Genomic DNA, 144,179 nt, shown 5'->3' on the forward strand with positions numbered 1-144,179 from the left:
AAAATTCTGGAAAATTGCATACAAAAATATATTTTAAAAAATAGTACAACATAATCAAATGGGGGTCATTCCAGGGATGCAAGCTTGGTTCAACATTCATAAATCAATAATTTTAATTCATCACATCAATAGAATTAAAGATAAGAATCAAATGGTTATATGAAATGATGTAGAGAAAATATTTGACAAAATATAGCAACCTTTCATGTTCAAAACATTAGAAAAACTATAACTAGTAGGAACATACTTCAACATTGTAAAAGATATCTATGCTAAACCCAAGGCCAACATCATTCTAAATTGAGGAAAAATTGGAAGCGTTCCCTCTAAAAAATGAAACAGGATAGGGATGCCCACTTTTACCACATTTTTAATAAATATGACACTTGTTAAAAAACTCCTCCCTGATGTTTTCTGATACTCATGCATTATTCAATACCATATTATTTAGTCTCCAGTTGTTGGAGTAGTTTCTATTTTTTATTTTAACATTGATTTCTAATTTCATTCAATTATGGTACAATAAAATGCAGAGTAGAATCTCTATTTTTTGTTTTAATTATATTTGTTTTAATTAGTTATACACAACAGTAGAATGCATTTATGCACTTTGATATATCGTACATGAATGGGATATAATTTCTCATTTTTCTGAGTGTATGTGTTGTAGAATCATATTGGTCATGCAGTCACATATATACATAGTAATAATGTCTGTTTCATTTTACTATCTTTCCTGTCTCCACATCTGCTCCTATCCCCTCCCTTCACTTCCTTCTATCTCATCTAAAGTAACACCATTCTTCTTTAGTGTTCCCTGCCTTATTGTGAATTAGCATCCACATATTAGAGAAAATATTCAACCTTTGGTTTTGCGGGGTTGGCTTATTTCACTTAGCATGATATTCTCCAACTCCATTCATTTACTGGCAAATGCCATAATTTTATTCTTCTTTAAAGCTGAAAAAATATTCCATTGAGTGTATATAGCACATTTTTTTCTATCCATTCATCTATTGAAGGACACCTAGGTTGGTTCCATAGTTTATCTATTGTAAATTGAGCTGCTATAAACAATGACACAGATGCATTAACATAATGTGCTGATTTTGAGTGTTTTGGATATAAACTGAAGAGTGGAATAGCTGGGTCAAAGAGTGGTTTCATTTCCAATTTTCTAAGGAATCTCCATACTGCTTTCCATAGTTGTACCAATTTGCAGTCATACCAGCAATGTATGAGTGCACCTTTTCCCCCACATCCTCGCCAGCATTTATTGTTGCCTATATTCTTCATGATTGTCATTCTGACAGGAGTGAGATGAAATCTTAGAGTAGTATTGATTTGCATTTTTCTAATTGCTAGACATGTTGAACACTTTTTCATGTGTTTCTTGATTGATTGTATTTCTTCTTCTGTGAAGTCTCTGCTCAGTTCCTTACACATTTATTGATTGGGTTATTTGTTTTCTTGGTGTTAATTTTTTTTGAGTTCTTTATATAGCCTAGAGATTAATGCTTTATTGGAGGTGCATGTAGTAAAAATTTTCTCCCACCAGTAAGCCCTCTGCTCACACTATTGATGTATTCTTTGCTGAGAAGCTTTTGGATTTGAATTCATTCCATTTATTGATTCTTGATTTTTCTTCTTGAGCTTTAGGAATCTTGCTAAGGAAGTCAGATCCTAGGTTGACATGGTGAAGATTTGGCCTATTTTTTGTTTATTAGGCATAGAATCTCTGTTCTAGCGGCTAAGCCTTTGATCCACTTTTTTTAAAAAAGAGAGAGAGAGAGAGAGAGAGAGAGAGAGAGAGAGAGAGGAGAGAGAGAATTTCAATATTTATCCTTTAGTTTTTGGCGGACACAACATCCTCGTTTGAATGTGGTGCGGAGGATCGAACCCAGGCCGCACTCATGCCAGGTGAGGGTGCTACTGCCTGAGCCACATCCCCAGCCCCTTGATCCACTTTTGAGTTGATTTTTCTGCAGGCTGAGAGACAGAGGTTTAATTTCAGTTTGCTATGTATGGATTTCCAGTTTTGCCAGCACCATTTGTTGAATAGGCTATCTTTTCTCCACTGAATGATTTTTAGCATCTTTGTCTAGTATGATATTACCATATTTACATAGACTTGTCTCTGTGTCCTCTAATCTGTACCATTGGTCTACAAGTCCATTTTGGTGCAAATACCATGCTCTTTTTGTTACTATGGCTCTGTAGATTAGTTTAAGGTCTGATAGAGTGATGCCTCCTGCTTCACTTTTCTTGATAAGGATTGCTTTAATTATTCTGGGTATCTTATTTTTCCAAATAAATTTTATGATTGCACTAATTCCAAGATGGAGCGTTAGAGGGAGGCAGATTTCTGTTTTGCTACATGACCCAGATCTCACCTAGTTGGAATACTGCATCTCAGAGAGTGTAAGAGGACCCCTATACAGCTGATTTCCTCAGAAATCACCAGTTCTGTGAACCCCCACAGGGCTTAGACCTCAATGTTTGAATAGGACTCTGGACTCTTAGCTCCCTAAACCCAAAGCCTACAGTTCTAGCCCACGTACAGCTCGCAAGCACCTTAGAAGAATCACCAATCAGCACCTCTGCAGAACTCCAGATTGTGCACTGTTCCCATGCAGGTCACTTGGCTACTACCTACCCACAGCACAAGGCCATTGCCCAGTTACCCCCACCTCACCAGACACCCTGGTGCTGGAAGCAGACCATCTCCATCTTGGATACCTTTCTTGCCAAATTTTATATTATATTTTAGATAATAATTAAATCCAACATCCAAATTAAAAGCTCAAATGGAAGCATCACCAACAGAGTAGACCACTTGGAAGATAGGACATCAGACAATGAAGATAAAATATATAATCTTGAAGATAAAATATATAATCTTGAAAAGCACATAGACCACACAGTGATAATGGTAAGAAAACATTAGCAGAACATTCAAGAAATATGGTATAGCATAAAAAGACCACATTTAAGAGTTATTGGGATAGAGGAAGTCATAGAGGTCCAAACCAAAGGAATGAACAATCTATTCGATTAACTAATATCAGAAAACTTTTCAAACATAAAGAATAAATTGGAAATTCAAACTCAAGAAGCCTATAGGATGCCAACTATACAGATCACAACAGATCTACACCAAGGCACATTATAATGAAAATGCTCAACATACAGAATAAAGTGAGAATTTTAAAAGCCATAAAAGAAAGGAATCAGATTACATATGCTGGGAAACCAATTAGGATAATGGCAGATTTTTCAACACAGACCCTGAAAGCTAGAAGATCCTAGAAAAACATATATTAAGTCTGAAAGAAAAAGAGTTCCAACCAAGAATGTTGTATTCAGCAAAATTAAGCTTTACAATTGAAGATGAAATAAAAACTTTCCACAATAAACAAAAGTTAAAAGAATTTATAGCTAGAAAACTGGCACTACAAAACATCCTTGGCAAAATATTCCATGAAGAGGAAATGAAAAACAACAATGAAAATCAGCAGAGGGAGGTAGTACCCTAAAGGGGAAAACTAATCAAAGAAGAAAATCAAGTCAAGTTAAATAACGAAAATAAGCAAATATGCCTGGGTATAAAACCATGACTCAATAATAACCGTGAATATTAATGACTTAAAACTCACCAATCAAAAGACATAGACTAGCAGATTGGATTTTTAAAAAAAGACCCAACTATATGTTGCCTACAGGAGACTCATCTGATAGGAAAAGACATACACAGACTTAAGGTGAAGTGTTGGAAAAAATCATACAACTAACATTGACCACAGAAGCAAGCAGGGGTTTCCATCCTCATATCAAATAAAAGTTAATCAAAAGGGATAAAGATGGACATTACATTCTGTTTAAGGGAACCATAACCACCAAGACATAACAATAATAAATATCTATGTCCTAAACAATGGTGCAGCTTTGTTCATCAAACAAATTCTTCTCAAGTTCAAGAGTCAAATTTACCACAACACAATAATCCTGGGTGACTTTAACACACCTCTCTCACCACTGGATAGATCTTCCAAACAAAAGTTGAACAAAGGAATTATAAAACTCAATAATACATTCAATAACTTAGAATTAACTGACATATATAGAATATTTCAACCTGCATTAAGCAGATACACTTTCTTCTCAAAAGCACATGAATCCTTCTCTAAAACAGACCATATAATATGCCACAAAGCAATTCTTAAAATACAAAACAGTAGAGATACTACTATGCATTTTATCAGATCATAATGGATTGAAATTGGAAATCAATGACAATATAAAAAGCAAAAATTTCTCCAACACCTAGAGACTAAATATTATGCTATTGAATGAACAATGGATTGCAGAAGACATCAAGGAGGGGATTAAAAATTTCTTGGAGGTAAATGGGAACAGACACAACTTGTCAAAATCTCTGGAACATTATGACAGCAGTACTAAGAGAAAAGTTCATTGCATGGAGTTAATTCTTTAAAAGAAGAAAAAGTCAACAAATAAATGACCTCACACTATGTCTCAAAGCCCTAGAAAAAGAAAAACAAATTAATAGCAAAAGCAGTAGAAGGCAATAATTAAAATTGGAGCTGAAATCAATGAAATCAAAACAAAAGAAACAAAAAATTGACAAAACAAAAAGTTGGTTCTTTGAAAAAATAAATAACATTGACAGACCTTAGCTATGCTAATGAGGAGAAAGAGAGAGAAAACTCAAATTACCAGCGTACATGATAAAAAAAGGTAATATCACAACAGACACTAAAGAAATATAGAGAATAATTAGAAATTATTTTGAAATCTTATACTCCAATAAAATAGAAGACATTGAAGGCATCAACAAATTTCTTAAGTCATATGATTTGCCCAGATTGATTCAGGAAGATACACACAAATTAAACAGACCAATATCAAGTGAGGACATAGAAGATGCCATCAGAAGCTTACCAATAAAGAAAACCCCAGGACTGGATGGATACACAGCTGAGTTCTCAGACCTTTAAAGAAGAACTAATATCAATACTCTTCAATTTATTTCAGGAAATAGAAAAAGAGGCACACTTCCAAACTTATTCTATGAGGTCAATAGCACCCCCATCCCCAAACCAGGCAAAGACACATCAAAGAAAAAAAATTGTAGACCAATATCTCTAATGAACATAGATGCAAAAATTCTCAATAAAATTCTGGCAAATTCAATAACATATCAAAAATATCGTGCACCATGATCAAGTGGGATTCATCCCAGGGATGCAAGGTTGATTCAACATACAGAGATCAATAAATGTAATTCATCACATCAATAGACTCAAAGATAAGAATCACATGATCATCTCAATAGTTGCAGAAAAAGCATTTGACAAAACACAGTATCCCTTCATGTTCAAAACACTAGGAAAACTAGGGATAATAGGAGCATATCTCAACATCATAAAGACTATCTACTCTAAGCCTCAGGCCAACATCATTATAAATGAAGAAAAATTAAAGGCATTCTCACTAACAACTGGAACAAGACAGGGATGCCCTCTTTTACCACTTCTATTCAACTTAGTTATTGAAACACTCACCAGAGCAGATGAAAGAAATTAAATGGATATGTATAGGAAAAGAAGAACTTAAAATAGCACTATTGGCTGACGGTATGATTCTATACCTAGAAGTCAAAAAAAGCTCCACAAGAACACTTCTAGAACTAGTAAATGAATTCAGCAAAGTAACAGGATATAAAATCAACACCCACAAATCAAAGACATTTCTATATATCAGTGACAAATCCTCTGAGAAGAAAATGAGAAAAACTACCCCATTTAAAATAACCTCAAAAAAGTATTTGAGAATCAACTTAATGAAAGAGGTGAAAGATTTATACAATGAAAACTACAGAACCCTAAAGAAAGAAATCAAAGAAGACCTTAGAAAATGGAAAGATCTACCTTTCTCTTGGATACACCAAGAATTAATATTATCAAAATGACCATACTACCAAAAGCACTATACAGATTTAAGAAATTGCAATTAGAATTCCAATGATATTCCTTATAGAAATAGAAAAAGCAATCATTGCTTGAAATGAAATTTATCTCGAAAAATAAGAGACCCAGAATAGCTAAAGCAATCCTTAGCAGGAAGAGTGAAGCAGGTGGCATCACTATACCAGAACTTTAACTATACTACAGAGCAATAGTAACAAAAACAGCATGATATTGATACCAAAACAGACTGGTAGACCCATGGTACAGAATACAGACACAAAGACTAACCTACAAAATTACAATTATCTTATATTAGATAAAGGTGCCAAAAACATGCACTGGAGAAAAGATAGCCTCTTCAACAAATGGTGCTGGGAAAACTGGAAATCCATCTGCAACAAAATAAAATTAAACCCCTATCTCTCACAATGCACAAAACTCAACTCAAAGTAGATCAAGGACCTAGGAATTAGACCAGAGACTCTGTGTCTAATAGAAGAAAATGTAGGTCCAAATCTTCATCATGTGGGATTAGGCCCCAACTTCCTTAATAAGACTCAAGAATTAAACCAAGAATTAATGAATGGGATAGATTCAAACTAAAAAGTTTCTTTTCAGCAAAAGAAACAAGCTGTGAGGTGAATAGAGAGCCTACTTCCTGGGAGCAAAATTTTACCCCTCACAGAACAGATAGAGCTGTAATCTCTAGGGTGTATAAAGAACTCAAAAGGTAAGAACAACAACAAAAAAAAACCCTAATCAATAAATGGTGTTTTTTTTTTAACTTTTGATAGCATCTTCAATTTCAGTACTTGATATATATCTGTTTAAATTTCCATACCTTCATGGTTCAATGTGGTTAGTTCTTTATCTCTAGTAATATGTCAATAGCTTCAAGATTTTTCTCTTATTGTAGTATAAGTTTTCAAAATAGTTTCTGATGATCCTGGGGATTTTAGTAGTATCTGTGGTGATGTGTCCTTTTTTATTTTGAATTTTGTTAATATCAGTTTTTTTTTCTCTTTTTCTTTTGATTAGTTTGGCTAAGGGTTTATCAATCTTCTTTATTCTTTCAAAAAAACAACCCTTTGTTTTATTGATCTTTTGCATTTTCTTATTCTCAATTTTATTGATTTCAGCTCTGACTTTAGTTACTTTCTATCTTCTACTGATTTTGGATTTTGTTGTCGTTGTTGTTTTCCTTTTCTATATAATGTTAGATTATACATGGTATCTTTCTATTCCCTTGCTGTATGAACTCAGGGTTAGAAATTTTCTCTTAGAACTGTCTTTATACTATCCCAGAGATTTTAATGTTAGATCACTCTCCGCATTCAAAAGCATATTATTTAATCTCCAGATGATAGAGCGATTTCTGTTTTTTATTGTCATTGATTTCCAATTTCACTACATTATGATATAATAGAATGCAAGAAATTATCTCTAATTTTTGTATTTGTTAAGATTTACTTTGTAACCTAAAATATCCTCTATTTTAGAAAATGTTCCATGGGATTCTGAGAAGAAAATAAATTCAATGTTTCATGGATGAAATATTCTATAGATGTCTGTTGGGTCCATATTGTTAATTGTTTAGTTTAGTTCTGGAGAATCTTTTCTTAGTTTATGTATGGGCGATCCATCTAGTGATAAGAAAGTTGTATTAATGTCATCCAGTATTATAATCTTGTGGTCTATTTGATCCTTAATATTGAGAAAAGTTTGACTTATAGTACATAGATGCACCATTGTTTGAGACATAAATACTTACAATCAATATATCTTATCATTGGACCATTCTCCTAATCAATATGAAGTCACCTTCTTTGTCTCTTCTGGTTAATCTTGGCTCAAAGTTTACTTTATCTGATATTAGAATAGCTAACTCTCTGCTTGTTTACAAGTTCCATTTGAATGGCATGTCTTTTCCCATCCTTTCATGTTAAGTCTTTGGAAGTCTTTGCCTGTGAGGTCTCTTTCAGACAGCATATTTTGGGGTCTTGTTGTTTTTTTTAATTAATTAATTTCACTTTTTAAAATTAATTAATTTTTAAAAATTAATTAATTTTAAATTAATTAATTTTATTAATTTTTTACACAAATGGAGCAAAACTTTATTTATCTGGTTGTACATGATACAGAGTCACACCATTCATGCAATTATACCTATACATAGGGGTAATAATGTCCATCTCATTCTACCATCTTCCCCTCTCCCCCCCCTCCCCTCTCCTCAATCCAAAATTTTTCCATCCTTTCCTTGCCCTCACATGATGAAACATCTGTGAAACATTAAATTTACTTTCTTCTCAGAAGCATGTGGAACATTTTCTAAAATGATCAGCATTCAGGTATCAGAGAAAATATTTGGCATTTTTTTTTTCAGATTGATTTACTTTGCTTAACATGATATTCTCCAACTTCATCCATTTACTCCAAAATTCCATGATGTTTTTCTCTTTTAATGCTGAATAATATTCCATTGTGTATAGATACTACATTTTTATCCATTCATCTATTGAAGGGTATATAGTTTGCTTCTACAATTGATCTATTGTTAATTGTGCTCCTATAAACATTGATGTATCTGTAGCATGCTGTTTAAAATACTTTGTGTATAAATCAGGGACTGGGATAAATGGGTCCAATCGTGGTTCCACTCCGAGTTTTCCAAGTAATCTTCATACCGCTTTCCAGATTGGCTGCACCAGTTTGCAGTCCCACCAGCAATTAGAGTGTGCCCTTTCCCCCACACTTATTATTTGTATTGTTAATAGCTACCATTCTGACTGGAGTGAGATGAAATCTTATAGTAGTTTTGATTTGCATTTCTCTAAGTGATGTTGAATATTTTTATGCATTTGTTGATTGATTGTATATCATCTTCAGAGAGTGTCTGTTCAGTTTCTTTACTGTTTTTTATTGGGTTATTTATTTTTTGTTGTTAAGATTTTTGAGTTCTTTATACATCTTTATATATTCTAGAGATTACTGCTCTGATATGCATGTGGTAAAAATTTGCTCCCATTCTGTAGGCTTTCTATTCAGTTCACTGGTTGTTTCTTTTGCTGAGAAGAAGCTTTTGAGTTTGAATCCATCCCAATTATTAATTCTTGATTTTATTTCTTGTGCTTCAGGAGTATTGATATGGAAGTCAGGTCCTAAGCTGACATGATGAAGATTTGAGCCTGCTTTTTTTCCTATTAGGTGCAGAATCTCTGGCCTAATTCCTAAGTCCTTGACCCATTTTAAGTTGAATTTGTGCAGGGTGAGAGAAAGAGGCTTAATTTCATTTTGCTGCATATGGATTTCCAGTTTTCCCAGCACCATTTGTTGAAGAGGCTATCTTTTTTCTGATGAATTTTTAGGCTTCTTTGTCTAGTATGAGATAACTGTATTTATGTGGTTTTGCATCTGTTTCCTCTATTCTGTACCATTGATTTGCATGTCTATTTTGGTGCCAATACCATGCCATTTTTGGTACTATAGCTCTGTAGTATAGTTTAAGGTCTGGCATTGTTATACCTCCTGCTTCACTCTTCTTGTTAAGAACTGCTTTGTCTATTCTGGGTCTCTTATTTTTCCAAATAAATTTTATGATTGCTTTTTCTATTTTTATAAGGAATATTTTGGGATTTTAATTGGAATTGCATTTAATCTGTACAGCACTTTGGGTATTATGACCATTTTGATAATATTAATTATACTTATGTAAGAGCATGGGAGATCTTTCCATCTTCTGAGGTCTTGTTCAATCTTCCTTTAGTGCTCTGTAGTTTTTATTGTAGGGGTTTTTCACCTCTTTAGTTAGATTTATTCCCAAGTATTTGATTTTATTTCATTTTACTTTTGGCTATTGTAAATGGGGTTGATTTTCTAATTTCTTTTTCAGAAAATTCATCACTGATGTACAGAAATGCATTTGATTTATGGGTGTTTATATTCTGCTACTTTGCTGAATTCATTTATTAGAACTATAAGTTTTCTCATGAAATTTTTTAGACCCTCTAAGTATAGAATCATGTCATCAGCAAATAGTAATAGTTTGAATTCTTCTGTTCCTACTTGTATCCCTATAATTTCTTTCATCTAATTGCTTTGGCTAGAGTTTCTGGGACTATGTTAAATAGAAGCAGTGAAAGAGGGTATCCCTCTCTTGCTCCAGTTTTTAGGGGGAATACTTTCAATTTTTCTCCCTTTAAAATGATATTGGCCTTGGGCTTAGCATAGATAGCTTTTACATGTTATACCTAGTTTTTCTAGTGTTCTGAACATGAAGAAGTGCTGTATTTTATCAATGCTTTCTCTGCATCTATTTATTCTTATCTTTAATCCTATTGGTGTGATAAATTACATTTATTGATTTCTTTATGTTGAACCAACCTTGCATCCCTGGGATGAACCACACTTGATAATGGTGCACTATCTTTTGAGTATGTTTTTGTATGCAATTTGCCAGAATTTTATTGAGAATTTTCATTAGAGATATCTCTCTAAATTTTTCTTTCCTTGCTGTGTTTTTGTCTGATTTTGGTATCAGGATGATACTAGCCTCATAGAATGAGTTTGAATGGGTTCCTTCCTTTTCTATTCCATGGAATGATTTGAGGAGTATTGGTATTAGTTCTTCTTTGAAGGTCTTGTGGAACTCAAGGGTGAATCCCTCTGGTCCTGGGCTTTTCTTTGCTGGTAGACTTTTGATAGCATCTTCTATTTCATTGCTTACAATTTTTCTGTTTAAATTGTGTATATCCTCCTGATTCAGTTTGGGGAGATAATATGACTCTAAAAACTTCTCAGTGTCTTTCAGATTATCTATTTTATTGAAGTATAAATTTTCAAAACAGTTTCTAATTATCTTCTGTATTTCAACAGTGTCCATTGTGATATTTACTTTTTCATCATGAATTTTAGTAATTTTAAGTTTTTCTTCTCCTTCTCTTCTTTAGTATGGCTAAGGGCTTGTCAATTTTATTCATTTTTTCAAAGAACAAACTCTTTGTTTTGGCATTTTTTCAGTTGTTTCTTTTGTTTCAATGTCATTGATTTTAGCTCTGATTTTCCTGTCTTTTATTACTTTGGATGTAGATTTGTTCTTTTTCTAGGGCTTTGAGATGTAGTGTGAGGTCATTTGATTGTTGACATTTTCTTCTTTTAAGGATTGAACTCAATGCCATATACTTTCTTCTTAGCACTGCCTTCATAGTGTCGCAGGGATTTTGATATGTTGTATCAATGCTCTTCTTTACCTATAAGAATTTTTTAATATCCATTCTGATGCCTTCTGCTATCATTGTTCATTCAATAGCATTTTATTTAGTCTTGAGGTTTTGGAGTAACTTGTATTATTTATTTTACTATTAATTTCAAATTTCAAATTCATCCATTATGATCTGACAGAATGCAGGATAATATTTCTATTTTTTTTTTTTGCATTTGCTAAAAGTAGCTTTGTGGCATAATATATGGTCTATATTAGAGAAGGATTCATGTGCTGCTGAGAAGAAAGGGTATTTACTTTTTGATCAATGAAATATTTTATATATGTCTGTTAAGTCTAAATTGTTTATTGTATTATTGAATTCTATAATTTCTTTGTTTAGATTTTGTTTGAACGATCTATCCAGTGGCAAAAGAGGTGTGTTAAAGTTACCCAGTTTTATTGTGTTGTGGTCTGATTCTTGAAATTGTTAAGTTTGTTTGATGTATGTGGATACCCCATTTGGGGCAGGTATAAATATTTACTTGTTATATCTTGCTGATGTATGGTTTCCTTAAGCAGTATGAAATGTCCTTATTTATCCCTTCTGACTCACTTTGGCTTAAAGTTTACTTAATCTAATCTGAGAATGGAAACACCAGCTTGTTTATGTAGTCCATGTGAGTGACTTTTTTTCCCAATCTTTTACCTTCAGAATGTGGATGTCTTTTCCTGAGATGAGTCTCTTGAAGGTAGCATATTGTTGGGTCTTTTTTTTTTAAAAAAAGTACAATCTGCCAGCCTATGTCTTTAATTGATGCATTTGGGCCATTAACATTCAGGGTTATTATTAAGACATGGTTTGTATTCCTGATCATTTTGGTTTATTTTCTGTTTTTAACTTGACTTGTTTTCTCCCTCGATTGGCTTTTCCTTTAGTGTAGTTCCTTCCTTTGCTGATTTTTTTTTGTTATTTTTTATTTCCTCCTCATGGAATATTTTGCTGATGATATTCTGTAGTGCAGGATTTCTCATTGTAAATTCTTTTCACTTGTTTTTCATGGAAAGTTTCTATTCTGTCATCAAATCTAAAGCTTAATTTTGCTGGATATAAGATTCTTGGTTGGCATCCATTTTATTTCAGAGCCTGGTATATGTTATTCCAGGACCTTCTAGCTTTGGGGGTCTGTGTTCAAACATCTGCTGAGATCCAGATTGATCTCCCCCTCTATGTAATTTGATTCATCTCTCTTGTGGTCTTTAAGATTCTATTCTTATTCTGTGTGCTAGGCATTTTTATTATAATGTGCCTTGGTGTAGATTTATTGTAATTTTGTACATTTTTTCAAGATTGTATGTTTTGTTTTGATTACCTGAGGTTCTATCTTCCAAGTGATCTAGTCTGTTGGTAATGCTTTCTATTGAGTTTTTATTTGGTTTATTGTTTCTTTCATTTCAAGGACTTCTGATTGTTATTATTTTTCTTTCAGAATCTTCTATCTCTTTCTTGAAGTAATCTTTTGCTTCCTGATCTTTTGTTTCCTATGTTTTCTTTCTTATATCATTAGTTTACAGAACATTTTAATCATGTACATCCTGAACTCCTTCTCTGACATTTTTTCTACTGTGCTGGCCATGGATTCTAATAATGTATTATCATGGCTTGTATGGGGTACTTTTCTCCCTTTTTTATGTTGTTTTTGTGTCTTCCCTTCTAGCAGTGCAGGCCCAAGGTATTAAAATTTCTACCCTATAGTCTTCTGGTGTCCCTGCAGGTTTCCAATACCTGTCCTTTAAATGGAAGATCAATATTAACAGGTCTCAATGCAAACATTATGCAGCCTTTAACCAAATAGCTCCTATTAAGATGTTTACAAGTTTTGGTCCAATAGACAAAAATGATGTGTTAGATTATTATCTACAATATAAATAATAGGTTTATAAAAGTGACTACAGTTTCTAATGGTGGACAAAGAGAACCAGAGGGTGTAGGATGAGATGTTAAGGAGGTAGGAGACAAGGATGTAGAGGTGTTAGATCTTAGGAAGTGTGTATGAAGTATCAGAAGTTGACTCATAGTAGAAGAAAAGAGAGAAAGAGATTCTCAGGCTACAGACAAGGGGGAAGAGAACAGACAGAGTACAAAAAACATAAAAACAAAAAATTAATAAGAAAAAAGTAACAATAAAAGATAAAACATATACAGCAAAACTATACTATACTATTCAGACATCCCAGTCCTCAGTAGCTGAATGCACAGAAAGCACTTGCTTTCACAAATGTTGGGGATATGAGGGCAGGAAAATAGAAAGAAAGGAAAAAGAAGAGAAAAGAAAAGAAAAATCAAGGGAAAATTTAATGATTGTTTCTGTTGGAGTTCAGTATCTTCCCTGCTTTCCTTCTCATCCAGTAGATTGGGTTGTCTGTTGTTTGCTGGTGCCTCCACCCAGGGCGGTTGGTCTTGTAGGCAGAGCTCATGAAAGTAAGTTATAGCACTTGCTGGCCCCTGTTGGAAGACTGTACCCCAGGGAGCTCCTTTGGGGACCACTCATGTAATGTGTGCACCTGGCATTAGCCCCTTAGATTGCCTATAGACCCCACAATTTCTGGTCTCTAATTTAGTCTCTAAACTGTATCTCTCATTCCCCCTTCCCTTTCTACTTCCCAGTCAGAAACCTCTCTCTCCAGAGCTCCTGTGGTTTGAACTCTGGGGCCTGTGCACCTATTGTGAAGAGCTGTTCTATATTGGGAAGACCAGGCTTTGAGAGCTATGGGCTGGCCACATAGCTTTGGGTGCTGTGTATGATTAGTGGTGGGGGGGGGGATGGGCAGTTAGAGGACTATAGGTACCTTCATATTGCTTCTAGGCCCCAGCCAGTGTCACAAGATGGGAGTTTACCCAACTAAAGATGACAATGACAGCAGCTCAGGTAACCCAAGATGGTAATGAAAGTCTCCAAGACAGAGGTGAGTGCTTTCAGAGATGGGGCCACAAGGGTGGGCCTTGTAGTGACATTGTGTAGTGCATTCAGAGATGCAGCACTGTGGTGTGTGGTAGGTAATATCTCCAGATCCTGATCCTGTATAGTGTCCCCAAGTGCAGGCTACCATGTAGAGGGGACTATGGCAGAAATAGCACTGTCCTGAAATGAAGGCAGCTGGAGGACCCCTGGGTTGGTTCATAAGGACTTGTGTGCGGGTGCAGGAGGGTCTCTAGTTCGGTGTCTGGGCACAGGCATGTGTCTTGTGTCTTGTTTCTTAATACAAACTGCTAGCCTATTTCTTTTGATTGAAGAGTTTAAACCATTTAATTCAATGGTTTTCATTGAGTTGATTTTTATTTCCTGCCATTTTGATTTATTTCTAATGTTTATAATAGACTGTATTATCCTTTAATTGACAACTCTTCTGGTGTAATTCTTTCCTATGCAGGTTTTCATTTTATTTTGCATTTCTTCTTTATGAAATATTTTATTGAGTATGTTTTGTAGTTTAAGCTTTCTGATTATTAACTAGTTCAACTTCTGTTTGTCATAGAAGGTTTTTATTTCATCTTCAATTCTGAAGCTTAATTTTGCTGGGTACAATGTTTTTGCTTGGCTTTCACTGTCTTTCACATGTTGATATATATTATTCCAAGCCCTCTTGGTTATTAGGGTTTGGGTTGAGAAATCAGTTTAAATCTAGATTGGTTTACCTCTAAATGTGACTAGTCATTTTTCTCTTGCAGCTTTAAATCTTCCATACTTATTCTTGGATTGAATCTATTATGATTTTATATATTTAGAGTAATAATACCTCTTGTATTTGAGTTTTTTAGAGAGAGAGAGAGAGAGAGAGAGAGAGAGAGAGAGAGAGAGAAATTTTTAATATTTATTTTTTAGTTTTCAGTGGACCCAACATCTTTATTTTATTTTTATGTGGTGCTGAGGATCAAACATAGTGCCCCACACATGCCAGGCGAGCATGCTATCGCTTGAGCCACATCCCCAGCTCTTGAGTTTTCATCTCATTATTAAGGTTTAGAATTTTTTTCTGATATTATCTCATTGAAAATGTTGTGCATCCCTTTAGCTTGTATTTTGATCCTTCCTCTACCCCAATGATTTTTATATTTGGCCTCATAATGTCATCCTAGATTTTTAAATATTCTGTTCATATTCTCTCATCATTTTTACTTATAATCAACTTTATATTCAAGATTATATACCTTTCCTTCAAGGGCTAAAATTCTATCTTCAAAAATGACCTAATTCATTGGTGATGCGTTTCATTGAATTTTTAATTTGGTTTATTGATTCTTTTAGTTCTAGGATTTCTATTTAGTTCTTTTCCAGAATATCTTTCACTTTACTAAAGTTATCTTTCACCTCCTGTATTTTCTCTCTAATTCCACATCTCACACCTTCTTTCAGCTCATAGAACATATAATTTTTTTTTCCTTCTGACATTTTCTCCACTGTTTTGTCAGTGGAATCTATTGTTGAAGCATTATGGGCTATTTGGGGTGGTTTTTCCCTTGCTTTTTCATATTGTTTGTATGTCTATCCATATAATGGGACATTTATCACTTCTTTTAAGCAAAAAAAAAATACTTTATAAGCTTCTTTCTCTTCAAAGCTTGGGGACAGATATCCATATATTGATATAATAAGTCAATATTTGACCTCTGCTGATCCAAATATCAGCATCAATTTAAGAGATGCCACTGAGTCCTATTTAATATAATCACTTCAGAGCCACACCTCATACTATTCAACTTATGAGAACCAAAACCTTGTTGATATTGTTCTCCACAGTTCCTCAAATCAGATATGAACTTGGAGTCAAATTCTCTCACATCTACGTTTCCTTTACTGCCTCCTTTCTGTGTTGTGAGGAGATAGGGCATCATAGCCTAAATTATTTCTGCCATCTTCTCTATCCCCTGTTGTTTTTATTTTTTTAAAAAAATTCTTTATTTTTGTAAAAATTTCTGTATTTCACTTAAATTTGGGCAGGGACTTACATCTATAAATATCCTACTGAGTATTGACTGAATTTCATCTCTTAAGATTTGATGTTCCGGGCTGGGGATGTGGCTCAAGCAGTAGCGCGCTCGCCTGGCATGCGTGCAGCCCGGGTTCGATCCTCAGCACCACATACAAATGAAGACATTGTGTCCGCCAAGTACTAAATAAATAAATAAATGTTAAAATTCTCTCTCTCTCTCTCTCTCTCTCTCTCTCTCTCTCTCTCTCTCCCTCCCTCCCTCCCTCCCTCTCTAAAAAAAAAAAAGATTTGATGTTCCATTTTTATTTTTCCACGTTTCTACTTATTTCCTGATTTTCCTTGTGATTGTTTAAGAGTATGTTTCTTCATTTTCACATATTTGTAAATTTTGCAGATTCTTTTCTATCATGGATCCATAGTTTCATTCCATTAAGGTTGGAACAAATACCTAATATAATGAAAATCTCTCTAAATTTACTGAGACTTGTTTTTAGGGCTAATGTATATTCAGTCCTAGAAAATGTCACATGTGCACTTGAGAATATTAGATTTGGGATGTATTTGTGTGGACTGTTCTAGTTTGTTTGCCTAGTTTGGTCATAGTGTTGGTAGGAGTCATCTGTTTCTTTACTAATCTTCTGTATAGGTGTTCTATCCATTATTGAAAGTGGTGTATTGAAGTCTCCAACTATTATTATAGAATTATCTATCTTTCCCATGGATTCTATCAATACTTGCTTCATGTATGTTTGGGTTGTATTGTTTGTTACACATTGTCTAATAAAAAAAATTCTGACAGAGCTGGGTGAAGCCAGCCCCATAGTCACTGCTGTCAATGTTATTGTGAAAAAAAGATACACCCATCTGGAATTCAAGAGAAGAAGATATAGAAGTCAGAGTTTGAAAGACCTAAGCAAGGTCCCTTGAAAATTTGAAACTGGTACCAATTTGCTATACTTTAGTGCAGATTAGGTTATTGTTACCTCTCATAGGTCTATTTTCCTCTCTGAGTTTCAGCCACCTCAAAGCAAAATGTAACTTATATTTAGTTACAGGATCCTTGGGCATTAACCAATTGAAATATTACAGCCACCTCTCCCCACATTAAGTACAAAACTAAAATCATATCTGGAAACTCCACTTAATTGCATGACCTTTGACTAATTCTTTAATTCATTAGAAACTCAGTTTTATCTATAATAAATTAGAGATAAACTTTATCACAAAATTGGTGTACTGAGAATATATGGGCTCATTGCCTCATACCCAGTTGCCCATTAATGATCAATGTTAGTCCCCTAATAAACTTAGTGACTTGTCTATCTTTGTTTTCTGTTCTGAAAAACACCTACCTTTATAGGATCAAGGTAATGGTTAAATGAAAATATTTGAAAACACTTTACATAACTTATACAAGTTATTATTTTATTATCCACTATTCCTTAAAGTCATACTAAGTATATCTCTGCTACTAGGATTTCTACACACAGGAAAATTTCTACCTTAGTTGATTCAATATAGTAGCTAATTTTAGATGAGAAAGTAATGAATAGCTGTTTTAAAAAGACACAACCATCTTGGGGGGCAGATAATATGTAAGGCTGTATGCAAAGCACTGTTGCTGTAAAACCTTTTAAAAATACAGTAGGGTATGTCTTATTATTCACCCTCTCCAGATGAGAAATTCAGTTAAAGGAACATAAATAAATACACTTCCCTGGGATATGCGGCTAATAGAAAAGGAGACAAGATTTCAACTTATTTTTTAGACTCAAAATTCAAGCTCTTAACCAGTACACAGGCTTTTAATGATGTTAATAAAAAATGGAAAGAATAGAGGGAAGATTTGATAATGGGGACAAGAGATAAGGCCCAATGAGTTGGGACATGCCAATGTTCTACCAGTCAAAAAGCCACAGTGGGATTTTTCATAAGCAACAGGCAGGTGGAGAATTTTATCTGAACAAGTGGATGTTCTTCTCTCAATTTTAAGTGTGTATAGATAGCCTCCAATCTACTTGGTATGGCTTTGAACCAAATAATAATTTTGATGGGAACCTATCTCTAAACAAGGCTTTTATTGAGAGAAAGAGAAACTGGTGGAGAGAAAGAAAGGGAAGGAGAGAGAGGAAAGGGGGAAAACTGATACAGTATCTGGAAACAAGGCCATTTCTTAATCTTTCAGGAAGAAGACCCTGAATCCAGGGGCCTCATCATGGTTCTGGGGCTTCAAGTGGTGGTCATGGTTACAGACAGTGATTCTTGATCTCATACCTGGCCCATTTCTATAAGTTCTGGGGTGGTATATAATTTCAGGCAGATGGAGCATGACGTCAAACCTGAGCATAGGGAGCATCAAATTAGATGAGGCCAGGCCTGTCTTTCAGGGCTAGACACTGAGATTCCAGCCTTAGAGGGGTTAGAAATGGGGTTTAAGACTAAAAGTCAAAAGGTGTGAACCTGTAAGTATAGCTTATGTGAGTTAATGTCAAGGATGTGATGCAGATAATATATTCTCTGAAATCATCACCTAATAACCTTCCCTATTTTGAAATTTTCTGTGAGAATGAAAACTCTCACTGCTTGCCCAAAGGTCTGAATAACATACACAAAAATACATTTAGAAAAATGGTAGAAAAATAGCCTCAATTTCCAACTCATTCTCAAAGCTTCAGATATAAGATTTTTCAAATATAACATTCCCATGTTGATCTCAAAATTGGGACTCATGAGTCTGATTCTTAAACCAGGCTGGCTATTGAACCCTTTGCATACAGTCTCTGCTCTACTTTGAGCCTAAAAAATACATGACATTATGTTAAATTTCTCTAAACTCTATGTTTATTAAAAATCACATAATAATTTTGTAGCTTCTTTTATTTGGTGAGAAACTCAAATTCTGTTTGAATTTCTCCCCTACAAGAGTAATTGAATCAACCTAGCTTTGTGTGACCACAGGTATGTCCCTGGTGGGGCCTAGTTGATGATGGATTTCAAGAGAATTAGAAAGGAGTGAAAAGTGAAGGGAGAGACTGGTGGTATGGGTTAACTGTGGTTCATAAGACAACAGGACCCTGAAAATGAGTACTGAGTAGCACATAGACACAATGAAAAGAAAGCACAACGGGGCCAGAAGAAAGGTTAAAAGACAGGTGGTCTTTTAAGGAAGTGATAGTGCAATTCTGGGTCACATGACTGTTTGATGGAATACTACAGAGCTATGAGAAGTGGAAGGGATTTTTTATCTAAGAATGCAAATGTTGGATAAAGGATGGTAAAGCCAGGGTATTCACAAGAGGAAAGAATGGTCTTAAAAATATAAAGTTTATTATACTCACAGGTTCTATAGAGGAAGTCATTACATGTCATACAGAGTCATAGGAATCACCAGTGTAGGTCAGGATGAAGAAAACAGTCTATTCCACAGTGTTTATTGGGGTTTCCATAGAAAACTAAGGCAGAGCAGACAACATGGATTGGGACTGACTAGCTTGAATAATACCAATGAGCTGTGGGCTATCACAGTGGTCTCTAGTTTCCTGTAACCTGGCCCTGGGATGATTTAGGGAATGGTAAATATTGTCTTGATGTATGAAAGTTAGATAAAGGGGCATCTGTGACTACAGGCATGGAATCAGTTTATTTGTATATGAAAGACATAATCCCAGCCAATCTCTTTAAATCTTCAAGAAAGAGCTAACTTGGGAGATGCAGTCTTTCTCCAAGCCTATAAGTACCCCCAAATACAAGACCATCAAGAATACATAAAATAATCTGGGGGTGTAGCTCAGTGTTAGAGCACATGCTTAGCATACATGAGATCCTGGGTTCCTTCACCAGCAATACACACACATACACACAAGTATGTGTGTATGTGTGTAAGAATCGGGAAATAAGAAATATTATGATTGGCTTTGTGATGAATGGGTACCAACTAGATAAATACACCATCTAAGAAAATACAGAAGAGGGTCTAACAGCTCCCTTATAGACTGTATCTACTTGCCAGAGCTGCCATAACAAAATACAAGTACTGGTAGGCTTAAAAAAATAATCATTATCTTTTCAATATTCTATAGGCAAAAAGTCTGAGATCAAGGTGTCCACAGGGTTCCCCTTAAGGCTTTCCTCTTCTCTTTTAGATGTCCATCTCTCCTTGTGTCTTCGCAAGGTTTTCCTCTGTCTGTGTCCTAAATCTCCTCTTCTTCTAAGGATACCAGTAATATTAGATTGGGACAACCCTAATGACCTCATTTTAACTTAATCACCTCTAAAAACCCTATCTCCCCATCCAATCACATTCTGAAGTACTGGGGTTAATGAATTTTGAGGCTGATGAATCACACATGCAGAGTTGTACCCTGTGCACCCACAAACCAGAGTTCCTGTGGAAAGATAATCCAAAGTTGGTGCTATGCAGCAGAAGGAGAGAGAATCACAAGCCTGTGGAATAAATGTCAGTGCTTTCTTTTCTCAAACTCACAGAAGCAAAAAGCAGAATGGTGGTTACCAGGAGGTAGAAGAGAAAGGGATTTGGGAGATGTTGGTAAAAGAATGGAAATTTTCAGGTGTTCTGGTAGAATCAGTTTCAGAAATCTATTGTACAATATGTTGATTATACCTAATAGCAACATATTATATACTTAAAATGATGAGAGTATATTATAAATGTTCTTATCACAAGTTAGTATGTGAGGTAATGAATATATTAAATGGCTGGCTTTAATTTCTCTTAATGTATACATATATCAATGCATCATGTTGTACATCATAAATATATTTTATTAGTCAATTAAAACTCATAAAGAACTTTTAAAAATAGTGTTAGACCCTGTACATCTAAAGAGAAAGGAAGAATTAAGCAGAGGATCCTTTAAATTTAGTGGGGTAGGATTTTACTATACTTTGGCATTATAATGTGCCTCAGACATACTTAAACCTTGGTTTTAGAAAAGATTTTTGATCCTAAGGTATCACTAAAAATATCACAGGAGGACCTGGGGGGAAGTTCCACTAGCTCAGTCTGCCTTGGTAATGAAATCATTTTGGAAATTAACCTAAAAAGTGGTTTTCAGAGTGTTTTCTTCAGATTATCAGCATCAAAATCATCTGGAAACTTGTGAGAAATGCACTTCAGGCTCTATTCCCAGAACTACTGAATCATAAATTCTGGGGTAGGTCCAGCAATCCATGTTTACGTAAGTCCTCCAGGGGATTCTAATGCAATCTATAGTTTGAGAACCATGACTGTAAGCCCTTTGTCTGATTCTGAAATTCACTTGTAAGTGCTACAAGCACTCATATGTAGAGAAGTCCCCTTTAACAGATGAGCATTTGCTACCAGTTTTCTAAGCATGTGATAAATTGTATTAAATAACTTGATTTTTTATTTATTCTCTTTAGATATACATGACTGTAGAGTGTGTTTTGGGATATTATACATTCATGGAGTATAACTTATTCTAATTAGGATCTCATTCTTGTGGTCGCACATGATATGGAGTTTCACTGGTAGTGTATTCATATATGAACATAGTTTTTTTTTTACTACAAGTTACCCTTATGACCAAAATTTTGGGCTGGGTTAGGGAGGCAATGTGAGGCTCTGATACAAAAGGACACTCACCAGCAAACCCCCCCCCCCCGAATAAAGAGCCAAACAATGCCAGTCCTGTTGACTTCTTCCACACCTCTCTAATCCCATTCCCACCAACCTACTTAAACAATGATGGCACCTCATTCAAACCAGTTCATGCACCAAATCACAATCTGGAGGTTAGGTGTGATTTTTTTGGAGTGGGATAAGAGGAATTGTTAATAAAAACTCCCCTCCTCCAACCAAGCACACATATGATTTTTTTCCCCTGAGGTTTGCTTTTGTGAAGCAGCCACACATCATTTAGGAGATGATGACTTTGGGACCATGAAAAAGTGGATTCCTGTAAGTTCCCAAAGTAAAACTATCCCTAAGTGAATACTAGTGTGACTCAGTTACAGAGGAGTAAGCAGTGCTCCCAGGGAGGCTCAGGACCTACCTCACTTTGCAGGGAAGTAGACCTGCCTTTTCATTATGAGATAGTCCTTTCAAAACTATCATCTGTATTTAAACAAGCTTTTTGTTCCAATAAATTGTAATTTTTCAGTTCTATAAACTGAGCATTGATAAGTTGTCATTCTGCCCTTTGTACAGCAACAAGAATAGCTCCTGAAATGATTCAAATATAATTTATCAGTTACTGGCCTCTGATCACCCAAGTAGCAGTCTATTTTAGCAGGACATTATGCATGCAGTTACTCACTTCATGCTTACTAGAGGCTTGCATCTGAAAATCATCTTCATGCTTAGCTACATTTTTAGATGGGTTATCACTGTGTTTCCCAGGCTGGCTTCAAACTCCTGAGCTCAAACAATCCTCCCTCCTCTGCCTCTCTAGTAGCTGGGATTACATGAGTGCACCACCATGCCCAGCTTTAGCTACATTTAAAACAAACTGTTCAAGTTGCCAGATTTTATTCTCAACTATCCTGACCTCCTGTTCCTAATCCATACCTTGTGCTAACCAGTCATGTATTTATTTATAATCTCTAGATGTTAGAGGTTTCAACATTTGTATTATTGCAAATAATTGCTGAGACTGTAATGCAGCTTAATATAGCATCTGTATGGCATCTTGCATGTATGTATCTCCCATCCCCTTTTCAAAGTGTCTTATTTATGCCACAGGAGGCAGGGAGATGTCATAAGCACCAAGTTTTCCATATTTCAAAGAGAAAAATACACAGTTGAGACAAAATAATTTACCACAATATATATTATAAATCATTGGCTAAGACAGAAACCAAACGCAAGACACTTCATCCAAAACTATTCAATCTTCTTCCTTTATTCTCAAAGGTCAAAACTTACCTCAAACTCCACACAAGATAGTCCTTTGAGTAATGCTAGCCATGTGAAAATCTCCACTTTTCCTTCTTCTTTGCTTAGATTAAGAATGCACCTAAAGCAGTGCTCACTGGGTTTCCTTCCTTCCACAAGAGTAAGCCATCCCCTGTCAAGCTACTTCTTCTAGACCCAAGACCTACTCTCAGCTCTTTTCCAAATCAGTCAATACTAACAAGTTGACTTTAACTCCAATGTGAATATATTATCATTAAGATTTCACAGGTAGAATTTTAAAAATTAATTACATTTAAATTAAATAAAAATGATTTCCTATTAGAAAACAATTCAATGCAAACTATATTGTTTCCACATAGAGGCAAGGATCACCACCACCTGAAACAAAGACAATGCACTTTAACCTTTGCCAATAGATAATTTGCAATCAAGACACCTGATAACGGAATAATAGCTGTGGTCACATGAACTAATGAAAGATCGATCTCAGGCTAATTATTTCAATGTTTCTTTGGAGAATGAAGCTGTATTGATATGACAGATAGCCTGGGAGGTGCATTTTCTCGGTCAAGTGACACAGTGTCAGCTTCTAAGTCCATATGTCAACATCAGCACCATGAGGCACAGTAGCCTCTGACAAATGCATTCCAGTTTATTAAAATCACCAAAAAGGTAAAGTTTGTACAGTCACACAGAAAAAAATGGTTAACCAAGAACCAGGCAAACTATCTATAAATAAAGGCCAATATCACTGATTTAGACAAAAAAAAATAAAGAAAAAAATTACTGAGTAGCTAAAACATTCTATGAACACTGAATGTCAAAATGAGTGAAATCCCAATCATGAGGAGCACACAATGGGAATCTTTAAAAAGACAAGAAAATTCCCTAGACTCAAGATTATCTGTTGTCCCCACTGGCTTAAGCCTTGGGCCTGGGCCTCCCTAATGGGCTAGTACTACTTTTCTAAGACCTTTGCTTCAAAGAGCAAATGTCCAGGACAAGACTCCATTAAATTTCCATCCCCAGGTTCTGTGTGTTTGTTGGTTTGTCAGATTGATATTTCTAGTACAAGGAAAAACATGAAAAGAATATGATGGTGAGAGAAAATTTTTCTTAAAAAATAAAGATGAGGAGTTGAGACATGGTTAGAAATAGAGAGATTAAAACTCTAAAAATAATATTCAAGGATCACAAACAATGTGGACAAACTGATTCTACTTGAGACAGAATTGCATCAGACACCATAGGACTTCTGTTTCTTAGTCTGATTTTTATGAATACGACTGAACAAACTTTCCTACTGAGACTCTAATATGTACAGGTGAAAGTATTACACTGGCTTCAAAATATAAGTTAATGGCAAAATAATGATTTGCCTTCATCTACCTTATAATTAATTACACATATACATGTTTATCCAACTGGGCAAATTTTACAACTATCTGGTTTTCCTTCAATGCCACAGAATGGGACTGAAGGGAGGTAAATATTGCAGCCATGGTGAGTCTACAGCAGAAGATAGGACTCAGGCAAAGTATGCATGGCAAAAGACAGCTACAGCTAGCAGGATGATGCCGTTGATGTTCACTACTGTCCTCCACAAAGGCTTCTCAGAGGTGTCTGTCAGCTTCATCTTCATAGCTGCCTCCTCTTCCTTGGTCATCTTGGGTCCCTTCTGGTCCAGCCCACAGAACAGGTCATAGGCCCGCCTGAAGCACCCTTTTCTCTCCTCAGGTACTTCTGTATCAAGGGAAAGGCATAAAATAATTATTGGATCCAGAAGCAGGAGAGATGAGAAGGGGCTTCCAGGAAGATGCTATACCATGAAGCATCTTCATTCTGAAGAAATTTCCCAATTTTCTTGTTTTCAGGAATAGGAGTAGCATATTTTCAAATGAACTTATGTACAAGACGATGTTACTGAATGGATTCTACATCATCACAATCAACTAGCCTGAACTATATCTCTATCAGACAAATGAAATGTATTTTGATTTAGATCAAGTGATAGATTATGAGAGACAAATGTTAACAATTGGCTGGTAAACTGTGGTGTGAATAACATGGAAAACCCACCTGTGAAATACATAAACTCATAGCTCTCTGCTGTGTTACTGGAAAGCAACAAGGCTGGCATGACAGGAGTGAATTGGCTACAACTGTGAATTCTAAGCTTCCACATCAGATCCACCTGGATGGCAAAGAAAGGTCTGAACTGTTCCTGATGCAAAGTAGCAGTGATCAATACTTCTGGGCCTTAAGATCTGATATTTCATATCAATACTGATGAACCAAACTATCCAACTGGCCCTTACACCCAAAGTGGATGCCTACCAAGGGAACTGATTCCTTTCTGAGCTCAGGTGTGGCACCAGAAGCAAACGGACCCAGTTTACAATCTCTCTCTTCCACTCACTAATATGATATCAAACACACTATACTTTTGGCACCATCTTCAGGGAACACCGTTTTGCACTTTCCCATTTTTATAAGTCACAGATATTTTAAAAAGAGGTACAGAATTTTAGAACTGGAAACATCTTTAAATGATCCAGGGCATAAATGTATCACAACTGTTACCAAGTCCAGTCTTGTGGCCTTGTTAATTCACTTCTCTATCTTTTGGGTATCTGTAAAAGTGGATAAATACTGGCTTCTTTGATGTATTAATGAAAATTTAATGAGATATTTAATCTAATTATTTAATAAGAGGAAACCCATTACATAGTACATGTTAATAAGTAAAAAGCTCCTCTCACTCTCTCTTTTCTCTCTACATGAGACATGCCCTTTTGTACCTCTCCCATCTGTTTCATCCCAGTTAGATGGGCTCACTGACTAGCTCATGTGCCAAATAAATACATGGTTATCTGAGTTAATATAAAGTTGAGTGGTCTTGGGAAAGTATCTACATCTTATTTTTCTCATCTATAAAATTAGAAGAAGTATACTTGCATTGTCTGCCTTAAATTATGATATGGATACAAAATGTATCATTAAATGAGTAAGTTATTTATAATTAAATGTTATAATCATGTCATTATCAGTCATATGATAATGATGGTGGTGATGCATTAGATATGGGGATGGTAATGCAATTTCCAGTCTTTCTCATAATGCTGTTTCTCAGAGAATGGTCATTGTGACACTCATGGTCCATCAAGAGAGCTTAATTTACTAAGCTTTAGTATGGTAGAGTGTTTCATATTATTTCACCATAATTTATCAAAGAAAAACAATTCAAGTGCTGCCATGAACCTCAGATGTTGCCAAACTAATTGTTCTCCCATTGAGAGAGTCTCCTCTATAATATCCCTGAGAGAAAAATATCTGAAACTCATCCCTTTCCAGATCAACTCACTTAGAAAATTTTTCCTTAAAATCAATCATATGGTGATAATTATAGTCAATTCTTAAAATATCCAAAATCCAAAAATATCCTATTTCCAATATCACTATGAAGTGTGGGGCATGAGTTAGAATACTCAAAGCTAAGGAACAGGAACTTTAAAAAATTAGTTCACTTGCCCAAGGTAATGAAAAATAGAATTCATGATTCAATATCAGTTCTACCTCATTATAAAAACTCCCCCTACCCTCTCTCTCAATAGGAATTGATTAGAGGGGCATTCTATAACTCAATTATAGGCCCAGTCCTTTTTATTTTCTATTTTGAGACAGCATCTTATTTAATTGCCCACACTGGTCTCATATTTGCAATTCTCTTGCCTCAGCCTCTTGAATCACTGTGATTACATGTATGCATCACCAAACCCAGACCCATAACCTAGATGTACAATAGTTTACATTCTTACTCTGGGTTAAAATTAGATGGATCCTTGGGTTAATCAGTTTCATATCTCTTCTCTCATGCAAAAATTATCTCTTCTTCCATATTAACACTTCTTGATACTCAGGGCTCCTTATCTATGTCCTAAAATCTGATACTCTCACTCAGTGTGGAAACACTTTTTAAAGTAGAAAAGGAAGGGGGAATGTTCACAGGGCTAAGGTGTAGTTTTTTTGTACAGCAGTGGTCTAGTAGGTGCAAGTCCTTGTTTTAATTCCAAGTACCACACAAAGGAAGAGAAAAGAAAAAGAATAGGGGGGCATGTCCATGCCTGGCTGCTCCAGGAAAGCAGCAAGGAACTGCCTGTTGTCAGCATCATGGACAGCTGCCTGTGGCACCATGTTCCTCCAGTACCCACAGAGATGCTGGTTTCAGAACTAAAATGTTCTTAGAGATTAAGGGCATATTGTATCAGGGCCAAGACCATTAACAGTCTCTCCCTCTCAGTGCTTCAATTTGTGTCTGTAAAGTGAGATAATAAGATCATAGGAACTTTATGGCCCTTTCCAGAGCTAGAATTCTATGACATTCTTAATGGCCAGATTCAAAATTTGCTCTGCTTCATGTGGCACTCTACTTTACTGGGAGTGATGGGCGCTCCAGTCCAGTACCAGCAAAAGCATCGGATCTTGAGCTCCCCTGGTTCTGCACACCACATACATCCATTCTTCATGTGTGTATCTTTCCCATATGGTAAGGAAAACTTCCAACATTGAAGCTAAAGAACACATTAATTTAAAAGGAAAGCCTCTAGGCACTAACTAAGCATCATCTCAGGCTTCCAGAGAAAGTTGATTTCTAAATCTGATATGGTAAGACATAAATCCCAATAGTCTCTATGTTTTATTCTCTTAATGTTACTAGAATCAAACAAAGCTTCCCCCTGCCCCATCTGTTCTGTTTCCAAACTATGTCAGAAAAGCCTGACCCTTCTCTTACCTATGGCCATGCCCCAAAAGCAGGATCAAGAGAAAGTGGCAAATTTCTCATGCACTGATTCACTGAGCACTGTAAATTTGAGGGGTAAGGCAGCTGAAATGGCCCTGTACCTCCCTCCCTGACCTCAACCAAGTCTCATAATAAACTTTCTAAAATCCACTTATTCATTTCATCTTTCCGCATTCCTCCTAGGGAAGGGATCTAAGCTCTGATGAAGGCATTTAGTGAAAGCTTTACACAGTCTTACTGTTGTAAGAGTATTTTTTTTGGTACCAGGGATTGAACTCAGGGGCACTCGACCACTAAGCCATATCCTCATCCCTCCTTTGTATTTTATTTAGAGACAGGGTCTCACTGAGTTGCTTAGTGCCTTGCTTTTGCTGTAGCTGGCTTTGAACTCATGATTCTCCTGCCTCAGTTTCCTGAACTGCTGGGATTACAGGTGTGTGCCACCACACCCAGCAAGAGTAAGTTTTTATGGCTTGGAAATCAGTTTTGACTTATAAATCACCTATTTCAATGGTATCCTTCTGTGTTTCTTGGAGGTCCTCCTCTTCTGCATCCAGGTCAATACGTTCCTCTGTGCTGTTGCGCAGACTCCAACAGAGACGATAGAGCTGTGGGAAAACAGAGAAAAAGTTAACATAAAAATCCAGTGTCTTCAGCCAAGCAGTAGGAGAGCAAAGAGATAACCATCAAGAAAGGAAAAGGAATGTGGACTCTTAGTAGCAACAAAGAACATAGATTACATTTCTCACCACAGCATAATCTCTCAATATGTTGGAAACTTAGATGTAAATCATACCCATGTATACATGATATATGGATATTCAGAAGTTAAAGAGACTGCCTCAAGTAAAGAAATGTTTTTACAGTGATTGTTTTTACACATGATAAATGAATTGCTCCTTTTGGCACTGATACTAGAAAGTAAGACTAGACACAACAACCATTTGTCCAGATCAGCAGTGTGAGGTCATAATTTTATACTATGTCATATTACGAGGATAAGAATATGCAGAGGGATACATCAAGTTGGTAGAATAGAGATAACCAGCACTAGTTTGCTCCTCCATGGGATGGAAATAAAGAAAAACAGTGTGTAACTGCTCACGGAAGTGAGGGACTATGAGTGAACACTGGAAATTGATGGCACAGAAAATTAAACCTGGTGAATTACAGAGACAACAGAGAATAGCAAAGCAAAATGGGTAGAATACCTCGGCTCCTGTTGCCTGACACCCTGGTCAGGGGAAGGCACTGATTCCTGCAAGAAGGTAAAGTCTACATAAAGGGTCATGGCATGGCATAGAAGGATGCACCCTGCAGACTAACAGCTTAAATAAACAGATGACCTGGAGTCTGCTTAGCAAGCTAGCTTTAAAGAAGGAACTCAACTGCATCTCTAAGCAAACCCTCAGAGTGCTGTGGCCAAGATCCATCTTAAGTAGGGTCCTATTGTTAGGGACTAAACTGCTCTGGGGTCAGAAAAGAGTCCTATTAACATTCCTGTGCACTGACTGGGTAGGCAGTGGCCAAATGAGCTAGTATGACTTGGAAGAGTGTCCCTAACAAAATTCTGCTGAGAAATTTATGCAAGTGTTTATTTATGATTTATTTATTTATGATTTATTTATGCAGGGAACATAGACTGCAATATATACGAGAATGGAGGGAAGAGTAATTCAGCAGTTCTCCCTTCTGTTATTTGAAGTGACCTCAGAAGTATATTATTTTGTGTGGGAGCCAGGTCTGAATTCATGAGGATGGAGACTGGCAAACTGTTTTGTTACCACAATCAAAAGTGCAGAACAAAGAATATTAAATGCTACAACAGAGCAGTGCAAACTCACATGTAAAGGCAAACCTATCAGAACAAAAGCAGATTTCTCAATGGAAAATATTATCACCAGGAGGATATGGAACTGATGTATTTCAAATACTGAAAGAAAGTAATGCCAATCTATATTAGTATACCCAGCAAAGTTATTCTTCACATTTGAATGATAAATAAGGTCCTTCCATGATAATCACAAAGGGAGTTTATGACCATGAAGCCAGCACTGCAGAAGATACTTAAGGGACTTGTATACCTATAAGAGGAAGAATGATAACCACAATCATGAGAACACAAGAAAGAATAAATCTCACTAAAAGAGTTGATAAGCAAATGAAAATTAGGAAAAAAACAAATTAATTAATGTGTAAAACCATCAATCTTCTAAGATGAATAAGAAAAACAAACATAGAATATAAAAAACTACCAGAAGCTAAACTAACAAAATTATAGAAACCTATACACACCTTTCAACAATAATCCTAAATGTAAATAGTCTGAATCCTCCAATTAAAAAATACATACTGGCCAACTGAGTTACAAAACAAGATGTAACAATTTGCTGCATACAAGAAACTCATGTCATCATCAAGGGCATGAACAGACTGAAAGTGAAAGTATGGAGAATGATATTTCTTTTTTTTATTAATTTTTATTGTTGGTTGTTCAAAACATTACATAGTTCTTGATATATCATATTTCACACTTTGATTCAAGTGGGATATGAACTCCCATTTTTACCCCGAATACAGATGGCAGAATCACATCAGTTGCACAACCATTGATTTACATATTGCCATTCTGGTGTCTGTTGTATTCTGCTGCCTTTCCTATCCTCTACTATCCCCCCTCCCCCCTCCCCTCCCCTCTTCTCTCTCTACCCCCTCTACTGTAATTCATTTCTCCCCCTTATATTTTCCCCCTTTCCCCTCACTTCCTCTTGTATGTAATTTTGTATACCCCTGAGGGTCTCCTTCCATTTACATGAAATTTCCCTTCTCTCTCCCTTTCCCTCCCACCTCTCATCCCTGTTTAATGTTAATCTTCTTCTCATGCTCTTCGTCCCTACTCTGTTCTTAGTTACTCTCCTTATATCAAAGAAGACATTTGGCAATTGTTTTTAAGGGATTGGCTAGCTTCACTTAGCATAATCTGCTCTAATGCCATCCATTTCCCTCCAAATTCTATGATTTTGTCATTTTTTAATGCAGAGTAATACTCCATTGTGTATAAATGCCACATTTTTTTAATCCATTCGTCTATTGAAGGGCATTTAGGTTGGTTCCACAGTCTTGCTATTGTGAATTGTGCTGCTATGAACATGGATGTAGCAGTGTCCCTATAGTGTGCTCTTTTTAGGTCTTTAGGGAATAGACCGAGTAGGGGAATAGCTGGATCAAATGGTGGTTCCATTCCGAGCTTTCCAAGAAATCTCCATACTGCTTTCCAAATTGGCCACACCAATTTGCAGTCCCACCAGCAATGTACAAGAGTACCCTTTTCCCCACATCCTCGCCAGCACTTGTTGTTGTTTGACTTCCTAATGGCTGCCAATCTTACTGGAGTGAGATGGTATCTTAGGGTGGTTTTGATTTGCATTTCTCTGCTAGAGAGCATTTTTTCATGTACTTGTTGATTGATTGTATGTCCTCCTCTGAGAAATGTCTGTTCAGGTCCTTGGCCCATTTGTTGATTGGGTTATTTGTTATCTTATTGTCTAATTTTTTTAGTTCTTTGTATATTCTGGATATTAGGGCTCTGTCTGAAGTGTGAGGAGTGAAGATTTGTTCCCAGGACGTAGGCTCCCTATTTACCTCTTTTATTGTTTCTTTTGCTGAGAAAAAACTTTTTAGATTGAGTAAGTCCCATTTGTTGATTCTAGTTATTAACACTTGTGCTATGGGTGTCCTATTGAGGAATTTGGAGCCCGACCCCACAGTATGTAGATCATAGCCAACTTTTTCTTCTATCAGACGCCATGTCTCTGATTTGATATCAAGTTCCTTGATCCACTTTGAGTTAACTTTTGTGCATGGCGAGAGAAAGGGATTCAGTTTCATTTTGTTGCATATGGATTTCCAGTTTTCCCAGCACCATTTGTTGAAGATGCTATCCTTCCTCCATTGCATGCTTTTAGCCCCTTTATCAAATGTAAGATGTAATTTTGTGGATTGGTTTCTGTGTGCTCTATTCTGTACCATTGGTCCACCCGCCTGTTTTGGTACCAGTACCATGCTGTTTTTGTTACTATTGCTCTGTAGTATAGTTTGAAGTCTGGTATAGCTATACCGCCTGATTCACACTTCCTGCTTAGCATTGTTTTTGCTATTCTGGGTCTTTTATTTTTCCATATGAATTTCATGATTGCTTTCTCTATTTCTACAAGAAATGCCGTTGGGATTTTGATTGGCATTACATTAAACCTATAGAGAACTTTTGGTAATATCGCCATTTTGATGATGTTAGTTCTACCTATCCATGAACAGGGTATATTTTTCCATCTTCTAAGATCTTCTTCTATTTCTCTCTTTAGGGTTCTGTAGTTTTCATTGTATAAGTCTTTCACCTCTTTTGTTAGGTTGATTCCCAAGTATTTTATTTTTTTTGAGGATATTGTGAATGGGGTGGTTGTCCTCATTTCCATTTCAGAGGATTTGTCGCTGATATACAGGAATGCCTTTGATTTATGCGTGTTGATTTTATATCCTGCCACTTTGCTGAACTCATTTATTAGCTCTAATAGTTTCTTTGTAGACCCTTTTGGGTCTGCTAGGTATAGAATCATGTCATCTGCAAATAGTGATAATTTGAGTTCTTCTTTTCCTATTTTTATGCCTTTAATTTCTTTCGTCTGTCTAATTGCTCTGGCCAGTGATTCGAGAACTATGTTGAACAGAAGTGGTGAGAGAGGGCATCCCTGTCTTGTTCCAGTTTTAGAGGGAATGCCTTCAGTTTTGGAGAATGATATTTCAAGCAAATGAAATATAAAAGCAAATAGCATTAGCTGTCCACCTATCTGACATAACTGACTTTTAGCCAAAATTTGTCAGAAGAGACAAGGAAGATCACTACAGATTGATAAAGGGAACAATTCGTCAAGAAGCTATAATGATTATAAATATATATGCACCAAATGTCAGGGTACCTAGTTTTGTAAGACAAATACTATTGAATATAAATGGAGAGATAAGTCCCAATACAATAATAGTAGGCAACTTCAATACCACACCCTCAGTAAGTGATAGATCATCCAGACAATAAACCTTCAAAGAAGCATCATAGTTAAATCATACTATAGATCAGATGGACTTAATATTCAACCACAGAAATTTCACCCCAAAACTGTACTACACATATTTTCACAAGTACATGGAAGATTTTCCAAAATAGATCACATATTAGGCCATAAATCAAGTCTTAAAAATACAAAAAAAAAATTGAAACAATTTCTTACATCTAATCAGATCATAATGGAATGAAACTAGAATTAAGAGAAAGAGGAACTACAGAAATTATACAAACACATGGAGATTGAACAATATATATATATATATATATATATATATATATATATATATATATTTGGTGGTATGGGGTTACTCTACCACTGAACTGCATCCCCAGCTCTCTCTTTAATTTTATTTTGAGACAGGATCTTACTAAGTTGCCCAGGGTAACCTCAAACTTGTGATCCTTCATGACAAGTATCTGGGATTATAAGGTATTCACCACCACACCAAGCTGACAATACACTTTTGAATGAACAGTGAGTCATTGATGAAATCTGGAAAGATATTTAAAAATTTCTAGAATCAAATGAAAATGGAAATCTAACATACCATAATTTGTGGGATACAATGAAAACAGTATGAAGATGAAAATTTAGAGCTATGAGTGTTTGTATTAAAAACAACCAAAAAACCCCCATAGAGATCATAAATAAATAACCTAGGCATTGCAAGAACTTAGAATGACAAAAACAAACTAAACCTCAAGTCAGTAGAAGGACATAAATAATAAAGATTAGGGTATAAATAAATAAAATAGAGACTAAATGAACAATACAAAGGATTGATGAAACAAAGAGTTGGTTCTTTGAAAAGATAAAATTCACAAGTCCTTGACTAAACTTACCAAAAGGAAGAGAAATAAGACCCAAATAATTAGAAAGAGATAAGAAGGGGAATATACAATAGATACCATTAAAATTCATAGGATGATTTGGGAGTATTTTTTTTAAAAAACTATATGTAAAACAAATTGGAAAATATCACAGATATGGACAAATTTTTGGACACATATAACATTCAAAACTGTACCAAAATAGAAAATAAAATTAAAATAAAAAGCCTAAATAGATCAATAACAAGAAATGAGATTGAAATAGTCATAAAAGGTTTTCTAACAAAGAAAAGCTCAGAACAAACAGATTAACTGCTGAATTTTGCCAGACTTTTAAAGAAGAAATAATGCCAAATACCAAAGCTCCTCAAAATATTCCATAAATTAGAAAGGGAAGGTACTTTTTAAACCCATTCTACAAAGCCAGTATCACCCTACTATCATAATATGATAAGGACACAACACACATACACATAGGAAACTATAGATCAATATTCCTAATGTCATAGTCCAAAGATTCTCAATCAAATATTTGCAACTTGAATTCAACAGCACATTAAAAAGATCATACACCATGAGCATGTTAGTTTCATTTCAATGATGTAAGAATGGTTCCACACACACAAATGCAATACAGCACACAAATAGAACCAAAGACAAACGTCACATGATCATTTCAATAGATTCAGAAAGAGCCTTTGATAAATTGTGTATCTCTTCATGATAAAAATTCTGATTATAATTAGATATGATAGGAAAATCAGAATATTATTGAACTTCCTTATACTTGTTTAGAATATAGTATTGTTTTTAGTCTGAATTACATAATGCTTTAATTAATTAGGACCATAAAATTCTTATTCTAGCCCTGTCTGTTGAGAAGGCATGTTGGAAAGTGAAAAAAAAACAACTGATTACATTAGGGATAGAAGTATCATATGTCAACACAGTAAAGGCTCTATATCACAAGCCCATAGCCAACATCATTCTGAATGGGAAGAATAAAAACATTTCCTCTAAAAATCAGGAAAATATGAGAATGTACACTCTCATTACTCTTATTCAATATATAAAATTTCATCCGGAGCAATAAAGCAAGAAAAAAACAAAGAAAAGAGATACAAAGAAAAAATGAGGAAGTCAAATTTCCCTTGGTAGCAGATAGTACAACTTTATACTTAGAAAGCCTTAAAGACTATACACATACACACACACAAAAAAACCTTTTAGAACTGATAAACAAATTCAACAAAATAGCAGAATATAAAACCAAACATATAAAATCAATAACTTTTTAATACACCAAAGTGAACTTCCTGAGAAAGAAATCAGAAAAAAAACTATTCACAATAAGTGAAAAAAAACACAAATAAATAAAATATTCAGGAATAATCTTGACCAAAAAGATGAAAAAATTTTACAATAAAATTTTTAAAGCACTGAAGAAAGAAACTGAAGAAGACACTAGAAGGTGGAAAGAACACCAGTGGAAGAATGAATATGTTTAAATGAATACACTACCAAAAGTGATCTTCAGATTCAATATAATCCTCATCAAAATACCAATGACATTCTTCACAGACTAGGAAAAACAATACTAAAATTCATATGAAAGCACAAAAGACCCATAACAGCCAAAGCAATCCTGGGCAAAAAGAGCAACACTGTGGGGATGATAATTCTTAGTTTCAAAATATACTAAGAGCAATAATAATAAAAATAGAATTGTATTTAAATAGAATAGAGGACTCAGAAATAAATTCATGCATCTTTCTCAACAAAAGTTCCAAAAACATATGTTGGAGAAGACAGCCTCTTTAACAAATTATGTTGAGAAAACTGAATAACCACACGGAAAAGATTGAAACTAGGCCCCCTGTACAAAAATCAACTCTCACCCTGTACAAAAATCAACTCAAATAAATAAATAAATAAACTCAAAATGAATAAAAGATATTAAAATAAGACCTGAAGCTTTTAAATGACTAGAAGAAAGCATAGATATTGCTACAGGCAACAATTTCCTGAATCGGATTCCTATAGCCAAGGAAACAAAATAATTGAAAAACAGGATCACATCAAATTAAAAAGCTTCTGCACAGCAAGAGAAATAATCATCAGAGTAAAAAAAAACAACCTACAATATAGGAGAAAAAAATCTTTGCTAGCTATTCATTTGACAAAGGATTAATATCCAGAATATATAAATATTTTTTTAAAGTTAACAATAAAACAATCTAATCAAGAAATGAGCAAATGATGTGAACAGATACTTCTCAAGAGAAGAGTATGAATAGCCTAAAAATATGTTTTTAAATGATGAATTTTTTATTCATCAGGCAAATGCAAATCAAAACTATACTGAGATTCCATCTAACTGGGAAGTAGTCAGAATGGCTATTATAAAAATTAATAAATAAATTACAAACACAGGCAAGGATGTGGAGAAAAAATAACCCTTATATAATCTTGGTAGGAATGTAAATTAGTTTAGTCACTATAGAAATCAATATGGAGTTTCCTCAAAAATCTAAAAATAGAACTATCATACAATCCAGCTATATCAATCCAAAAGAAATAAGTCAGCATAGCAAAGAGGTAACTGCACACCCATGTTTATTACAGCACTATTCATAATTGTAAAGATATTGAATCAGCATAGGTGCTCATTAACAGATGAACAGACTTTAAAAATGATATATATACACTATGGATATCATTCAGTCATAAAGAATAATGAAATCATGTCATTTTCAGGAAAATTGATGGAATTGGAGGACGTTAAGTGAAATCAGCCATACAAAGAATAAGTGTGGCATGTTTTCTCATGCCCATTGGTACCTTGCTTTCTATACTTTAAAATGAAACAGAGAGCTAAATGTGTTTGGGGCTGCAAGACTAAGCATGGGGAAGCAGGTGATGGCTTTATCAAAGAAAAACCTGTGACAGATAGTCAATTAACATCATGGTGATTCTGCAGTTACAAAATCAGTTTTTATTTGACATATAGATTTGTCACATCTTTTGAAAATTTGGCAATGAGGTTGAAGGTCTCTTAATAATTCTATAGATCCTTGTATTCATGTATGCATGAATAAAATATTAATAAAAACTTTTCTCTTTTTTTCTATGGGTATATATGATTTTGGGTTAGCTTTCTACCTCTGTTCCCTTGGAAACCTGAAAAAGGTGGAATACCATTTGGATTGGTTTTGCAGATTTATATTGCTTATAGTCCCATAACTACTAATTTTTCTACATTTGGAAGGATATAAGTGAACCCTAAATCAATGGAAGAATCTAGATTTAAAGAAGAATGCTTTTCATTTATGAAGTCTTAAATCAATTGGACCTTGATATTATGCTATGGTTTGAATATCAGCTCCAAAACTTATGTTGAAATTTAACTGCCATTGTGACAGTATTAACAGGTGTCAGCATCCTACAGTGATACAGGCACATCACTGTTTATAGCAGTACAATTCACAATAGTCAAGTTATGGAACAATCCCAGGTGCCCATTAACAGATAAATCAATAAAGAAAATGAGTCATGTATATACAACGGACTTTTACTCAGCTATAAAGGAGAATGGAATAATGCCATTTGCTGGTAAATGGATGTAATTAAAGAACATCAGGCTAAGTGAAATAAGTTAGATTCACAAAATCAAAGGTCAACTGTTTTCTTATACAAGCAGAAATTAGAAACAAGGGGGAAATAGGGTTGGGGAATTCCACAAAAACAGAAGAAAGATCAGTAAATTACAGAAAAGGGACTAAGGGTGATAGAGGATAGATGGGAAAGGGGAGGAACTGCAGAATTGAATTGATCAAGTTATGCTATGTACATATATGAGTATACCACACTGAATTCCACCTCCATGTATATCTACAATTAAAAACAATGAATAAACAGAAGTAAGTTCAGTAGAGTAGAGGAAGAAAACTGGGACAGGAAGGACAGAAGAAAATATGCAACTACTAGGGATTGAAATGGACCAAATTATATTCCATACATGTATGAATATGTCAAAATTAACCCCACTATTATTTATAACCATAATGCACTAATAAGAACTTTTTTTAAAAAAAAGGATAATTAGATTATGAGGACTCTGTCCTGATGAGTGGATTAAATCCACTATTGTGAGAGCACTTTTCTGATAAAAAGATGAAGCTTGGCCTCTATTAATTCATATCCCGCTCTCATTCTTTCTTGCCACATAATGCCTTCCATGAGATTATGATGTGGCAAGAGGGTCCTTACCAGGTGCACCCCTCAATCTTAGACTTACCAGCCTCAAGGACAGAAAATGAAATAAATTTTATTACTTATAACCTATCCAATCTGTGCCATTCGGTTATAGCAGCAGTGAACAGACTAAGATATATTGTTAGAAATATCTTGAATTTTATAAACAACTCTTTGGCAGCTTAAGTGGAAAATATCAAAAAGTAAAACATACTACAAATTTCCCTGAGTTTAGAAATTTTTGTAACCAGGCCTCAGAAGCTTCAACTATGGGAAAGTTACAGGAAACACCAGTTCCTATTTTGAATATGGGTTTCTGAGCCATGGTAACTCCATGCTTGCTCATGTGATCTAATTTCCCTTGCACATGAACTATTACTCAGGGAGCAGGATCCACAGAATACCCACTGGACTGAAGTGTGGACTGTCAAGACTCCTATTGAAAATGCATTCTCAAAACTGCCCAGCTGGCATACCATGTTTCCTGTGTCCTTCTAAACAAAACTAAGGGCAAGTACAAACCATTTTATTCACGCAGGTGGGAGATGTCTCGTTGAGCTGAGGTCAACCAAGAGTGTTGCAACATGAATGTGAAACAAGGACAGAGGAGGTCTTCTGAATGGATACTCACATGTACATCTGGAATGGGCTTGGTGAAGAGGGAGATGATCACGATGGTGATGATAGAAATGACAAAGAGGATAATGGCAAAATACAAGTAGTGGACCCCACAGATAATGGTGGGACAGTTGCTGGGCTCCATGCAGCTCCCAGTTCCATAGGCAAACTCAGTAATCATACGGGAAATCCCAATCAGAAATCCTAGGATGAGTCCCCAAAAGGCTCCCTGTGAAAGAAAACCCTGAATTAATGAGTGCTGAACCCTCAAAATAGGTGGGAATTCTAACATTCCAAGAGATGGGCAGAGGCAAAGGAATAAAGCTGAGAGAAACGGTAGCTCTAAACCATCTGAAGCCAGACTATCATGGTGCAGGACAGGGCTGGGACTGTTAAGTCAGGCTTCCAGGGGGTCTCTCTATCTTGTTTCAGCAGCATGATTTCACCTGCATCATTAAACAAGGACTCATAATATAATGAGGTAAAGTGACCAATAACTCATATAGAATTTTAATCTCCCCTAAATTCCAAAAATTCCTTTTAACCTAAAAAATATTTGAACTCTCCACCTCACCTATTATCACTACCTGCCTCCAGATTTACACCCATTCAGATATAAAGTAACTACTTGTAAAATATTTTGTCTTCCTTGAAGACACTGAAAAAAAAATTAGGTATTTGTGGGGTAGAGAAAGTAAATTTTCCATATATAAATAATTCTTCCTTCTTTAGTCCCATTTACAAATAAAAAATCACTCTTTTTAGTTTAATAACATAACATTATATAATGCATTTTGATATCAAATTTGGGGTTTGCATATGAGATACACAGAAACTTTCCAGAGACTAAAAGAGTTAGGGGACTATTTTTCAGAGAATTTTTTAGACTCTTCTTTCTTCTTCCCTCCCTTTCTTCCCTATCTTTTCTTTGCTTTCTTCCTCCTTCTTTCTTTACTTTCCTTCACCTTTCTTTCTTTGCTTCCTCCTTTGCTTGCTTTTTTGCCTTTTGGTCTGCACTCACTTAAGGTCCATATGTATTTTTGAAAGCTACATTTTAAGAGATCAAGTGGCAAATGATAATGTGCAATTAGAACAGTAGCCAAAATGAATCTTCATGATTTTGTCAAGTATTGATCAGTCCCTTAGCTAGCCACAGTTATTCCTACACTATAATCCAAGTGTGTTAAATTAACAGCTATTCTTTAAGTATGCCATGTATGTTTATGTCCCAGGACCTTTGTTCAGGTCATTCTTTCTATCTAGGAGACTTGGGATAATTCTCTTCCTGGTAAATTTATCCTATCTTAAATACAATAAAATAGAGAGGACTGGGTGGGTTCACTCTCCTTGCTGTGGCCACAACACTGTGAACACATCTCCATGCCAGCCCAATTCTCCTGCCATGCAATCACTCATTCAATTCTCTGCCTCCTCACTTGAACTGGGAGTTTTCCCAGAAAAGGAACCAAGTTTCATTTACTTAATGTAGCTAGTGCCTGGCACCATGCCTGGTATCTGAAATTGTCTATTAAATTAATAAATGAGTAAGAAAAAAGGTTTCCCATTCATCCATTCCTTCAAAAAACATTTTTTAATTTTAGTTAGTATGAATAATTCTGATAAAACTTACCAAGAATTTTTTTTCTTTTTTGTCAATTAGCTTCTATTCCTTTATCATTACTCTCAAGTGGCTCTTTAAAAAATTAATAGCCTTTCATATTTTCTTGTGCATTTTAGGATATCCCTGACAACTAAATGTTGGGAGTCGCCCTGGCTCCAAAGACTAACTTCCCCATCTCCCAAGAAGAGCCGTCCAATGGTGAGCCTTGCTGGCTCACATGATCCTGCCATCCAATGGTGAGCCCTGCTGGATCACACGATCCTGCCATCCAATGGTGAGCCCTGCTGGCTCACATGACCCTGCCATACAATGGTGAGCCCTGCTGACTCACATGATCCTTACCCACCAATCAGACTAGCCCTGCTGGCTCACCTAATCCTTATGCACCAATCAGAAAGCACCCCATGCCAACTGTCAAACCACGCCCGGCTCTATAAATATGCAGAGCTGTTCCTCAATAAAGGGGCATTTTTCTCTGATGGCAAGCCTTGATCGTTCTTTCACTAACCACTAGGTATATGCAGGGTTCTCAGAAGCAAAACTATCAAAAATGTTTCCAGACATTGACAAAGTCCCCATTGAAGAGGGTGAAAAAACACTTCCAATGGAGAATAAATATAGTTTATCTCAATTCTTATCTTTATTTTTGAAAACACTGGTTTACTGCCAAATTAGATATTCTTGTGGCCTGATGTAGTGCCCACCTGGGTTCTTAGACACAAGTTGACAATTTGTATTTTAGAAATATGTCAGGGAACCAGCTTTCTGCAAACCACTACTGAAATTTGTCCAAAGATATGCATCTATGTCTCTAACCTGTTGAGATTACTTTCTTGTTTAATTCTGATTTCTCCAAGGTGTCTGGAATAACTGGATTGTCTTTCTCATAGCAAATGTGGAAAGAATAGATATACCTGTTGTATTTTGTGTACCTCAAAACTGGGTTGTTCCTCTGAGGTACTTCCCTGATGCAGTATATATCTGTTTCTGTCCTTTTGAGAGTGAGGAGATGTTTCCAATCAAAACTATGTTATCAATTTTATTTTATTCTTTCAGATAGTAAGCCCATGGTCAGCACTGCTGCTCTTTCTCAGTCCTTCCCAGGTAGATAGATGGTTGGAAATAGAGACAGCTGAGCCACAGCCCAGTCATACAACATATCCAAATGCATCTTTCTCATTGTGTTTTAAAAACAGTAATGGCATCCCACTGTTGGCTTAAATTCTTTAACCTGGCTTTCAAAGTGATCATTCCTATTCTAACTTTGACCTGCTTTTCCAGCTGCATCTTCCATTATTCACAAACTCTCTCTCCAGCCAGGTAAGATTCCTTGCGAGTCCCTTGTCTTCCCCTTATCCTTTCTTTTCCACATTGGGCAAATCTCTTCTCTCTGCTTAAATTCCTTCTCTTTCTTTCCCAATTTGTAAATCCCCCCAGACCCACTTTTCCAAGGTATCTTCTCAAATGATTTCAGCACATGTTGATTGATACAGCCTTTCCTGAATCTCTTCCTATTTACATTTTGAATTAAATTTTTTAAAATGCCTCAATTCTTACCTATCTTACATTGTTTTTCAGATAAAATGTTTGAGCAACAGGACCTTTTCCTTCACTGGGTCCTGAATAGTGCTGGCTGAAAAACCAAGTTCACACCACAGCCACTGGAAGTAACTTATGCTAGAATTTCCTGTGGAGTTGCTCACCCAGAGACTACAAGGATTCTCCATGAGGTCAGGTCAGAATCACCAAGGTTGGATAGAAAATGTACAATATGAGTTGGGACCCTGTACCAAGAAGAACAGGGTACTTATAGAGAAAGTAGACCCAGTATTAACTCCTGAGGAGTTTATTCCAACTTTTAGAGAGTTCCCATGGTCCATAGAGACTTTCTCATATAAACTTTTAGAGGTACATCCATTTCTTCTTAAGATCTCTGGGAAACAGAATCCCTTCCGCAGAGAATATACCCATAGAAAATTCTGTGGCAGACTGGCTTTTCTGAACATGTCAAAGCAATACCTACAGGTTCAGTGATTCTCTTCCAGAAAACAGCAAGCAGGAAGACAGCTGCAATGGGTGGTCCCAAGTAACTGGTAATGGACTGAATGTAATCGAAGAGCTGCCCACTTTGCGCTGACTGCACAATGGGCACCCAGGCAATGCTGATGGCAATCAGAAAGAGAATGAACAACCTGAAATCAAATTCCCCATGACAGAATGTTAATAAATAATCCTACATAAATAAATATATATTACTGTGTGTCCCACACATATATATACACGTCACTTTCAAACATATATATACATATGTATCTGTTCAAATACATACATAATATGACCACAGAAAGGAAAAGTAATAAGCAAATTCATTCTTGAGTCTTTTTTCCTCCCTACTCATCTGTGGCTATGGGTAAGGAAACACACTTGGTTTTCGACAGTCATTTAGGCCAAATCATTCCCACATAAAAATCCTACTTTGGGAGGCAGAAGTGTACAGGGACAAGGCTATATACTTTGGAGCAAGACATTTCTGAATTAAATTTCTTTCTATCTTTGTGTGATACAGGACACATTGTTTAGCCTCTCCCTGAATCTCAAATTCTCCAACTCTAAACAGAGAAATATGTGACTGACCACAAAAAAAAAAAAAAAAAAAAAAACTGGAATAAGCATTAGTGAGAGTAAAATGCCTCACAAACAGTAGGCATTCAATAAATAGTAAAAAAAATATTGTTTTATTTAAAAATCTATTGTTATTATTTTCTTCTCCTTCTTCATAATAAAATTTAAAACAAGCCAATGAAAGTTTATAAAGGAACAGTCTAGATAGGAAGGGACCCAATTAGGTATTTCCAGTTCTCTCCCTCTTGAGCTTTACCATGTCCTAAAAAGATTGGTCTCACACAAGTTCTTATTACTTGGCTCTTGATTTAACTATAAATTAAGGGGATCCTTGTGAAAAAAGAAGAACGAACAGCAGAATAGAGGAAGGGGATTGAGGAGAGGGAGGAGGGATGGAAAAGGAGAGGAACAGCAGAATGAAATTAACCAAATTATGAATATATCACAATGAATTTCATTTTTTATATAACTGTAATGCTCCTCTTTAAAAATAAAAACCAACAGGGGCTAGAGTTGTAATTCAGTGGTAGAGCATTTGCCTGTCATGTATGGGGCACTAGGTTTGATCCTCAGTATCACACGTATATAAATAAGGGAATAAAATAAAAGATCCATTGCAACAAAAAAAATACATTTTAAACAACAACAACAAATGAATGCAAGGAAGAGCACTAGAGTAGAAGGGAATCAGGAAGACAGAGAAGAGGAGGGAAGGGGGAAGAACTGGGAATTTAAATGCAGCAAATTATGTTATATGCCTCCAAGAATATGTACCACTATTATCTAAAACTATAATACACTAATGAAAGCACTTAAAAAGGCTTTGATTCACTTACTTCACATGTATTTAAGGCAAAAGAGTCTTAAACTGACCTTCTTAAAGTTGTGTTTTTAAATATTTCTCACTCTGAAATTCCCTCCCACTGCCCCCCATTTACCCCAATTCTACCTACCACTTTGAACCCAGTTCAGATTCTTCTCCTCCAGGGCCCTTTCCCAAGTATGCCACACTCCGCTCACCTCTCCCTTATCTGAGTCCCTAATTGCTCTTACAATCCACACAGCAGAGTTTGAAACTGTTTCACCTCACTCTGAGCTTTTACAGGAGACTGAGAAAAGCCACAAGATAAGTAGTTATGGGATGTAAGGAAGTGTGAGACCCAACACAATTTTAGGATTAGGGAATCCAGACCTGTCCAAAGCAACAAAGTAGTCTTCTTTCCCATTTTGTACTTGAGTCTTATAAATAACAAGGAGAGTTAGTAAGTGCCTTTTTAAGGTAAAGCCAGTCAAGGTAGTAGTACCATTTTCTATGATACAAAGTAGTAGATTCTGGGCTGGTCAGATCTCCCTTGGTTGCCTTTCTTTAGCCCAAAGACCTGTGGATTGGCAGCCCATATCCCTCCTGAACTCATTGGGAATCTTTTCTTTAACTAACATCCCAGGGTTTGTTCCACCTGAACTGAGGAGAGTGCTTTAGCCCCCTGAAGAGACATATCAGCAGTCAGACACACACTGTAAACCCAGTAACTCAAGAGGTTGATTTATAGAATCGCATTTGAGGCCAGCCTGGACAACAGAGCAAGACACTGTCTCAAAATTTAAAAAAATTAAAGGGTTGAGATTGCAAGTCACTGGTAGAGTATCCCTTGGTCACATTCCCAGTACCAGGGAGATCAGGGAGAAAGGGAGGAGGGGAGAAACAGAGAAGAGACACATAAGCATATCTATCAATCCTGTATCCAGGGCACCTGTTTAATGGCTAATGATGATAATGAGCACAACTGATCCATTTGACAATATTTTGATATTTTCAGAGTCCTGTTGATAAATTCATTTATGACAATCAAAAATGTAGAGCATTGATGACTTCCAATTCCCCAGTTTAATGTTAAATATTACTGAAGGGTAAATATAACAAACCACCAATGTCACTCTACCAGCACTGTCCAATCTTGCCTAGCTGATCATTTTCTGATCATTCAAGCTTTTGCATGATAGATAACTGTATTTACCTTCCTGCAATCATGAGCTCTTTCTCAGATGCTTGCTTCCGGACTTTTGTGTAGATGTCCATGGTGAAGAGGGTGCTGGCACTGTTGAAGATGGAAGTTAGGGAGCTCATGAGAGAAGCCATCATGACCGACAGCATCAGGCCTCGCAATCCTGGAAGACAAGCAAGTTCAGAGTGGCACATCCAGTACTTCAGCAGGACTCAACTTTTGTTTGCTTCTGAAACTGTGCCATCTTCTCTAGTTTATGTTTTCAGAAAAAATAAATGTTTTAATTTGGGCATAGTGGTGCACACCTGTAATCCCACTGGATCAGGAGGCTGAGGCAAGAGGATCACAAGTTCAAAGTCTCAGAAATTTAGCAAGGCCCTAAGCAACTTAGTGAGATCCTGTCTCTAAATAAAATATTTTTAAAAAGGGGTGGGTTGTGGCTTATTGGTTAAACAGCCCTGGATTAAATACCTGCTACCAAAAGCAAAACAAATAAAAAATAAATAAATATTTTAAGGAATGGGCCATGGCTTTAAATTATAATTCCATGACAACCAACAAAGCTCTAGATAAAAAAAAACCTATATGAGGTAAATATTTCACAATTGAATTATAATGTTGATGATGATGGTGGTGGTGTTTTCAGTTGAGGGATTTTTTTATAGGATCTTTCACTCAAAAGATTCATGATATAGCTCAAAGATATTTAAATGAGGATTCAAAAAATAAAGCTATCAAGAAAATAAAAAGACAGCTATAGAATGGGAATAAATATGTACAATTCATATATCTGGTAAGGACTTACTATACAGACCATATAAAGAACTATCATACCTCAATAATAAAAACACAAATAACCCAATTAAAATGGCAGATGATCTGAATAGCCATTTCTCCAAAGACATACAAATGGCCAATAATGACATGAAAAGATGCTTGACATCAAGAAAATTCAAACCAAAGCCACAATAATTATTATTTCACACCAGTTAGGATGGTATTTGAAAAATATAACAAATAGAGAAATGTGGACTTTCTATTGCTGGTAGAAATGTAAAATGGCAAAGTTACTATGCAAAATTGGAAGTTCAGCAATCAGTTAAACATAGTTACCATATGATTCATCAGTTTCGCTCCTAAGTGTCTACCCAAGGGAAATAAAAACATATGTCCAAACAAACATATAAGCGTAAATGTTCATGGCACCATTATTTATAACATCTGAATAATAGAAACAACTCAAATGTTCATCAAGTGATCAACGGTTAAAGAAAGTAAACAATTGATAAATGGATTATCATGCAATGGAATGTTATCCATTAGTAAAAAGAAATAAAATTCAAATACATGCCACAACACAGATCAACCTTGAAAACATGCTCTGTTAAAGTAGACAGTCACAAAGGACCATATATTATTATATGATTCTTTTTATATGAAAGATCTGGAACAGGCAAATATATAGAGACAGAAAGTGTATCTCTGGTTATTTAGGACTGAGAGTTTGGGTTGAAACAAGGAAGGGCTGCTAATTTCTTTAACAGGTGCAGAATTTCTTTATTAGGTGATAAAAATTTTCTAAAATGGATTAGGGTGATAGGCACTACTCTATGAACACACTAAAAATCATTGAGTTGGACATCTTGAATGGGCAAATTATATGGAATGTCAGTTACAGCTCAATGAAGTTTTTATTGAAAGAAGACAAAGCTCTATTTCCAACTCTGACCTAAGTAAGTTATGAAAAATTGTAGGCCTCATTTCTTGAGGCCTAATATGACATCCACTCGTGTCAGAATAAGAGGTGTTGTTTTAAAAGTTTCCCCAATCACAGCAAGCATGGTTGGCTATAATCTCTGTCATTCTTTCTCTACCTCTGTGGGCACACAATTGCACCTGCTGAGGCCAGAAGGCCAGGGCAAGCTGAAGGCCCACCATCACTGCACAGATTTACAGTCTCAGTAGCAAAGTGACTTTAGGGATCACCTAGGCTTAATATCTACTTGCTACAATGGGTCCCTTCCACAACTCTTGGTATGCCCAAACCCTCAGTAATAGGAAATCTGCTACACCACAGGAAGCCTATTCCCTCTTGGACAGTTCTGACCAGGCTAAAATATGCCTCTTTACAGCTTCAGTCCTTATGCAACTCAGTGGGAGAGATCTTACCTTTCCCTTCTTTACCTCTTTCATGGGTTTAAAGATAACTTGTGATAGGAGGGGAGGGGAGAGGATGTGGGGATAGGAAAGATAGTAGAATGAAACAGACATTATTACTATATGTCTATATGTGACTGCATGACCAATATGACTCTGAGACATGTATACTCAAAAAATAAGAAATTATATCCCATCTATGTATGATATATCAAAGTGCATAAATGCATTCTACTGTCATGTATAATTAATTAAAACAAATTATAAAAGAGATAATTCATGTCTCCTTGAGTTCTGTATTCTCTAAACTAAATATATTCAGTTTCTTTCAATATTCCTACATAATTTAGGAACCCAACTATATATAGAACTTGACTCCTATTTCCATTAACTTCAATAGACTTATTGAGTCAACATTCATGCCTGTTGTGATTTGGATTTGAAATGTTCCCCAAAGGCTCATGTGTTGAAGGCTCAGTCCCTAATGCACCTTTGTTCAGATGTGGGGCTTTGGGGAAGTGATTGGATCATTAAGGCTCAAACCTCATTAGTGGATTCATCCATTGATGGATGCATAATTTGATAGCACTATTGGGAAGTGGTAGAAACTAAAGGAGGTGGGTCCTCATTAAAGAGAGTGGGTCCTTGAGGCAATGCCCTTATGTACTTAAGTTCCTGTTGTCTGTCTCCTTGTCTGTGAGTACACACTCACCACAAGAATTAAGTAATTCATACTTCTCTCTCCTTCTGGCTGTATGAGGTAACTTTCCTCTGCCACACCTTCCCCACCATTAAGTTCTGCCTCACCAAGGCCTAGAATCAAATGGAATGAAACCTCTAGTGACTGGAATCTCTGAAACATAAGCCAAAACAAATCTTTTCTCCCTTAGGTTGATTTTTCTTAGTTGTTAGGCCACAGACACAAAGCTAATAAACACAACATAACAGTTGTCTTACTCATGCTTTAAATATAGCCTGTGCTGCTCTGCAATTGTGACTTATTTTTAAATGGACATGTTTTTTCTCTTCTCCCCCTGCCTAATCTCTCCACTTTTCTAATCTTGGGGGAAACAGGATTACCCTTCTTCCCCATACTAAGCCTAGTTGTCTGTCTGTGAGTACACACTCACCACAGGAATGAAGTAATTCATACTTCAGAGATGGTACCATATCTAAGAAATCTTACAAATGAGCAAATGAATTCTGACCCCCATCAGGGCACACCTGGAATGTAGCCTTTCAGAGCTCTCTGTTCTTCCTGATAGGCAGAATCATAGACTCTGGTGTAGTGTCACCCCCTCCTCCACAGAAAATCTTAATTAAGCTTCTCCAGATATCCTCACCATAACTGATCTTAAAATATCAGCAAAAGAATCTCTGCAAAACAGTTCAGTGCAGTTAAGCTTCCTATCTTACAATAACTAAAGCTCTATCTTACAATAACTAAAATTGGCCATGGCCTGAAGGAGATCAGCACTCCAGGAGGCTGATTCATAGTGGAATAGGCAGCGTGAGCATGAGAGGAATAGAGGAACTCTATTCCTAGATAGGGCAGAGGGGTTGGAGGGGAAGGGAGGGGGCATGGGGTTATTAATGATGGTGGAATGTTATGGACATGATTATACAAAGAATGGGCATGAAGACACGAATTGGTGTGAATATACTATGTATATAACCAGAGATATGAAAAATTGTACTCTATATGTGTAATAAGAATTGTAATGCATTCCACTGACATATATAAATTTAAAAAAATAAAAATAAATAATATTGCCTAGTAATAACAAATTTCAAATGCTGAAAAACCTGTTTCCTGAGGGCCCAAACGGACATGCTCTGTCAATAATTAAGTCATCATTCAGTGTAGCATATATAAACACAGACTTCCCCTTGGTCATTGACTCATTTTCCATCAGGAAAGTGGGTCCACCAGATGCATGATTTCATTACTGAATAAAAGTTGTGCTGATCCATGAAGCTTGCACCCAGCTCAGTCATTTTGTGCTAACATTCCTAATCTAACCAGCTTTTCAGCCCTTGAACCATAATTAAGAGATTTTTTTTCTCCAACATGAAACATGAATTACAAATTCACAGGTCAGTCCCAAAACTCTAGTTATTCTAAACTCAGGATTCAATCTTCTAGGATAACATATTCTTTCTTTCTTTCTTTTCTTTTCTTTTTTTTTTTTTTTTTTTTTTTGGTACTGGGGATTAAACTCTTGGGGATGCCTGACTACTTATCCACATCACAAGCTCTTTTTAATTATTTTCATATTGAGACAGGGTCTCATTAATTTGCATAGGGCCTTACCAAATTGCTAAGGCTGGCCTTAACCTTGTGATCCTCCTGCCTCAGCCTCCCCTCCAGATTTGCTGGGATTATAGGCATGTGCCACCATGCCTAGAAGGGTGGGGTTCACCTATATTTCCAGCAATTTGGGATAACATACCTTGTATGGTAAGAAGCCACACTGAATTTTATTCATCCACAACTTATCTACAACTTCAAACTCCTTCCTTCTAGAACTAAAATCTGGAATTTTTCCTCCACATATGTCCATGAAATTATCTAAAAGTTAATTCATTCTCCAGGTAACTAGGAGGCTTAGTTCAAGCCTTCATATTAATTTGTTGGAATGTTTTATTTATTTTTAATGGATAGAAAAATTGTTTATATTTATCATGTACACCATGACATTTTGAAATATGTATAGATTGTGGAATGGCTAAATCTAGCTAATTAACATATCAATGACCTCACATACTTATTGTTTTTTGTGGTAATCTGCTCTCAGCAATTTTCAAGCACATACACTATATTGTTAATGGCCATAGTCACCACATTGTACAATAGATCTCTTGAACTTAGTCCTCCTATCTGAAATTTTGTATTCTTTTACCAATATTTCTCCAAATCATGCCACCCTTTGTCTCACTCCCAGGTAATCACCATTCTCTCTATTGCTATAATCTTGACTTTTTACATTCTGTGTTTATCATGCAGTATTCATCTTCCTGAGTCTGGCTTAATTCACTTAATACAATGTCCTCCAAGCTCATCCAAGCTGTCATAATAACAGAATTTCCTTCTCTTTTAAGGTGAAACAATATTCCTTTGTGTATATATTCCACTTTTCTTTATCCATTCAAATATTGAGTTCATGGATTGATTTCATATCTTGACTATTGTGAACCATGTTGCAATGAACATGGGGGTGCTGCTATCTCTTCAACATACTGATTTCATTTCCTTCAAATATATATACCCAGTAATGAGATTATTAGGTCATATCGTAATTCTATCTTTTTTTTCAGGAACCTCCATAGTGTCTTCCACAATGATTATACTAATTTGTATTGCCTGTGTTGAAGATCTTCTAAAGATTTTCTAGATGATCATGGAAGAGCCATGGTTTTCCCTAATAAGTTTTTAGATCATTTATTTTCCAAGCCTGACTGATGGACAAGTCTCAGGACTCAGAGAGCCTAACCAAGTCATATTCTTACAGACATGTGCAAAACCTGAAAATACTTAGAATGAAACTTCCCTTATTGACCCACGAGATTCATAAACTTTTTGGTTTCAGAAGGCACCCAGGAATTTAGAGGGAGTCTAAACCCAATCAGCCTCTTAAGAAAGACTCACCATCAGGCATGAGCTCCACCACCAAGGTGGGGTAGGCGATATTGCTACAGCCAACTGAGGTGCCACAATATTTTTTACATTCTGAAGGAAGGACACAGGCAATTTTTTCTGGGGAGAGACAAAGAATCATATCAGCAAACACACGTTGGGGGAATACTTTTAAAATTCACGTTCTTAAAACAATGTGTCAAATATAACATTTCTGCGCAGGGCCCTGAAATGGTTCCACACAAGTGTAGATTGCAGTGAGCACCTCCATCACATGTCCCTACACATTTTGTCCTGATACACCCCCAACCTCTGACTAGGGAGGAAGGATGGCTCCTAAATAGAGGAAGATGGGGAAAAAAGATATGCTTAAGGTGAGATGGTGGGGAACACTTTCTTTAGACTTTAGCTAACTACTCTTCAGCTCAACAGTGATAATTACCTGTTTTCTTCTGAAAAAGCACAGTGGTCTGTGGTTCCTAACCACAAAGATATGCATAGGTTATGCAAATTCTAGACCATGTTATATAAGGCACATGAGCACCTGCAGAGTTTGTCCTCCAGATTTATTTTAAGCAGCTCTTAGAAGTAGAGTCATATGTCTAAATAATAGGAGATTTCCTCCATGACAGGATTGTTGGATACCACCTCCGAGATATGGGAAATCTGGGATTAAAAAGTAAATAGCCTCAGAGGGAAAGGAACATGGTCTAGAGTCTTAGAGAGAATTCTAGAAATGTGTATAGGATTCAGATCAACAAATATTTGTTCAACACTTGCTACAAGAATATCTCATTTAGTGCTGCCCTATATTCAACCATAGCATATTTTGTAAACAAGTATGTATAATATGCATTAGAATATTAAACCATTCAGTTAGTTATACAGTCTTCCCTCAGTGTTCTTGGAGGGAACTGGTTCCAGGACACTACCCGACATCCAGTGGATACAAAACTCTGCAGGTGCTCAACTAACTTGTATAATATAGAATTTATAGTATTCTATATTATATATAGTATAGAATTTGCATAACATATGTATATATTTTTGCATACTTATACCTAATATGATATAAATGCTATGGAAACATTTGTTGTACCATGTTGAACAATAACAAGGCAAAAAAGTCTATACATGCTCAGTATAGATAAAATTTTTTCTGTATATTTTCGATCCATCCATAATTGGTTGAAAACATGGACATGCAAATCATGAATATAAAAGACCGACTGTATTTTTTTTTTCATGACAGACAAGCCTAGGGTGGGTGTGGGAGCTATAATTGAACACATATTATTAAATGGAAGAGGCAAATTGGATGCATATTGTGACTTTAGAAGATTTGAAAAATAAAATGAGAAAACAATTGCCAGCATAAGAAATCAGGGAACACAACCCCCAACGTCTTTGCCCTCAAGTTGCTCATTGTTGATCAGAGGGGAAAATGATGCTTGGGAATCATGGCAAGAAGAGGGCAGACTACACACAGCAGGAAGTTAGGGACTTTAGAAGTGATCCAGAGGTAGAGAAATGAGTATGGTCTGTGAGTCTCCCAGAAGGTTTTACCTGTGTAGAGAATGCGGCTGATCATCCCTGGCATCACCATGAGGAACATGGGCAGCAGCTTCATGTACCCACACAGGGTACAGCCGGCCTTCACGTGAGACATATTCTTGGCTGAGAGGCAGCGCTGCACAATCACCTGCCATGGAAAGCCCAGTGAGAGAGGGGTGCAGCCCAGAATTCCCATGACACCTTGCAGTTATCCCAGCTTCCCCATCCTGGGTCCTTGGCCTGAGACTCCCATATCATAAGGGCTCAGCCACTCAAGACCATGTGAGGCCTCCCCTGTGTTTCCCAGCCCCACAAGCCACAGGTAGGCAGGAATCTCTGCAGTGCCCTGGGGATATTTTATTTACCCTGCCTTTCCAGCTTGAGTACCTGATCTGTGCACCAGTACCACAAGGCGAGGATGGCCAGCCCAAAGATGAGCCCAGGCCATGGGAGGTCTCCCTTCAGGGGGTCTCGGAAGATGTGGAAGGAGTCTTCCCTTGGGGTGTAGCATTCTTCCTTGATGGTGGTGTTTCCATCAGAAACTAAGGTTGGAATGGCTTTCATGTACTTTTCCATGAAGGCTTCATACCCTCCCACTTCACTGAAAGCTGGAAAACATTGGTACAAAAACAGTCTGAAATTTCCAACTCTTGATAGAGATTTCATCTCTGGGGCCTGAGAATTTGAGAGGACACCACCACCAGAGAGAGCCCTTACTGTGTGGTCTTGGGCAAGTTATTTTCCCATTCTGTGCTTCAGCTTTCTCAACTGTAGAATGGAATTATTAACCCTGCCCAGCCCCTTGGGGGCTACTGTGAGGATCCAAAGCAAAAACTGTGAGAGTGTTCTAATCACAAACTTCTTTACAAAATGGAAGGTATCTCAATGATTTAAAGGAAGTTCTTAGTATGGGATCACATGCAAAGACTTCTTCCCTCACTCCCTGTTGTCAGCCATGGTCTTTGGAACTCAGATCACAGGCTTAGAGATCCTCAGTGACCAGTAAGAACCTGGACAGAGACCTACCACCTCTGGTCCTAGCAGTGGAATTTGATAACCAAGAAGATGAGGAATCTGGAACCCTGCTACCTCTCAGGTATGGGCCCTTGACAAGTCATTTCTTGTTGACCCACAGGGCTTACTAGGGAGCTTTCATACCAAATGAAAGTTCTTGGAAAACTGAACACCACAGAGAACATAAGAAACTTTCCAGGCCAGATAGAAGTTCTTGTGCACCTAAAAATGAAATGCATTTTACATCCTCTCTCTTAACAACTATCCCTAGACATAGCTTTTCAATGTTGTCTTTTTTTCTGTTTTTTTTTTTATTTTTTTCTCATTTGTTATATATGACAGCAGACTGCATTACAATTCATATTACACATATAGAGCACAATTTTTCATATCTCTGGTTTTATACAAAGTATATTCACACCATTCGTGTCTTCATACATGTACTTTGGATAATGATGTCCATCTCATTCCATCATCATTTCTATGCCCCATCCCTTTCCCTCCCACCCCTTTGCCCTATCTAGACTTTGTGTATTCCTCCCATGCTCCCCCTCTCCACCCCACTATGAATCAGCCTCCTTATATCAGAGAAAACATTTGGCATTTGGTTTTGGGGGATTGGCTAACTTCACTTAGCATTATCTTCTCCAACTCCATCCATTTACCTGCAAATTCCATAATTTTATTCTCTTTTCTTCTTGAGTAATATTTCATTGTGTATATATTCTACTTTTTTAATCCATTCATCTACTGAAGGACATCTAGGTTGGTTCCACAATTTAGCAATTGTGAATTGTGCTGCTATAAATATTGATGTGGCTGTGTCCCTGAAATATACTAGACCGAGGAGAGGAATAGATGGGTCAAATGGTGGTTCCATTCCCAGTTTTCCAAGGAATCTCCATACTGCTTTCTATATTGGCTGCACCAATTTGCAGTCCCACCAGCAATGTATGAATGTGCCTTTTTCCCCACATCCTTGCCTACACTTATTGTTTGTCTTCGTAATAGCTGCCATTCTGACTGGAGTGAGATGAAATCTTAGTTTTGATCTGCATTTCTCTAATTGCTAGAGATGATGAACATTTTTTTCATATATTTGTTGATTGATTGTACATCATATTCTTAGAAGTGTCTGTTCAGAGCCTTTGCTAATTTATTGATTGGGTTATTTGTTTTTTTGGTATTTAGCTTTCTGAGTTCTTTACATACCCTAGTGATTAGTGCTCTATCTGATGTGTGAGAGGTAAAGATTTGCTCCCAAAATGTAGGCTCTCTATTCACCTCACAGATTGTTTCTTTTGCTGAGAAGAAACTTTAGTTTGAACCCATCCCATTTATTGATTCTTGATTTTAATTCTTGCATTATAGGAGTCTTATTAAGAAAGTTGGAGCCTAATCCTATGTGATGGAGATTAGGGCCTACTTTTTCTTCTATTAGATGCAGAGTCTCTGGTTGTATTCCTAGGTTATTGATCCACTTTGAATTGAGTTTTGTACATGGTGAGAGATAGGGGTTTAATTTCATGTTGCTGCATATGGATTTCCAGTTTTCCCAAGAAGAGTAAAGCAGGTGGCATCAACTATACCAGACCTTAAACTATACTACAGCGCAAGAGTACCAAAAATATCATGGTATTGGCAACAAAATAGACCAGTAGACCAATGGTACAGAATAGAGGACACAGAGACTAACCCACAAAATTACAATTATTTTATATTAGAAAAAGGTGCCAAAAACATACAATGGAGAAAAGATAGACTCTCCAATGTTGTCTTTAGGATTTTCTAAGCAAGTAAAACTTCAAGAAATGAGGGGGTGGGAGGCAACATTAAGTGGCCAATTTAATTTTTTTCAAAGAAGGACACTGAAAGGAAAATTATGACATACTGTCAATAACTCATGAGAGTGGACATTTAACTTCAAAATGTAAGGATATATTTAGCTTAATGGTCATTAAGCCTCATCTATCACCTTTTTGCCCCCTCAGTTTCTCCACAGACAGAGAGGCCCACACTGGGGTCAACTGACTGAAGCTATCAAGGGAGAACAGGAGCCCCAACCTGAGTCCTCCCAAGATGAGGAAGCTGCCTCTGCACCCCAGGGTGATGGCCAAAGTGGGTTGGACCACTGCCCTTCAATGTACACAGACTGCCCAAGTTCACAGCCTGCCAGGAAGCAAGGAGAGAAGCCAAACTTTCTTTGCCTGGCTCTGTATATCTTCCCCCACCCCCTCCTCAGCTTGCCCTTCCCCCACTTACCAAACCCAGTCAGGATAAAAGACCCCACCAGCATAATTGCTGTCTGCAAGGTGTCCGTGTAGATCACAGCTGCCAGGCCCCCTAAGCAGGCAAGAAGACAACATAGGTGACCTCATGTGGGAGACTGCCTCCTATCATCCATCCCAACCTCTACTTCTTGTACACAAATCTGAGAAACCTCCCCATCCCCAGTCACCAACCTGCCTTTCCCCCACACCCCTTTACAGTATTCTGCTATTTAAAAGTGTGTTCTCAACCTCTGCTTTTCACAGAAATCTCAAGGCCTTAGGGAAAGGAGAATGTTTCTGAAGAACATGATTTGACTATGTTAAGCCAAGGGATGGCTCAAAGGAGATGGCTGCTCTATAGTAAGAGAAAGTAGCTTCCAAATGAAGGCAAAGAAGAGCAAAGAGCTGACTAGGGAGATGCCTGGGAACATTACCAAATTGCCACATTTCAGAGGGCCACTTCTATGCCCATTCACTGTTTCTCAGATTATCTGAGTAACTCTAGTCCTCAAAGATATGGAGCCTCAATTCAGCTGTAAGTTTCATTGCTGGTCTTGAGCTTCCCAAACTAGGCAAAGTGACACCTCTGCATCCCTTTCTCCCTCCTACAGTAGCTCCCAGTCCCCATGATATCAAATCCAAGGCCTCTGTACCTCATTTGAATTATCAAGCCTATGGCCCACACTCGCCCCCATTACTCCTCAGTGGCCACTCTCCTTCAGCCAAGTGCATCCTCTTGCTTACCTTGCCTCCACCTCATGGCCTACCATTCCTACCTCCATTCTCAGTTCTCACATTCTTGCACCTGAAACTCCTCTGATCTTCCCAATTTAGTCACATTGTTTCTACAATCTGCAGGGCCAAGCTCTCCCTGAGGTCCTGTAAGAAGTTGCCCTATCCCAGCCACGACTGGAGATTTCTGAGACCACTCAGGTAACTACTAGTAGATACCCAGAAAATGCCCATTCTCAAACTGTTTCCTGGGTGTATCTCTCTTCTTCAAGAAATGCCTAATACTGGGCTGAACTTGAGATGCTGGTTCACTTGAACAGACTCACCTGTGATTGTGTAAAGCCCAGTGATTGCTAATAAGATAAAGATGGCCAGGTATATATCCAGGCCCAAAGCCAGATTGATGAATATGGCTCCAGAGAAGATGTCTGCCTGGAAGAAGAGGAGAGGCAGGTTAGAAGTGGCAGAAGCCTGTTAGCCACAGGGTGCATACTGTATTCCCAAGCTTTATTAAGGAGGATAATTTGTATCCAGAAAAAGGATTTCATGGTTAAAAAGGTGGAAAATGCTAAATTTAAAAAGTTAAGGCAATTTTTTTGCCACACACCTTCTCTGAACCTTTAGTATACGTCATTTTCTGTGAATCCATAGAAGGCAAACATGAGCACAGTATACAACTTCACCAAGTTATTTAACTTTTGCCAAGGAGTAACTATTAACTATTGATGTTCCTCCTAACTCACCTGTAGACTGCTGCTCTTAGCTATTATCCATAATTTACACCTCAATGTACACAAGTCTGTCAGATCTATTCCCAAACACAAGTTTTTGTGCCAAAGAATCCATGAGTGGGGATCCCAACCCCAACTGAAGAATGGAGAGAACTTTAGAAAGATTATAATTTCATCTTCCTGACCCAGAAGGAGTTCATCTTGACTCAAACTTTCAGGGAAATTGTTCCATTTATTTCTCCTTAACTCAATATATTCTTGGTGCAGTTCTTCCATGACCTCTTTCTTCTTGTGTCTCTCAGCCCTCTCATAATTAGCCTTCTACCTGGCTGGATGATGTAGTTGCTAATATACAACAGCAGAGGGCGTAAGGATCAACCAAAATCAATTTTCATGTCATCTCCAAGATACTGCACTACCAGGAAAGATTAATATTAAGGAATGATCATGGTGAATCTTTTCAAACATTTAGACAAAGAATAAGGTTGTCTTCCCCTAGATGGAGATGAGTGAGATGTTTTATTGCACAGAATCATTTCAGGGCATGCAAAATTGCCCAGCCAGAGTCCTGGGGAACAGGTCAATAGAGTTGGACTCACCCTCTCTCAGTCTCATCTCCTCTCTCCCCCTCTACTGCAGCTCCTCAGTTCTCCCTAGTGGCTGAGATGCCCCACAACACCCTCCTGTCCTGCTGCTAGATTTGAATGGGTCCTCCAAATGTTCACTTGTTGAAAACTTAACCCCCAAATCCTTATGTTGATGATATTTAAAGATGGGACATTTGAGAGGTAATTAGGATTAGAAAACACCACAAGGACAGGAGCTCCATAATAGTGTTGACTTTATAAGGACAAGAAGAGAGACTGTACTTTCCAGGCTCCTTATCACCATGTGATCCACAAGTTAGGCACAGCAAGGAAGCCCTCACCAGATGCCAATGCTGTGCCCTTAAACTTCCCAGTTTCCAAAACTATAAGAAATTGATCTTTATAAATTATGCAATCTCAGGTATCCTGTTACAGTAACTTAAAACATACCAAGACACCCTCCCAATGGAATCTCCTCACTACTGTCTCTCTTATTTGCCTCTATTATTTGGTGTAATGTAATTTCATACTTATGTGCTAATGTTTGAGCCCGGGAGAATGAATCAACCCCCCACTCCCAAGATGGGCTTCTGAGGAACCCATGACTTAGTTCCAGTCATCCAGATCTTCCCTGAAGATTCTCATTCAAGGGACTTAATGCTATCATCATTCTTGGTGAAGGAGGATAGGGCAGAGCTAGGAGGTGGGAAAAGAGAGGATGATTTAGAAATTCACCCTCTCACTGGAAGCTAGTGGTCAGAGGACCTGAGTTTTAGGTACATCACTGAGTAACCCTAGGCAAAACATTTTGCTTCTCTACTTCTCAGTGCCTTTAAAGCAGGAAGTCCTGCCTCCAGATGGTTGTCTCAGTGGCTGGAAATGGGAAAGGACTGCAGTCAAGGAAAACATTCCCCAACAAGATCCTGGATGGATGCATTCTGCCCTCTGTAGCAGCCCAAGAGGAGGAAAGAACCCCTGCTGTACTCTTTGCTTGCTAAATGTAAATAACCACTTTTTTCTGATTGCACATTTGAAATTGTGATGAATACTCATAATGCCAATTCCTCCCATCCCATGCCTCCAAACAGTTACATGAAATTATGTAAATTAAAGGGGTCCTATTCAAGATTACAGCAGGATGCTGTCAAATTCACACACTTTTGATTTGGTGGATTAGCTAACAAACACAAATGAGCTATAAAAAGAGGCTGCTACTATTGCCTTAGAAATGCCCACAATTGGCTTTTTTTCCATGGAAGGTAATTTTTAGTGCTTTAGGATAACATATCATTGTAGACTGTGATTCTCTCATTAATATTTGCCTTACCGTCATTAGTCTCAGACAAGTATTACACAACCCCAAGATAATTCTAAAAATGAAGTTTATAAAGACTTCTTGAAGTGTTGAACTCATAGAAATCTTGTTCTATGACATTCTATTTCCATATAGTAAAGATAAAGAATTCTAAGAAAACCTCCCTGGTGAATAAATTCTTTCTCCCATGAGTCATTCCCAACTCCAAAATAGATTCTGCCCTTGAAACCCCAAATATCAGCAGAAACGCCTGGGGTTATGATAGCTGAGATCATGAAAGTGACTGCATTTGAGTGAACTCACTTTATCCTGGGGTTTCTGGCATTAGTCTTTGGGTGTCTCTTGATGCTCTAATTTTGTGCTTCACTACTAGGTTCCTCACACACATACTTTTCCAGAGAATTTTATAGTTTACTAAGGACTTCCAGATGCCCATGTTATTTTGATCCTCAAAACAACATTGAAAAGTAAGGAATCACTTTTCTGTGATATTTTCTGTAAAGTCATTTTAACCATTTTTTTAAAATTGACTTTTAAAATAAAATAAAATTTTAAATAAAATAATGTGTGTGATTTTAAAACAAACAATATGGGAAGTTATGTATTGAAAAGTAAAATATTAAATGCTGAAAAATCATCACTCTGCCCAAAGGTGAACACTGTTGAGAGTTTTGTGTCTACCAGTTATTTTTAAATAGTTTGCTGAAATTTAGATATCAACAGTTATGTTCTCCATACCCTAAATGTAATAATGCTGAAGTCAAAAATTGAAAAATGTTTAAAATTTTTGCTAAGAGCAAGGGGAAGCATAACAAAATGATGTAATTTTTTTGTACATGTAGGAGAAATTTGCTGGAGATCCAACCCTTTGCACTAGCTAACAAGTGCTCTGTCTCTGAGCTAAATCCCAGGCAGTGTGCACATTCTGATTGTATCTTTATAATAAAAGAATACACAAAATATAGAAAATATCGAAATATGAAAATAAATGTTTGTATTATTATAGGATTATGGGTGTTTTCCCACCCTAAGATTTTCTTAAATGCCTTGCAGTTTCCAAAGTGGAGCAGAAATTTTTAAAATATTCTTTAAGGATAAATGGGTGTGGGGGGTGTAGTAAAAATATAAAAATAAAGATGGTAAGAATACATATGAAGTTCAAGTTAAGGTTTACCTTTTAGGAAGGAGGGAACTGGGATCAAGAGAAAGATCAGAGAAAAGGATACATATAAGTTATGTTTTATTTCTTTTTAAAAATGATAAATTGTGTCAGGTGTGTCGTCACACACCTGTAATCTCAGTGACTCAGGAGAATTTCAAATTCAAAGACAGTTGCAGCAACTTAATGAGACTTTGTCTCAAAATGAAAAAAAAAAAAAAAGCTAAGAGCAGTGGAGAAGATGTAGCTCAGTGGTAAAGCTCCCTTCCATTCAATCCCCAATACCACAATAAATAAATAATATATAGTTAGACATATAAAATTTGAGTGGACAGATATTAAGGTGTTTGCCATATGATCATTCTTTTGCTTTTCTGTATGTTTCAAATGTTTCATTAAATTATTTTTATTTAGAAAAGCAGAGGACTGTATAGGAAATACACCATAATAGTGGTATGGTAATAGCCCTGAGAACAATGGTGATAATAGCCCCAGGAAACACAAACAAGGACATTCACTCATCATGTGTAATTCATTGCCGCAGTCTGGCTGGGCACAAAATCACGAGCCACTCACAGCTTTGTAGATTCAAACAGCAATTCTTTATTCCCGAACTCACACCGGCACTCTACAAACACTTTCTGAGGCAATCCACGTTCTCTGCCAAGTTCCACGTTCTGGATCCCAAAAACTCTCTGAGAGTGAGAACTCAAGGGGAACTACTGGAGCGGGCACACCTGAGGCAGTAGGATACGCCCTATTCCCAGCAGGGTACACCTTAAACCTGGAACCACCCTAAACCCAAGGAGAGCCCTAAACCCTGATCCGCCCTAAACCTGGATCGGCCCTGGTCCTTGAGCAAGGTCACCTTACATGCAATGTCACTGCAAAATGTCCAAGGCAAGTCCATTTTACCACGAGTCCTTCCTCTAAGCAACATGGGGTACGCTGGCAAGGAAATTGTCATACCTACTTGGCAATGGCTCTCAGCATCTCCCCCCTTCTGATTAATTAAACAACAAGCAATGTGGCTTAAGGACCGTGCCTGGTAGGTTGTCCAACTCAACATATGGTTCTTACCCGTCATCGGAAAACTGACCTTTAGGTGTCAGCCTCCTGTCTTAGGTTGATACCACTGCAATTGGATCATACCCGTCACTGACTACCGGTCCAGCATACAGCCATACTTGTGGATAGGTCTATGCACCAGTGGGGAGGGGTGAGGTTCTTTGCCTCACCTCTGTTGGCCCCCAAATTTGGCCTTGGTGCCAGTGGGGGGGTGAGGTTCTTTAAACGACAAGCAACCTACCAGGCACGGTCCTTAAGCCACATTGCTTGTTGTTTAATTAATCAGAAGGGGGGAGATGCTGAGAGCCATTAGCCAAGTAGGTATGACAATCTCCTTGCCAGCGTACCCCATGTTGCTTAGAGGAAGGACTCGTGGTAAAATGGACTTGCCTTAGACATTTTGCAGTGACATTGCATGTAAGGTGACCTTGCTCAAGGACCAGGGCCGATCCAGGTTTAGGGCGGATCAGGGTTTAGGGCTCTCCTTGGGTTTAGGGTGGTTCCAGGTTTAAGGTGTACCCTGCTGGGAATAGGGCGTATCCTACTGCCTCAGGCGTGCCCGCTCCAGTAGTTCCAGTTGAGTTCTCACTCTCAGAGAGTTTTTGGGATCCAGAACGTGGAACTTGGCAGAGAACGTGGATTGCCTCAGAACGTGTTTGTAGAGGGCCGGTGTGAGTTCGGGAATAAAGAATTGCTGTTTGAATCTACAAAGCTGTGAGTGGCTCGTGATTTTGTGCCCAGCCAGACTGTGGCAATTCATAAAACTGAGGCTTTATCTCAAGTGATCATGCATATTTGAATAATACATAGCTTTGATATAAAAGGAGTATTCTATAATCCTCTGAGGTAATTTGTTTCACATGTAATCATCCAAGATTGCTCCTTTCCTACACTAATGTTAAATGCCTTAAGAAAAAGAGAAAAAAGAAAGGAAAGAAGGAAAAAAGGAAGGAAGCAAGCAAAGAAAAAAGGAAGAAGAGAAAAGAAAAAAGGGAGAGAGATGGAAATTTCCCTGATGTTGCTAAAGAAAATCAACTCAAAGTGAAATAGAAAAGTATAGTCCTCTAGGTTCAGGGATTGGCAATTTTTTCCCTGTAAAGAGTCAGGTATGAAATATTTTCAGCTTTCCAAGCCATATCATTATTCCAGCTCTGCAGGTGAAACCTGAAAGCATCATAGACAACATAAACAAATGGGCTTTTCTGTGTTCCAAGAAAATGTTATTTACTGCTGGTGAGGATGTGGGGAAAAGGATACACTTGTACATTGCTGGTGGGACTGCAAATTGGTGTGGCCAATTTGGAAAGCAGTATGGAGATTCCTGGGAAAGCTGGGAATGGAACCACCATTTGACCCAGCTATTGCCCTTCTCGGACTATTCCCTGAAGTCATTAAAAGAGTGTACTATAGGAATACTGCTACATCGATGTTCATAGCAGCACAATTCACAATAGCTAGACTGTGAACCAACTTAGATGCCCTTCAATAGATGAATGGATTAAAAAATGTGGCATTTATACACAATGGAGTATTACTCAGCACTAAAAAATGACAAAATCATGGAATTTGCAGGGAAATAGATGGCATTAGAGCAGATTATGCTAAGTGAAGCTAGCCAATCCCTAAAAAACAAATGCCAAATGTCTTCTTTGATATAAGAAGAGCAACTAAAAACAGAGCAGGGAGGAAGAGCATGAGAAAAAGATTAACATTAAACAGGGACGGGAGGTGGGAGGGAAAGGGAGCAAGAAGGGAAATTGCATGGAAATGGAAGGTGACCCTCATTACAAAATTACATATAAGAATATGAGAGGGGAAAGGGGAAAAAATCAAGGGAGAGAAATGAATTACAGTAGAAGGGGTAGAGATAGAAGATGGGAGGGGAGGGGAGGGGGGATAGTAGAGGATAGGAAAGATAGCAGAATACAACAGTCACTAGTATGGCAATATGTAAAAATGTGGATGTGTACCGATGTGATTCTGCAATCTGTATATGGGGTAAAAATGGGAGTTCATAACCCACTTGAACCAAATGTATGAAATATGATACGTCAAGAGCTTTGTAATGTTTTAAACAACTAATAAAAAAAAGAAAATAAAATTAAAAAAAAAGAAAATGTTATTTACACGAGCAAATAGTAGGTTGGTTTCTCCCAAGGGCTTTGAAAGTTTAGCTGATCAGTTTCCATGGGACTCTTAGGAAAAAATAAAAATTCAGACCCCAGCTAGAAAATATTTGGGAGTAACTGAGTCTGATATTGGTGAACCTTCTGTAGGTTGTTTGGCTTCAGTGAGGATGTTTTTAAGATGCTGTGATTTGTCATGTGTGTTTGCTGTCCATTCTGGTTCTAAGATGTAACTGAGCACCCAATAAATCCTACCTGGCAATGAGGTTTCAGATGGAGAAGCATCATTGCTCAAATTTCTCTATCTGTGAACATGAACAGCCAAGGTAATAAGCATTCAAACCTTAAGCAAAAGCCAAAGCTTTTTTTTTACCCAAGGATCCCAAATGGACACCAGAGTTGCAGTAAAAGTTCATTGCAGTCATGATCTGTGATAATAACTTAGGGAAATACAAACAAGGACATTCAGTTATCACATGTAATTCATAAAATCTGAGGCTTTATCTCAAGTGATTGTACACATTTGAATAAGATGCACCATGCCAGGAAACCTCCAAAACAAAATGCTTCTCAGAGCTTGATAAGGAAGGTGTTCAAAGGAACCAATAAAATGCAGAAGTTCATAGAAAGACAATCAGTTCAGGGTCTCTGAGTTGGAAAGAATATGACCTCAAGATGGCAGCCATAGCAAAGGCTCCACGCCACCACTACCCACACACCTGCAATATGCTTTGCTGTCCACCACCAATTCTATACATATTGAATTTCTGTGTCTTCTCAAAACCTACCTGGCAAGTCTCTAGCTGTTCTTGGTTTGTACATGGATCCCACAAGGCCTTCTCTCCTCTCTTGTCATCTATCACAAATCGTCTGCACACACACACACACACACACACAAATACACAAATTAGTTAATCTTTGTGTGTAATACAAACTATACCTACTACTAGTATACTCAGTTACTTTATTAACTAATAGTTCTTTTCTTTTATTCATGATCCCTGCACTCCTGTCTACTGGGCTCCTAGCAGGTACAATTGACATCAATGTATTTCTTTTGTTTTCATGTCTGAATTCTGTGTATGTATTTCTTTATAAAATTTCAAGTTCTGCGCCCCATGGTAAACCTGAAGCCAGCCAAATGTACAGCCAAAGCCTTGTCTCTCTGCACACACCTCCCTCCTTCAGGACCTCCACACACCCAGCGTACAATTGATGTTTTTTTGTCACAGTCCTTTCAGATCCTTCTCTCACCAACTCGTTTATATTATGAGATTCATTTAACTGCTTCCCTTAATTTTCCATGCAGTCTTAAGTTTTAACCCTCTCTGTACTGGAGGAATGAAAGAAAGAAGACACATAAGGTCAAAAGATTTAAATCAGTGTCAAGAAACCTGCTTCTCATCCTGATTCTGCTCCTCTTTAACCCCCCAAAGTCCCTTTCCCTCCCTAAGCCTCATTTGCCCATCTATAAAATGAGAGCTTAGGACATAGAACTAGCTGATCTATCCCATTTCATCATTTTCCACCTTCATTTTATGTAACCACAGTGCAAAAGCGTGAAACCACAGACTTTGAGACTACGGAGACCCAGATTTCAATCCTGCCTTTGCCTTATGCTAGATGGGGAAAATCACCTAACTTCTCTGAGGCTTCATTTTCTCTTCCATGAAGTGAAAAGTAAAAAAAGAAATCCCTAACAATGTGGTACACTTATGAGAACAAGAGACAGTGGAAGTAAAGGCCCTACTGAAGACTAAATAAAAATACTGGCACTAAGAGCAGCTATCATCCTTCTTAAGCATTTGTCAAGGGATTATGTTTGGGCAACAGATGAAACAAATATGATGTTTATTAGGGCTTCTAGTAGAGAGCACCAGGAATCATACAGAGAGGCAACAGACAATGCCATGCCCTGATTCAAAAGCAAAATTTAGGAAAAAACTGATGCTAGGAAACATTCCTCATCAAGATCTGAGCAGAAAGAGGATGCCCCTCACCTACCTGGGGACTCTCAATCCAAGGAGGTTTAATCAGTAACCTGAAAAATAGGTGGGGTGACAGGAAAGGCAGGAAGAGAGGTTGGCCATTTATTTATATGACTACCCCTACACCAGCTCCAAGGGCAAAGAGTGCCCTTTCCATGGCAACTGCAGTCAATAGACTTTCACCAGCTTGAACTGTGGACTTGGAGAATGTTTGCCTCTGAAAAGGGGAAACCCATTACCCTTCTCTATGTGCTCAAGAGAGTGGTACCACCTCACAAGCTGGACTGAGGGGCAATTCCATCACCAGCTTCCTGCTACTTTTAGAGTGACCTTTCCACCCTCCTGCTTATCTGCCTTTTTCTCATCTTAAGCCCTCCCCTCCCTTATGAAGCTGGGGTCTGATGTCTTCAGCTCTACCAGGACTTTCCAGTCTAGGCCAGTCTGACATCCAGTGCAATAACACTGAAAAGGCCAGAGTTTTCATCTTGTAGCTAAAAACTAACCCTGAAGGAGAAGAGGAGAATGAAAAGGAGGGAGAATCCTCCTAATAGTGGAGAAAGCACAAAAGCACTAGTCAGAAGGCTGGCACAGGTCAAGGACAGTAGGAGAGCAGTCAGAAAGGAGGGAGAGTGACTTCTGGTTGTCAGTCCCAACTCCTGAGACAAAACCCTATCAGCTTTATCAATGAGAGCATGTTCAAAGCCTTTCATGGGAGACAACCATCTCTTCAACAAATGGTGCTGGGAGAAGTGGATATTCACGGGCCACAGGATGGAGTTGGATGCCTATCTCACACCAAACACAACAATTAACTCCATAGAGATGAAACCTGAAGGTAAAAGCTGAAGCTATGAAACTCAGGAGAAAACGTGTAGACAAATCTCCAGAACCTTGGATTTGGCAATGGAATCTTAGAAATTATACCAAAAGGATTAAAAAAGGAAAATAGATAAATTGAACTTCACCAAGATTTAAAACATTTGTGCATCAAAGGATATTATTAATAATGTGAAAAACAACCTACAGAATAAGGGAACACATTTTCAAGTTACATATCTGATAAGGATCTGGGATCCAGAATATACAAGGATGTTTTACAACTGAACAACAAAAAGGCAGGAAAAAACCTAAATTTTTTAAAACATGTACACGTAGGCCAGGACAGGAGGGTAATAATACAGAAAGCAAAAATAATCCTGGTAGATTTTCTTTAAAGAAAGAATAACCAAACACAACCTCATTTGGATTCTGAGTCAAACTAACTAATTAAGAGAGTGTTTTGAGATAATCAGGAAATTTTGGTTATGGAATAGCTATTAAACAACCTAAATTTTGAAATCACTATAATTTTAGGTAGACATTATTATAGCACAATAGTTATGAATTTAGGAAGCCAAAGGTACATCCTGAAGAATTTACAGAGAAATGACATGATCTCTAGGATCTGTTGTAAAATATTGCTGAAAAATGGCAAAATATTGATAATTTTTAAAGCCAAATGATTAACACTAGATATATGAATACTCGTATTCTACCTCTGTTTATGTATGTTGCAAATGTTACTTAATTATGTTGTTGTCTCAGCTTTAAGTAATCAGAAAAATGAAAGCACTGGCAACTGTTTTTTTATTTTTCCCCAATGCCCTGCTTAGCTACAGTAAAGACTCACTTCAAATCCAAATCCTCAGATATTAGCCAGGGCAGATCTTTTGCAAAATGCTGAGATTGGTTTAATCTCTCCTTTGGCGCTGGATGGGGTAGGATAAGAAAAAGGAGAAAAACTAAATAGTACTCTATTGTGTGAACATATTCCACATTTTCTGTACCCATTCATTTGTTGATGGGTACTTAGGTTGATTCCATGTCTTGACTGTATGAATCATGTTGCAATTATCATGAGAGTTTGTTTTTTTGTTTTGTTTTGTTTTTTGACATATTCAAAAATTCAAATTTGTACCAAACACGTTGACTAGGCTGGATGTGACTTTCATCATGCTCTTCACCTAGACAGTGCCAAAGATTATAGCTGTAAGTCTGCTAAATGTTCTCCCAGTTCCTTCCTGCAAATTCTAATCACATTCTGATATTACTTCATCTGCCCTGAATTTTTTGACATATTAATTTCATTTCCTTTGAATATATACCTACAAATGAGATTGCTGGATCTTATGGTATACCTAATTCCTTAACTCCCTCTTAATTTTCTATTAAGAACAGCTTTCACTGAAAATTCGTAAACCAGTTATGTTCCCAACCTGTGCCACAGTGGGGAACAAGGAGTTCCACTAAACTTCACTGGCTCTTTGATGCATGAAACAGGACTTTACCCTGAGCAGCAAGAAAGCTTATGGAACCAAGTTCATAGAGACACATAGAGCTGCCTCTTGGTGAATGACAGTGGGCAGCTTCGGAGGCAGCCAGGGCCCAGTCCACAGTGCAGCGTACTCACCGAGATCTTAGTGAATATATAGAGCAGCAGGGACAGAACAGAAAGGTAAATCTGGATCCGCTTGCCTCCAAACCTCTTCCGCAGGTACTCTGGCATTGTCACCACCTGCATGGAATGCAAGAGAGGTCAACACCAGCTAGAGTGACCAGAGAGCCCAGAGAACACAGAAAAATGAGAGCCATCTTGGTGTTAGAGTCATAATAGTATGGTCAAGGATTCATTATCCTTGTTGGCCTGGGAAATCTGCAAAGTGGCCAGGTGACCACAGACATTCAGCCATTTGCTCATTTCAATCTCACCTGCCCTATCACTATAGGAGTAGTTAGGCATTATCCCAGAACATAGAAAGTGCCAAATAAACACCTGTTTTTGAATGAATACATAACTGGACTTAACTAAGGAAACAGATCATTGTCCTAAAGAGGAGGGGAAATGTATATATAGATATAGACATATAGAGAGAGACATATTCCTATATAGAGCACCTACTGAAAAACAAGACATCATAACATGGATGGCATCTTGCCAGTGTACCAAACTAGTCAACTAGATTGGGTGTGAACTTCACTATGCTCTTCAGATAGGCAGTGCCAAGTATTGTAGCTGTAAGTCTGCCCAAATGTTCTCCCAGTTCCTTCCTGCAAATTCTAATCACACTTTTGATATTACTTTCTCTGATCCGAGCCTCTTGTCCTCTGGAACCAAACATGTCTATAGAGTCTATAGAAGATATAGCACCCTCCCTGTTTTTCCCACATTGCTTTTAGCTCCTAATATGTAAATTTACATATAGGAGGTGCTCATTATATCTCACTGAACAGGTATGTAAAATGTCTGAGAGACATAGTCAGGAGACCAAGGATGCATTTGATGGTTGAGTACCAGCTGCATGCTCAGCAAATAAGAACTACTGATGTACATAAATAAAGAGGAAACACAGTTCTTTTTCTCAATCTGCTTCCTTTCTAGAGGCAGAACATTGACATAGTTGTACATCAAGAGCAAATGCATGGCCGTGTAGTACAGGACACACCCAGAGTGAGGGGACAGGATGTTTCAGAGGGGTTTGAATAGTGTGGTATTTCTTAGGAAACCTTCTCAGAGGGAAGAGTCATGAGTCTTGACAGAAAAGAGCCAGGGGTGCTGTTCAGTGCCACAACAGGGATCCATGAACTATTTTACAACCAAGAACTAAAAGCAAACACAGGTTATCTTTGCCATTTATTCCACAAAGTCTCCTCTGTCATCCAGAAGGATGAAATTCACGTGTGTGTGTGTGTGTGTGTGTGTGTGTGTGTGTGTGTGTGTATCAGCAGGGAATGGAACAACAGAGTGGGTACTTACCCCAGCCTTTATGTAAATGGGAACAAATATCCAGCCCAGCACAACCACCAAAAACAGGGCCTGAAACCAAAAGAAGAGATAGATTCAAATCAGGAAGAACCTTAACCCATCCCTACTTACCTGAAGGACCCCTCAGCTGCTGCAGAAAAATCACTCAGCACTTTGTTTTTTGAACTGAAGAACAACTCTTAGGTGGCCATTAGAGACTGTAGGATGCCTTAGTTGCCCAATTGGCCCAAAAAAACAGAAACTGGGCAACAGCAGAGGAAACCCAGAAAGCTATTGCTATCATCACAGCCCTGGGCCCCAGCCAGAGGACTGAGATCTCCTTTGACTCTTCCTTGTATTACACAGGGGTAAAATACCATTTAGAGAATAATAATAATAATATCTGGTGATAAGCATTTCCAAACTTCTAACATGGCTAGAAAGGTACTGGGGCCTCATCTTTTTAACACCAAAAGGAAAGAGAAAAAATACTCTTGCCATCCTTCCAGTGTATCTCCCATGCTACTCTGGTGGAAGGAAAACAGAATGCCTGGGCTCCTAAAGCCATGCTCCTCCATCTGCATCCCAGGATGGCTCTGAGGAGTCCCCTAGTATTTGAAGCTCCTCTGGACATCAATTGACCTGGCTAAGTACTAAGGTTCTGCTATAGCTTGGGTATTGTTTAGTATGTCCCCTAAAATTTCATGTATTAGAGGCTTAGTCCTCAGCATAGTGGGAGGTGGTGGAACACAGTATGAGGTGGAGCATAGTATGAGGTTCTTAGGTCACTGTGGGTGCTGCTCATGGAAGGGATTAAGGTAGTTCTGGAGTGACCCCTTGGTAGTTATAGAAAGTGTTTAAATGCCTGACTCTGGCCCCACCCATCTCTCTGTCTTCTTATTTTGGGTGATATTACCTCTCACACACAATGCTGCTATTGTCTTCCACCAGGAGATGCCACAGTCAAGTGGGTCCCTCATAAGGACCTGCAACATGCTGCTTGGACTTTTGACTTTCAAAACCATGAGCTGAATAAATCTCATCTTCAGCTGACATCTGGTATTTCATAATAATAACTCAAAACAGACGGGTACAGGTTCTTTTCCACTTCTCCAACACAGTGACCCTGATGCTACTCACATTCCATTCAAAGGCTCCAGTGGCGATCCCTGAAGCTGCTCCAGTCCCAGCCAGCCCCACAAAGTGGCCACTTCCAATGTTACTGGCGAAGAGAGAGGCTCCAATCTGGAAACACAAAGATAAAGTCAGGTGAAGACTCTATACATGACTGGGACATTCCGGGTAGGCCAAAGAAAGAAGAAACATGCCAGCCAAAAGGGGACAACTGAAACTTTGACTGTGCTAGAATTTGTTGATACCACAAGTTCCCAAGGCAGACTTGGGGACTTGGGAAATAGTGGAGATGAAAGGAAAGAATTGGCAAAAGAGCAGATGATCCCCATATCAGATCATCTGTAAGTCTTTTGTGAGCCTAATGTCCACTAGTGAAGATGATGGGAAGACATACATCATGCCAGGATCTTCTAAAAGTCCCCTGCATTCAGGGCCTGTACCATTCATGTCTGTGTTCTCAGCATGCCTGGGGGCTTAGAGCCTTGTCCAACATTGGCTTTCAGTAAATATAGATAATGTTCTTAAAAGGAATTATTTAAAAGAAGCCTCTGGGTCTTGGTCACCTTATCAAAGAATAAGGGGCATGGAGCTGATAATTTCAGAGTGATTCCTACTAGGGCATGGAGCTGATAATTTCAGAGTGATTCCTACTAAACTATGTAATTTCATGTGGTGTCAAGTAGCAAAAGATAATATTAATAATAACACAAATTTTCTAAATCCATAAAGTATTTTTATTTTTAAAAAGGGGCACGGTGGTGCACATCTGCAATCCCAGCAGCTCGGGAGGCTGAGGCAGGAGGATCACAAGTTCAAAGCCAGCCTCAGCAATAGCGAAGTGCTAAGCAACTCAGTGAGACCCTGTCTCTAAATAGAATACAAAAAATAGGGCTGGGGATGTGGGGCAGTCGTTGAGTGCCCCTGAGCTCAATCTTCGGTACTGAAAAACGGTGGGGGGCGGGTGTTGAGATTGTACAGAAAATGCACAAAACACTGCAAGGATATACATATCTAAAGACATAGATTAGAATTCAGATTGGAAGGACTTATTTAAATACCCAAGAGTGGAAATTTAAAAGGAGAAAGGAGAATGTGACTGTGAATAGGAGTCACAGAAGAAAATACCAAATGAAATAGGAGGGATCTTGCACTGACCAATCCTAATACTGTGCCACCAACTCAATTGCATCTGAGATCCAGAATAACTCCAGAGAGTTCTAGAGTCTTCCTATAAGCAGGAGCATAAGGAACAAAATCATTTGATAAGTACAAAATATATACAGATGCTTTTCAACTTACAATGTGGTTATGTCCTAATAAAGCCATCCTAAATTGAAAATATTTTAAGTCCAAAATGCATTTATTTAATGCACCTGACCTGTTGAACATCACAACTCAGTCTGGTATATTTTATTAAAAACTGTATTGAAAGTGAAAAACAGAATGGTTGTATTGGCACAGTTTCATACCACAATAAAGTTGAAAGCATTATTAAGTTAAGTGATCATAAGTTAGGGACCATCTGCATAATTATCCCCATCTTTGCTAAACAGATAGAAGGATGTTTGCAGTTGTTTGTTTATTTTCCTTAAAAAGATCCAAATCTGGAAGAAAATATGTATTTCCCCAAAGAGAGATTACTCCAAGAAACTGTCCTAACTATACCAGCCCATTTCCCCAATATAAGGCAGATGGAGCTCAGTGCCAAATGCTAAGTCATAGGACAGGGATATCTCTGAAGGCCCAGGCAAAAGGAGGCCTTAGAATGATGAGAAGGAAACAGTGGTGTAAATGCATTCATTCATTGACCCAAACAATGTTAACTTAGCAGCTATTAAATGTGTCTAGTGCTATTCTAGACACTGGAGATTGAGCCACAAATAACATAGATGAGAATATTCACAAGAAGCATAGTAAATAAAGAACACAGAAAGAAAGGTCAGAGAGTGGTTAAGTGCTGCAAAGGGAATAAAGTAGGGGGAGCATGACAGAGAGGTTAAGTGTCAGAGAAAGTCCCTTGGTGGAGGCAATCTTTAAATTGAGATCTAAAGGATACAAGCTACCTGTGCAGAGGTCAGGGAGAAATCATTCCAACAAAGCAAAAACCTCCAAGTGGGAGAGGCATGCATGGTTGGTTGAGAGGCATAAAGACCAGAGGAGAGTGGAGTAAGGTAGGCCAGGAAGAAGGTGGTGTGAGATGAGCCTGAATAGTCAGGAGGCGCTGGGTAATGGAGATGCTGGTAAGCCAGGACAGGAGAAGTGGGTTTTATTTTAAGTAGATGGGAAGCCAGTAGAGGGTTTTAAGCAGAGGACTGACAAGATCTGATTTGTTTGTAAGGATATCTAAATTATGTGTGGAGTATAGGGTTGGAGGGGTGAGGAGAAAACTGAGAAACCAGGTGTGAGGCTATCTCTACATCTAGGTAAGGATGGATGGTGGGTTTATCTAGGTTGGTAGGAGTGAGATAAAGTCAAGCAGAGAGGTTGTGGGTAGGCTTTACAAAGTCAACAGGCTTTATTGATGAATTTGATAGGAGAAAGAGTAACTCTATGATTTAGATTTGAGTAACTGAGTAGATGCCATTCATTTAGAATGAGGAAGCTGGGAAAGCAGGTAGTTTAGAGATATCAGCCTGTGTCTATTCAAAGCTTGATGGGGATAAAAGTCTACTTTTAATAAACAGAATGTTCCTAAAATGGCCCAAATCTAGAATAAAACATGTATCTCCCAAAATACTGTTTACTCTGAGGAAATGTCCTAATGATAACCAGTCCTGATGCATTATCTTTTCATTTATCATCAATCACTTGATAAATTATTAAGCCTAATGCCATACTATTATGGACAATTTAGAACTTAATTATCAGAATGATTAACTGGATTAGATTAATCTTAAATTCAAGAGGTCCTGTCTAATATCCCTCACTTGAAGGGAGATGTTGGACTTTAAGACATCTCAGGCTGTCCTGTTCCCGCCCAACAATCAGAGTGAGATAAAATGTAGATAGGCGTGCTTTGGGTGCTAGAAGGTTGTGGGACCAGGTTAGTTTCACTTCTGTCAGAGACACATCCTCAGTTTTTTCTGCTCTCCTTCCTTTGACCCCAGAGCTCACAATCATTTACCAAAATGCTGACTCTACCTTCATAATGTCATTGAATCTAGCATTATTTATATCACCCTTGGCTGCCTACCATTCCCCACAACCTGACTACAAAATATCCTTCCAGATGATCTCATGGATCTCCCTCCTATCTGTCACTTCACCCACCACCCACATGGACAGTTACCTACCGACGCAAAACTTCGATCATGTCACTTCACTCTTCTTTGTTGTTGTTGTTTTTAAATATACATGATGATAGAGTGTAGTTTGACATGTTACAAATACATGGAGTATAACTTATTCTAATTGAATCCCATTCTCAGATTCTCCCAGACCCTACTTCTCCCATAGACCTGCCAAGCAGTCTTACTGACAGCTTCAGGCTTAAAGACATAGTCCTAGGTGTTCAGCAGGATTTCAAGGCAAAGTTCTATCCAGTGCAAAAACAGCATGAACTTAAAAATTCCAGTTGGAATACTTTCTTTAACCCTTACTATCTGGGTGCATGTAAGATCTGTGAGCCTCCCATCTTCTCTCATGACTGGCTGTGCAAGAGTCAAATGAGATGCTGAATCAGTAATGACTGGCACTCAGCTGGTTCTAAACAGCTGTCCCTTCTCTCCTTTGTTCTCCCACAAGGACAATAATGTCACCCTAAAGGATATTCACAAGACCTCCATTGGACACCATTATGGACTGTCCTGTGTCCTTCCCACAAAATTTATGTATTGAATCCTTAGACCCCAATATGACTATATCTGGAGATAGGCACATAGTGGATATAATAAGATTAAAGGAAGTCATACGGTAGGGCCTTATGATATTATAGGACTGGTGTGCTTACAAGAACAGGAAAAGATACCAGGAATCTCTCTTTCCTTGCACACAGGAAAAAAAAAAGCCATGAGAATACAGCAAGAAAGCAGCTAGAAAGCCATAACTAGAGGATTTGCCAGAAAACAACTCTGACAGTTCCTTGCAGAGTTAGCCCTCAGAGTGTTAGAAAACAAATTTCTGTGGTTTAAGCCTTCCAGCCTGTGATATTTTGTTATGGTTGCCTGAGAAGCCTAAGATAGACACCATTGCTATATCACCTATGCGCCTCTGCCAGATTGTCATACTGTTCCTCTGCTCACAGGAGCTTATTAATGATAATTTATCACAATGATTTCCTAAACACTATCTCTCCACTCCACTCATGTTCATGCCCATTTGGGAATCACACCCCCTCTAGAGAGTAACCCAATGACATGAATCATGTTCTTCTCTGCAATTTCCTCCACCATCCCTTCTGAACTTGGGATTTAGACTTTATCTAAAATTTCTCCAGCTTGACCTTGCTTCTGACTAGCAAACCTTCTTCATCCCCTGATGGGGTGAGAAAGGCTGTTATAAACATTTACACAGTTTTACTGCCACTGTGCTTAAGGATCTGTGTCAGACCAAACCCAGCAGGTTTGATGGGATGGTAATTGGGAAAATAACAGAATGTCACACCACAAAAGGCAAAAAGACTATGTGGTTCCTTTTGCCTTTAGGCAATTCATGATCACATTTGACTGCCTACATTTCCTGTCCAACAAGGTTGGCAAAAAAGAAGATAGAGAAATTAGAGAATCTCCCAGAATTTGATGGATCCACGCATATCAGCTTGAGTCCCTCTTGCAACACCTTCCAAGTGATGGTCAGCTGCATACACATCTCTAACAAGAACTCCCCACCTTTTCAGGCAGCTGGATCTATGGTAGAACATTCAATTTTTTTATTAATACTCTCTTTACCTTGACCTGAAACTTACCCATGTCCTACTTCCACCCCAGTGATACAGTGCTGAGAGCCATTGCCAAGTAGGAATGATGCATGGCAATTTCTTTGTCAGCCTACCCCATGTTGCTTAGAGGAAGGACTCTCCATTGTGGACCCAGCTCATTTGCAGTGACTTTGCATGAAAGGTGACCTTGCTCAAGGACCAGGGCGGATCTGGGTTTAGGGTGGATCAGGGTTTAGGGCGGATTGGGGTTTAGAACAATCCGGGTTTAGGGCGGTTCCAGGTTTAAGGTGATTCCTGCTGGGAATAGGGCGTATCCTGATGCCTCAGGCGCCTTGAGTTCCCGTTGAGTTCTCGCGGGATTCAGAGAGTATTTTGGGATTCAGAGCCCAGTGGAGAGTGTGGATTTCCCCCAGAATGTGCTTGTAGAGTGCCGGTGTGAGTTCAGGAATAAAGAATTGCTGTTTGAATCTACAAGGCTGTGAGTGGCTCGTGATTTTGTGCCCAGCCAGACTGCGGCAATACAGAACAAGACAAATCTCTCTTCCACAAGCTCTTACTATATCTAAAGACAGAGGTAATACACTCCCCTTATTCTCCAATCCAAACTTCCTCTTTTTGTATGTCTGCTTCTCCTTAGTCATGAACTTGAATCTCATCACCCTGTTCCTCTCTGCTTCCCTTAGTCCCATTTCTCTCCCCAAGTGGGCCTCAAAACCAAGTAGATTAATCTAGACACGAGCTGTCCAGAATGAGACAGAATGCCCTTCTTGCCTTTCCATCTGGCTTTAACATCCTCCAGCTCCAAATTCTCTTTTAAATCTTCACGATTCTTGGCAGTACTGAAGACTGAGCCAGTTCCTCTAATTTCTAGCACTATTGGAGGATTGGTCTCTAAATTATTTGGAATATTTAACAAGACCAGTTCTCTTCTCATTGCAATTTAGATTCTTGATAAGACCAATTTGGTTTGCCTTAATACAGTCACTTAAATTTTTTTCACTCCAATCCCTCCAGGGTTTGGCACAATTTGGATGACTTCCTGTGAGCCTTCTCTAAAGGGAAAAGTAATTAAACCACAAAGGAAAATATACCAGGCAAATCATTTCTCCCCACAAATGTTGGAAACTAGTGGGAATTGCATCTATCTTTTGAACCAAAGACATTACTCTATTTAATAATAACTCCTTTAGTGCTTAACTCAGTCCTAGAGATGTGTTCCCAGAACTTGTACTATTCACAGTGCTTGGCAAACCAGGGAAATCTGCTTCCCTTTGGAGCTTGTGAGAAATGCAAACCCTCAATTGCCTCCCAGAGACTTACTGAGTGAGAGTAATAAGCACTCCACTCCACGTGATTCTTATGCACAATTAGGCTTAAGGAACCTGCTCTAAACTGTATTAGAAGTCATCATTCTCTCCTTAATGCTGGTTTGACCTCTCTTGTGAAGCAGAAGAGCAGTCCCTAGCTAAACAATTACAATGCTAAGATATGGAGGATAAAAAGTTGGGGATAAAAGAGGCTGTCTCCAAAGTCCCCTGCTTTACTTCCAGAATTTTAAAGGTCTGTTACCAGGGCATTTATCCTTCCCAATGGGAGATACTATTACTCAAACCACATGTCAAGATATGGCATGAGGACTGAACAAATCTTTGGCTGTCTCACTTCTAAAAATCTCAGAGTTGACAGGCTCAAATTAATACTCCCAGGATATCCTATGTCACAGTAAAGTTATTGAGATATGCAAATGGAAAAGTCAAAGACTTTGTGGGAAATACTTCCACAAACAATTTAGCTTAAGAAATAGGATTATTAGGAGTTTCCAGATGGTGATCCCAACCACCAGAAACAACAAAAATGGGCTCTGATATGGCATGGAATTCACAAGAGGAATAATAGGCACTGAAGCCTCTTCACAATCAGGACAATCCTACTTTCTCCATCCCCAGCAGCCCTGCCATGTCCTGTCACATCCTCTACCTTCTGGCAAAATCACACCAACTCATGCTCTGTGCTTTCCTGACTCCCGGGTTAATGTGTTTTCCCTTCCTGAAACTCCCTCTCTGTTTATCTCTGCCTTCCAAAACACTGTGTCAGTCATCAAAATGAGGCATAGTCCCATCTCATCACCGATACAACTCTTCCCCCTCTGATCTCTTGTCCCACATGCTGTCTGTTCCACTCTCCTGGTGCATTTCACACTCTATGCTGATACAGTAGTGTCCCCTTATTCATGGTTTCACTGATAACAAATGTTTGAATGTTCCTCTTGGGAAAACAACAGGAAGCATTGCAACCAAATGCCTTGCAGTTGCAATTCTTCCTACTGACTGCACGAAATTGGGACTTTTCACAGGAATATGCCAAGGTACACTCTATCCTGAAGGAGAGGCAATAAACTTGGCCCTCCAGGCTTACACAGGGCTCATAAGGACAGCAGGGCATTCTAGAGAAATGTCTCTATGAGATGTCAATCTGGCACCCTGTTTAGCAGTAGTAAGAACAATACTACAAGTGGGGTGGGGGAGATCTGATATTATGGGTTATTTTCTATCAAACAGACAAAATATTTTTAATGATAATACTTGGTATTGGCAAGTAAATTTTCTCTTCCCTATATTTCTGGTATAATTCATCTTATACTATATAAGGACTTATACTATTTGGGGGACTCTATCCTAAGCAAATTGTCTGACATGCAAAGATTTATTTAAAAAGAACTTCATTAGTATGTTCATTGCCATGCAACCAATACACCATATAATCCCTAAAATGTTTAAATTATGCATGTGAGCATATTTGTACATAAATTAATGAAAATATCCAAATTTCATAGTGGCTATCTTTGGAAGAAAAAATAATAAACACATTGTTTTACTTCTTTATACTTTTCCAATTTTTTCACGATGAGTTTCTTTTATTTTATAATCATAACACAAGTCTTTAAACCTTTGACAATGAAAGACTACAATTCCAAGGCTCCTCTCTTAGACTCACTGGCAGAGTCTGAGAACTAAGAACAAAGTTATGTATTTGTTTTGGGGGATGTAGAAAAAGACATGAAATGTCACTAAATACTAACTACAATAATGTTTTGTGTGACAAGAAATAGAAGATGGACATCTTAATCCAGGTTATCTGATGTTAGAGTTGGAAATACCTTGGAAAAGACTATGGTTAACATTGCTATTTTCAAATGAAATTAAAATTATAGTTCAGAGGAAGATGGTGGTTAAAGTTTATACATTATCTTTATTTACACCCTAGGGAAAATAAGCCTGAGCACACTCAAGACCTCTCACCTAGGAATCAAGAATTACCCAAGGAAATGAACAGGAAGGATCACCTTTGTCTTCTAAGTTAAAGATTAGGAGCCGACAATGGATTTGGGAAAGTATGCTAAATGCTTCAAAATAGTGAGTAGAAAGGATTTTGAATGTTTACACACACACACACACACACACACACACACACAAATAAATGTTTGAAGTGATGGATATTACAATTATTCTGTTCTGATCACTACACATTTTATATGTATTGAAAAGTCACACTATACCCCATAAATATGAATAATTATTCCAGGTCAATTAAAAATAATAAAATTAGGGAGGGGGCATAAAGTTAGAAATGATGGTAGAATGTGATGATCATTATTATCCAAAGTACATGTATGAAGACATGAATTGGTGTGAATATACTTTGTATACAAACAGATATATGAAAAATTGAGTTCTATATGTTTAATAAAATTATATGCATTCTGCTGTAATAAATAAATAAATAAATAAAAGGAAAAAAATATGTATCTTTAAACTACCCTGTATCAAAAATCATGTTTGAATGCTTTAAAGACTCACATAGCCTTCCTTCCCCTCCTACTAAGCACACTGGGAACCTTTCAACCAGGTTCTAATTTTGGCTCTGCCATCACAAACTATGTGACCTTAATTCAGTCACTTTCTGCTTTGAACCTTAATTTCCTCCATTATAAACCAATAATAAGACTCCTTCTTACCCTAACCCACAAGGGTATTGTTGCACTTAAATGAGATGACAAATGTAAGAGACCTTTAAGAAACATTTGCCCATAAAGTAATACTATTCTGAAAAAACACTAATAATGTTTTTACATGACCTGTGTTTTTATGAAGCTTTCATTGTGTTTTAATGGAGTGCCCTGAGTTTCATCAAAGAGCCAAAGTTATCGGTTTCTCTTTGAGGGAGAAAGATCATACATCAAACAGAATTGCACTCAACAAATTTCAAGAAACTAATTTCTTCATTAATTAATCATGTAATTTCAAGAATATCCAAAACACTGAGATGGTACCCTGCTCCCTGCTTCTGTCCTCCTCTTTAAAGGTCAGGACTGCTTCTCCATCCTTCTCTGGGCTGTGCTAGACACATCCATTGGGATGTCCTCCCAAAAGTGATTCTCAAACTTTAGCACACATCACCATATGAGATTCCCAATTAAATATGCATTTCACATAAGTAATGAATATGTTTTTAAGTATAAGTACATCCTGTGTAATATTTGGGATAACTTATCCTACAAATGTGTTTATTGTTTGTCTGAAATTCACATTTAACTGAACAACCTGTACATTTATTTGTTAAATTTGGCAATCCTAATTAAAATCACCTGGAAGCTTTCATCGCTCTGCCTGATTGTCTAGAGTTTCTGATTCAATAGGTCTAGGTTAGGGCTGGACAACTATCAAGGTCTGGGTACCTCACTTAGAGAGCCCCACACTGGGAAAACAAGAAAATGAAAGAGGAACACCAACTTTAACAGTGCCGCCAAGTGTTAGGCCAAGAACTTAGTTCACTTTATCTTATTTAATGCCCACAAAGTTTGGTAAGGTTGGTATTATTCATCTTAATTTTGCAGATGAGATTAAGGATCAGAGGAGTGGAGTGTCTTGCCCAAGGTCCCATAGCCAACGGTTTTTAAAGTCCAGGAGGCAAAAGAAATGTTTCAGCCCTCCACTGACTTCCCCCTTTTCTGACAGTTTCTTCTAATTTCCATGCAGGGGCACCATGGGAAGAGACCCTCCTCCCCATATCTCACTGTAAACTCAGGAGCAACATGTGCTCTGCTGCATTTTATTTCCTCCTTCACCTTCTCAGGAACTATTTCATATTTCTCTCCATTTAGTAACTCTCTTTCAACAAGGGGAATTTGAAAAGGTTTAACATTGGACAGTGGCCATCTTTCAAGAACCAAACTTCCTGGATTGAAACAGAAAAAAAGGTGGGGTTTGTATATTCAGAATATTTTATTTCTGAGTCTCTGGTAAATATTTAGACACAAGCTTGCTCCAGAGTCGTCATAACCTCTGTTTACTCTACATCAGCTCATGTGCCCACAGACAATGGTTGTCTTTCATTCATTACATGCATATACATCTCTCCCCTGACCAACAAATCAAAGTGATGAGAAGTCAGGAATCCACTGCCAAAGTTGGTGTTTTCCCACCAGTTTTTGGCACAAAAGACAGGTGAGGTCTTCTGCTGGCATTTAGAGGTTGAAGGGACTAGACACCAACCCACCCACCAACAGGTGGACCCATCTTCAGAATTGTCAACAATTCAAAAGGCCTGATCTAAATGTACCATATCTCTCCCATGCTGCCCCTTTTCAGTGCCTCTGGCCATCTGGTTTTTTTTGTTTGTTTGTTTTGTTTTTTGTTTTTTGTTTTTTTGCATAGATTGCTCATCCCCCAATTTTCCTTATTTTATATTTTAAAAATTTTAATTGATTCATAAAGAGCACACATACTGATGTGGTATATCAATGCATGTATACAGTGTGTAATGATCAAAACAGTAATCTCTTCAATCATTTCTTGTTTCTGGATGAGTTCTTCTGATCCTTTAGGTCTTAGCCTAAATGACCAATCTTCAGAAAGTTCCACCCTAGGTAGGCAAAGAAGACCCTTCTCCTTCCCACCTACCCTTAACTCAAATGCTTTTCTTTCTTAACACTTAGTAACAGTTGTTATTTAAAATTCTATATGTATCTTGTAAAAATGTGAGTGACATACACACACATTCATGCATATAAATGGGCACCTATCACAGAATCTGGCACACAGTAATCACATGTAGTTGTGGAAAAAAGAATAGCAAAGCATAAATAGATAAATGAATAAATGACTGCATAGCTGAAGGTAGAGGATCTACAAATTAGATAAAATAATGATGATAATGATGATAGCCAACCCTTGATTAGTTCTGACAGTATCCTATCATAAGTTATTCATATGCACTAACTAATTCAATCCTCACAATAACTCTACAAGATAGGTGCAATTATCTCTATTTTGCATTTGAGGAAACTGGGGCACAGAGAGAGTAACTCACCCATAGCCATGTAAGTAAAAATGCATGGGGCTGAGATTTAAATCAAGGCTTCTAACTCCAGAGTCTGTGCTCTTATCTATAATTTCAAATCACCCTCTTTACATGAAGTTTGCCCAAAAAGATTAATATAGTTGCCTCTGACTTACTTTGCCACATGCCAAAATAGACAAGGAAAGCCCAGATATACTTCTTAATGCAAAATCCAAAGACTTCACTTTAGCTGATAGTTTTAGCACTCTTCTGGATTTGACCAACTGGAAGCATTGATTGAAATTTAGTTTGTGCTTTATGTCTACAGAAGTGTTAATTTATTAAAAAATACTGGGAAGGTAGCCAGTGGGAAAGGGAAATCTGGGAGCTTAGGTACAAACTAGATGACAGCAACTTGGCTACATGTCAGTTGACTGATGCCTAGGAACACAAAGAGGTGAGTGGCACATGATGCCTAGGAACCCATGGGGAGGTGAATGGCAATATGTTTCTCAAAGAAGCTCCACAGCAGAGACTAAGATAAGAAGAATGGGAGGCAAATTGGTCTACCAAAAAAAAAGTGAAGAAGAATGAGATGGAGAGAAGGAAGATGAGAGGAAAAACTAGAGAAGAGCATGAAAAGGAGAAAGCAAGAGGAAGAGAGGAAAGGAGGAGAAGGTGGTAGAGGAAGAAGAAAATGAGAAGCAGGAAAAAGAGGAAGAAAGGAAGAAAAGAAGGAGGAAGAGAACAAAGGAACCAGGTTATTTAAGAGCAAAGCAGGAGTTGGTAAAACTTTTCACTGAAAAGGAGATCCATATTATGAGAATTTTCAAGTTTTACAAAAACTTGACTCAAACTGACAAAAAAACAGTCTTGAGATAGAGAGGAAGCATGGCCACACCAGACTTTACCAAGATGTCCAATGTGGGCTGAAATTAGATACTCCACCACAGGCTCATGCCTCTGCACCTGGCATCAGACTACATCTGTGTGAGACCTTGAGTGAGGTGATTGCTGGTGGCTTGGCTTGGTCCACAGTGAAGTTTATGGAGGAAGCTTCATGAAGGAAGTGGATGGGCATTGGACTCTGCTGACATTTATTGTTTATTAATTATTAAGGTTTTAATGAAGAAAATAACAGAACCAATGAATGGCAGAACTATCAAAATGACAAAACTATTACTTATAAGGAGGAGCATTGTAGTTTCTTCACTTAGAAATGGTAATAATAATAATAATTATATAGAAATGAATGTCTGTGAATGTACCATAAGAAGGGAAGCCTCAGCAGGAAGAGTATCATCAGGTATCAGAGGGTTTATTCTACAATGACTATTATTTCACTTAATCTGTAAAAATAGTTTCCTTTAGAAATGAGTTTAAAGGAAATTATTTTGTAGATGTTCCAAGTTTTATGAATATTGGAGAAAATACTCAACTTTAAATGGTAATAGAATATAAAGGTTTCTTAGTGTGCAAATAAATTTAATCATGGCTTCAATAAAAAATATATTTTAAGACCTATAGAAATGATTTAAATATTTTCCTGTATGTGTATTTCATGTGAATTTTTGTTTTGTTGGGTATTTTGTGTTGGAATGCCAGAGTTAAACATAAATTAGATAGTAGATACACTATCATTTACCAGAATGCCTATCCTCCAAACCAACATTCTTTCTTTATTTCTGAGTAAATACAACTTGTTTCAAGAGAGTTGTGGCTAATTAAAAATAAATTTCAACAGTAGTCAAAAAACCAAAATTGGATACTCCAATTAAAGACAGACTTGTTTTTCCAGTTTTACTATTATGAGATTAAAAAATAGAGCAGCAAAAAACATTTTCTCTGTGCACAGGGACAGAAATTTGGAGCCCGGCTGGAGAAAGACTTTGAGTTGGATCCTGCATCCTCCCTATCTCCTGAATTCTTACCAATGCCTACACTAGAGAAGAGAATGCAGACTGAGCTCTCAGGTGACACCACCAAGGGGGGCCAGCATGAGGATCTGTAGACATTTCCCTCTCCTCTCTCCCTTTTCTGAAATTCAGCTCCTATTTCCAGTGCTTGCATTCATTGAAAGGACTTGGAGCAGGTATTATAAGGGATAAAGAAAAATTATGAAAAGTATAGGATTAGACCTCATCAGAGGGTACTGGGATAAAAAAAGAACACAGATGGCTTTTTGCTGGTGGAAAGCAATCCCAACAAGAAGACAGGGCCCAATGGACTAGGGTGGTAAAAGGAGGCAGAAATCACTTCTCTGAGACTTTTGAAGGATTAACTACTTGTCTTTCCTTCTCATTTTGTCCTGGGGATTTCTTCCTTAGTCGGCTTTTGTCTCTCCTATGTCCATTTGCCTAGTTCCTGGTCTTTTCTTTCTGATTCATGAAGTCCCACCTGTATTGGGCCTGCCAGGTTTTTACTAGACCCACTTTGGGTCCTTTAGTGGCATTGTAAGGGGCCAGACTTTGGTTTGATCATTAGCTTTTAGAGACTTAAAGTTAAATCTGGTATATTTTTCTCCATAGGTTTTTAAAAGTTTAAGAAGATGTCTTCTTTCTCCAGGGATAATTTCTATCAGGGTCTCTGGTCAACACTAAATGAAAGAATTTCTTGGTTTTCAGATTAACCTTTAGACCACACCTATCGGCCTCATAAAAGTTCTCAAAGGACAAAGAGACCTGAATAACCAGAAGAACAGAGAGAGTCCTAGCTCTTTGAGAGGTCCTTATCTTTGAGTGAACTTGGGTCATGGAGTTAATCATCATCCTTATTATACTTGCAAATTAGATCACTGAAAAGTCAATCAGATAAGTGATATGACAGTCTTTGGGAAAAGTTTCTACTTGAAAAAGAAAAAGTAAAAGAGCTACCATTGAGGCTCACTACCAATACTACTCTGAAACTGTACACATGTTCTCAAAACAATAAGTCTGGTCCTTTGCCTGTTTTTGTAAATAAAGTTTATTGGAATACAGCCATGCCCATTCATTAATTTCATGGATATTTTTGTGCTACAAAGCTGAGTTGAGTAGTTGTGACAAATTTCACAGCCACAAAGATGAAAGTGTTTACTATCTAGCCTTTTGCAGAAAAAGTTTGCCAACACTTTCCCTAAGGCACTGGGATATAATGTAAATTTCTGTAAATTCTCTAACAATAAAAGAAGAAAAGGAATTCTGGCTGTCCAGAGACACTATAATCTCCATGGTAATTGACGAACTATTGTGGCCATACCCATTTCCTTTACTTTCCCCCTCTCTTGGGCATACAATCTTAGAATTTCAGTCCTGGAAGAGCCTTTGAGACTCATTGAATGTTTTTGCTGTGGCCATCAGACCAAGAGAGATGCCAGCTCTGAAGAGCCTCTGGCTTCTGTAATGATGTCTTTGGGCCAGCACAATTGAGAACCGATATTTGAGACTCCTCATCTGACCCCTAAAATTAAAGAGGAAACTCCTGAAGCCTTAGAGAAGTTAATGAATTTCCCAATGTTACAAGGCTTGGTTAAGTCAGGTCCTTCGGTTCCTTGAGCAGTTCTCACTCCCTGCCCTTTGGAATCCTTACTTCTGAGTAGAAAGAGTTCCCAAGGGTTTGGCCCAGCCTTGTTGTGCCCCATGCTCCCATGGAGTCCACTCTGACAATGTATCATTATGACCAAATTCCTCTCCCAAACAAGAGTTCTCCCTGGGATGTATATCTGGGGGCCTATTTCTCTGAGTAATTTCTGCTGCTTATAGCCCAGGAATAGGAAATTACCTTTCAAAACTCAGTCCTTAAGTTTCCTGGCCTTCCTGCATTCGTATCATCCATATCCCTCAAATAATCATTATAATACAGCACACAGGGAGCTGCTAGTTAAAAGTGCCCAAACACAATGCCCCCCAAAAAGGGAATCCTGAGCTACCAACCAGTCCACAATTACAGAAGTACAACTTTATGGTTCCTGTTACTCAGCTGAGTTGGCTTGGGTTGCTTTAAGAGTGATTCAGGCTCCTGCAGCCCGCCCACCCCCCTCTGCCTGGCTCTCTGTGGAAGCTACTCTTCTTATAATTTCATCCCTGGAGTCTGCTGTTTCCCGACACTAACTGTCCCTCACTTCTGTTCGTAGGCCAAGGTACAAACTCCTTTCCTCCACCAGAATCACTAACTTTTTAGGAATGAGGCATGTTTTAGAGTTCCCAGATTTTCACCTGGAGTACGTCATAATGACTCTTTCCAAAGCTCCCTTAGATCCTAGAAATGCACAGAACCAGCCTCTTATATCCAGTCTCCTTTCAGATTTTATGAGCTGATTTCTTCTGACTTTTCTTGTGGGTGACACTATAGCTCTCCATGCCTCAAGTATCAACCCAGGGTCAACACAAGTCTTCCCTTCCTAAAATCTCCCTGGGCCATCTTTCAGAAGCTTTTCTGGATGTATTCTCTTTCTACAGCACAAAACAACTGGGAAAAAGGCAGAAGGAAGGGGCACAGGGCCCCACTGAAAGTTTTTGCCACAGCCAGCAGGCCAACAGAGATATCCCCGCTCTGGAGAGCCTTTGATTCTGTAATGTCTTTGGGCCAGCACATTTGAGAATTGATATTCTGGTTATGGACTTATTGAACAATGACAGGTTTGAACTGACTTCATATTACATTTCAAAGAGAAATTGAGATGTATAGTTTTGATGATGTTCTAAATTTTTCAGTTTTGGAGGGAAAGTTCTTAAATGCGTATTTTCTTGATTTCCATGTTTTCCTCTAATTCCTTCTTACAGGTATATATTGCTATGTGTTTAAAAAAAACAATGTTTTAAATTCTAGAATGAAAATCACTGTGGTTATTTATTTTTTCTGAAGTAGCAGTTTTTAAACTTTGATATGTCACTAGAATGTTGTTCTCAAACAAATGTGAGTTGATTCCCCTTATATAAAATAAACAAAAACTGAGTTGCTGGGGAGTAAAGAGTAGAAAAACCACCCCTGAAGCATTTCTTCAGAGCCCAAGTGTTTTAGTGAACATAGTATAAAAACACTTTAGATTGTAACCATATTTGGTTTTTTTCTTTTTTCTTTTTGTTATACATGACAGTAGAGTACATTTTGACATACTTTATACAAACATGAAGTACACCTAAAAGAATGTAACCATATTTGTGTTAGTCAGCTTTTGTATTGCTAATACCTTAGAAAAACAACTTAGGGAGGAAGAATGTATTTTGGTTCATGGTTTCAGAGATTTCAATTTATATTCAGTTGGCTCCATTGTATGAGATGACACAGAACATCATGGCAGAAGAGCATGGTGGAGAACAGCTATTCAGTTAATGACAATGAGGAAGCAGAGACAGAGACAAGGAATACCCTTTAGGGCACACACCCAACCATGCCGACAGCCTATAGTTTCTACCACCTCCCGGTAGTTCATTCAGTTATCAATGGATTAATCCACTGGTGAGGTCAGAGCCATCATGATCTAATCACTTCCCAAAACCACCATCTCTGAACATTGTTATACTGGGAATCAAGCCTTCAACACATGAGTCTTTGGGAGGCATTTTAGATCCAGACTATAACACCGTATTTTAATGCATCTAAGATACCAACATCATGTTTTAATGCATCTAAGATACATCTAAAATGTATCATGGGGGCTGGGGTTGTGGCTCAGTGGTAGAGTGCTTGCCTAGCATGCATGAGGCACTGGGTTCAATCCTCAGCACCACATAAATGTAAAATAAAGATATTGTGTCCACCTAAAACTTAAGAATAAATATATTTAAAAAAAAACAAATAAAATGTATCATGTATCTCAAAGAGAGAACAAACATTGTCAATTGCTGTATGGAATGCCTTAGATTGGCTTTGAAACTCAGCCCAACACAAATTAACATGATTCGTGTGTGTGTGTGTGTGTGTGTGTGTGTATACATATTTTATTTATACTCCTGAAAATCAACAAATTCATTTTAAAATGCAGCCAATGTGTACCTGGAATTGAAATTTGCAGGAATTTAAGTAAATATGCATATAAATCATCTCAATTTATTCATACAATGAACCTAAAAGTTAATTTTAAGACATCAGCAGCAATAGTTTCAGGAACACTAAGCTTCCCCTTACTGAGCACTACTAAATACCATGCACTAGATAGATACCAACTGAGGGAGTTGACCTGGCACTGTGAAATAGAAAAGGAGGGAACCCTTCCAAACTCATTCTATGAGGCTAGTATCACCCTGATGTCAAAACCAGACAAAGACACATTAAGGAAAGAAAACTTCAGATCAATATCCCTGATGAACATAGATGCAAAAATTCTCAATAAAATTCTGGCAAATTGCATACAAAAACATATTAAAAGATTAATTTTATTTTAAATAGATTATGTGACTAGAGGTTACCACATTGGACAGACAGCTCCAGAAAGGATACCCAAACTTTGCTTGAACTTTGGGATCAGAGCTGCCACTTTCACGCCTGCTTTTAGGAAGTACCAAATTATAAACATGAAAAGATAAAAAAGCATGGACACAGAACTGAAAGGAAGCAGTAGAATAGGTGTGCTTCTACCCACAAGGAATAAAAAAAAAAAGACTACCATGAGGGACTCATCACAAAGTCAGCATCTACCCAGTACTTTTGGCCAGCATAAAGATAAAATATAAATCACTTCGAAGTCCCACTTACATGCAGATATAATAGGGTAGAACTAATAGAAACAGAGAATATGATGGTAGTTGCCAAGCGCTGACTCATACAGTATTGGGAATGGATGGGAAGTTGTTGGTTAAAGGGTACAAAATTTCAGTTGGGTTATATGAATTCCAGAGATCTAATAAGTAGCATGGTGGCCATAGTTAATAACAATAGATTGTCTACTTAAATATTGCTAGGAGGGGGGCTGGGATTGTAGCTTAGTGGGGGAGAGCCTGCCTTGAAAGTGTGAGGCACTGGGTTCAATCCAAAGCACCACATAAAAATAAATTAATTAAATAAAGGTATTGTTTCCATCTATAACAAAATATACATATATATATATATATATATATATATATATATATATATATTTAAAATGCTAGGAGATTAGATCTTAAATACACTTATTGCAAAAAACATGAGATAATGAGTCTATTAGTAAATTTGATTTAATCATCTCACTGTGTGTGTGTGTGTGTGTGTGTGTGTGTGTGAAAACATCACATTGTATACCATAAATGTATACAATTTTTACTTGAAAAAAAATTTTAAAATAGAAATAACTTCAGGAATAACCTAAGCAACTGTAAAAATTCCAATTATTAAAATTCATTCTAAAATAGTTGGCCAAAGGCCAACTTTAGGATGTAATGATAATCTGTGAAGTCCTCTCTGGGCAATATATATTAGAACAGTGACAGTCTTTACTTTCTTGCTTCTCTTTCTCCAATCAACTTACCGCTGTCATCCCTTCTCATTGTATATATGTGCCATTATGCCCATTTTTCACCAGCCAATCTCACTTGTATCTTAATCCCAAGGAATTGCAACATTTGGACAAATTGTTCAATCAGTCGCTTCAATGAGAACTCTGGATCAAAATGGTCAGTGGGTTGAATTGATAACCCAGCCAGATCCCTGTGCTGATATGATGGGATGAATATTTTAGACTCTCTCACACCCATGCACCTGTCCTTTGATTGAGCTAGTTCTGTCTGTGTAAAAGTATCATAGAAAAAAATGCTTAAATATGCAAAATATAAAATCCACCAAAGGTTAAGAACTACAATTGAAAACCGTGGAAGTCTCCTCTTCCATTTATTCAGTGAGTATCTCCTATGTATCAGGTACCACAAATAGCTCGAGAAAAGGGAGGACAATAAAATTACTCTTAAGTGAGAGAAAGTAGGAAAGAGGTAGCAAAAGAGCTTCTATTTACAGATTTTCCACCATAGAAGAGGTCCCCACTTCTCATAACACTTCTGGAAAGTAAATATAATCAATTCCAATTTATAAATAGAGAAATGGAAACTCAGATTTGTCCAAGAATACGTCCATCTGTGTGTTCTTGTTTCTCCACACTGCCCACCTTGTGTTTTTTCCTTTATTTATCCCTTGATGAATTCCAACCATTACTTATTTAAATGCTATTCCATTAAAATAAGAGATTATAAATGCTCAGGAGACCTGGTGAGCATGTGATCCATATCCAGAATTTAGGGAAGAAGGAAGAATATGGGTTCCCAAAGGTAATACCCCAGCACATAGAATTTCAGAAAAAAACTCACCGGCCACCACACCATACTTCGGCCTGCCAGGAAAAAACCTCCGACTGTCCCACGATTGGTGGAAAACATAGCCTAAGGAAGAAAGGGTCCAAAATTTAATAGAAAACTGGAAGAAAGACCTTACCAGCCAAAGGACATACCTCCTCATTCTGGCATTTTCTTTAACCACTCCACTTTTTGACCTTCTTTCACTTTCCTATTCCCCTGGACCCTCACCATACGTAGATGATGGAGGCAGGGCCCTACAGTTAACAGACAAGGAAACTGAGGCTCAGAAGGCTTAAACAATTCCCCTAGTGCCAGTGAAACAAACTGAAATTAAGGACAACTTCCTGATAAGTATTTTTCTGCATTGTGTCTTTCCTCATACTGGGAATAAAGTCGTTAGCCTGGGGGATGCCAAAGAAACTGAGAATGGCAATCGCTCCCTGCCCCAGTCTGTCTGGTGCAGGTAACTAAATATACATATGTATGCCATCTGGCTTTTGTTTCTACAAATTATAACCACTTCTATGGGTCCTGTAGATAAACAACCTCACTGCTTCTTCCTAGTTTGACCAAACTGCAAAAAATTCATTTTTATTTTCCATCTTTTGCCTATTGTGTGGGTGGGTGGCCAGATCCAGCCAGTCAGGATCCAGGCAGGATCTCTGGGCTAGGCTGCCAGTAACACTAGCTCACTCTGCAATTGGTTCTGAACAAGCCCCTCCACCTGAATCTGTTTGTTTTCATATTAAATTGGAGGAAATACAACTCTTAAATTTTTATTGGTGCATTATAATTATACATAATAGATTTATCATTATATATGCATATTTACATACATGTACACACACACACATACACAAAAAAAGATATAACAATACAATTTGGTTGATTTTGTTCCCCAGTACCTCTCTTTCCTCCTCTCCTCTAATACCTTTTGGAAATAGAAATTTTTACCTCTTTCTTACAAGAATATCAATGTACCAAATGAAAAATCATACTTTTGAAAAGTACTGTATGGTATGTGCATTGTATCTCAATAAAGCTATTGTCAAAAAGGAAAATACTGTAAGATTGCAAGATGTTGATACAAACTATTACATTAAAAAACAGACATTCAAACTCAATACAAATTTATCCCTCCCTGAAGATGTAAGTAGGCGCTTGCTGGAATCGTTCTTTGGCGATATATTGTGACTAATGTGGTAAATACAGAGAAAGGGGACAATTTCTTCTAAAAAGAGGATAAAAGGAAAGGCTTCCCAGAGTGGGCAGCATTTCAGCAAATGTTAAAGGAAAAGGGAAGGAGATTTCAGGAGTTCAGTGATCCAGAAGTGGAACTACACCAAACTGGGGAGGTTAAGGAATGGCAAATAGTGTTAGTTGTTGAACCTGACTGAGGCATATGAATAGGTAGAGTGGTAAGAGGTGAGCCAAGATCTCAAATGCCAGGCTAAAAGTTACAGGCTGTATTCATAAGAAATAGGCAGTCACTGAAGCTTAGGAGGAGAAATATGACATGTATGTTGAATGCATGATGACCAGCTCTTCTCAAGCCTTCTTTGTTTCTGAGACTGCAGCTTATTTCTGATTGAGCTCAGGCCCAGGCCCAGGTCCAGGCTTTCAACACAAAATGGGGCAGTGTTTCTGCTCTTGTCCCTGGCCCTCCTCTCCTTCCTCTTTTCTGTCATTGGCTTTCTCTCAGCAGACACTTGTTAATCTCCCTGAAAATATTAATGACTGATAGGGACTTAGCCCCACCAGACTCATGTTAAAGGAAAAGGGAGGGAGATTTCAGGAGTTCAGTGATCCAGAGGTGGAACTACACCCAGGCTGGGGAGGGAAGGAATGGCAAATAGTATTAGTTGTTGAACCTGAGACTGCAGCTTATTTCTGTTGGAGCTCAGAAATAAGCTCAAACAGAAATAGTTTGTGTTTGTGTTTTCATGGTTGACCATGATGATAAAAGGCACCACTGGTCTAAAGAAATTCACCTCTGGTGGTGACAATTCAGGCATTTAGGAACTTTCCATTCATTTAGCAAACAAGTGTATAGCAGACAATATATTGCTTGGTGCTCACACTGGAGTGAACTATTAGACATGGATAGTCCTTTAAGAAGCAGGATCATTTATGCATCTAATCTAATAACAGATTTGTTGAGGCTCCCTGGGTGTTAGGCAGTACCAGGCAGAGCACATCAGGGCTTTCTGGACTCCTAGCAGGGTCTTCCATTCCACTGAACATACTCTGAGGGCTCTATAGTGGATGTTTTGAGACTAACAGGAGAGCCAACAGATCTAAAAGCACATAAGAAGGTCACTAGGGCTGAAATAGAAATAAATCCCAGTGACTTAGCCTCCAATGGTGGGCTAGGGAAAATTCATTCTGAAGTCAAAGAAGGTGATACTCTCCAGCCTGATTAGGGAGACAGGAAAAGTAGGTTGAGGTCCAGATACAAAGATTTCCAAGTTCTTCAGAAATGAAGAGTTTAGAGGAAGAATGTAAGGGCAGAATCTAGAATGTGGAGCTGGAGTAATTCAGAAAAGATATTGGAGATATACCAAAGGTAAAGAGAGGTGCACCTCCGCAAGGTCTTTCCTCTCCAGCATGGTTATCCCCTCCTCATCTTTACCTACCCATCCCTCAAGGCCTCTCAAATGTCACCTTCCCTGTGAAAACTTACCTGACACTCCCCCCGTGGAAATATCTTCTATGAACTCTTCCCTTCCCCAGGCAAAAATAATCTCTCCCTCCTCTGAACACCTAGAGAACTCCATTGTTACCTTGTTCAAAGTTCTTACATGTTCTTTTACTTTGTGTTACCATATTTCAAATTTTTAATCCCTATAGAACTCAGTAAATGCCTTATGCATGGAAAGGCACTGCCTCATGATTAGGATAGGCACAAACAATTTCAAGGTCCTAGGGTTCACTTTGTAAACCATAGTATTAAATTCGCCACTCTATCCTACAACTAGAAGAGAATAAACTCACAATGGCAAGCTGTGAGAGCAAAAGAAGAACAATTAACTCAGAATTTTTGTTTGTTTGGTTGGTTTGGTTTTCTCAATGGAATACAAACATCATTGAGCAAAAGGAAGGAAATTTAGACTTCAGTTTAAATGAGGAACAGATTAAGAAACTGGAGATGTTGGGCCTGGAGAGAAGACTCGGGTGTGGCCTATTACCTTCTGATATGTAAAACAGGACAGTCACACTCAGTGCATCCTGCATATGACATAACAAAAAATGGGAGAAGCCCCAGGATGTCAGGTTGAAGCTGGGTCCCAGCTCCTTTTTGTCAGAGCTGTTCAGAGATGGCCATGGGGCCACTGGGAAGATTTTCTGCTGAAAGTATTCAAGTCAAGGCTGTTGACAACTAGCCAAAGTGACTTTGACAAATGGCTTAAAGAAGAGATGTAAGCATAAGATGAAGAGGATTGAAGTCCATAAACTTTAGGTCTCATCTTTATGAACATATATACATAAAAAAGAAACTCAGAACCACTTGGACACTGTCACTGTAATGCAGTGGCTGAAAGGTCAAAGGAGAGAGTATTCCAAAAAAGAACAGTGTCATAGAGGGGGCAAGAAAGAATATTGAGAGAACATTGCATTTGGTATCTATGACCTGGGTCCTAATTCCAGCTCTATATTGATTCATCTGATTGACTTCTAGCCACCCTCTCTGATCCTAATCTGTAAAATAAAAAAAGTTAGGGTTCACCCAGACAGCATTCCAGCTCAGTACATAAGACAGGGGTCATTAAATTTATTCTGTGAGGAAAAAGAGCCTGATAGTAAATACTTAGTATTTTGTGGGATACATGCTGCCCCATTTTTTGTTTTGTTTTGGTTTGGTTTTTGTTTATGACACTTTAAAAGTATGAAAAGCAGCTGGGTGTAGTAGTACACACTTGTAATCCCAGTGACTCTGGAGGCTGAGGAAGGAGGATCACAGGTTCAAAGCCAGCCTCAGAAACTTAGTGAGGCTGTAATCAACCTAGTAAGACTCTGTCTCAAAATTTTTAAAAAATAAAATAAGAAGGGCTAGGGTGTTGCTCAGTAGTTAAATGCCTATGGATTCAATCCCTAGTACCAAAATAGAGATAGATAGATAGATAGATAGATAGATAGATAGATAGATAAAAAGAGAGAGAGTTAAATGTGTAAAAAGTATTTTTAGTTTGTGGATCATACAAAAACAGGGTGTGGGTCAGATTTGGCTCATGGACTATAATTTTAACAAACCCTAGCCAGTGAGAGTTAGACGATAGTTGAAATGTCCCAGCATGACAAGGATAGAGATTCATTTTCAGAAGATATAAAGTCCCCCAAGAAGCCACCTGAGAGGAAATAGAACTGGAAATAAATACCAAAGAAGCCACAATCCAAAGCTCAAATATGATCGAATGAGACACAGACGGAAGAATATGAAACTACTGAAGAATATTGGAAGTGACAGGATGGTGACAGAGGGATGTTGCTAAAATGGGCCTGGACCCTTGTATCTGTGCAGTCCAGGGATTAGGCATGAGTCAGAAGCCTATCCCAAAGTCACTCTTAACCCTTTCATAGCAAAAAGGGGAGTCTTGACTGGAAAAAATTCAGCATGTTAAATAATCAGGGTCCAGGGGCACTGCTAATGGGGGAAGATTAAATGTCGACAAATACTAGCAGGCTCATTAACCAGCATTTAAAAGGACAAGTGCTACTGATTCACAGATATTTCAGAAGTGCAAATACCATAAAAAATGTAAACATCTGTAGTACTGGCAGGGCTAAAGAGATTGGTTTACAAAACTGAGATTATCGGGATTGTCAGGGAAATGGGCAGTATAGCATGGCTACCAAATGATAGATTCACATCTTGGTTCCAGTGAATATAAGCTGGGGAGGAGTGGGAGGTATTAAGGCAGACACAGTGACAGTGTGCCTGATACCTTGAGAAACCAGGAGTCATGATAACCTGAGTTCCAGGAACAACCTCATGTATTGCAAAATCTTAGGCAAATCACAACCACATGGGGTTTCAACGTCCTCTTTTGTAAACTGGGGATTAACATTTATTTCTGTCTTGTGGCTTTTTGTATAGATGTTCTACCCAGCTAACCATTTTGCCCATTTTCCTTAACAGACCAAATTATTCAGAGTTTGGGTGACACCCTGTAGGGCAAATGAGATTCCCAAAAAAATTCCTAAAGTCTATAAAAGTTTGCAGATTCATCTCTGCAGATCCTCACAATATCTTTGAGAAGTCATAAGATTAGATGCAACTGTACCTATGTTATTCCTGGGTAAACTGAGGCTATAGGAAGATATCTTACCTGGTCATTTTGTTTCAACCCTGAGAAAGCCAATATTCTGGCTCCTACTTGGATATTTTGGGGGAAGCTGAGAATATTGAGGAAGAATAAGCCACACCAACCCTATAATTTCTTTTAAAAAAAATTAAAAATCCACACTTCCTTTTACTCCTGAAAGTTTCAGTGCCCATAGAAGGGTTAGTGCCCATCCTTCCCTCTAAGTCTGAAGGGTTCAACACAAATAGGTCTGACTGGCACAGCAGCCCCCTCTATCTGTCACCCCCATCAGGGACAACCCTTGAAAGTGGCTGAAATATTTGCATGCTTTTAAAACACCTTCTCTTTTAGTGTTAGGTGTGCCAGAGTCTGTCATAAATGAACTTTCCAAGTTCCAGGATGCAGAGAACAAGTTTCTCTGGTTTGGTGTGTCCCCAGAGTCCCAAGGGGAGACACATGCACTTCCCTCTCTGCAGCACCAGGGCACTTTCTGGTCTTCCTCCTCCTGCTCCACATAACTTCCCCATTCCTAATTAGCTCCAGCCCCTGGGATTCCCTGGCAAAGGCCTCTTGTTTAACCTTCCCCAGGAGCAGTGACATGGGTCAGCCTCCCCCACAGATTGCCCCAAGCACCTGAGCCTGACAGGGGCTGTGACTTTCTGGCTTGACACCATTTCTTTCCCATTTGAAGTTGGTTAACTAACATAAGGCAGTAGTCACCTGGTTGACCCTCTTTGCCTCCTGGCACTTTCCTGCCCTTTATACTCTCTCCTTGTCTCAGCAATCCTCCACCTTCCTTCTTTGCTCACAGGCCCCAGGAATCTCTTGGCTTTCCTGATGCTCCCCTGGGAACCCCTCTAACTGAAGTTCATGCTTGCTTGCGGTCCACACATTGCACCCCTCAACACCTCTCAAGGGTTTCCAATGCTTTCCCACTTGCCTGCATCCATCTCCTGGCAGCTCAGGGACACCAGCCCTTCGTGCGCCCCCCTTCAACTCTGGTCCAGGGCCCCTACATACCCATAGCCCGACGGCCATCACAACCACAAAGTAGATGACAATGACAGAGATGTCCGCAGCATTTCGGATGCGCTCATAGGATTCCAATGGAGCAGCAGTGGTGGTGGGCGATGGGCTCCAGGTGCTACTGTCCATGGCGGTGGCAGCAAATCCCTCCCCCACGCCCGGACTGCTCACTTCTTATTCAGCCTCCGAGTTAATTATCAGCCCTGGGGGAGGGGATCCGCGATGGAGGGGCAGCCGGCGGTGAATCAAAGCTCCTGCACTGCTGTTGCTGCTGCTGCTGTTGCAGGTGCTCTGCACTGTGGGCCAGCAGCACCGAGACTGGAGTGCTAAATGAGGAGTCAGCCAAGCTGTTAGCGGGGCGGTGTCGTCCAGGACAGGTAAAGGCTGTCCCTCCAGCAGGGAGGGGCCGGCCAGGAGGTGGTGCCCGCGTGGCACAAAGGCCGAGGTCCTCTAGCAGCGGGAAACCACCAGGCTGCCACGCCTGGCCTGCCATGGGATTCCACCTGGGACAGAGCAGGAGTGGCTTAATAGAGGGATCACCGCCTGGGGCCAGGGACCTAGAGACTGTTGAGAGCACCTGCCAACTGCTGCTCTTGGACAAGTTCCAGCCCCTCTCTGGACCTGGCTTCTCCATGTGTAAAATGGGCACAGAGCTCTTCTAAGAAACTCAGCCAAATTCTTGGTCTTGGTGGAGAACATTCTGGGAAAATGGGAACTTGCTGGATGCATAATCATAATTCCTGGCCACAGGCATAGCCAGTCACTCACATTCCTGATTCCACATCCACAGCCCCCAAGGACACTGTTACCCTCCTATAGGAGGAAGACACTGAGACTGGAAGAAGGGAAGCATTTCCTTACTCTGTGTCTCACCAGGTACAGTCACCCTGCATATCCCAGGATTTGGCATCCAGAGTACAGAATTTTTGCTTAAGTTTTCCCTAAACAATACAGTATAAGAACTGTTTACATAAAACTTACATTTTATTAGATATTATAAGTAATATAGTATTTAATACATATGTGAGTATATACATAGGTTATGTGCAAATTCCATGTCATTTTATATAAGGGAATTGGAAACAGCCCACCACCCAGATTCTCAGGGACAACTGCCATGTGTTTTGTGCCCCTTCTGAATCACTCACAAGGGACAATACGAAAGAATCCCTTCCAAGGAACTCATCAGATCCTGAGACTTCCTGGGTACTCAGCCTGCTCATTAGGAGAACATGTCTAAGCCACACCCTGGGCTCAGAAAAGAGATGGTTGAGAAAGGAAGCATGACTTATCCAAGGTCACACAGTAAGGGAGTGGCAGAGTTGGCCCTGCAACCCAGGTCAGGCCAGGGACTCTTTCAGAGGGATACTTGGAAACATTCTCAAGGGCTGACCCTGAAGGCCTCAGAGCAACCAAAAGTGGCTGTTTTGGGAGAGGAGAGCCTTGCTCTGATGAGAAAATACAGGGAGGAGAAAGGACCACATAAATCCTACTAGGACTCTGTTCTGCCCTGGGTCCTCCCTGCTCCCCCACTAACAACCATTCACTGCCCATATGTAAATGGACTGTTCCTTTGCACCTCGCTGTCTCCAAGGTCTGCTTCCTCTCCTCCCTCATCAGCACTTTTTCTTCCCTCCTTAGTTGCAATCAGAAAATCATTATTTAGACAGCATCCATGTATTTTCCCCAGGACTGTAAACTGAATAAGGCTATGTCCAGGGCCCTGCTTACTGCCAGTTCAGAAAGATCAGGAATTCCTTTTCTAAGAAATTTGCAAGTAGAAGCTTTCTCCAAGGATGCCTCCAACACTGAGTTTAGCTGTCAATCACAGCAAGAAGCAACACTCCTTTCACCCACGTTCCTTTGTTAATTCATTCACACATTTAGCAAAGCTTTTTCACTTGGCTCTGTGCCAGGCAAAGTCCCTGCCTTCTGACAGTATAGGAGCTCCTCCTCAGCAGTTCTCAAATATGCAGTGTCTGGGGCTGGAGTTGTAGCTTAGCAGTAGAGTGCTTGCCTAGCATGTGTGATGCACTAGGTTCAATCCTCAGCACCACATAAAAGTAATAAACAAGTCCATCTACAACTAAAAAATTTTTTTAAAATATGCAGTATCTATCTTTCACTCTAAATTGTGCTTCTGGGTAAGGCACACAAGGGTGGAATAATCATGAAACATTGATCTCTTAGGACACAATAAAATCAATAGCATAAGTCAGAGAGACAGTGGATTTAGGAAGTAGGGGTGGAGGAGGGACTTACATGGTCAGTTTGAATCTGAGCTCAGCCACCAACCAGTAGACCATGGAAAGCTCACTGGACATGGTGACCCCCATCAAAATGTTTATACTATGGCATAGAAAGTAATGACTGTTTCAAACAATGGGTCTCACTGACAGAGAGACACCAGCAAAGGTGAGGGGAATAGAAAGACACTATGATATTTTTTCTCCCTTTCCTTTTCCTTCTTCTGAGTTCAGATATGGAAAGTCTAGGGAAGCAGGGTGTTGATCAGCATATAATTTTCCTGTGGCTGCTATAACACATTACCACAAATTTGGTAGCTGGAAACAACCGATTTCTTTTTTCTTCGAAGTTCTGGAATGCAGAGTCCAAAATCGGTTTCACTGAGCTAAAAATCAAGGAGTCAGGAGGATCAGACATCTGAGATTATAGGGCAGAATTCTTCTTTTTCTTTTCCAGATTCTAATGGCCATGGCATTCCTTGACTTGTATCATATCACTCTAATTCATAGAGGTATTGTGTGTGTATTAAAATATCCATATCATAAAATTTACCACCATAACCATTTTTAAGTGTGCAGCTCAGAATCATTAAATACAATCGCGTTGTTGGGCAACCATCACCAGCATCCAACTCCACCAGCATACCGCCTCCGGCTCTCACTCCCCCATTTCCTCCATTGTCTCCTCCTCCTCCTCCTCCTCCTCCTCCTCCTCCTCCTCCTCCTTCTTCTTCTTCTCTCTCTCTCTCTCTCTCTCTCTCTCTCTCTCTCTCTCTTTCTTTTTTTCTACCTGATATATTTTCCAGAGGAAGCAGCATTCAAGATATTTTGGAGGGTGGGGTAGGGAGAAGGTGCTGCTGAAGGTGTGTCCACGCGTAAGGATAAAAACCAAAATATTGCCAGGAAAAGGGGAAGTAAAGAATAGTGAGAAAGGTCAGAATAGAAGACTATTGAGTTCACCTCAGGCTATCCCTAGACTGTGGGTAGAGGAGGTGAAGTAGAAGGGAAGATGAAAATCAAGAAAAGTAAAGTTTGTCCCTGACCTTCCCTCTAAAACTAATCAGAGAGGGATTGACCCCTGGTGGGCTTCATATAAGGAGCCGAGCATCAGTTCAGCCCTTGACTTGCTGGGTTAGCTTGGGCAAATCCTCTAAATTCTCTGAATATCACCTCTAAAGTAGAGAAAGACCCAACTCTTTTTCTAAAATCTTTTATTGGTGCATTATAGTTAAGTATAATGGTAGGATTCATTGTTACATATTAGTTCATGTACACAATAACAATATAATTTAGCCAATATCCTTCCCCAGCATTTCCCCCCTTCTTCCCCTCCTCCCACCCCCTAGTCCCTTTCCTCTGTTGTACTGATCTCCCTTTGCTTTTCATGAGATGCCTCCCTTTCTTTTCCTTTCTACTCTGTTGCTTCCACATATGAGAAAAATATGACCTTCTGCATTTGGCTTATTTCACTTAACATCATAGTCTAGAGACAAGACCCAATTTGATCTAACAGATTTGCTGAGTGCCCACCATTCATGCCAGCTTCAGGTTGAGACCAGAACTCAGGTTGCTTGATGGTAGGCTGTAGCTCTTTCTTCTGGATACTAAACATCCGACTGGCTTCAGAGAGGAGCTACAGAACAAAGAAGGAGCTGCAAGACATCCAGCCTGCCTTCCCCAGAGCTCTTCACAGGATATTGCCTCTCAACTTTGACCTCAGCCTGGTGGAGCAGGAAGAGTGCATGGCTAGGAGTCAGGAGCCTTGGTTCAGATACCAGTTCCTCTGCCAAGTGACCTTACAAATCGCTTCCCCATCTGAGATTATTTCCTCTCCAGTCTTACTGCCAGAATTTGACCAGTTGGTCTCTTAAGAAGGCTCCTGGTGCCTATTCCAACTCTAGCCAGGCTCCTGAAGCTCCTTGGGCCTCCAACTCTTCTCCATTCCATGTTTACAAGCCCTGAATAGTTGCATGACAGAGGTGTGTCGCCCTCACTTCATCTTGAGTTTCATCCCCTGCTACATCTCCCAGCTCCAGAGATGAATTTTTTTATTGCTCACCAGCATTTCTAAAAGTAGAAGTGGGGAACATGGTTTATAAAACATCTAACTACTCCCTGGATGTTCCTCAAACAGTGAGTGGCTATGTAGTCAGGCACACCTGATTGGAATTCTAGCTCCTTCTCTTGTTAGTGAGGAATCCTCAGAACAAAGTTATCCAGCTTTGGGGTGGGGGCTTGTTTTCCTCACTTGCAAAATGTGGATAATAAGATTTAAGATACATTAAAGAACATATGGAAAACACTTCAGCATACTGTGACATGCATATTTAGTGTTCAATAAAACAGCTGACCTTGGGGTTAATAAGGGTATAGCTGAATGATAGAATACTTGCCTTCCATGCACAAGTTCCTGGTTCAATCCCAAGCATGGCAAAAAGGCAGGAGGGTAGGGGGTATAACTTTCATTTTCTTAATACTGGCCACCTTAATACTTACCTGGACTCAAAGATGAGGGGTCTTCATCAGGCCTCTACCCTCACAGAACAGAAGAAGATATGAAAAAGAATATAAGGCTTACAAGTTGTACAACTTCAATTTTCACAATGATCCTATTGTTTTCCCCATTTTATGGGCAAGTGCACTGAGACTCAAAAGGGTTAAGTAACTTGCCTCAAGGTCCATCAGCTGGCAGATGGCCAAACTGGCACTCAGCCCCATGGACCCAGTGGTACAGAGAGGAGGGGATGAAGCAAGGAGAAGTGAAGCCTTAGTCCTGATTCTGAGGTTATCTGAGCGAGCCACTCTCTACCCCTCCTTCTACTTTGGCATTGGGCCCCAGTTGCCCACAGACAGAGGCATTTCAATGAGTCATTAGTTATAACAAATGCCGGCAAAAGTCAGCACTCTTCTAGGCACCAACTTCTACCAAATACCTTGGTTTCCTAAAAAGTCAGAGCCTAAGAATAGGAGCAGGTTAACTGCCTGTTGGATCCTGAAGAAGTCAACTCTCTGAGAGAAAAGCTTCAGTATTACTGGTACCCCATGTGTCCCAATTTCCTCTATGAGATGAGACAAAGCAGCTCTGGGAAGGAGGTGGCTCAGAGACCTGCAGGCCTTGGCTGAAGAACTCACGAAAACTCTCATTCTGTTAGTCTTACCCCACCCTACCAATTCACCACCCATCAATCAACCTGCCACTGAAACTGGGATTCTAGGACCACAAAACCCAGGCTCAAAAATCCCTGGGCAATTCCATTTCTATTAGGTAGTTCAAGAAGTCAAAAAATGGAGACAGAAAATAGTACAATATTTGCCAGGAGTCGGAGAGAGGGAAAAAATGGGGAGTTATCAATGCTTTCTTTTCTCAGTGCTGAGGATCTAACCCAGGACCTTGTACATGTGAGGCAAACACTCTACCACTGAGCTACACTCCCATCCTAGGAGTTATTATTTAACGAGTCCTGAGTTTCAGTTTTACAAGACAAAATGTTGTGTAAGTATATGGTGCTAATGGTTGTACAACACTGTCAATGTACAGGATTAAATAGCCAGAATGGTAAATTTGTTGTTATATGTATTGTTCCACATTAAAATAATAAATTTCTAGTGATGTGTAGATATGTTATAAATAACATAAGAAAAATCTGAGGGCTGCAGATGTAGCTTAATGGTAGAGGGCTTGCCTAGCATACTTGATGCCCTGAGTTTAATCTTAGTACCAGAAAAAAAGAGAGAAAAAAATTATTTGAACAACTAAAAGACCCATGAAGATAACAGTGGAGTTGGGAAGTTATTTGTGTGTTCAATAAACACTGGTTGAGCATTGGTCTAAAAACTAGGAGTACCAAGTGAACAAGGCATCTAGTACCTGCTTTCCAGGGCTTAAAATCTATGCACATGCTTATGAGCACTGGAGAGAGGAAGCCATTTGGGAAAAATAAAAATGTATGGGAATTAGGTAGAGATGGTAGTTGCACAACTGTGTAAATGTGCCAGACACCTCTGAACTGTTCACTTTACAATGGTTAATTATATCTCATGTGAATTTCACCTCATTTGAATGAATAAATCAATAAACAAATAATAAGCAAGGTACCTGGCCTGGAGATAATAAAAATCAAATTCCCTACCCAGATAATTTTTCCTTGATTTGTTGATTGGTCCTATAGTTTTTGCATATCTTATTCTTTTGTTAACACATTATTTGACAAGAATAAATGAAAAGAATCATAAAAAACATGACTATTTATGTCATCTAGTGGCCCATCTTGATAATTCTAAACTGAGAAACTCATTCATTCATTCATTCATTCATTCATAATATTCACTCAATGTAAACACTGGTGTTACAAACTCAGTAAAACATGTCTGTGCCTCAGACCCTCCTGGTCCATATAGAGAAGTTTGCACATGATATGTCCTTGCTGTTCCCTGTGCAAGGATGCTTTCCCCTCACCTCTTCTCCAGGCTAATTCTCACCAACCTTTACACTCAATTCAAACTTATTCCAAGAGGCTTTCTGACCTGCACTCCACCCCTAGCCTAAAGCCATCCTCAGAAATCCCTATTCTTCCTACATTTGTCTCAATTTTTAAATTATAATTACTTGTATAATTATATGTTTAATGTCTACAATCCCCCCCCCACTAAGCTATAATCTTCATGAAGATAGCACCAGGATCTCTTTGCCTTTACCGTGCCTAAGCCTGGGACTGGCATATACTAGATGCTCAATAAATATTAACTAGATGAATAAAAATAATGAACATAAGCAATTATAATGTGATAGATGGTCTGATAGTGAGGCAGGACATATTTGTCTTTCCAAGGGAGAGAGTGGCAAAGGAAGCAATCATGAAGTGGGGATAGTTGTACTGAGTCGTAAGGGAGAAGTAGGAACCCCTATTGTAGCACAGCTGGAGAAAGTTAGGGAGGTGTGAGAGCACATGGTGTGCACATTCAAGGAACTGGAAGCACTTGTGTTCTGCATGACTGGGAAGAACAGTAGGCAATAACACAAGGATGTGGATCGGACTTGGACCACAAAAGAGCACATGCAGTATGCCCAGCTTGCTGTAATTCACTCCATAGAATAATGAGGAGCATGTAAAGCAGGGATTCCTGTCATTAGACTCATGGACCACTCAGAGGTGAGTTTCAGACATCCATAAACTCCCTAAAATTGTATGCATAGTTGTGGTCAGATTTGTATTTATTTGGGAAGAGGGCTCACAATTTTCATAAGATTCACAGAAAGATCAGTGACCCCCAAACTGGTTAAGAAATACCACCTACTTTAACCACCCAAACTAAAATAATCCCACTCCCACCCCAGTGAACTTTTATAGCACTCCTCAGAAATGACAAAATATAAATGTCTTGTCTCTCTGTTTATTGCTTGTCTCCTCCGCAAGAAGGCAAGCTCTGTGAAGGCAAAGACTTCGTTGTTCCTATTCACTGCTCATTCGCTAGTGTCAAGCACACATGAACTCAATAAATACTTATTTAGTATTATCATAGGTATTATCGTAGGTATTTTTCAGTGTGGTAAAATAACTGTAATTTAAAGTTTGCAATCTTACAATTTTAAGTATATACATCACTGGTATTAAATAAATGCATATAGTTGTGCTTCCATCACCACCATCCACCCACAGAATTCCTTTTATCTCACAAAACTGATGCTCTTTACCTAAAAGCAATTACTATTAAAATCCATTAAAGCAATATCCCCACCCACCCAGCCCTAGTTACTCTTGACAACCACCTTTTACTTTCTGTCTCTATGAATTTCATTCTACTTTTTGTCTCTACTCTAGATACTCACATAAATAGAATTATATGATTAGAAGCATACAGGTTTATTTCACTTAGCATAATGTCTTCAAGGTTCATCCATATTGTAACATCTGTCAAATTTTCTTCATATGTGTGTGCATATATATGTATATATAATGTATATGCCACATTTGTTTATTTCTTTATTTATTTATGGACATTTGGTTTGCTTTTATCTTTTGATATTGCAAATAATGCTATGTGAACAAGGGTTTGTAGTTTTTTTAATCTTTTTTTTCTGATAAAGAATAAACAAAGGGGCTGAGCATTTTTCTCAGTGGAAGAACACGTAATTAGCATGTGTGAGGTTCTGAGTTCAATCCCAGGCACCAAAACAAACAAAGAAGCATAGGCATACAATTGTGGGTGAATGAATGTGGACATGGATAGATTTTGGATGGACAGAAGAGTGATTGATGAATACACAATTGAGGGATGGAGGGATGAATGAATAATGGTAGGATAGATAGATAGATAGATAGATGAAAGCACTCTGAATTAAACATTAGGAGAGCTGTTCCCTATCTTAGCATGACACTTTCCAACTGACACACCAGGTATCAGAGATACTGTGAGCTAACAATGATCCCATAGTAACAATGACAGTAGTATTAGATTAAAGGGAGTTTCAAAATATTTATAAAGATGAGTAACTCTGTGCTAGTCCATGATCACAATCAGCATTAGTCAATGAAAGGATTGTGTCCTAGAAGTTAAGGTGTTGCTGACTAGGGACAGTGAAGTTTCCCAGAATGTTATCCCTGGGAAAAAAGGAAATAACTGAAGTTGAATAAAACCACACTCAGTATCAAATATGGAACAACCAGAACATTAGTCAAAATAGCAAAAGCAGGATCAATGAAAACTCAGAAACACGAGCGACAGAGGATGCTGGCAGTGCATGGGTCCAAATGCCAAGGAAACATATAAATGTAGAGTGCTCAGGGAGGGGATTTTGAGGATATTGAGCCCTGCTTTGGCCCACAGGATTTGCTGATCCATAGTCTCATTATTTATGGTGACTGTCAGAGCTAACCCCAATGGTAAAAGGGACAAAAAAAAATGTAAAGTTAGTTCACATAAATGGAAATATAAATGGCACATATTAAAAGCTATCAAAAGTTCTCTTATAACATAAATTTAGGTTATAAAATTAAAACTACAGTGAGATAATATGTTTACCATACTGGAAAACATTATAAATAAATGAATAACACATTATTTTTTGTAAGGAAGCATGTACTCTTTCATATTGGTGATGGGGGACATAAATTTGCATCACTCTAGCAGTAATTAGAGACCCTCTGTGAACATTATATCATGAAAATAAGATAAGCCACAGATTGGGAGAAAATTTTTGCAAAAAAAAATCTGATAAACTACTATACCAATATATAAAGAACTTTAAAACTCACAAATAAAATTAACAGTCTAGTTTTAAAATGGGCAAAAGAAGCCAAGTGTGGTGCTGTAGCACATGCCTATAATCTTAGCTACTCAGGAGGCTGAGGCAGATCAGTCACAAGCTCAAGGACAGTCCTGGCAACTTAATAAGACCCTGTCTTAAAAATAAAATTAAAGCCATTCTTGAGATCCATCTCTAGACCCACTTTACTGTGTTCAGAAGGCCCATTTTGCTCTTCTGAGCAAGTATTGGAAAACCTATAGGGAGAAAGCAAGACATCTTGAAAGGCAGAAAATGTAACTGTCGACATTCAGGGATGTAGCTGTTGATTTCTCTGAAAGAGAATGGAAATGCCTGGAGCCTGCTCAATAGAATTTATATAGCCATGTGGTTTTAGAAAACTACTGACACCTGGTCTTCCTGGTGAGGATAACTTCCCTTCAGACTTTCTAATTTGCTATTAATATTTAATTTCCTTAGATTATTTCTTTATTTCTAATCAGCACAGCACTAGGATACAAACATCAATAGTTACAGGAAGGATCCCAATGAAGAGTCATTCCATTTTCTTATAAGCAAGTCTAAGCCATCCTTAGCCACCTTTCTAGAGCAAAGGAAAGAACTCTGGAGAGAAAAGAAACAGTAGCCATATACTCAGATGTGCAGAAATGGGTAAAACAGAAAACACAGATGGGAGGCCCAAAGGCCAAGGAGGAAACCAGATCTCAGAATGTTAGTTGAAAATTTATAATCCAATACAAATGACTATTCAGAGCCTAGATTTATTTCTCTTGATATCATAGAAGATATTTCCTGCCTTCTGTTTATCATTCTTTCAAATTTTTTAAAGTTTCCTCCTTCCCCTTCATGATCTCCGAGTATAGTCAAAGAAATAGCAAAAACACTCCCCTTTGCCTGTGATGGTCTGCATGATCTGACAACTCTTCCATTGCTTTAGATGGTCTCTAGAAAATCTGCGCACATTTCTGAAGACCTCTAGATTAAATAACTTATATATTAATATCATAAAGAAATTTCTCAAATATTTACATATTTATTGAGTAATTTTTTCTGTGAAATTTTTCTGCTATATAATTTATGTAAATGATTCACAATGACTACTCTTTGTGGGCTCAAAGTCACATATGAAAATTATAGTTATAGAGAAGAGTTTTAAAAGTAATAATTTTAAAAGTAATACATCTATGGTTATTAAGGGTTTTAAAGTTTTTCTTTTTCTTTATTCCTTTTCTGTTTTATTTATGGAGTAGGTTTTATGTTGTAAAGTAGGCTCCTTCATATCATTTAATAGTGTTTGAATATTTTTACCTACATATTGTAATTGGAGAGCAATTATTATTACTTCACATATTAGAACAATGTAAGTTGAAACTAAAATGTGAACAATTCTGTGTATACTGATAATAAAAGTATATTTGCCCTAACTCAATCTTATAAATATCACCCCTGGTTTGCATATGACTTGTATATTTTGCCTCAATTGGTTCTGTCTAGGTGCATATGAAAAACTATGAAAATTTTCTTATTTTTTATTATATATATATATAATAATTATCTATATTCCTAGCCCCTTTTAATTTTATTTGGAGAGATGTTCTTGCTAAGTTTTTGAGGATGTCCTCAAACTTCTAATCCTCCTGCCTCAGCCTTCCTAGTAGCTAGGAAGGCTACTAGGATGCATGCCCATCATCTTTATATTGATGAGTCTGTTCTTATGTCCAAAAGAAAGATTTTAGGATTTTAAAGACAACTTTACATGATTTTTTGATTCTGTTTGTAAAATCATGTAAAGTTGTCTTTAAAATCCTAAAATCTTTCTCTTCTTTTGTTTGATTTTCCGTTTGTCTTTTTTTGCAATTTTGTGATCAGAATCATTCAAAATAAACTGACAGTCTTGGTATTTTAAAAAATTAAATAAAAGATTGGGGTGTAGCTCAGTGGTAGAGTGCTTGCCTGGCATGAGCTAGGACCTAGATTTAACCCCCTAAAGCAATAATAATAATAATAATAATAATAGACAAAAGAGCTGAACAGGCACCTTACCAAAGAAAATAAACAGTTGGCAAATAAGCATATGAAAATATTTGCAACATCGTGCCATTAGAAAATTGCAAATTGAAACCGCAATGAGATATCACTATACAACTATTAGAATAACCAGTAGGTGGCCTAAGTACTGAAAACACCAAATGCTGGTGAGCATGGGGAACAACAGGAACTCATTCATGGCTAGTAGGAATGCAAAATAGTACAACCACTTTGGACAAAATGAAGACAGTTTCTTACAAAACTAAGAAACTTACATAGTCTTATCATAAATTCTATCAATCACCCTCCTTGGTACCAACTCAAATAAGTTGAAAACATGTCCACACAACTGGCACAGAGGAGTTTACAGCAGCTTTATTCATGATTGCCCCAAACTGGAAGCAACCAAAATGTCATCCTTCAATAGGTGAAAGGATAAACAAACTGTAATACACCCATACAATGGAGTATCATTCAAAAGTGAAAGAAATGAGTTATCAAGCCATGATAAAACATGAAGGAAATCAAAAAGCATGTAACTAAGTGAAAAAAAATCAATCTAAAAAGACCACATACTGTATGTTTTAAACTATATGATATTCTGATAAAAGTACAACTACAAAGACCTGTAGTTGCAGATTTGTAGTCCAGTAGAAGGAATAAATAGATGAAACAAAGAAGATTTTTAGGGCAGTGTATCTGTATGATACTATAATGGATTTGTATCATTATTCATTAGTCAAAACCCACAGAATGTACAACACCAAGAGTGAACCCCAATGTGAACTATACACTTTGGTAGATGATAAGGTGAGAGTGTAGGATTATAGATTATAACAAGTGTTCCACTCTGGTGTGGGATGTTGATAGTGCTGTTTGGGTCATGAGTATATGGGAATTTTCTGTACTTCCCACTCCATTTGGCTATGAATCTAAAACTACCCTAAAAATAATTAAGTCCACTTTTTAAAATTATACATGAATGTATCCTTTGAACCCAAAATTTACTTCTAATAATTTATGCTATAAATAATCACATAAAGGCAAAGTAAATTATAAAATTTTTCTTATTGCAGCATTGTTTGTAATTGAAAAAGATTAAAAGCAATATAAACACCCATCCGTTCATATATATGGTTAAATATATTATGGTGTATACATTTAATGAAGTAATGCTATGCAGCTTTTTTAAAAAGAAAGCTTTTGTGTGTTGATATAGACTTATCTCAAAGATATTTGTTAGATTCAAAAAGCAAAGCATGTAGAACATCATATAGTTTGTTAACATCAGCTTAAAATATTAGGGATGAGGGAAGAATATAGATACATATTTGCTCATTTATATATTAAATCACTTGGATATACAAGAAACTGATTAAATAATATAATATTACAAATTATATTCTATTACCTGTAGGAAGAAAATTTGAATTACTGTGAGATTTTTCTCATTACCTTGATTAACAAAGGGGCAATAATTAAGAGCCTGAGATTCAGCCTAATGTTCTAAGTTAATGTTGACCAAAACATTATATAACACAAAATGGAACCACATACACACAAATATATAAATATCCCCATAAGTATACACCCACATAGATAAATATACAAATATCAACTCTAAAGCACAGAATCAAAGTCTGAATTGAAAAACAATCAATTCTAAACTAGCTTCACCTAGATAATGTGACCCACAATGATGATCCAAAATGCAAAATCCTAAAAATCTCTGACTTTTGAGCAGTTTTATCGTTGGAGAAGGGTCAAATGATTGACTCTCCAGCTTTACTTTGGTTTTGATGGATGTGCATAAAAGAAGTTACTCCTTGCTGAGATAGAAATGCTGACTGGAGAGAGAAAAAAATCATTCAGAGTTGTGCTTGGAGAAAGCAAAGAAGTCAAGTTTTAATATGGGCTTGGACTGTGGATACAACCACAGGGCCTCATTTCTCACGGAAGACCACTACAAGGCCCATTTGCTCTGTTCTCCAAACACCAGTTATCCCAGGTCCCAGTTTCATCCCTTATTTTGAATCATCCTGAGTCACTCACTGTTTGCTTCTCAGTTTCATTACTTGAGAAAGCATTTGGGCTGGAAGAGTGCAAAGTATACCCCAGAGTCATTGTTCTATGGAAAGAGCTGTGATCTCTTTGGGGCAAAGGCCTCTTTAATCTACAGCTGTTACCACCATTGGATTACCCGTATATGACCTTGATTCAGGAGGGATGCCAGTGCCACCTTTTTCTCTCTGAACACAGGAAAGTACAGGTGAGTGGCTTGGGGGCCAATTTCTTCAATGTCTGAATAAGTCATATGTCAGGTTTTGGATTTCCAAAACCTCTAAGAATGGTGGACTCTTCACATGGAAAATAGCAAAAACATTGAACCAACCTACCCCATCCTTCATTCTATGGTGTGGAAATTGAGATCCAAAGGGTAGGAATGAGAAGTCCACAGTCATGGTCTGATCTCTGAAAAACTAACACAATGCTCTTTCACCTTCAAAAATATTGTCCAACGCAAATTCTTGGAATGTCTTGTAAAGTTTAATCTATATCTACCCTATGACCTACCAATTCCACTCCAAAGTGCATACTCAAGAGAAATGAAAACATACCTGCGTTCACACACACATACACACAAATATGTTCATAGCAACTCGGTTTATTATAGCCAGAAGCTAGATGAGCACCCAAATGTCCATTGCTAGGTAAATGGATAAACAAATTGTGGTCTATTCACTCAATGGAATACTACACATCAATAGAAAGAAACAAGTTCCTGATACATACAATATGGATGAATCTCATAGACATTGAATTAAGAAAATAATATACACCATAATATGTGACATTACCATAAGCAAAAGTAATTCGTGTGTGGAGATTAAAAAAAAAGAAGAAGAAGAAGATAGTGAACCAGCCCACAGAATGAGACACTTAGAGCGGAATCGCAAAGCCACGTTGCCTCCTGCTCTGCACACGCTTGGGCCAGTGTCTGGGGCCCCGGGCGGGCGCCTTTCTGTACACGTTGAGGTGCACGTCGCCCTCCCTCGGCGCCAAAGCTGGAGAGCGCCCCACAGGCTACAATGGTCACTAGTGTAGTCTCTATTCTCCTCGGGCTTGAAAGTTTGGCCAAGGGGCATGGATTGGGTGGGCCAATGTCCCCTTGAGCAAAAGAAGTTAGTAGTTAATTCTATCATGGATGTTCTTGTCAATGTGGTCATTAGGGAGGATTCCTTTGCTTAGCTGTCAGCAAAAGCAAGCTCCTGGAGCTACAGCCATAGTCTGAGCTGGTCTCTGCTGGACGCCTGCCTGGCGGCCCCCTCCTAGAAGTTTCAGTCCTTCCTGCTTTCCTTCATGCCACACAGTGCATTGTTTTTTCTACCTGCTTGTCTTATTTTTAGAAAAATTTAGAAAAACAACAAAGGCTGTTTCCATGATTTTGGCATGAACCCCTTGTTCCAAATGGAGATGGCAGGTCGGCATGTCAAAGCAATTCAAAGAAAGAGGTGCAGCTGACTTCTGTCCCTGCAGCTGACTTCTGGGTCCTGGGGGAGGAGATCTCAAAGTCCCACCCTCCCTAGTGCTTTTCTGCATGTGGTAGGCTAGCAATATTTTGGTTAAAATCATGTTTGTGACTGTAACCATTTGTATGAATTATTTTAAAGAAATAAAAGCTCCCCCCAAAAAATAAAAAATAAAAAAATAGAAGATATTTGTCTGGGGCAGAAGAGGGATAATTGACTGAAAGGGCATAAGTAAGAACTTTGGGGGGTAAACATTTGTCAAAACTTATTAAACCATACATGTTAAATCTATGTATTTTAATGTATGTAAATTATCTTAATAAGGTTGATTTAAAAAAAAAAAAGATAAGCCCTCCAGGCACAGTGGCACGCACCTATAATCTGATACTCAGGAGGCTAAGGCAGGAGGATTACAAGTTCAAAGCCAGCCTGGGCAACTTAGTGAGATCATTGCCTCAAAATAAAAAGTAAAAAGGATTGAGGAAGTAGCTCAGTGCTTGAGTGTTGCTAGGTTCAACCCCTAGTATCCCCACCCCACACACACACAGACACAAAAAATAAGCCTTTATATTTGCATTGCTCTTTTTTGTAAAGTACTTTCTTACATTTCATCTGTAGGGAGAGGAGAAAATCCCTCTTTCTCCTAGTTTTTATGTGGGCTCTTTGAATCTAGGAACACAATTAGGGATCCAGGAGTCAAATATACACAAAACAGACTAATAAGAGAGAAGCTTACAAGTTTCTTTTATATTTTTAGACAAAGAACAAAAAATTATGAAGAAATCACAGGACAAAGGATCTCTGGGCTATGGGTAATTAATTCTAAGGAAGGCACTAGGAGATATATGAAGGGTGGACTGTAAAGCTACAGGTAGATAAGGGTTACTTTAATGAGCTTATTTATGCAGGTCCATTGCAGTACCAATCCCAAGTCTCCAGTGATAAGGACTCTTTTGTCAGGGTTAAGGAGAAGAAATCCCTCCCCAAAAGAACCTTTATTATGACTTGCTGCATGTAGAAAAAGTCAAGGCAGGTAACCCTGTCTGCAACTGCAGTTTCTCCAATGTTTTTGGCTTGAAAGAATTAATATGCCATCTGGGCATATTTTGTGTTGGCTTTTCTTGAACCCCTTCACATCTTACAACCATCTGGCAACAGCCCTGTTAAATTAGTGAGTCAGAGCATACTATCTTCGTTTTACAGTGGAGAAACTGAGGTTGACAGGCAAGAGCCTCAACTTTCTAGGATAGGTACTGAGAGGGCCTCTCTGGCCACTGAACCTGGAAGGCATGAAGTCCACCCCTCATCAGTCAGACAGACACACTGTGGCTCAGAGAATTGTGAATCCCACAGTGAATCAGTGGCAGGATTGGGACTAGGGCTCTGAACCCTGGCTCCTGGTCCAGTGTACTCCTCCAGTGCATGGGGCTGCCTTGAGCTTCCCCGCTGTGCCTTCCCCTCCTCTTTCCTTTCTCTGCCCATGACCTGTTCCTGATACCCTGAGATGCTCTCAGATCCCTCTTAGAGGCTCCAGAATTGACTTCCTGAAGCAAAGCCACAAATCCCCATTCTATGCTCTTCACCCTCTGGGTGAGCTCCTCAGGCCCTCTCTCAGCTTGTTCTTAAGGGCGCCAGAGTTCTTACAAATAGTTCTATAGAATGGTTTCTTATAAAACAGTTCCTAGCTGGTTCCATAACAGATATTGTGAATTGCACTGTTATAAACATTGATGTGGCTCTATCACTATAGTAGACTGACTTTAAGTCTTTTGGATAGGAGTGGAATAGCTGGGTCAAGCTAGTCAAAAATAAGGAAACAAAGGGGTCAGGGAATACCATGAAAATAGTAGAGATCAGTGGAGTAGGGGACAGGGATTGACGGGGAGAGAGAAGGGATGCGAAATGGGAAGGATGGCGGAATGAAATTGGCCTAACTATTCTACGTACATATATAAATATACCACAATGAATTTCACCTTATGCATATCTGTAAAGCATTAATCTTGGAAAACTATAGAAGGAAGACCAGTAGAAAAAAGGAAACAATGGACAGGATGGAGAGAGGGAAAGGGGAACTACTGGGGACTGAATTGGAGCAAATTATATTTCATGCTAATATAATTATGTTAAAATGAACCCAACATTATGCATAACTATAGTACACTAATAAAAAAAAAATAGTTCCTAGCATTATTCCACCCAAGGATATCTGCCATCTCCAAAAGAATAAGACCTTAGTAATCACAGAAAAAAATTAAGATTTCATTTTTACACCTATGATTATCAGATATCTAGAAACTTTTTAATATCTAGTGTTGACCAGGGTAAGAGAAAATGGACATACTCATACACTGTTATCGGGTGTGGACATTATAGGGTAATTTAGAAGTATCTATTAAATTTTTAAATATTTACTCTCCGATCCAGGAATTTTAACATCTACGTGTCTATTCTGTAGAAATATTCATACCATTGAGCCAACATATCCAATATACATTATTCGTTTCAGTGAAAAACTAAACAATTTAAATGTCACTATGAGAGATTGATTAAAATATGGAATCCAATGTTACTTTTTTCACATTACAACATATTGAGGAAAACTTTCTTTGATAAGTGCCTCATAGTTTCTAGTAGTCACTAGTGTTCTGTACTACATATGTGCAATAAGTGAACCATTCACCTACAAATGGGCATCCTGGTTATCCCCAGGTGTCTTTGTTTTATGCAAGTGACAGCTCTCTAGGAAAAGAGTGAAAATAAATTTAAATTAAATCTCAGTGAACTGAACTGAACTGATATATGGATAGTACCAGATTGGCAGTGTTAAAATTATTCTAATGATCACACAAAAAGTTGCCAGTACCACTAATAATTAGGGAAGTATAAATTGTAACCACAATGGTATAGTCTTTCACACTCTTAGATGACTATTATTTTTAAAAAATAATAATAACTGCTCATGAGAACATGGAGAGAATTAAAATTCTTGTATACTGCTGGGAAGATTGTAAAATGGTGCAACCACTCTGGAAAATAGTATGGCAGTTCCTCAAAAAATTAAAAGTAGAATTATGGTATGATCCAGCAATTATAGTTCTGAGTATATATACAAAAGAACTAAAAACAGGGACTTCAACAGACATTTGTAATACCCATGTTCACAGCAACATTATTTACAATAGCCAAGAAGTAGCAACAACCCAAATGCCCACTGACAGATGAATGGATAAACAAAATGTGGTAAAGACAGTCCCCAACTTACAGTGTTCCACTTAGCATTTCTCAACTTTACCATGGTACAAAAGTGATTCACATTTAGTAGAAAGAATCCTTCTAATTTTGAATTTATCTTTCCCCAGCCTTTTCTATATGATATGATGCTCTCTTGTGATGCTGGGTTATAGCTGGAAGCAACAGCTCTCATCAGCTATGTGACCACAAGTGTAAACAACTGGTCATCTATAGTGTACTGTATTGTCATCATTTTTGGATACAAATATTCAATAAATTATATGATGTATTCAATGATTTATTATAAAATAAGGTTTGCGTTAGATTATTTTGCCCAATCCTAGGCTAATGTAAGTATTCTGAGTACCTTTAAGTTAAGGAAGGCTAAAATATGATATTTGGCAGATTAGGTATACCCAATACATTTCAAATTTGCAATATTTTTAAGCTACAATGGTTGTATAAGAACAAATAAGCCAGGCACAGTGGCTCACAACTGTAATCCCAGCAGTTCAGGAGGCTGAGGCAGGAGGATCAAAGCCAACCCCAGCAACATAGTGATGCCCTCAGCAACTCATTGAGACCCTATCTGTAAATAAAATATAAAAAAGGACTGGGGGTGTTGCTCAGTGGTTAAGCACTGGGTTCAATCCCCTGTACCTAAATAAATAAATAAATAAATAAAAATAAAACAATTGTTAGTTGAGAAACATCTGTATATACACACAATAGAATGTTATCCAGCCCTAAAAAGGAAGGAAATTCTGATACAGAGTATAATATGGGTGAAACTTGAAGGCCCAATGCTAAGTGAAATAATCCATACACAAAAGAGCAAATATTGTATGATTCTGCTTATATGAGAGAGGATTGGGGAATTATTGCTGAATGAGTGTAGAGTTTAAGTTTGGAGAAGTGGAAGTTCTGGAGTTGTATGGTAGTTGTGATAGTTGCAAAATAATGTGAATGCACAAATGCCACAGAACTATAAAAACAGTAAATCTTATGTTATATATAATCTACTATAATAAAAAAGAAAAGTTTCATCACAATTAATTCTAAGTTCCACTGTAGTGAGGATATGGGTGAACTCACAGTTTTATACTCTGTTAAAGAGAGTGTCATCTGAGATAGACATTCTGTAGGGCAGGTTGGTGACACATATCAAAGTCTTAAAAATAATCCAGCCCTTTGAGTAGCAGAGCTTACACTAGTAATTTACCAAAAAAAATAATCGGATAAGTATTATCTCAGTAATTCCTACGATGAGTGTTCAAAGATAAGGATTTGCTAAGTAAACATAAATATAATAATGTACTAATAACTTGTGGTCATTAAAAAGAATATTGAAGAACTACAAAATGTTGTGCATAGTGCAATCAAGTTTTGTAAATATGTGATGCTTGTTTATAGATAATTATGTGTAACATTTTATACATAACTTCATTATATTTAAAGTTTGAAAGAATATATATGCCAAATGTTAACAGCAGCAATTTACAGAATATGATTTAAGAATAAAACTTTTTTTTTAGACTTTTTATAGTGCCTTCTTTTCCCCCAAATAGAGGACTTGTTTCATAACAGACTCCCCCATGGATACCAAAACCCTCCAGTGCTCAAGTTCCTTATACAAAATTTATTCATAGTTAGAAAAAAATGAGTATGAGCAGGACTGACATCTAACCTGTGAATGTCAAGGAGGCTGTTTTCAAAGAGTAAGTGACTCTACTGCCAAGTTGGTTTTTCTTTTTCCTTTTCTGCAATCAACAAAAACATAACCTGAAATCTTGGCTTTTGTATCCAAGTTGTAGTTTTTATAATTTATTACATATCGAAAGACGTCCATAATATAAACCTACATAGTACAGGTATAGACAGAAGACAATCTCAGCAGGTGATTTTCTATTTTAACTTTAACACATATTTATTAGGATCTCCAAAGAACCAAGGTAGACTTTATGAAGGAGGTGATATAAAAATGCTATCTGAGGGGCTGGGGCTGTAGCTCAGTGGCAGAGTGTTTTTCTAGCATATGTGAGGCACTGGGTTCCATCCTTAGCACCACATAAAAATAAACAAATAAAATAAAGGCATACTGTCCATCTGCAACTACAAAATTTTTTATTTTCTGGCATGACAGAGTAACTTGCATGGGCAGTGACAGGGAAACATGAATAGTCCAGTTTAGATGAATATTTACTACATCTTTTCTTATAATTCCTTAGTTACTGAACACCTCCTCTGTATCACACACATGGCTTTAGGCACTTTCAGATATCGCAGTGAGGAAAAATTAGTCCCTATTCCAATAGTTTTTAAAACTGTATAGTTTTATAAGAAGTTTTATAAAAACTATATAGTTTTTATATGGTATTGTTTAGGGAATAGGTAACAAAAATCTATACATGTTTGCTACAGATGAAAAGTTTTAAATATCTTTGATCCATCCTTGGTTGAATCTGAAGATAGAGAACCTGCAGATATACACAATGTGTTCAGAAGGAAAACAAATCATAATAAAGAGATAAAAGGGCCAGGAAGAGGAAGGGTGATCACAGAGATCCTTTCCTGTTGGTGTCAATGACAGAGGGACCCAGCCACATGATGTTTGAGGGAAGGACCTCCCAGGTATAGAGAACAGCAAACACAAAATCTCCTGATAGAGAAGCATGAAGAGAATGAGAACAAGGACCCAGGACTATGTAAACACCACTGAATCCAGCAGCAGGAATTCTTCTAATTTACCATAAAAGTAAGAACACTGGACTAGGAATCAGGATATCTAGATTTAAGGCTTGAGTCTGCTACAATTAGGTTTGTTTCCTTGGGCAAGTCGCTTTGACTTCCTAGAACTCAATTGCCTATGTGTCAAATGCAAGTAATAATCTTTATCCATCCCTACAGGTGAATCTTAAAAGGAAATAGAAAATGTAAAATTGTTTAGAGCAACTACAGTTGTATTGCAAGGAGGGTGTGACTATGAAGGCCACCAATGGTTGGGGAAATAATTAATTGACATCTCCCTAATTTTTGGCCTTTTTCATCATTTTGGGTTTCCTGGCTTCATGTGACTAGCTCCTCTTCCAATACTACCAGCTGTTCCACACATAGGATACAACCGGAGCACAAATTCTTAATGGTCTCTGAGGGGAGGGACTGAGAGGAGATTCTGGGGAGCTCTGCTCATCTCAGGTCCTTGGCTCCTTCTATGACCTTTAGTGAAACCCATAACATGAGCCTTATCAATAGTGAGTTTGGTACATTCAGAGGTCCCTATTTGGAAAGAAGTACTCAAAAGAAAGTATTAAACAAGGAATTTTGTTGTCCCCAAAGTAGGTAATACATGAGGTGGCTTGTGTACCCTTAAAGTCACTTTGGAGCCCCCTCTGAAAGCCCAATTGCAGAAAACATGATGTATAAGAATTGTCTGTAGAAACCCCTATAAAATGTCCATATGACCTGAAGGTGGCTTTATATTTCATTTTTTAATTATTATTATTTGTTTATTTTTAGTTGTAAATGGATCTTTTATTTTATTTATTTATATGTGGTGCTGAGGATCAAACCCAGGGCCTCACACATGCCAGGCAAGTGCTCTACCACTGAGCCACAACTCCATCTCCCCATTTATATTTCTGACTGTGTGTGTGTGTGTGTGTGTGTGTGTGTGTATACATGTGCATTTTAAGGGATGGACTCAGCCAGGCAAGTCCAAACTTCTGGGGCCAGGAGAGAAAGTATACAGAGAAGTGGAGAGGGTCCAAGGAAGAGGGTGAAGTTCAGGGACTTGTGCATACCTGCCCTCCCTCAAGGTGCCAGAGACCAAGGCAATGGTTCTCTGAGGCCTCTATTAGAGGAACAGTGAGAGAAACTTCCATTTATCTATCATTTGCTGTGATTTAATGAACACAGCAGTAAGTGCTTGACAAATATCTCCCTTAATCCTCGTAACACTCCGATGACATAGGTGCTATTATTTCCAGTTCATAGATAAGGAAACAGAGATATTAAGAAATCCCCAGGTTACACCCAGCTAATGAAAGCAGAACTAGAATTTGAACCCATTGCTCTTAACCACACATTAAAATATGTGCCAAATGGGGAGCATGTCCCAAAGGGGAAAATAAAAGAGTGAAGAACTTCTAGAAAGAAGCTTGAGACCCTGGCTTCTAACCCCTGCTTCACCCCGACTCATTGTACCACACTGACAAGTCCCTTTTCCCCTCTATCTACTGCTCATTTGTGGAACCTTGTGCTTCCCAGCAACCCACCTCTACTTGCATCTTCCTGATTCCTTGGTCTATGGCTTCCATCATCCTTTCTGTGATTCCAGCATCATGCAACTGGCCCCTTTTCTTACATTTCCAGCTGTGCCAGATTCAAGTTTTGACTGGAACCCAAAGTCCCTGTGGGTGGAAGGACTGAGAGGAGATTCCAGGAAGCTCTGCTCAGCTCAAGCTCCTTGGCTCTTTCTATGTGATCTTTAGCAAGGACTATATTGCACAATGAGCTTGGTACTTTCGGAAGTCAAGAAAACAAATACTTCCCTCTCAGAAGGTACATAATTTAGGTGATAGCCTAAATCATGCCAAGACATTCCTCCTGTTAAAAAAAAATGTTAAAGGGAACAAGCTATCTGAGTTTACACATTAAAACTATAATCATAGCTTCACAGTAGAACCCAGAGATGAAATCTCAGTGCCTCTGAGGAAGCCAATTGGTCTGCAATACCAAATCTGCTCACTTCAATTGCAACATTTTCAGCTTTTTTGAAGATCTGAATTAAAAAGTAGCTTGAACATGAACCCTGGAAACTTCACTATATATTAAATAACTCACTCCCTGCCTTTTACAAATCAGACACTGATGTTAAGTCTCAATACTTAGCTAAAACCAGAACTCTAGGCCTCTGACCTAAAGTTGCTTCTTTGACACTTGCCCCCATTTTATCCCTTCAGTTTCTGAACCCTGTGGAATCTTACTTTAAAATATCTGTCCCAGCATTTTCCTAATCACTATCCACAGCAGCTGCCCCCAGATCAGGCCACCTCATTTCTCCCTGGCTTATTATAACGGACTCTGTGGTCTTTCTCCTTTAAGTCTCCCCCTCCTCCAATCCATCCTACTGGATGTGCCATGCCACTCTTTGATCCAGAGAGCCGACAGGCACTCCCCAAATATTACCAAAGAAAACCCAAAGGTCCTCCACCATCTGGTACTAACCTGTTTTCCAGTCCCCCTTCTCACTCTGCCTCTTTTCCTGACATATCTTAAGTCTAGCTCAACTGATTTGTTTTCTGCTCCCAGTATCGCCTTTTTATTTCTACAACTGAACAGTATTGTTTCTTCCACCACGTCTTGAGGACCTCCCTATTTATTGCCCCATCTGCCACCTCCACCTATCTGAATTCTACTATCTTGCTATGCCCTCTGACCTTGAGGAACATCCTTATACTCCACTCCCAGTGGAAGTAATTGCTCCCCTCTGGACCCCACCTCCCATTTTTCTGTGATCCTATGCTGGGTGGATCTACCTTAGGTCTAAGTACTTATGCACCTGCTTTCTATCCTAGCAAGATATACATCTTGTCAAAAATACAATGCATAATAGATTGGTCTGTTTGTGTCCTACACACCCAGTATAGTACTTTTTGCATTGATTCATTTGTTCATTCATACATTAATAATTTACTGAAGAGAGCTTGGGAGTCCAACAGATTTTAGTGTGTATCTATACCCTATCACATGCCTGTATTATGATCTTGAGCAAATGACTTAATAATTCTGAGACTTAGTTTTTCTTCTTTGTAAAATAGAGATAACAACACCTATTTATAATACTGATTAGTAATATGCAGTATATGTTTAGCACAAAGCCTTGAGTGTTCATTAATTCAATACTATTCATGATGACAAACATAGCTCATATTACATTCCTGGAATTGTGAAGAATGCTGGGCATACAGAAATAAATAAAACTAGGCAGACCTTTGAAGACTCAGAGACTAGCAGGGAGACAAACAACAAGGAAACAGCTCACCCCATATCCACACAGAGTGATAAGTACTATGACAAAGAGATGCACATGTTCCTCTGGAGCTTCCAGAAATGGCATTAAATGGGAACTGTGCCTTGGAAAGAAGGTCAGAGAGATAGAGTTCCCCAGAATAGCAATGTGAGCACCATTTGAAAAGACCAGTGATAAAGATCTAGGGGAAAGAGGTAAACTAGGACATCAGGACAGAAGGAACTGCATAGGACAAACAGCAGAGTCAAGTTGGAGCATGTCTGCATCTGCAAACAGCTGGAGCTCAATGAGGGTTTGCCAAAGGGGAGACAGCTGAGAATAAAGAGGAAATCCCTGGGATTCTTTGCCACAGTCATGCTGTATGAGTTGGAGTGTCACCCCAGCACTGGGCTCAGTGTCATCAGATGATCCATGGGATTGGACCCTAGGATTCTGAGATACAGAAAATAACACTGAGTTTTTCATTCTTCCAGCTCAGTCATGGGTGGGCATGTTTTTACCTGCTCTATTTGGGAGGAGTTTGGCCTGCAGAAGTTGGCACCACCCTCTTTGGATCACACTTATCTCTGAAGCAAGAAACACTAATTGCCTTGTGAGAACTGTCACACCCTCTTCCTGGGAAATGTAGAGACTTGTCCCCTTTTCATAGCTTGGGGGTTGGGGGCAGCTCAGAGACTCCAGGGAGCTATGTGGTCTTCCACAGAACCCCTGGGATATAACATGGGTAAAGCCTGAATTCAGAGAAAAAGTAAGAATTACAGTGAGTATAAATTTCTTTCAGTGACTATACATTTGATTCATCTGATAAGAAATGGATAAATTAGATTTAGAAATAATCATTTTGAAGGTAAAAATGCTACATTATATAAACTAATCAACTTTGTCAACTCAGTCTTAAGTTAGCTACTTAATTTTAAGAAAAAAATCATTCTATATTTGATGGGAAAAAATCCACTTGAATTATCATTTAAACTGAAATCTTATAATAAAAAAAATCTAGTTCATCTTTTACATTTTTTTTTTTGTTGTCCTAGTGTTGTGTATAGTATTAGAGAGGCAGAAATATGCCAGGTCTCAACTGCAGTGATTCACAGATGTGGGGGTAGCACCTCAAACATTCAGTGCTCCAAGAAGGAAGTGAAGTCAAGATGGGGGGAGGGCATGTGTATTAGTTTCCTATGCTACTGTAGCAAATTACCACAAATTCTATGGTTTAAAATAACACACAATTAGATGGACAAAATTACCCTAAGTACAAGTATGAAAACACGAATGGGGTGACTCTACTTCGTGTTCAGCCAGAGACATGAGAAATTGTGCTCTATTTGTGTAATATGAATTGAATTGTATTCTCTTGCCATATATAATAAATTAAAATAAATAAAATAAAATCTTTAAAAAAATAACACACAATTGATTCATGTGATAGAAACTCAGCTTATAAAGAAAACTATAGACCAATACTCCTGATGAACATAGAAGCAAAAATCTTTAATATTAGCAATTCACATTCAAAATCACATTAAGAAAATTGTGCACAATAATCAAATTGGATTCATCCGAAGGATGCAAGATGGGCTCGACGTATGTAAATCAATAAATGTAATTCACCATATAATTAGAATTAAGGACAAAAATCACATGATCACTTCAACAGATACAGAAAAAGCCACCTATAGTAAGCCAGACCCAGAAAGCAGAGGGTTGAAAGTTTTCTCACATATGTGGAAGCTAGACCAAAATAAGGAAAGAAAAAGCATGGGTGGGTATCCCATGAAAATAAATAAAGAGATTAGTGGAGCAGAAGAAGGGGATGGGGGGAGAGAGGAAGGAAGATAAAAGGGAGGAACAATGTAATGAAATTGACTAAACTATGCTATGTACATGTCACAGTGAATTTCATCTTTATGTATACCCTATAAGTCACCAATTAAAAATAAGAAAGTATAGATAAATAGAAGACCAATAGAGTACTAGAAAGGGAACGGAGGGAAGGAAGAGGAGAGGGAAAGTGGAACTACTAGGGTCTGTATTGTATAATTATGTCAAAATGAATGGCAATTATCTGTGTAATTATAATTCAGTAATAAAAATTAAAAAGGAAGAAAAAGCCTTCAACAAAATCCAGCACCCATTCATGTCAAAAATGCTGGAGAAAATAGGAATAGAAGGCCCTTACCTCAACATCATAAAGTCTACATATGACAAATCCAAAGCCAATATCATGCTAAATGGAGGGAAAACTGAAAGCATTTCCTCTATAATCAGAAACAAGACAAAGATGCCCATTCTTACCACTCCTATACAATATGGTTCTTGAAACTGTAGCCAGAACAATCAGGCAAGAGAAGAAAATTAAAGGAATACAAATTGGAATGAAAGAGGTCAAACTATCTCTGTTTGCTGTGACATGATTCTATACTTAGAAGACTCAAAAACTCTACCTGAAGATTTCTGGCACTGAGAAGACAATTTGGCAAAGTAGCAGGATACAAGATCAACATACAAATATCAATATATTTCTATATTTTAATAATAAATCTGCTGAGAAAGAAATAAGAAAAGCGGTTCCATCTCAACATAAAAAAAAATATCCTTTGGAATAAATTTAAACAAAGGAGGTTAAAGGCCTCTATTGAAAACAATTACAGAACACTGAAGAAAAAAAATTGAAGAACACCTTAGAAGATGGGAAGACATCCTGTGTTCTTGAATAGGCAGAATTAATATTGTTAAAATGACCATACTGCCAAAATCAATATACAGAGTCAATGTAATGCCATCAAAATACCAATGCCATTCTTCACAGAACTAGAATAAAAAATTCTAAAATCATGTAGAAGAATAAAAAACCCAGAATAGCCAAAGTAATGCCAAACAATAAAAGTGATGCTGGAGGCATCACAACATCTCATCTCAAATTATATTACAGAGACATAGTAAGAAAAACAGCATAGTAGAATAGCTAAAACAATTATAAAATAGAGTACCAAAGTTTGAAAACTTGCACCGTCTGATTTCGAGACATCATTAAGCTAAAGTAATCAAGACAATAGGATATTGGTGAAAGGATATATACACAAAAATATGACCAACTTATTTTTAATGAATACTTTATTTCTCAGAACAGTTTTAGTTTTACAAAGAAATTGAACAAACTACAAAGAATTCCCATACACTCCTTGTACTTTCCTTTATTATTAGCATCTTGCATTAGTGTGATGTTTGTTACAATTGATGAACTAGCATTCATACATTACTGTTGAAGCACACTACACTATAGCATTTTTTGTGTTATACGTTTTTATGGGTTTTGCCAAATTATAATGTTATCCATCAAACACAACAGTATCTACAGAATAGTTTCACTACCTTAGAAATAACCTGTGTTTCACCTATTTATCCCTTCACCCTCCAACCTTGGTAATCACTCACCTTTTTATTGTCAATAGGGACAGTGAAAGTTGTGCTTTTTCCAGAATACTGTGCAGTTGAAATCATAGACTATGTAGATTTTTCAGATTCACTTCCTTTTTTTTTTTTTTGAGAGAGAGAGAGAGAGAGAGAGAGAGAGAGAGAGAGAATCTTTTTTGTAGATGGACACAACACAATGCCTTTATTTTTTTTTTAATGTGGTGCTGAGAATCAAACCCAGGTCCTGCCCGTGCTAGGCAAGCGCTCTACCGCTGAGCCACAATCCCAGCCCAGATTCACTTTATTTCACTTAGCAATATGCATTTAAGTTTCCTCCATGTCTTTTCTTAATTTGATAGCTCCTTTCTTCTTATTACTGGATAATATTCTATTGTATGGATACACTACAGTGTATTTATCCATTTACCCGTTAAAGGATTTATCTTAGTAGCTTACAATTTTGCAATTATGAATCAAGCTGCTATAGATATTCACATCAGGTTTTTCAATTATTTAGGAACATAATTGCTGGATATTATAGTAGGATTATGTTTAGTTTTATAAGAAACTGTTAAACTGTCATCCCAAAGTGGCTATTCCATTTTGCATTCCCACCAGCAATTCGAGAGTTCCTTGTTGCTCCACATCCTCACTAGCATCAGTATCCAATTAATTTTTTTAAGTTTTAAATTTTTTGGATTTTTAAAATTTTTTGATTGATACATTTGTACATATTTATGATGTTCCATATGATGTTTTGATTCATGTATACATTTGGTAGTGATCAACTCAGGAAAATTAGTGTTATATATTATCTTAAACTTCTATCACCTCTCTATGATGAGTGCATCAAATTCCTCTTTTGTAGCTATTTCAAGATATATGTTGTATTATTATTTCATATATTCACCTTCCTATGCCATACAGAACTTAATGCCTTCTATCAAACAATACTATTATGCCTGCAGACTAACCTCTCTCAACCCCACCCTTGTATTCTCCCCAGTCTTTGGAAACCAGTATTCTACTTTCAAATTCTGTGAAATCAACTTTTTAAAATTCTACTTTGTGTAAAATCATACATGTAGTGTTGTCTTTCTGTACCTGATTTACTTCACTTAACATAGTACTCTCAAATCTATCCACATTGTCATAAATTACAGGATTTCATGCTTTTGTGTTTGAATAATATTCCATTGTGTGTATACAACACAAAGATGCAAAGACAATTCTTTGGGGAAAAAAAGTGTTTTCAATAAATGTTGCTGCAAAAGAATGGATTTCTACTGATTACACACATCTGACACACAAAAAAATTCTAAATGGATCATAGAACTAAATAAAAAAAAATTAGGGCTGGGAATATAGCCCAGTTGGTAGAGTGTTTGCCTTGCATGCACAAAGCCCTGGGTTCGATCCCCAGAACCACATGCACACACATACACAACAACAACAAAAAATTAAAAACTACACAACCTTTAAAAGAAAATATAAGAGAATATCTTTGTGATCTTATGCTAGGCAAAGACTTCATATATATAACACCAAAAGTGTGATCTACAAAATAAAAAATGAAGGAATTTATTAAAATTTGGGTTTTTTTGCTCTCTAAAGACACTGTTATAAGCATGAGAAGATGAAAGAATATGGGAGAAAATCACATTATCTGACAAAGGACTCAGTTATTTACAGAATATATAACTGTCTAAATCCAAGAAGAACAGAGCAAACAACTCAATTTAAAAAACAAAAAGGTGAAGGATTTCAATAGATATTTCACCAAAGAAGATATGTGGATAATAATTATGCACATGAAAATATGCTCAACATCACTAGTCATTGGGAAGATGCAAAACCAAACTACAATGAGATACAGCTACAAAACTTTAGAATGATAAAAAAAAAATACTGACAGAACCAAGTGTTGGAGAGGATGTGAAGCAAAAGGAACTCTCATACAATGCTGGTGAGAATATAAAGTGATATAGCCACACTGAAGAACAATTTGGCAGTTTCTTATAATTAGCATGTGACCCAGCAATAACATTAATGGATATTTACCCAATGAGATGAAAACCTATATTCTCACGAAAACCTATATATACTAAAACTGGGAAGCAATGTTGCTCAACTGGAGAATAGATTTTTTAAGAGAGCAGTATATTCATAAAATGGATCATTATTTATCAATAAATATAACAAATTACAGGCACATGCAATAACACAGATGAATCTCATGCATTATAATAAGTAAAAAAAGAGTCAAAAGGGTAACTATTGTACTATTTCATTTTTATGACATTCAAGAAAACATAAAACTATAGCTTTGGAGAACAGATCAGAAGTTGCCAGAGGCTGGGCAGGGGTTGGGGGATACTATAAACCGCAGCATAAGGGGATTTGGGAAATGAGGGAGACTTTCTGTGTTTTGGATTGTGGTGGTGGTTTCATGGCTTTGCATTTGTCAAAACTCATAGAACTAGAAGCTGGGGCTGTGACTCAGTGGTAGAGTGCTTGCCTAGCACACGTGAGGCACTGGGTTCAAACCTCAGCACCACATAAAAATGAAATAAAGATATTATGTACACCTATAACTAAAAAATAAATATTTAAAAATAAAACTCATAGAACACTAAAAAGGAATGCATTTTATTGTATGTAAATTAAAATAACTTTTTAAACTGTAGTGAAGGATCTGTGATTTATAATAAAGTATGAATTAATAAACTACCATTTCCTTATACCTTATTAAAAGAGAAACTCCCCAGGTGGTTTTAGCATTCAACATTAAGAGTCACAGCCAAGGGAGTTACATTCCCACATGTGGAGATGATAGATCGATCCCTAGAGCTTCCTTTTCTTCCCAGGCTCCTCTAGAGAAAACACCAAGTCTCTCCTTCCTAATTTTCAAGATAAAAACTAAAAGCAAAGGAAGCTACAGCCCCACCTTGTGGTGAGACCCAGCACAACACTAAGATGCCCTTCAGTCATAGTCTGCCTTGTCCGGGTCTGAAGTCATTGGATGAGAAGGGGTCAGCAGAAGCTAAGCTAAAAGCTAAACAACAAGCAGATGTTCTGGGAGCTCCCTTGAAGTACTAGAAGCCTCTCTTTTTCCTAACATACCTAAGGCAAGGTTGGGACAGCCAAGATCAAAAAGCATGAAAGTTAAGTTAAATGAGGGAATATAGGAAGATGGATATAATAACAATGCAAGTGTGAGAACCTAATTCAATGGGCTGTGGATTTGTAAGAGGAGGAGAAACCTGAGCTTGGACACTCTGTCTTTCCATGCAATATCTTGCACTGCCTAAACACTATAGAGAGATCTCACCAGACACAACTGCCCAGTCATGAACTTCTCAATCTTCAGAACTGTGAGCCAGTTAGTTACTGTGATACTTAATTATAGCAACAGAAAATAGTCTAATACATGGCTATATACTTGAAAGAACTGAAAGCAAGATCTCAAAGAGGTACTGTAGCTTGTGTTCATAAAATATGGAAGTAACCCAAGTATCCATCAACAGATGTGGTATATGCATATATAATGGAATACTATTTGGCCTTAAAAAGAAAAGAAATTCTGGCATACTTCATAACACCTTGAGGACATTATGCTAAGTCCTCAAGAAACAAGCCAATCACAATAAGACAAATACTATTTGATTCCACTTAGATGAACTAGTGAGAGTGGTCAAAATCATAGAAAAAGTGGAATGGTGTTGCCATAGGCTGGGGACACAGGGAAGAGGGAGTTAGTGCTTAATGGGTACAGAGTTTCAGCTTTACAAGATAAAAAATAGTTATGGAAACAGATGATGGTGATAGTTGCACAGTATTTTGAATGTGTTTAACATGATGACTAAGCTGTAAAAATAGTCCAGATAGTAATTTTTGTTGTACATATTTGCCACAATTAAAAAAAAAAACTTTTAAAAGTATTTGAATAGTATCAGTAAAACATGCCCTCTCCAAATTTCCGTAATCCCCACCATATTGTATTCTACTCAGTATTCTCTTCCAAGTAGGTAGCCTGGACTCTTAAGGATATGCCATGAAGGAGTGAGCCTGGTGAGCAGGGTGACAGAGTGTCCCAGTTAAACAAATGTCCAGTGCAGAGAGAAATCATGATGTATTGGAGCAATTGGAAGGTTCAAGTGGCCAAAGATGTGCAGGGAGACCATAAGATTCAACTCCCTTATATAACAGGTGGGGAAACTTGTCCCCAGAGGGAAGAGACTTCCTCAAGTCACCAATTAACAAATGGTATACTCAGGACAAAACCCAATCTTCCTCCCTCTCCAATGACCAACTCTTCTCTGAAGCCCTTTCCTTTTATCCAAAAGTCCTACTCATCCCAAGTGAAGTCCCAGGGAATGTCCAGGAATCTAGGCCTGTTCATACCCCTACTCCAGGGATTCAGACAAATCAGGCAAGAGGCTCTGCTCCCGGGTATTGCTCCACAGCATACTCTGTGACTTCCCTGAACATGAGTCAGGGCTGAATTTAATAGCTGGCAAGTTTCGAGGGCCGAGTTCAGAACTCATCTGTCTGTACTTTCCTGGAGGGTGTGACAGATAAATACCTTACCCAGCCACTCAGGATGCCCAGAATTTCACCACTAGCTCTTCTTTCCTCTGGACTGTGTTTAAATGCAGATACCTTTGTTATTAAGGTAACATCATCATCTTAGTCCGTGTGTTGCCTAAAATCTGGGAAATCAGAATCAAAACAAAACTGAATGCCGTTTCGCTACATTAATAGTGAGAAGCATGAGTCCAGAGAGAAGGAACAGGGCCATGATTATCGAATGTCAAAGCCAGGGTAAAACCAAATCTGTTGTGTTAGTGAGTTTTCTATTGCTGTGACAAAACACCAAAAGATGAACAACTTACAAAGAGGAAAATTTTATTTTGGATTATGGTTTCAGAGGTTTCAGTCCAGGGTCACTTGCCTTGTTGCTTTTGGACCTGTGGAGAGGCAGTACCTAATGGCAGAAGCACATGGTAGAAGAAACCCATTCATCTCATAGCAGGGAAGAAGCAAAAAGGGAGAGGGGAAGGGGATAGAGCCCCAATATCTCCTTCAATATGTCCCCAGTGATCTAACTTCCTTCCACTAGACCCCACCTCCTCAGGGTTCTACCGTCTCCCAACAGCACCACAGGCTGGCCACTAGGCCTTTTGCCTGTGGGTACATGGGGGACATTGAAAAGCTAAACCACAACACCTGGTCTCCTGATTTCTGATCAAGGACTTTTTCTATCGCTCTCTACTGTTTTTCATTAAATAGTGTCCTCCTGATGTTTTCTGGGAAGAGCAGAGGTGGGAAAGAAAAGGGGACCTCACAGATACAGGGAAAAACATCAGGAAAAAAAACCAATAACTTGGCTTTACTATAATTTTTCAAGTCTGGTTAGTTCATTCTTTGATTCAACATGTATTTATTGAGAATCTTCTATGTTTCAGATACTGTGGGGCATGGTGGGGGTAAAACAGTTGTAATCCCTTTCCCAAGAAAACTTCCAGGGTAGTACCTCCAGATGACATGATGAATAATTTCTCCCCCTACCTCATATCTCCTTTGCTAAGTCAATCAACAAGCTCAAAATCCTTAACTGGGTGCCTTTTTCTACTATGGGAACACTGTTCCCTTATCTCATTAATTCTCTCATACACACAAATTAAAAAATGATGAAGACATTATCACCCATTTTACAAATGAGGACATTAGAGCTTCCTTAGTTCAAGCATCCTTGTTTCTCTCTCACTTGAACCACCTTCTTCTCAGACTCTTGGGTAGTTTGAGAAAGGATCTCACAACCTCCTCTCTTGAACCTCTCTCCTCGTCCAGTCTACAAACAAGTCTGAGGTAAGAGGAGTAACTTCTTATCTCATAGAGTTTCTTGGAAAATTTGGAGCCTGGTGCCTGAGTCTGGTTACCCTCAGTGAATGAATGATGAGTTAAATTCTGCCAGATGGTAGGAGTAAAAAGTATCCACTACTTAATCAGAAGACTCAGTCCCTATAGAAACCCAGTAAGTTCCGTGAGTACAGAGAAAGCTCCTTTCACATCTCTAATTTCACCTTGATCCTCAAAACAACACTCTGTGGTTGTGTTCTCTGTAGATGCCGAAAACAGGGGTCAAAGACAGAAAGTGTCTTGTAAAAATCTCCGTGGTGAACAAGAGAGCCAGACTGAAGCTCTCCCTTTCTAAGGCTGTTTCCATTACATCATACTGACATCTTTGGAGCCTCGGGGCAACCTGAGAAGATGAATTCTTGACTAGAGCCTCCTAACTCCTAAAAGGAGCCTGTCAGGATTAGAGCAAGGAACAGCATCCGATTAAGGTTATCTCAGGTAAAGATTCTGAGTCAAGGACCAGGGAAAATCCCGGCTGTCCTTATTTGTGAACATCTTTCCCAAACCTCCTGAATTTTTTATTTCTAACCTGTTCAAAAATTCTCATCTAGACTATGTCAAAACCTGCACTGAACCTGTTTGATTTTCTGATTACAGAGCCACTTTGGGATATTTTCCATGTGAACTCTTTGCTTGGAAAAAGGACATGGCTTTCTGGCTTTTATCTTAAAGCTGGTAATTCTGATACATGCTACAATGTAGTTGAATCTTGAAAACATTCAACATTATATGAGTTACTTAAGACAGTAAAATTCAGAGATAGGAAGTAGAGTCGTAGTTGCTAGGTGCTAGAAAAAGTGCAAGTAATGTGGAGTTGAATTGTTTCATGGATACCGAGTTTCTGTTGGGATGAAAAAATTCTGGAAATAGGAATGATAGTTGCACAACATTGTGAGTGTACTTTAATACTACTGGTCAATACACTTAAAAATGATTTGGGCTACAGCTGAGGATATAGCTCAGTGATAGATCTCTTGCTTAGTATGCATGGGTTCAATCCCCAGCACCACAAAACACAATAACAAAGATCTAATCAGGTCTATTTGTAAATTAAAAATGGTTTGGGTTAAGGCACTAATTTAAAAAAACTAAAAATAGCCATGCAAGGCAGCATATTTTTGTAATCCTGGCGAATCAGGAAGCTAAGGCAGCAGATTATGAGTTCAAGGCCAGCCTAGGCAATTTAGTGATGCCCTAAGCAACTTAGTGAGACCCTGATTTAAAATTAAAAAATAAAATGGGCTGGGGATGTGGCTCAGTGGTGAAGCACCTCTGGGTTGAATCCTCAGTAACAACAAACAAACAAATGTAAGAAAGACCAATAGAGTAGACTAAGAGAAACAGGGGTAGTGAGGAGGAAATGGAAAGAGGAATAACTGGGGACTGAAGCATAGCAAACTATATTCCATTTTTGTATGATTATGTCAAAATGAACCTCAATATATATATATAATTATAATGCACTAATAATAAATGAAAACAGAATAAATAACTAACTGCAAATTGGTGCAACCACTCTGGAAAGCAGTATGGATATTCCTTAGAAAACTTGGAATGGAATCACCATTTGTCTCAGTTATCCCACTCCTAGGTTTATACCCAAAGGACTTAAAATGAGCATAAAGTTATGCAGATACATCAATGTTTATAGCAGCTCAATTCACAATAGCCAAGCTATGGAATCAACCTAGGTGTCCTTCAATGGATGAATGGATAAATAAAATGTGATATATATACACAGTGGACTATTACTCAACTCAGCCATAAAGAAGAATGAAATTATGGTATTTTCCAGCAAATGGATGAAACTGGAGACAATCATGCTAAATGAAATAAACCAATCCCAAAAAAACAAAGGCCGAATGTTTTCTCTGATATGTGGATGCTAACCCACAACAAAGAAGGATGGGGAGAGGAAGAGTAGAAGTCCATTAGATTAGACATAAGGGAAACAAAGGGAAAGGAGGGGAAGGGGAATAGGAAGGACAGGAGAATTAATCAGACATAACTTTTTTAGACTTGTATTTGAATACATGACCAGGGTAACTCCACATCATGTACAACTGCAAGAATAGGATCCTAATTAGAATGAGTTATACTCCACATATGTATAATATGTCAAAATACATTCTACTGTCATGTATAACTAAAAAGAACAAAATATAAAGGAGAAAAAGTATAAAAAAACAAAAACCAGGGCTGGGGTTGTGGCTAAGTGGAAGAGCACTCACCTAGCATATATGAGGCCCTGGGTTCAATTCTCAGCACCACATAAAAATAAATAAAATAAAGGTATTATATCCAACTACAACTAAAACATAATTATTAAAAAACATGATAATAGTATATATCATTCATTAATTTGTATATTGGTAGAATTGGAAGAAATTTACTGTTATAATGTAAATTAACCCCATATTTATTAGAAACAATATTTCATCCTGAATGTAGATGACTCAATCAACAATTCTCTGTATAAAGGGGTGGAATCAGCAGTTGGTCAAATCTGGGCCTCCCAGCTGTCTGGAACTGAGAGAAGAGCATCACTTGTCTCCCAACGGGCCAGAAGATTTTTAGATGTTGTGGAATGCTGTAAATGGTACAACGTTTACATTTTAAAGTATAGATTGTCTTTTCTCCATCGAGTCACTGAGCTGGAATTTTGCAAAGGAAAATATCTGCTGTCTCAGGAAGATTCAGTCCCAAACTTCCAACTCAAATAACATTTGAGTCCTGTTAAAAAAAAGAAAAATTAAAAACTGGTTAATATAAAAAATAGCTTAAATAAATTTTATTTTGTATTTATTTTACCACAATGTTTTAAAAATAGCTGCATCTTCTAAGCTGAGAATGATAATGTTTGGCAAAAAATAAATCCATGTTTCATCCCTCTGTCTCTGCCACGGAAATTGATAAAGATTCTTCACATGTGTAAACTTTATTCAGGTTCCTGAAACTTTTTCTAAGTCCACCTGTGTACTTCCTTATAAAATCCAGTTTTAGCAAAGAATTATGCTGTCAGTTTAGCAAGACTTCCTCACCCTTGCTCTATCTGATCATTTTCTGCTGTGATCAGGTTCCTCATCCTCATCATTTCCTAGATAACGTCTGATCCTCAGGCCTATCTTCAACACAAATCCATTAGATTAGGTTAGCCAGTATCCACCTTACCACTGATGTTTCTTAGTAATGTTCCTTCTATTGAGCCCTATCCTGTTCCTTGGCTATAAATTCTCACTTGCCCATGCTGCATTCAGAGTTGAGTCCAATCTCCTTCTGAAAACCCCTTTGCAGTGTTCCCTGTATCTACCACCACGAGCCGGAAAAAAAAAAGGTCTTCCTTACCTTGCTTTAAAAAGTGTCATTGAAGAATGTTTTTCTTTAACAAAATGCAAATGGAAAAGATCTTAGTGTTTAAGATGGGAACACTCTGCATTGAATGTCTGCTTTGGTGATTTACCAGTTGTGTGACCTTGAGCAAACTCTGTTGTTTATACACATTATTGGGCCACCAGGGTTTTACCATGCTTGCTGTGGGAAATAATTGGGGTGCTACTATTTGTTTCATAGGTTGTCATGAAGATTAAGTGAGACAGTATATGTAAAGTGTTTAACACAATTCTGAGCATTTGGTAAGCATTCCATGAATGGAAACTACTATTCTTGCTTTTTGCTTAGTCTCTGTCTTTCCAAATTTAAGAGTCACCTGAAGGTCTGGCAGGTTTTCTTTTTCAATTTTTTGTTGCTTTTCTCTGTGTGTGATTTTTTGTTGTTTGTTTTTCTGTGTGAGCATAGTTGGGTAGACAAGAGTCCTTGCACATGGGGCCACTTCCTTGTAAGGTCATTATGTTCCCCAAGGGTATATAGCCAGGTGCCATGGGAGGCACGTGTTTGCAATTGAGAGGGAGTGTGCAAGTTTATCTATGTATATACAAAATACTGTTTCCTTAGGAGACTTCATTGTCAACCAATTAAGTCAAGAGTTATTTCCTCTTACTTATCGTAGTATCAACCAAGGTTGCTGAGTGGGAAGATAATTAAAGATTAATTGTCCAAAGGGATAATTTGTGTTCTAATTGAAGTCTCTTATCCCACTCAAAGGTTGTAGATATCAGAAGAAAATGTGATGACTGGTTATAAAAATTCTGGTCTATAGGTTGGTGTGGATCACCAGGCTCTTGTGTCACAAGGTCTCCCTGGTCTCCTGCTCCATTTTCACAGTCAGAGGTACAGAGACTAATCTTAGGTGCCCTTCACCTTGAGATACCATTTCTGCTGCCCTTTCAGAAAGGCCCTCTGCAGACTCAGGGGAGCTAAAAAGACTTTGGGCAGGACCCCTGGGTTCCGACCAGCCTCTGCCACCAGTTTTCTTTATCTTGCTAGGACTCCAAGACATGGAATAGGGTTCAGTGTGGTGCAATTGTTAAGGCAGGCATTAAATCTGGCAAACTTGTGCTTAATTTCTAGTGTTTCCACCTCCCATTGGGTCAATGTATGATTCTATGATTTCATTCTGAGCCTGTTTCCTCAGCCATGAAACATGAGTTTTGGGGAAATAAAATTCCTTTTTCACCAGATTATTTATTGTGAACATTACTCAAGAACTTGGCATTTGAAAGCCCTTTGCATGATGCCTGACATAAAGTAATATTTAATTATTAATAATAGCTAATATTTATTAAACACTTATTCTGCCAGCCTATACAGGCATCAATCATCTCATTGAAGTCTCACAACAATACAGAATGGTAGACACTATTATTAGCCCCTTTATAGATAAGGAACCTGAGATATTTACCCATGGTCACACAACTAACAAGGGAACAATTTGAGCCCAGGTACTCTGACTCTTATACTGTCATTATTGATATCACTATAAGCAAGAAAAATCATGAGTGCCTCCCTCCAACTGTGGAATGAACTGCTCAGTCTCTGTTTCTCTTCAGATTCCTCTAATGTTAATGTACCTCATTTCCCCCAGGTTCACTCCTGAATTTTAGCCACTGTTCATTTATTCATCCAACAGACATGCATTGAGCAGCTACTTTGTGTAAGGCTCTGTGGTTGGCCTAGATTAATTAAGGTCCTTCCCTTCACATTGCTGAGAATTGAAGAATGAAAAGAACCAGTCATACGAAAAGCCAGAGGAAGAGTGACATCTGGGGACCTAAGGGGGCATAAATTGGAGGAAACAGAAAGAGCAGATGAAAAAAGAGAAGGAAGAAGGATGGCATGAGATGACCCCTTCCCTGGCTGGAACTCAGACTTATAATTCACAATCTGAGCCCCCTAAATATAATATGTTCAAATTAAGACACATTATTTTTTCAAACTAAATTCCTTCCTCTTCCCTGATCAGCTGCTGCACAATCAAATACTTGCCCAAGTTAAAGACCTGCTAAACATCTTCTTGAATTTGTCCTCTCCTCACTACTGGCCTTGACCTTTACCTTGGTTCAAACCATATCATCAGTCACATGAGCTGATGGGTTGCAAATGTGCACATCTGACTACCCTCTAACTGCCTCCCTGCTTCCAGTCACTTCACCTGCTGCCAGATACTCTCAAAATTAACACATGAACATATAATCCCCTGGTGTGAAAATCCTTATGATTCATTCAGTCTCAGAATGACATCTAAACTCTAGTCATCCACATGCCTCAGAGTACCAGACATACCTGATTATTCCTTCCTACTCACCAAGAACAGGGCAAGCTATTTCTTCTACTTGAAATTCATTTGTGGCTCAGTGGTAGAGCACACCTTGGTTCAATCCCCAGGACTACAAACAAATTAAAAAAATTAAAAATGAACATAAAGTACTAGAGTTCTATCAACCTAATGACCTCTCAAAAAAAGTAACAGGAGCTAAACTTCTCATCAAATGTGTTTCTGCTTGTTTGGTTATATGTCTATCTCCCCAAGAAACTGCTCAGAGGATTTGAGATTCTGTCCTGTTGAGCACAATGCCTGCTACACCATAGGTGCTCAGTAATTATTTATTGAATGGATGCATGCATGAATGAAAATTGATAAAGAGAGCACAGAAAAAAATCAATGAGTCCAGCAAGGACCAAAGACTGATCCAGCAAAGGACCATCCTTAGTCTCATTAACACAAATTTAGGGTCTATGAGGCAGCTTGGATGCCAAGAACTAAAAAAAAAAAAAAGCTAACCTTGTCTTGCCACATGGGAATCCAAGATTGTCAGAGCTAACTAAAACTAGGGTGATACTAAGGCCTTGAGACAAATGAGTTGTCCAAGGTCCCCTAACAGGTGTCAACAGACCAGGAATGGAAGCTAAGACTCCTGCCTACAGGTCCCAGAAACTTTCATCTAGGCCAACATTCATCCAAAGTTCAAAAGCAAGAGAATCAAGATCATCTTGTACACAGGGGCTCAGAAAGAAGGTACCTCTTGCCTCAAATTTCCAAATGCATAGCAGTCTCTGTTATACTTTGGATTGTGCTTCCCATTGCCCATCCCATAACAAATTAAAATATTAAAATCCTAACCCTCAGTTGCTCAGAATGTGACAACTGGACATAGAGTCATTACAGGAGTGACCAAGTTAAAATAGGTCATTAGGGTAGTATCTAACCCAATGTGGATGGTGTCTTTATAAAAAGAAGAAATTTGGATATGGAGACACACATATATGAAGAATATCAAGCCTAGAGAACAGAGCCTTCCATCACAGCCCTTAGAAGGAACCAATCCTGACATGACTTTGATTGCAGACTTGCAGCTTCCAGAACTGGGAGACAATCATTTTCTATTGTTTGAAACACTCAGTTTGTGGTACTTTGTTATGATAACTCTAGAAAACTAATGCAAGCTCTCTATAGTAGTTGTTCTTAAAGTGTGGTCCTTATATCAGCAGCACTAGCAACACCTGGGATTTGTTAGAAAAACAAGACCTCACACATGTGAGGCAAGCACTCTATTATTGAGTTAAATCCCCTGCTTCATACTGCTTTTTAATAAGGAAAGGTGGGAGGGTGTTAGGTGTGTGCTCAGTGGTAGAACACTTGCCTAGCAAGTGCAAGACCCTGAACTCAATCCCCAGCACTTTCCATAAAAAAAGAAAAAAAAAACAAATCTGCCTGGTTTTAAAACTAAACTCCAAACCTCCACATGAGATTGTAAAGGTTGTGTCTCCCTGCACACTCTTATCGTTTTGTAGCATTAAATAACTTCATGCTTTCTTTCCCTTTCAAAACTGGCTCTCAGAAGAAGATCTGCTCACCCTGTTTATAATGAATTTTCATCAGTTGATTACAGTTTACTATGAATGCTCCTCCTTCTAAGTCAGAACAGCTTTAGGATAAAGACAAAGCCTATAGCTATAAGTACAAAAGTCTTCCAGTGGCTATCCATTACCCAGGTAGGAATACAAGGGGCTTTCTTATGACCCCTGAAATGCCTAGGCCCAGGAACTACCTACCTTGGTTATTTGTAGAAACCTAGCATGTTTGCAAACCTCAGCTCTGTACCCCCAAAACAATCAACAAGTTCACATAACTACACTAATAAGGCAGGATTCAAATTTTAACATTAGCCAACCCTATATAAACCCCCTCCAAACCAATCCACTTTCCTGACCTAGATAAGGAAACATAAGGATCTAGAAAATGTCCAAGACTCTGGTCCCCAGATATCTGAGTTCAAGTTCCTGCTTTGCCAATTAACTCTCTTTGATACCTCAGTCAATCTGTTTGTCCTTTCCTGGTCTCCATTTTGCCTCTGAAACAGGATCAGTCTTGGTCAGGGTGACCTCCAAGGTCCTCCCTCGCTCTGCTCTGGACTGCTCTGGATTCTCAGGTTGTGTTGCATACACCTGGGATGGGGTCCAAGAATTCCTAAAGGGGTCAAACAGATTAACCATTGGGCTGGGTCAGTTCCAGGAAGGACTCAAAAATTAACCTGGTTACTCTTGTTTTCTCCTTTTTATTAATCTTTACCACATATAACTCTGGTGAGGCATCATTCCTCTCCTGTCTCCATTGTCCAGGTACCATCCCCCTACCCTCCCACAAAGAGTGCTGCATTCCCCACCCCTAGAACTTTCCCTTCCCGCTGTCATATTCTGCCAATCCTCACTCCCTCTATGAAACCCTCTCTGATTCCCCAAGGCCCTTTAATCACAGCTTCCTCAGATCACCTTGGTATATGGTCCTATACCCATTATATAGCTGACCTCTTAGGGTCATAGAGACCATCTCCTGTTAGCATCTTCTGCTTGGCTACTTCCCTTGGGATTTGAAACTATTCTGTGTTCGATCCTTTGTCCTATGAGCCTGGCTGGGCCTGACACAGGTTCATTGCGGAGGATATCTGAACATTTGAAATGCTTTTCATTGAACTGAAAACTAATAATAATAAGCCCTGGCTACTAGGAAATGTTCTTAAGTATTCAAAGCAATACCTCTCTTGTTACTCCTTGGATCCTCCTGGAATCACTTGAAACAGGCTGACAGCTTAACAAATGAGAATCCAGAGCTCATGGAGGTGAAGCAATTTGCTTAAGGCTGGATTGGCAAATTGACAGTAGAACCTGAAACACATTCCAGAGTTCTTCCCTCCCCATCCAGGACATTAGAGTGTACACCATGTGGTGAAATCATAACTTTACCCTCCTTTAGGAAACTGCAGCTTGGGTCTGCCTCCCTATGAACATATTAAAATACATATACACCTGCACATACGCATGCATACACACAAGTTATAAAAATCTTTACACTGGCTCCAGCCTGATTGAGGCTTCATCCTTTCAGAATCTAAGACTATTTTTCTCCCACTATTAGTATCTTTCTTTTAAAAAATATTTATTCGTGCATTATAGTTATACATAATAGTGGGATACGTTTTGGCATAATCATATATGCGTAGAAAATAATTTGTTTCATTTTAATCCCCAGTACTTTCTCTTTCCCGCTTCCTGTTTCTCTTCCTTTACTCCTTCTATTTATTTATTGTTCTTTTTAATTGGTATTCTTTAGATATACATAAATGTGGAATTCACTGTGGTATATTTATATATGCATATAGCATAATTTGATCAGTTTCATCCCACAGTTCCTCCCTGTTCCCATCCCTCCTCCCTCCCCCTTGATTCCCTTCCTCCACTCCACTGATCTCCCTTCTTGGGAAGAATAACCCAGGGCAGTTCCCAATGAGCTCACAATGCATTTTCTCAAAGATTTTGCAAGGAGCCAGGAAATGCTGCACTTGGCCCTCCGTGCTCTGATGAGCTCCCCTCAGACCCTTCCCTCTTCTCCCTCTGCAATGACTTGCCTAGCAGGGAGAAAAGAAGGATGAAGGCTCTGGAGTGTGCATTAGTTTGCTAGTATGAACTCAACAAAATACTACAGGCTAGGTACTTTAAACAACAGTTTTATTTTCAGATAGTTCTGGACTCTAGAAGTCAAGGCATTGGCAGGTTTGGAGTCTCCTTCATCCTCTCTCCTTGGCCACTTCCTCACTTGTCCTCATGTGATCTCTCTTCTTCGTGCTTGTATCTTTGGTATCATTATGTGTGTCCAAAACTGTAATCTTCTAATCTTCTAAAGACATCAGTCAGATTGGATTCGGTCCCATCCACATATTTCATTTAACCTTAATGATTTCTTTGAAGGCTCTATTTTCAAATACAGTTATGTTCTAAGATAGTGAATGTTAGGATTTCAACAAATGAAATTTAGCAAACATTCCAACACACAGTGAGAAGTGGACTTCCCAGTAGAAATATTGCTTTTTCCCCTGTCCAGCATTCAAGAAACCATATTATCTCATCATAGCCACTACTTATGCCACTCAATAGGATCATGCAGGAATCAATACATTTACATGCTTATTCATATGCACATAACTATTAGGTGCAGGTGTGTATGAACAAATGCATTTATCCTAGTGTGTTTGGTTTGAGTGTGTGTGTATGTGTGTGTGTGTGTGTGTGTGTTGTGTGGATATAATGTGAACATGCATGTGTATTTTCAGGTACCCTCCTGCAAATGTGTACATGTGTGGATGACTACATGGGTGGGCATAAATATTTTCTCATTCACCATTCACTCATCAGTTCAACAAAGATGTATTTATGCTACAGTCACTGTAGAAGATTCTAGGAATAAATAAAACAAAGTGTGTGGATAGTGCACACCAGAATACATGAAGGTTAGACTTGTTTTTCAATACTGTGTAGGTGTCTCTGAAATCTCTGCACATATGTATGTATGCATCAGTGCCCAAATCAAGCTCGGAGAGTTCCTGACTGCATAAGTAAAGATACATCTTCTGTCAAACTAAAAGATCCTGCTGTGGGTTCTTTCCCCCAACTCTAAGGATCAGATTCAAGCAGCCTTCCTGGAAGCCTGAGGCAATTGAAGCATCCTCTGTCCACTACTCTCTTATGTTGGAAGCCTAGAATGCTGGGTCCCAGCCACTCTGCCCTCCCCACCCATAGGGTGGTGAGGCATTTCCCGATAACAGGGGACCCAGAGTCCAGGCCACTGGGAGCCACCACCTGAGCTTCACGTGGTTTTATGGTTTCACAGTTAATGTTTTGCCTTGGGTTATTTCTGCTTTAAGAGTTCAGCCAGAAAAGGCAGGAGAGAGACAGGGGGCAGGGGAGATAAGGTGCCAGGTCACCTGCAGGAGGCACTTGCCTTAGCAGTCACCTCTGGCACCACAATACTTGTAGGGTTCCAGGTATACCAAAGGAGGGAGCCGCCCAAACAGGGAGAGAACAAGGGCTTCTGGGAACATGAGTGGAAAAGACAATCATTTGCAAATTGATCCGGGAGCCCAGCATCCCCTCTGCCACTTCCTAAAGGGCCTAGGAATACCCTCTACCAATAGCCAGCCAGCCTGTGCTTGGTCTCCCAGGATGAGTAGCTTACTACCTCCAAGATGCTCTCTTAAAAGTTCTCCTTTATACTGAGTACTTCCATTCATTGATTCTGCTTTCCCTCTCAAAGGAATTAAATATCCCTAGGAATAACTGTCATTAAATTAATGTGTCTAGAAGATTCCTGTTTAAAATGTTAATAAATAACCTGGGAAAACATTATTACTTGATAATTTGTGTGCTCCTTCTTCCCATTTTAAGGCTTTTAAATCCCTAGGAACAGGAATAAATGAAAGATAGGTAAATATAAAAATATTATGCTATGTATATATACATATATATGTATACTATGTTTATATATACACATATAAATGTACTTTATACATATTTATGTATCAATACCATAAAATATATATTTTACATGTATATATATATATATATTATATATATGTACTATATAAATTTTATATGCCACCAGTTATTATTTACTATACTAGGCACCATGTGCAATATTTATACACACACTCTTTCTTAATCTCCCCTATACTACAGAGCATTAGTATCTATATTTTATAGAGGAAAAAAGTAGGGTGTTAAGTACTTTGAGTGAGACCTCCTAGTTAATGAATAAAATTCAAACCAAACCAAGATCATTCTGATTTTAGGCCTGTCTTCTTAAGTGCTGTTCTACAATCTTTCCTATGCCTTGAATATAGTAAGTCTAAAAAATGCTTAATAAATTATTTAATAAATTAATGTACTAACTTATTATCCATTCCCAATAACACACAGCATGAGTGAGTTTATCACATCAGTCAGCTGTATCTGGAGTGAAAGGTGAATTTTCGTGTGAAGAAAAGAAGCAGTCTGGGGCCTGGTCCACTTCCTGGAAGACAGGGTCTTTCAACTTCAAGGCATTCTCAGAGTAGTTGTGTCAGGAGATGAATGAAAATAAATGCAGTAGGCTTCTGAGTTTCTCCTCTGAGTCTATGGAAGAATCTGAGTCTTTAACCTAGAAATCTTTTATCCTCCATGTCCTCTCTTCCATCAATATCTGCTAAAATGTCACCTTGTCCCTACAGCTTATGCTCCCATTCATTCCCTCAAGGCAGAATTATTTCTCCTTCATTTGTGTTCATGTTGCCTTTCATAAATACCTTGAGCTCAACACACCACAAACTTAATACTGCATTTATGTGTTTAACTATCTAGCTCCTAGGCTATGAGATCCTCAAATGCTGAGCTATTTAGTCTTTGAGCCTAGCACAGTGCCTTGCAGAGTCAGCATTCAGCAAATGTATGCTGTGAGTGAGTCAGGGAGTGAGTGAGAGAGAGAGACTAGAGAAAGTGAGAGTCATCTTGCAAAAAGGAGGAACCCCTGAACCCAAACCATACCGCGGTTTGTTAGTATCTTACAAATGATATACAGGTTGTTATCACCATTGTGCTCCTGCCACAACAGTTGGCATGGCAATTCTTTCTTTTTGCCAGAGTCCTCCAGAGACCTCCCCACAATTCCTAGTGAAAACTGAGTCATGAATCATCTGCCAGGTACCTTCACCAATCCAGCAGCCACTAAGGTAGAGGATTCCTTCATCACATCCCTCTTCTCCACCTCAACAACTCTCTCACTCTGCCTAGTGAACCCAGAGGCACCCCTAGCACCCTCTGAGGTGTCAGAGCAGGAAATCAGGGTCGTGGGGCAACTCCTTAGTGCTGACCTTCCCATGATCTCATAAGTGCTTCCTTCATGGGTTTAAACAGTCAATAATTCACCAGCCTGTAAAAGATAATAATGGAGTAGAAAAACTCTCTTTTATTATTTTTCCAACCATTTGCTGTTGACCTACTATGGGCCAGCACAGCACATGGTATCTGATAAGATTATCACACTGAATTCTCAAGATAATAATTCCCTATGAGATAGATATTATCAGGGCCATAATAGGAATTTGGTGGACCCTAGGCACTGTTGCCTTCAAAGGCCCCTTCCTCCATTAAAAATACTAAAAATTCTATTTCACAACTTCACTGGCATAAAAATACTAAGATTGTCCTAATATTGTATATGAAGACATTTTCTTTGATGTAAAAGTTCACTTTTTATTCTTCTTTGAAATTGATACCTTGCACAAGTTCCTAAAAATATCACATGACCTAGATGGCCCTCCTATGCCCATCATTTTACAGATGAAAAAAAAACGAAGCTTAAAATACAGAGCTAAGAATGGTAGAAATATACTTATGATCAATTGTTTTTAGACAAGAATGCCAAGACAATTCAATGGAAAAAGAATAGTATCTTCAACAAATGGTACCAGGATAGCTAAATATCTACATACAAAAGAATAAAGTTGAACACCTGCCTCACACCATATACAAAAATTAGAATGGTATCAAAGATTTAAATGTAAAAGCTCAACTATAAGCCTTTAGAATAAAACATAGATATAAATCTTCATGATCATCCAGTGTCTTATATGACATCAAAAGCAAAAGCAACCATAGGAAAAAAATTGGCTAATTGGACTTCATAAAAAAAATTGTTTAACTTGTGCTTAAAACACTAGAAAGTGAATAGAAGGACTGGGAATATAAATTAGTGGTGGATCATGTGCTTTGCATGCACAACACTCTGAGTTCACATTCCAAGGAGGTGGTGGGGGGAAGAGAAGAAGAGAAGAAAAAGGTAGGGGGAGATAATCCTCAGAATAGCAGAAAATATTTTCAAATCTTATATCTGATAAGGGTCTTGTACACAGAATATATTAAGAACTCTTGCAGCAATAGTAACAAAAACAGCATGGTACTGGTATCAAAACAGGCCGGTGGATCAATGGTACAGAATAGAGGACACAGAGACTAATCCACAAAGTTACAACTATCTTATATTTGATAAAGGGGCTAAAAGCACACAATGGAGGAAGGATAGCATCTTCAACAAATGGTGTTGGGAAAACTGGAAATCCATATGCAACAAAATGAAACTGAATCCCCTCCTCTCGCCATGCACAAAAGTTAACTCAAAGTGGATCAAGGAGCTTGATATCAAATCAGAGACTCTGCGTCTGATAGAAGAAAAAGTTGGCTCCGATCTACATATTGTGGGGTCGGGCTCCAAATTCCTTAATAGGACACCCATAGCACAAGAGTTAATAACAAGAATCAACAAATGGGACTTATTTAAACTGAAAAGTTTTTCTCAGCAAGAGAAACAATAAGAGAGGTAAATAGGGAGCCTACATCATGGGAACAAATTTTTACTCCCCACACTTCAGATAGAGCCCTAATATCCAGAGTATACAAAGAACTCAAAAAATTAGACAAGGGGCTGGGGATGTGGCTCAAGCGGTAGTGCGCTCGCCTGGCATGTGTGCGGCCAGGGTTCGATCCTCAGCACCACATACAAATATCCGCCGATAATTAAAATATAAAAGTTCTCTCTCTCACTCTCTCTTAAAAAAAAAATAGACAATATGATAACAAATAACCCAATCAACAAATGGGCCAAGGACCTGAACAGACATTTCTCAGAGGAGGACATACAATCAATCAACAAGTACATGAAAAAATGCTCACCATCTCTAGCAGTCAGAGAAATGCAAATCAAAACCACCCTAAGATATCATCTCACTCCAGTAAGATTGGCAGCCATTAGGAAGTCAAACAACAACAA

General features: G+C 38.0%; 1 protein-coding gene across 3 annotated transcripts; it reads right to left on the bottom strand.

The window, feature by feature from the left end:
- Positions 1 to 24,608: 24,608 nt before the first annotated feature.
- Positions 24,609 to 96,112, bottom strand: LOC143406839 (sodium/glucose cotransporter 1). Of its 3 annotated transcripts, none has more exons than XM_076865771.2 (15): positions 95,978 to 96,112; positions 89,667 to 89,738; positions 70,209 to 70,313; positions 69,081 to 69,140; positions 67,737 to 67,841; positions 56,640 to 56,745; positions 55,574 to 55,654; positions 52,685 to 52,905; positions 52,310 to 52,445; positions 50,756 to 50,863; positions 44,962 to 45,112; positions 42,348 to 42,516; positions 38,717 to 38,932; positions 28,387 to 28,489; positions 24,609 to 24,832 (listed from the first exon to the last, which is right to left on the bottom strand). In XM_076865771.2, the coding sequence occupies exons 1-15, from the start codon at positions 96,110 to 96,112 to the stop codon at positions 24,609 to 24,611; spliced, it is 1,992 nt and encodes a 663-aa protein (XP_076721886.1). The 3 variants fall into 3 exon arrangements, with proteins under 3 accessions (XP_076721886.1, XP_076721896.1, XP_076721905.1); XM_076865781.2 differs by having other exon boundaries at positions 24,609 to 24,823; positions 28,384 to 28,489; XM_076865790.2 differs by having other exon boundaries at positions 24,609 to 24,820; positions 28,384 to 28,489; positions 95,978 to 96,100.
- Between the last annotated feature and the right edge of the window lie 48,067 nt (positions 96,113 to 144,179).

The sequence above is a fragment of the Callospermophilus lateralis genome, chromosome 1 (genome assembly GCF_048772815.1).
Source record: "Callospermophilus lateralis isolate mCalLat2 chromosome 1, mCalLat2.hap1, whole genome shotgun sequence".
In the NCBI taxonomy this organism is placed as follows: domain Eukaryota; kingdom Metazoa; phylum Chordata; class Mammalia; order Rodentia; family Sciuridae; genus Callospermophilus; species Callospermophilus lateralis.

Excerpts from the sequence above, each read along its gene's own strand:
- LOC143406839 (XM_076865771.2), bottom strand. The coding sequence starts at position 96,112 with ATGGACAGTAGCACCTGGAGCCCATCGCCCACCACCACTGCTGCTCCA. Across the intron at positions 67,842-69,080 it reads CCATTTACATAAAGGCTGGG|GTGGTGACAATGCCAGAGTA; the intron begins GTAAGTACCCAC and ends CATTCCATGCAG. Across the intron at positions 52,906-55,573 it reads TTTTATCCTGACTGGGTTTG|CTTTCAGTGAAGTGGGAGGG; the intron begins GTAAGTGGGGGA and ends AATGTTTTCCAG.